Consider the following 123,121-nt stretch of genomic DNA (forward strand, 5'->3'; position numbering starts at 1 on the left):
CGGCCGGGAGAACCCACTGGGCCCGGACCTGCCGCCCGTGACCTTCGCTGGGTTCTCTGCTCCTCGCAGTCTGTCTCCGCAGTTGTAGGCTGGCCGGACGCGGGTCACGCGGTCCGAGCGCCGTTCGGAATCCAGGGTCTGAGCGGCGAGCCGCACTCGTCACGGGCGACCCGTCCCCGCTGTCCCCTAGTCCAGCGGCTCGCAGGCTCGCGCTCACCCGATTTACCCGGGTTTGTTAGCACAGACTGCTGGAGTTTCGATTCAGCGAGTCTGGGCTGGGCCGAAGGCTTGAATTTCCAACAAGTTCCCGGGGCGCGCAGCGCAGGGTCCCCACCTGGGAACCGCGGCCCCGGGAGCCCACTTCACCTAGGGGCCAGCGCGCGGGGCAGACTTGGGGCGTCGGTTGCCGGGCAGAGCCGGGCCGCGCGCGCCCCCATTGGCCCCAGGTGGGGCCGTGCCCCGCCCGACAGGTAGTCCGCCCCGCGCCGCGCCATTGGGCTGCGGCCGCGGGGTCCCCCGGGGATTGGCCCAGGTGGCGGCCCCTCCTCAACCTCATTGGCCGCAGGTGCCACCGCCTCCGCCCCGGGACCGCCCGCCCCGCCGATTGGCCGCCGGCTAGGCCTCGGGTCGGCCATGTTCGGACACCCCCCGCCCCCCGCGAGGCCTGACGCCGGACTCCGTGCGCGCCCCAACTGGCGCGCGCGCGCCGGCCGCGCCCCCTCCCCGCCCCGCCCCGCCCCGCCTGCCGCCAAGTTCCGCGGGGTTGGCCGGACCGGTGCTCCTCGGTCCCCGCACCGCGCGCTCCCTTCCGCGTTCCGCCGTCTGCCCCACCTGCGCCCCGGCCCGGCCGCTGGGGCCCCGCGCCATGGCCCGAGCGTCCGGGGTGCAGCGCTGACGGCGGCCGGCGGAGCGCGCCATGCCCAGCAGGACCGGCCGCAAGATGGACGGGAGCGGCGGCCGCGTCCGCCTGAAGGCGCACTACAGCGGGTGAGCGCGAGCGCCCGACGGCAGGGCCCGGCCGGGGCGGGGGGCGTGTGCGCCGAGGCGGCGGGGCCGAGGGCGGAGCCGGGCGCGGGGAGCGGCCCCCGACAGCGCCGGCCGTCGGCGACCGTGTCGTCGCAGCTTCGGGAGGCCGAGGGCTGGGGGCAGCCGGCCGTGGCGCGGGAGGGAGGGGACAGCGAGGCCCCTCCGGGCCCAGGGGCGTCCCGGGAGGTCCGGAGGCGCCAGCGCCTGGAGGCGGCCGCGGGCGAAGCGGGCGCTCCGGGCGCACTCGAACGTCACCGGCGGGGAAGTTCGCGGGCAGGGTGGGGTAGGCCTGGCCCCCCGGCGCCCTAGCTCGGGGTCGCCGGGCCCAGCTCGGAGCGCGCGGCCATGCGGGTCTCTCCCCGCCCCGACGATATTTTCCTGGGCTGGGACTTGCCCGGAGGGGAGGCGGGCGTCTGGCACGCCCCGCAGCCCCGGGCCCTGTGTTGACACTCTCCCTGGAAAGTTGGCCGGAACATTCAGGCCACAACCTGTAAGGCGAAAGTTTTTGTCAGATTGTGAAGATGGCTGGCAGGTTTTAAAAACCGAGGTTTTCCTAAACTTTTTCCAATGTACCCGACCAGGTCTCAGTTTCAGAACCGTTTCATGACCGGGTGAAGGGCAGGTGCGGTGAGCCGGCTGGTCGCGCGAATGGAGGGCGCCTGGAAGAGCGGGGGCCCTGCGTCCGCGCTCGGCGCCTGGATTCGACCTGCCTCCCTGTGAAATGGGGCGAGCCGGCGCCCACAGGGGTCAGTGACCGGAGCGCCTGGCCCGGCCCAGAGAGCGCTCGCTGGATTCTCGGTCGCGTCGGGACAGCCCTGGTTGGGGGGGGAGGGGCTGCGCCCAGAGGCCGGGACCGCGCTGCGCGCTCAGTGCAGACTGAGGTCGGAGAACTAGGAGCCTTTGCTGCTGCTTCTTTCCACTGGTGTTGGTCTCCGGGAGCCCCCAGATCGGACCTGGCTGCTCCCAGGGTCGCCTCTTTCGGGGAGTGGGGAGGGGAGCGGACCTTGGCCCCGCAGATGAACTTGGTGGTCTCGGCTGTAGGGGCACCGGAGGAGGGGCTTCGGGCTCGAGCTGGTGAGCACACCTTGTTTGGGGTGTCTGTCAGGCCTCTCCTGCCCTCTTTGCTGTCCTCAGCCTGACCACCTGGGAACGCAGTGGAGGGGGGCAGCAAGGGGAATTGGTGGCAGTGCCCCAGAAGAAGTATTTCTGGTGGTGGGGGGGAATGACTGGCTAGCCCATCTGAAGAGGCTGAGGGGGTCTTGTCTTTTGGCTGGCAAGGTGGGCTGCAGACTGAAGCTGGTGAGGTGTCAGCCAGGTCCTGGGCCTCGGCTGGTCCGAGGGTCCTGGCTCGCTGAGGGTAAGGAGTGGCTGTCATACAGCAGAGACAGTCCTCTTCCCTGCCTGGAACCATGGAATTGAGCAACAAGTGACTGAAAATCAGAGTTGAGCCTTAGTGAGAGGAAGTCCACACCCGGAGAGGCCAGGGGGCAGGTGAGAACCAGACCCCCAGCCTTCCCCCAGGACGAGTTCAAGTAGGCACTGCGCCAGGGGTGGAAGGCGGACCAGGCAGTTGTCGTGGGCAGAGTTCAGGGAGCCCCAGGGAGTTCTGGCTGAGCTGCCTGTCCGTCCCCTCCCCGGGCTTGGGCCCCTGGAGAGCGCTTTGGTTACCGGGGGAAATGTGACCTGTTGAGTCTGGTTTCCCGGCCGATGAGGCCACACCCTAGACTCTTCCCTCTTCTTTCCCTTCCCAACCTCCCCTCCTTCCTCTCTCCTCCCCTCCCCCCTCCTCCCCTTTCCTCTACCCCTTGGCAGTCCCCTCCCCCTCCTCCCTCCCCCTCCCCCTCCCAGCTGCGGCTTCCTCCCCTCCTTCTCCCACTCTTCCTTCTCTCCCCCCACCCTCCTCATTTCTGCCCCCGGCTGACCGTTCCTCCTCGATCCCAGCGCCTCCCGCCTCCCGCCTCCCGGTGCTTTCCCTGAAGTGCTCCGGACTGGCGCCTCTCCCCGGGAGGAGAGAGTCTGGCGTCTGAGTTGGGAGACAGTCCTCAGCGGGCGTCGACCTGATGCTGGCTCCGGAAAGTGTCCGCTGCGCCCCGCACTCACTTATCCAAGCCCCGTGGGTCCCAGTGAAATTCTGTCCCTGTGCTGCCACTGCAGGTTATTTTTAAGCAGCAGGGCCGGGAGCTGAGGGTCAGATACCTGGGAGACACTATTCTGTGGGTTTTTTTTTTGAAATTTTAAGATCAGCGTATTAAGTTCAATGCTGAAAGCCATCAGAGGAATATTCTCCTGAAAATTATTTTTTCTTAGAAAAAAAGAAAGGAAACTCAACACCCTCTTAGCACAGCCGCAGGTGCTGTGGCAGTCAGGCCTCTCTGAAGACGGGATAGTCTGTTAGTCGGTCAGGTCACTTTCCCGGTCAGCAGGGTTGTGGTCTGGGTCACCCTCATCATCCTCCAGCTCCAAGTCATCCATTTGTTTCCAGCATCTTCCAAGAACTGAATATCAGATGTGGAGACACTATTCTTAAAAATAGGGGGTCGTCAGCAGGGATCGTAAGCCGCCCCCACTGGGGGGGATGCCTTCTCCCCGTCGCCCTTTCCCCTCCCCTCCCCTCCCTGCCCCAGGCCCTCCAGAGGCTTGAGATCACGGTCTCCCCCTCGCCAGCTGGGCCTCTGGAGGCCCAGACTCTGAGGGTGGGTCTGGGGGTCCGGCAGCTTCCGTGGTTTCAGGGGGTTTCCAGGTGATGCATGCTGGGTTTGGAGACCCTGCTCTGCCCGCTTTTCTGAGCTCACAGGAACAACTTGGCTGGATCTTCCTTCTCTGCAGCTCAAGCTTGTCTTCCAGAACTCTTATTGAGGGCCTGCTGTGTGCAAAGCAGGGGCCGTCCAGCAGGCTGTTGCCCCAGCCCTGGGCTCTGTCTTGGCGCCCCTGAGCAGGCAGCCTCAGGATCCCGTTTTGCTCAGAGATGCCTCTTGATTCGGGTTTGCGATGACATTGGGGGTGGTAGTCAGGGGTCTGGCCAGGGGTTGGGACAGTCCCTCCCCACTGGTGCCAAGGTCATGCGTTAGAGGGAAGAGCTGCAGTGCTGTCACTGGGTGATGAGCTTGGGGCCCAGGGGCGCCTCCAAACCACTGGGGAGCTGCCCACCTGAACTCTAGGCCCTGAAATGCTGGGGGGTGGGGGACTACCTGCCACGTGGGGGCAGAACTGCGGGGGAGGGTCATGGGGCAGGGAGAGGTCAAAGGTGAAGGGATGGCAGACTGACTTCCAGAGTTCCCTGTGGCAGGGGGACTGGTGGATGCTGGGTCATTGGCGAGTGTGGGCAGCGTGGGTACCAAGTCTGGGTGACCCCAGGATGATGGGGTGGGTGCGATGGGGGCTTGGTCTCTGGGGACCCCACTGATGAGCCACGTGAGCCCTCTGTGCCTTGGTTTGCCAAGACGTCGCAGGCTGTGGTGAGCTCGGGGCCCCGGGGCAGGTGCTGTGGGTCTGTGAGCAGATGGGGCCAGTTCCAACGAGAACGGGTGGGTGGCTGGGGGCCATATCCCCCCACCCGCAAGGGTGAGTGACCCGTGGGCCGGGCCCCAGCTGTGGTGGGCGCCCAGCAGACAGGTCTCGGTGGCCCTGGATTTGTTACCTGGTGGGCGGAGACTCTTTATAAACACATGTCTGACAGACTTCAGAAGCCAGCAGTGTCAGTGCCAAGCAGACCCCGCATTTCTCTTGTACGGGAGGTTTCAGATCTTCCTTCATACGCTCCACACCCTTGTGGTGTCAGATGCTGGCAAAATTTCCCCCACACTTGAGCATATTCTAAAGTGGTTCTTGCTCAGAGTCTCAGTAAGCATACCCGAGTCAGTGCCATCCCTGCTTTGGGTGGTGGGTGATGGGAGGGGACAGTGCATGGGGGGGACGCCCCTCCCTCCCTGTCCTAGGGGGCGTCGAGCGGTTCCCTCATGCTGACTTGCCTCACCGCCGAAGGGCCAGCCCTCAAAGGCTGACCGTGAATCCCTGAGCTGTCTCCAGTGATCCAGCTTCTACTTCCCTATTTTGGATGAAAAGATAAAAGGCAGTGACATTCTGGGACTGGCTTTTCCAAGAAACCGACCCTGGAATTCTGTTGTGGCCGCACCAAAGGCAGTCGAGTGGTCCCTCCAGGGTTTCCAGAAGCTGCGGCCTTGGATTAATAGGTTACTGCCTCTGCCCCCACGCCCCCAGTGCCCGTCTTCTGAAGGTATATGACGTGGCCCTGTTGGCGCCGTGGAGGTTGGGGGGCGGTGTAATGAGGCCGGCGGGCCTGAGCTGAACAGGCTGTGTCCAGCCGCCCCACCCTTCGTGGGTGACCGCTCTGGCAGCCTCACTCCTGATGTCCGAGCAGGTCTGCCCGGCCTCCCCGGGGGGTGGGCGGTGCTTTCTGCCGTGCCCACCCTGGTCCTTCCGCCCCACTGAGGCCCATCCAGGCACCCAGATAGATCTTTCTGCACAAGGGCACTCGTGGTGGTAACTTACGTAGACTGCGGGCGGTGGTTCTGGGGAGAGGCTGTGATACTCTCTTTGGGGACAACGTCGCTTCATTTATTTGATCAATAACTTTGTTAATCAATCATCAGTACTTTATGTGGCTTAAATATGCTCCGTGGTGAGACCTGTGCATCCTTTCTGCCCCAGGGACATCCTGATCACCAGCCTGGACTCCGCCACCACCTTTGACAAGCTCTGCGAGGAGGTGCGGGAGATGTGCCACCTCCACCAGGGCCACCCACTCACCCTCAAGTGGGTGGACAGTGAAGGTAGTGCCTGGGCGCATGTCGGTCGGGTTGTACACCTCTGACTCTGTGCGCAGCCCCTTCTGGGGGGAGATGGACAACCTTGGCATTAAACTGGTTACATTTGACCAGCTTCCCCACTGGGGTCGTTGGAAGCTGTTTCCTGGGAAGAGGCCGCGACAGGTGCGTGGACAAACTGGGTGGGTGGGGGGTGAGCTGCCCCTTGGGGGAGGAGCCACCCACCCCTGCAAGGCCAGCTCTGGTCTGGGCACCAGGGAGAGGCTGCAGAGTCTCCTCCACACCTTGCATGGCTCCTTACCCACCTTACATGACCCTCCTTCCTCACATCCCGGGTTTTTCTGGTGGGTGATTTGGAAGCTGAGCGCTTCATTTTCTCGGGGAAGTGGGGAGGGTAAGGGTGGCCGGGGCCCCAGGGTCCATCTCTCCTTCCCTCTCCCTCCCTCCTCTCTCCCCCTCCCTCCTTTCTTCTTTCCTGCTGCCGGACACACTTCGGAGAAAGCGGAGGTTTTGGGAGACCGTCCGGGAGAAACTGCCTGGCAGCTCTCAGCCTGGACGTGGGGCAGGCAGATCTCTAGCCGCGCCCCTTCCCGCTGGAGCCTGGCCACGTGGGGCGCTGGCTGGCTGTGGATCTGTGCCCCTGTCCAGCCGCAGCGGGCAAGGAGCCCTTCCCTCTGCTCTAGGACTGGCTAAGAGTGTGCTTACTCTCACCCTGGCCAGGAAACCTAGGACGCCTTAGCTCCCCGCGTGGCCTTCTCAGGCTGTGGGTGAACTCATTGCCCTTCTGGGCTTGACTGGTTCTGATGTCGGGCCCTGGCTGGGGTGACCTGCTGGTCAGGCTGGCCGCTCTGGGTCCGGTCAGCTCTGCTCTGGGCAGCTGGTCACAAGCAGTGAGACGACCTCCCAAACTTGGGTGCCCGCCACCGTGAACCCCTCTGCCTTGGGCCTGCGGTGGCCTCATCCATGTCTCTTGTCCACCAGGTGACCCCTGCACTGTGTCCTCCCAGATGGAGCTGGAGGAGGCCTTCCGCCTGTCCTGTCAGCGCAAGGACGAAGGGCTCATCCTTCACGGTCAGTGCGGGCCAGAGGGCGGTCTGGGGAGGGGGTGGTGGTGGGGTGTGTGTGTGTGTGTGTGTGTGTGTGTGTCTGTGTGTGTGTGTGTGTGTTGGGGTGGGGGAGGCGGGGGCGGGGGAGTGCGTGGGCGCTTTGTCAGACCAGGAGCCACATGGAGGATCGTGGTTTAAGATCTTGGGCTGCCCGAGATGGAAGGATGTGGAACAGGATGCGATGGGGGTTCTTCCCTTACATTTTATTCACCCAGATAAAATTGCTCTTACGTGTAAGGAGAAGCCCGGGTCCTGGAGGTGGTTAGCCCCCACTGCCCTCGTTTCCTGGGGGCGACATCGCTCACCTGCCCCCACCTTTCCGGGGCCTGCGTGCCTGCAGGCAGAGCAGGGACAGCAGAACAGCCCCGCCCCGTGGTGGACGAGACCCTCCCCCGGGGCGGACAAGACGCTCCCCGGGGCCTTCTGCAGCTCACAGCCTTCCTCCGCTGGTTAAGCTCAGCGCGGGGTAGAAATTGAGTCGCGGGAGGTGTTCCTTGCTATCGTGTCAGTATCGTCTTTAAATCGCAGGTTTGCAGACTGTGCCCCCCAGCACTTTGGGGTTCTGCAGGGTGTCTGCAGAGAGAACATAGTTCTGGCAGCTGTGGCCGCCCTGCTGCTCTGCATCCACTTCTGGTGCAGCTTATAGTCAGTCGGGGGCTGCGGACGGCTGAGCCCAAGAGCCAGGACCGGCGCACGAAACCATCTACAGTGTTCTTTTTTTTTTGTATTTAATTAATGTATTTTTGGCTGTGTTGGGTCTTCGTTGCTGCGCGTGGGCTTTCTCTAGTTGCGGCGAGCGGGGGCTACTCTTCGTTGTAGTGCGCGGGCTTCTCGTTGCAGTGGCTTCTCTTGCTGTGGAGCACGGGCTCTAGACGTGCGGACTTCAGTAGTTGTGGCGCACGGGCTTAGCTGCCCCGCGGCATGTGGGATCTTCCCGGACCAGGGCTCTAACCCGTGTCCCCTGCATTGGCAGGCGGATTCTTAACCACTGCGCCACCAGGGAAGCCCCTGTCCACGGTTTTCTGTCGGACCCTCTTTCTCTCTGACGCTGGACTAGTGTTTGGTTAAAATACCTAGTTTTTGTAGCCCTTTGTATGAACGTGGATGAAATGTCAAACCTACGCTTGTCCACTGCGTGGTGGTGGTTAGCACGTCTGTGTTGACTCAACAGTGAAAAAGGTTTGGTACTTTCAAAATACACTCTATTTTCTAGATTAAGAAAAAGGTCATTTTAGCTAGGTTTTAATACGTTTAACCTTCTTTTCTAGTAACTTATTGTGGAAGCCCCGGGTATATTTTAACACGCTTAATTTTGAACTCCATTTTGAGTGTAAAGAAGTGGAACGAAATGTGCTTTCAAAAGTCAGTTTTCAAGGGACTTTCGGTTCCTCCCCGTTTCCATATGGACTTACTAGTACACATCAGGAGTCCTCCTGGGACGGCTCTGCTCTCTAGACCCCTCTGGTTGCTTTTTCCCCTGAATTATTCCGCGCAGCTCCGTGTCTCATCAAGGGGAGTTTGGCACACATCCATGTGCTGGGTTTCCAAGGTTTCGCCTTGATGAGCATCTCCCAAGATCAGGCTCTCATCGCATCGGGGGCTTTACGGGCAGCCTGACTCCAAGCAGGACTTCTCATGAGGCCGCAGTGGGCACTGACACGCTCTCTCTCTTTCTCTCTCTCTCTCTCTGTGCAGTTTTCCCCAGCATCCCTGAGGAGCCAGGCATGCCCTGTCCAGGAGAAGACAGTGAGTACTGCCTCTCCCATGATGTGTCACGGTGATGGGTTGACGTGTCTGCTCTGCGAGGCGGGGAAGGAAGGAGCTTGGTGGCCCGAGGCTTAGGTGCGGGCAGCTGGTGTGGCCTCGTGTGGGCTTTTCACTGGTGTCCTCGCCCTTGGCTAGGGTTGTATCCACCATCAGACAGGGCACCAGCTCGGTCAGTGGTGCCATGAGGTAAAGCCCAGGAGAAGCCCTGATGTCCCCTGGCGGGAAGGGCCCTGGCTGGGATGGCTGGACACTGCTCCCATGTGTCTGTCCCAGCTGCGGCCACCCCCAGACCTGGTCATCAGCCCCTCCCAGTCCATACTGGGCCCCCCAGGGAGGCATCCGTTCCTCCTCCACGGCAGGTCTGTTGGTTGAAGATGAAGTCCCAGGGCCCGTGGGTCAGAGGAGAGCTTCTGACCACGCCCCAGAGGCCCCCGACCCTGAACAGCATGCCCTGCCTTGTCTTTCAGGGCAGGGCCCCCACTGGATGGGGCGTAGAGAAACTTTACACCGATCACCAGACCCTCCTCGGGCCCTGGCCTGGTGCTGAGGGGCTCTGGACCACGGGGGCTGCTTGTTCAGTTAGGGGGACTTGGCTCGGCCTCCTGCCAGCAGGGGGTCCCAGGGTGGGCTCCGGATCAGGTCCCTGGGCCCGGCCTCTGGGTGCCAGCAGCGTCCTGTGTGGGCTGGGAGCGGATTTGAGCAGAGGCCGGACTCAGTCTGTGGTCTGTCAGACCCAGTGCAGCTGTTGAGTGGGCACTTGGGTGCATGAGTCTTGCATTTCGGGGAGCAGTCGGGGCTGAAGAGAGATTTGGGAGCCCTTAGCATAGAGGAGGTTGTTGAGGCCACGGAGGGTGTGGCCGGTGAAGAGGGCCGGGCCTTGGGGTCTCCCAAAGAGAACAGGGGACCCTGGAGGAGCAGTCAGCAAGGCCATAGAGACACCCCGATCGTGGAGTCCTGGCGGGAGTGGATCAGGCAGTCTGAAGAGGCAGCAGCAGCCCAGGGGCCAGGCGGGAGGTGCTGCCCCAGGGGGCGGACGTGAGGGGCAGGTCTGGGAAGGCTGGGGGGAGGGTGAACAGTCCCAGTGCGTCCTGGCTGGGAGGCAGATGTCCGCTGGTGGTAGATAAAGCCAGAGGTGGGGGGCGAGCCTGGAGCTTCTGAGGCCTGGAAGCCGCCCTGAGAAGGCGGGCGGGGGGGAGTCAGTCCCACAGGTAAGACATTCTGGCCGCCGCCCGCCCCATCCAGGTCAGCAGGCTCCTGTGCGCATGTGCGGTTTCACTGCGAGCGGCCCTTGGACCTGCCAGGACGTGGGTCAAGGCAGGACACTGAGGGGGTGGGGAGTGCGGCCAGCTGGGAGCAGAAGCCCACCCGCAGGAGCCCCAGGTGGCCAGAGAGGAGCTCGTCGGTGGGGGGCTCGGAGGCGGGTGGGCCTCCCGGGGGTCCTCATGCCCCGCAGGGCTGCCCCTCCCCGTGACCCCCCGCCCCGGGGTACCCATGTCTCACGGAAAGGGCACACTTTTGATAGTTCACGTTGTCTTTTCAGACACATAAAAGGATAAAATAAGGTAGACCTTCCAGCTGGAAGGAGGGTCCCCTCCACTGTGCTCTGTACGAGGGGTCCCCCAGCTCGTTTCTTTGCCCCCTTGATGGCTCTCAACCACAGTGACAGGCTGTCTGTCTGCCCAGAGCCGTCGCCAGCAGCCCGTGCTGGCCCGCGGCATGGGGGTCGCCCAAGCATCTCTGCATCTCGGTCTCCGGCTGCCCGGCCATCAGCTCAGGCCAGGGCCCCGGCAGTGCCGCCCCGAGGGCCTCAGGCCTGCCCATTCTGTCCCTGACTCGGTGCCCTCCTGGCTTCATCCCCACATGGACGCCGCCTTGTCTGGGGCCTCATGTAGGGGATGGTGATGGGGGTCGGCTCAGCCGATGCGGTGCCCTCCTGGGGTCGTGGGGGTCACAGGGTCTCTGCCGGAGGGTGACATGGGCTGACGGAGGGTGACGTGGTCTGACGCGTGGGCAGGGGCTGCATCACCACGGGGGAATGCGGAGAATGTGGGGCCATCCCCACTCGCAAGCAGGTCCTTGAGATGCTCACCAGGGGTGGCTCCATGCTCCAGGCCACTCGCTTTTGTTGGAACATTCCAGCAGCCTCTCCGCTGACGGAGGGTAGGGGTGGCGTCTCCTCCCTGGCTCTGCTCGTCCAGCTCGATCGTGACGCTGCCCTTGGGCAGTTAGGACGGCCCTGCGCTGGTCCCCTGACGGGCCCGGGTGCAGGTGTGATCCTGGCACCTGCGTGGGCGTTGGTGTTCACTGCCAAGGCTGGGCGAGTGAGAAGGGTCAGGCCGGTGGGACAAATGGCACCCTTGACCTGGGTTAGGACCACGTGCAGATGCTGGCGGGTCTGACGGGCGGTAGCCAGACAGGGACACGCGGCAGAGATGCAGCCTCGAGGTCATACCTGGGCATGTCCGGCTGGGTCTGTGTTTGTGGCAGCAAAGCCCCTTCCAGCACCTTCTGTGCAGGTTGTCAGCCTGAAGTTAATAGGTTCTATAGGGTTTTTAAAAAACGGTGTAAAGTACACCTAACATAAAATGTGCTATTTTAACCACTTTAAACTGAACAATTCAGTGGCATTTAGTAGGTTCACCACCTCTGCCGTTTCTGAAACGCGTTCAGGAAGAAAACCTCGTGCCCACGAGCAGTCACAGCTTCTCCGCTCAGTGCCCGACAGCCACCAAACGGCGCCATCTCTACGGAGTTACCTGGTGTAGACGTTTCATGTAAATGGAGTATATGATATGTGGTCTTTTGTAACTGGCTTCTTAGCGTGATGTTTTTGAACTTCATCCATGTTGTAACGTGTATCAGAACTTCAGTCCTTTTTTTCCCCCAATTTTTTTATCACAGTGAAATACACATAAAATAAATTTATCATCTTAACCATTTTTAAGCGTATAGTTCGTTGATATAACCTGAATTCATATTGTTGTGCAGCCATCATCACCATACGTCTCCAGAACTTCCTCGTCTTCCCAAACCGACACTTTGCCCCCATGAAACACTCACTGCCCACCCCCTCCCCCCACCCCCAGCCCCACCCTCCTACTTTCTGTCTCTGTGAGTGTGGCTCCTCCAGGGACCTCACAGAAGCGGGATCACACAGAATTTGTCCTTTTCTGTCTAGTTTATTTCACTCCACATCGTGTCCTCAGGGTCCATCCACGTTGGAGCAGGTGTCAGAATTTCCTCCCTTTCTAAGTTTGAATAATATTCCATTGTATGGATGGACGGACTACGTTTTGTTTATCCATCTGACATGGGCACTTGGGTCACTTCTGTGTTTTAGCTACTCTGAATAATGCTGCTATGAACATGGGTGTAGAAATATCTCTGAGACCCTACTTTCAATTCTTTTGGGTACACATGCAATAATGGAATTGCTGGGTCATATGGTCGTTCTATTTTTAATTTTTTGAGCAACTGCCATACTGTTTTCTACAGTGGCAGCAATTCCCACCAGCAGTGCACAGTGGTTCTAATTTCCCCATATTTTCACCAATGCTTGTTGTTTTCTGGTTTTTTGATAGTAGCCATCCTGGTGGGTGTGAGGTGACATCTCACTGTGGTTTTGATTTTCGTTTCCCTAATGATTAGTGATGTTGAGCCTCTTTTCATGTGCTGGTTGGCCACGTGTATGTCTTCTTCGGAGAAATGTCTACTCAAGTTCTTTGCCCTTTTTTTTTTTTTTTTTTTGCTGTACGCTGGCCTCTCACTGTTGTGACCTCTCCCGTTGCGGAACACAGGCTCCGGACGCGCAGGTCCAGCGGCCATGGCTCACGAGCCCAGCCGCTCCGCGGCATGTGGGATCCTCTCGGACCAGGGCACGAACCCGTGTCCCCTGCATCAGCAGGCGGACTCTCAACCACTGCGCCACCAGGGAAGCCCGCCCATTTTGAATTGGGTTGTTTGTTTGGTTGCTGTTGAGTTTTAGGAATTCTCTACATATTCTGATATTAACCCCACTTCAAATATATGATTTGCAAACATTTTCCCCCATTCTGTGAGGGTTTTTTTGTTTGTTTAACTTTGTTTATGGTGTCTTTTGATGCACAAAGTTATAAGATGTTCATGAAGTGCAATTTGTCTATTTATTTTGTTGCCTGTGCCTTGGTGTCATGTCCAAGAAATCATTGCCAAATCTCACGTTGGGAAGCTTTTGTCCTTTGTTTTCTTCTAAGAGTTGTATAGTTTTAGATCTTACGTTTAGGGTCTTTGCTGCATTTTGAGTTAACTTTTGCATATGATGTTAGACGAGGGTCCAGCTCTGTTCTTTTGCATGTGAATATCCAGTTTTCCCAACACCATTTGTTGAAAAGAGTGTCGTTTCCCCATTGAATGGTCTTGGCACCCTTGCTGGAAATCATTTGACCATATGTGTGCGGGTTTATTTCTGGGCTCTCTATTCTATCCCATCGGTCTATATGTCTGTCTTTATGCCAGTACCACAGTTTTGATTACTGTAGCTTTGCAGTAAGTTTTGAAATCAGGGAGTGTGAGTCCTCCAGCTTTGTTCTTTTTCAAGGTTGTTTTGGCTATTCTGGGTCCCTTGAGATTCCATAAGAATTTTAGGCTGTTTTTCTGCAAAAAACATCATTGGGATTTTGGTAGTGATTGCATTGACTCTTCAGATCACTTTGGGTAGTATTGATATCTTAACAATATTAACTCTCCTAATCCATAGACGTGAGATGTCAGTCTACTTACTTGTGTCTTGTTTAATTTCTTTCAGCACTGTTTTATAGTTTTCAGTGTACAAGTCTATCACTTCCTTGTTAGATATATCCTTAAGTATTTTATTCTTGATGCTAATATAAATGGAACTGTGTTTTTAATTTCCTTTTTGGGTTGTTCATTGTGAGGATATAGAAATGCAACTGATTTTTATGTGTTGACTTGGTATCCTGCCATTTTGCTGACTTTCTTTGTTCTAACAATGTTTTTGTGGAATCAGTTTTCTATGTCATCTGTGAACAGAGATAATTTACTTATTCCTTTTCAATTTATATGCTTTTTATTTCTTTTTCTTGCCTAGCTGCTCTGGTTAGAACCTCTAGTACTCTGTTGAATAGAAATGGTGATGGTGGGCATCCTTGTCTGTCCTTGATCTTGAAAGAAAAGCTTTCAGTCTTTCACCATTGAGTGTGATGTTTGCTGTGGGTTTTTCATGTATGGCTTTTCTTGTATTGAGGTGGTTTCCTGGTTTCCTTCTAGGGTATGAGAAATGTATGTGGTTCTTGTCCCTAGTTTAGGGCAAGGAGCTCCTAAAACCCCTGGAATTTCCTGAGTGATAGGAGTGTCTTGTCATTCATTAGGAGGTGATTTAGGGTGGGGGCCCTGATACCCTCAGGATGGGGCTGGTCACTGGAAAGACTAAGAGATTAGAGGCTTGGAACTTTCAGTCCCACCCCCTGACCTTCAGGGAGGGGTGAGGGGCAGGAGGTTGAACTAATCTCCAACTAGGGCCAATGATTTAATCAATTGTGCCTATGCAATGAAGCCTCCTTAAAACCCCAAAAGGATGGGGTTCAGAGAGCTCTCAGGTCAGATTTGGGGGAGTGGCTCCTGGAGCGCGTGGAAGCTCCGCACCCCTTCCCCATGCCTCGCCCTGTGCATCTTCCTACTGGCTGTTCCTGAATTAATCTGGGAAGTTAAATGTTTCTCTGAGTTCTGTGAGCTGCTGTAGCAAATTAATCGAATTGAGGAGGGGGTGGTGAGCCTCCAATCTATAGCCGTGGGTCAGAAGCCCAGGTGTCAACCTGGACTGGCCGTTGGCCTCTGAAGTGGGGTGGTGGGCAGTCTGGTAGGACTGAGCCCTTAACCTGTGGGCTCTGACGCTACCTGCAGGGAGATGGTGTCAGAATTGAGTTAATAGCTTGGTAGTATGGGGAAAAACATACCAGGTACCTCCTGTTCCTAGTTTGTTGAATATATTTATGGTGAAAGGATTTTCTACTTTGTCCAGTGCCTTTTCTGCATCCATTGAGAAGATCCGCATGTTTTTCTTTTGTTCTGTTAATGTGCTTCATCGCATTGATTGATTGTTCGTCTTTTTATTCCAAGAATAAATCCCACTTGGTCATGGTGCATAGTCCTTTTAATATGCTGCTGGATTTGGTTTGCTCGTATTTTGTTGAGGTTTTTGTGTCCGTATTTTTAGGGGACGTTGCTCCTTCGTCTCCTTTTCTTGTAGTCTCTGCCTTGCTTTGGCGTTAGGGTAAGTTGACCTCCTAGAATGAGTTAGGAAGTGTTCCCTCTTCAGTTTTTTGGAAAAGTTGGAGAAGGATTGGTGTTAGTTCTTTAAATATTTGGTAGAATTCACCAGTGAAGCTGTCAGGTCCAGGACTGCTCTTTGTCGGGGAGCTTTTTTTTTTTTTTATTACGGATTCACTCTCCTTACTAGTTATAGGTCTATTCAGATTGTCTGTTTCTTAGTGATTTAGTCTTGGTAGATTCTGTGTTTCTAGGAACTTGTGCATTTCATCTAGGTTATCCAGTTTGTTGGTGTACAGTTGTTTATAGTATTCTCTTACTGAGTTCTGTGAAATCAGTAGTAATGTTCCCACTTTCATGTCTGATTTTAGTAATTTGAGCCTTTCCTTTGTTTCTTAGTCCACCTAGCTAAAAGTTTGTCAATTTTGTTGATCTTTTCAACAAAAATGGTTTCACTGATTTTTCTCTATTGTTTTTCTATTCTCTATTTTGTTTATCTCTGCTTTAATCTTTATTATTTCCTTCTGCTAGCTTTGGGTTTAATTTGTTTTTCTAGTTTCTTAAGTTGTATAGTTAGGCTGTTGATTTGAGATCTTTCTTACTTTTTAAAAAAAATTATTTATTTATTTTTGGTTGCGTTGGGTCTTTGTTGTTGAACGCGGGCTTTCTCTAGTTGCGGTGAGCTGGGGCTACTTTTCGCTGTGGCGCGCGGGCTTCTCATTGCAGTGGCTTCTCTTGTTGCGGAGCACAGGCTCTAGGTGCGCGGGCTTCAGTAGTTGAGACATGTGGGCTCAGTAGTTGTGGCCCAAGGGCTTAGCTGCTCCACAGCATGTGGGATCTTCCCGGACAAGAGCTAGAATCCGTGTCCCCTGTGTTGGCAGGCAGATTCTTAACCACTGCACCACCAGGGAAGCCCTGAGATCTTTCTTACTTTTTAAGAAAAGCATTTATAGCTGTAAATTTCTCCCTTAGCTTTCCTTTCTCTGCATCCCTTAGGTCTTGGTATGTTGTGTCTTTGTTTTCGTTTGTTTTTAAGTATTTTCTAATTTACATTGTGATTTCTTCTTTGATACACTGTTTAAGAGTGTGTTGTTTCATTTCCACACATTTGTGAATTTTCCAGTTGTCCTCCTCTTGTTAATTTCTAACTTGATCCTGCCGTGGTCGGAGAAGATATTTTGTATGATATCTGTCCTTTAAAATCGATTGAGACTTACCCTGTGGCCTGATGGTTGGGAGGGCAGAGTTTTAACCACTGCACCACCAGGGAAGTCCCCCTCTTGGGTGTTTTGTCACATCTTATGTATCCATTCACCTGTTGTTGGACATTGGGTTGTTTCTGCGTCTTGGCTATTGTGGGCATTCATGCACAGATTATAGGTTTTTAAGATACTGAATGGGTCATTTTGTTCTGGCCACAGCACAAAGAATTTTTCAAGTCTGTGTATGTTGAAGCATCATCAGAATAAACTGTCAGCAGGGCCCGGGAGATGCCCCACCTTAAAGGGTTCTGGCGTCTGTCCGGTTCCGCGTCCTGCGCAAGCAGAACTTGGTTGCCCTGCGTTGCTCATGAGGTGCAGGCGCTGGAGGTGAATGTGCCGTCGGCTCAGCTGGGAGGACGTGCTCCCTGCTGTCGGCAACAGGGTCCTGATGGCAGCTGGGAGACCCGGGAGGCTCCCTCCCACCAAACGGAAGCACCTTTCCAGGGCATTCCGGGGTGCTGTGGGGAGAGCTGGGCTGGCTGGTGACGTCCCCGGGGGAGGCAGGACCTGTAGGTGGTGGCTCTGGGTGGCTTATTGGAGTCCAGGAATGACGTGGCAGCTCTGGGGCCTGAGGGAGGGCCACCTGCTCTGGGCAAGGGCGCCGGGCAGCCCAGGGCCAAGCGCGGGGCGGTGGCAGCACAGAGGGGCTCTGTGACCTCATGGTGCCCTCTGTGTGTTGTCCAACCCGCTGAGGGTCCTCCTCTGTCACTGCCTCTGCTCACATGGAAGTGTTCATGTTGGATTTTTGTGCGTTCAAACCTGTTTCACATTTTCCTTTCTGGCTCCTGCAAATGGAAGGAATATTCCGTTTCTTGCATTCTGGTCTTTGATCCGTCTCGAACGTACAGCTCTGTCCCTGGTGGTGTCGGCCTGGGGGTCTGGCTGGACGCGTCTCCTGTCTCAGATGTGAGTGGCCAAAGCTCTCGGGCCCGAGATGCAGCAAACCCAGGTCTCTGCTCTGCCGCTCGGGCAGCGGGACTCGGGGAGCCTGTGAGATGCAGCAGATGTCGTACCTGGGGGCGGCGGGGACGTGGAGAATGCGCCGCACACGGGCCTGGGCCACAGCTCCTCCAGAGCAGACAGTCACGGTGACAGGCAGCAGGCCGGTCCCCGCCGGGATTGCCGGGATTGCCGCAGTGAGCAGCAGGGTCGCCCCCGGGCGCTGGGCGGGGATCCCGTCAGGGACCCTCCTCGCCTCCCCTTTGCCGTCCCACCCCCATCAGGAAGGGAGGGCGCAGGGCCAGCAGGTGGCCGGGCCCCTTCCAGGCAGCGTCCCTGAGTGCCCACTGGACGGCCTGCTCTAGGCTCTGCTGGGCCACTTGTCCTCGCAGCCATGAGGCCCGATGGGAGGGAGCGGCCTGGCGCAGGGCAGCGGGGACTTGGGGGTGTGCGGTGCTGCTGGGCGTTTTAGGTCCTGGGGCTGCACGGCCTGGTACCCCGAGCTCAGAACGGCTGGAGACGGAGTCTGCAGTGGGAGCTCCGGGGGAGAAAGGTCTGGGTCTTCTGGCCACACCTCCCTCCGGCTGCATGGGCACCTCCCCTCTTCTTACAAGGACATGTCATTGGATTTAGGGCCACCCAGGTAACCCAGGATAATCTCGAGCCCCTTACTTCCTCATGTCTGTGAAGACCCTTTTCCGGGTAAGGTCCCATCTGCAGATTCCAGGGTCTAGGCGTGGACATGTCTCGGGGCCAGCACCCAGCCCCCTACAGTTGACTACACTCAGGTCCCATTGCTCGGTCTCCTCGTGGGGCATCTGATCCCCCCGCACCCTGTGGGCATGGTCTGCCCCCGGGAGGTGCCCTCTGCACAGGGTCCCTGCGGGCTTCTGGCGTGGAGCTTTGCGGCAGACACTCTGCAGGTCTGCAGAGAGCCCAGGGCCCTTGCAGTGTTCGGGTCGGGGTCCCGTGTGGAGCTCTGAGGGGTGGGACCCTGGGTCGGACGGTGGAAGGCGGATTCACACCAGGCCCCACTCAGAAGTGCAGGCCCCCCTCCTGACACGGGGTCACTTCAAGAGGTGTGGGGGACGGGGACCTGTGGGCGGAAGCTTGTGCTGCGGCCAGGCTGGCGGTCAGGAGCATCGCCTGGGCCGGCTACTTGCGCACAGACTGTGGGTCTGGGTGGCACGTCTGTGGGTCTTCCTGCAGGGAGCAGGCCCAGCAGGGGCTAAGCATGGCCGAGACCTTCAGCCCTTCTCCTGAGGACAGCGGGGTCCTGTTGCCCACTGCCCCGTCGGCCCCCTCGGACAGCTGCTGTCCTTAACATCTGGCCGCACTCCCCTTAGTGTTACCGGACCCCTGTCAGCCACTCTTGCCGGCCCCTCCTCCACAGGGGCTCTTCCCAGGGACCGGACTCCGGCCTGGGGGGCTGGGGGTGATTGTCAGCTGGAGCGAGCCCCCAGCAGGGCGGCCGAGGGGTGGAGTGGCCTCCCTGGGAAGGTGTGGGTAGTGACTGTGTGTGCCTGGCTGGGAATCAGGCAGGTGTCCAGGCAGCAGCCGCGGCTCCGCCAGTAGAGCAGATGACAGACCCATTCAGCTCCCGCCTTTCCTCACCTGTCAAATGGGGTAACGGGACTGTGAATCAGACACTGTTGGTAAAGCGCTGAGACCTCCAGGGAGCGAGTGGTTATTCAGTGTGTTTTAAAGGACAGTTGGGGGCACTTACAGGGCAGAATAAACGCAATAAACAAAGCTCTCTCTGTCACTTGGGAGTGTCCTTGTGGGTGGTGAGTTGGCCCCAGGAGGGCTTCCTGGGGGAGGAGTCTCGTTGGAGGCCCTGTCCCACGGAGTTACCGTGGACACTGTGGGCGCTCGAGTGACCCCCGGGAAGGGGTGTGGGAAGGAGGGCTGCAGCGTCCACACCAGGATCCGGCCGCCGGGGCAGGGCTGGCGGGTCTGGACTCAGCCGGGCTTCTCAGTCCTTAAAGGCCTTGGAGAAAATGCAAATCTGGGGGTTTGGTGCTGGATCCCGTCTTAAAAGCCGGCGGTGTCCTGCGAGGTCCTGGGAACCTGGCGCTGGCAGCCTGTGTGCTTCGTGTCATTGGTCCTGGCCTGTCCACACGCTCAAGCGACAGAGGTGTCCCTGGACTGTTGGGTGGGCTGGCTGGTGTAGGAACCCCCCTCCAGCCTGCTCCCAGGGAGAGGCGTCCCACGTTCTGGGGGGCAGGCAGTGCTGCAGAGGACCCTGCTTGTCACCTGGGTGGCCCTTGTGTGGCTCTGGGGCCAAGCCTGGCACCCAGGGCAGGACCCCCAGGGTCGGGGAGATTGTATCTGGGCCAGGACCCTGTCCAGCCTCACCCCTCAGGTCTGGAGGTGGAGTCTGGCTAGGAGGATGCTTGACTGCTAGCTTTGTCTGCAGCTCTGCCCCCTGCCAGCCCCTGGGGGCTGGGCCAGGCTTCCTCACCTGTCAGGAGCCCCAGGCCTTTGGGGACTTTCGAAGCCCTCTTACTCCCAATCAGTGGCAGCGGGGTGGGGATGACAGCCTGGACCTGCTCTCCCTGAAGCTGGGCCCCAAGCCATTTCCTCTCCTATTCTGGGGCAAGAAAGCTTTCACAGCCTGAGGTGTTAAAGGCAAATACCTGGATACATGGGAGTCAGCCTGTGGGAGAGTGAGCGGAAGGAGACTCACCTGGGCTCTTCACCTGGGCACGTACGTCCAGAAGCCCGGAGGAGTGGTGACCACGGAGTGGGGCTGGGTTGGGGCTGGTGGGGACAGCCACGGGCTGCAGGGGCCACGGTGGGTTGCAGGGGAAGGGGCATCCCCGCCAGGGGGCACAGCTGCAGACAAAGCTGTGGGAGAAGAGGGGGCTCAGGCTGGGCGCCCTGCCCACCCGCCTCTCTCGTTCACGCTCCTACCCGCTGTGCCCAGAGCTGCTGTCCTGCCTGTTCTCTGGCTCTGAAGCTTCGCGTGCTTCCCAGACACATGCTGGGCAACCCCCCAGGTGCAGAGCTGGTCCTGGAGGGGTCTTGGCTGGGGCACATCTCCCACAGCCACGACCTACCCAGGGAAATCAGGGGTGGCTCCGTGTGACGGTGGCGGCTCCTGAACACGTGTGTGTTTGTGAGAGCCCAGAGGGCGGTGCGGCCGTGCTGCCGGGTCCAAACCCCGGCTCTGGGCAGGTGGGGCAGCGTCCTGTGCCTCGGTTTCCCCTGCTGTGAAAGGGGTCTGGAGTGACCGCCCCCTTGGGTGCTGTGTGGGTACTAGCTGAGCTAGAAGGGCTCCGGGACCAGGCTGAATACCCAGCTCACCGCCTCCCCTGCCACCGCTGGTGGATCAAGGGCGAGGAAGTTGCCCCCGTGGTGTGCTCAAGGCCACCCAGCGTCCTCAGAGTGAGAGGACTAGAACGAGGCCCAGCGTGGGTGGGGGGCTGGGGGTGGGCCGGGTGGTCGAGCAGGCGTGGGTGGACCGGTTACCACCGAATCCTTCCAGGAGGACGGACGCCTGCTATTCCCTGGTGTTTATAGGTGTGTGTACTGTTTTATTAAAAATCCAGTTTCAGGAAATTCTGTGGTGGTCCAGGGGTTAGGACTCTGTGCTTTCAGTGCCGGGGCCCGGATTTGATCCCTGGTCGGGGAACTAGAATCCAGCAAGCCCTGCAGAGTGACCAGAAAAAAAAGAAAAACAAATCCAGTTTCGTTCAGCTTTGTCTCAAATTACTTGCAATAACCTGGAACAGCTACTTTTCCACCTAAAATGGACTTCCAGTAAAATGAACAGTCTCCTGGTTCCGCTTGGGTTTTCTCGAGTTCTGCACAGCTGGGTGTTTGGAATGACTGGAGGAGAGATGGCTGAAGGCAGCGCATCTTTTGCGGGTTTTCCCCTTGGACTCGGGATAAATGTGCATTTCCCATCGAAGCCCACTGTAGATGGGATGGTTCCGCGAGTTTATGAGTTTATAGTCTTAGGGTTATGCCAGCTTTTCCCGTAAAAGCCAAACGATAAGTTTTGGGGGCTCTTTGGGCCATTTAGTCTCTGTCTTGGGCTCTCGGCTGCCGTGTGGCGTGAGAGCAGCCCCAGCACGGCAACGGGGGAGCAGGGCTGTGCTACCACGGGTATTACCGATGGAAACCGTCACAGCTTCTGGGGACCTTCTGCTCCAGTGGCGCTTCTGGAGTCGCACTGAGTTTCAGACACCCTCGCACGGTCACTCGACGCCGGGTCAGAGAAGCTCCAAGGTGACTTCAGGCTGGAGCAAGGGAGGGAGCTGGAGTCCAGACCCAGAGCTTTGGCGCGGACTCTGTGTCGGGAACACGGGTGAGCGTAGACTCCTGAGCCGGCTGCCTGCCTAGAGGCGATCGGAGGAGGGAGGCCTGAGCCGGGGTTGTTCGCCTCCCCAGCACACGTGCCGGCCTGAGGGTGGGGGAGAGAAGTTTCCAGCATCTTCCGTGCCCCCAGTATGAAGCCTGGCCACACAGGCTGAGCACAAACACTGGGGGCTCCAGGGAGGTGGGCCGAGTCCCCTCGTGATTTTGGAATTGGAGGGAAAAGCCGGCCAGGGCTGGATGCCGGGTGTGGTGGGGCCTGGGGCGGGGGTCCGGGGTCCACTCTGGCCGCGGCCGGCACGACACAGACCACGTGGGGGGGCCCACCTCCCGCCTCAGGCTGGAGCAGGTGTGGTTCCAGGCTGGTCACCCCGATACTTGCCTCCTTGGGAGCTCGGTTCCCCCATTTCTGCCCTTCCCGCTGGCCCCCCCTCGGCCCCCCAGAGTAGCAGCAGCACCAAGACACACCTCCTGACCTGGGTTCGCTGCCTCATTGACCGGAGCCAGGCCTTCTCTCCTTCCCCTCCCCCCGGGCCACGGTGCCCAGGGCTTGGGACCTGTGAGCATTTACGCTGGACCCATTCTTGGCCTCAGCGATGCAGATCGGAGGTCACCCGCACTCTGGTGGCCACGGCATCCCCGCATCCCAGCCGGTGAGCCTGATGTGGTGGCCCCAGGCCCCGCTGGGCTCTGTTCCCCATGGATGCTACGTTTGAGCAGCTCCGGGAGGCCGAGCCGCTGCCCTGGGCTCCCTTCAGGTCCATTTCAATGCAGAGATGCTTGTGGTCCTGTGACGTCAGCTCCTCGACATCCAGGCCGTGTTTTAGCTGGTGCCTCAGCTGCCGGCTCCAGCTTCCCAGGGGAGCCGGGTACCACCCGGGCCTGGAGACATGAGGAGGCAGGGATGTGAGAGGCGGGGGACAGGCCGGCCAGCCTTCCTTTAAATATCTGCCCTGGTGTGTGAGCCCCCCTTGCCTATTGTCGGGTCCAAGGGGAGCAGGGGGCAGCGTCGGCACGTTCGGGGAAGGAGGATGCCTCCTTTCATGCCCACTGCTCCGTAGAGCATAAAGGATCCGGCCGAGGAGGCAGGGGAAGAAAGCCCGGTAAGTGATGCGCATCCCCCGGCGGGGCAGCCGCGATGGTCCGCGGCTTGGCTGTGTGGCGCCCAGCCTGCAGCCGCCCTGCTGCACAGATGCTCCAAACACAGGCGCGCCGGTGCCACCGGCCCCGGGCAGGGATGTGGCCGCTCCGAGTGCACAGGGGGAACAGCGCCGAGGGGTGACAGGTTTTAGAAAAACAAGCCCCAGGGGAGCGTGCCCAGCGAGGGATGCGGCTGAAGCAGGGGGAGGGGGTGGGTGGGGAGGAAACCTGCCCCTGAAATCGGAAGGTATGTGACCGAGGCCCGGCCGCGCGGCTGGTTGGCTCTGGGAGCAGCCTCGTTTTCATGTGGCAGCCTGGCCGGGGGCCCTGCTCTCTCCCTGGGAGTTTTGCTGCCGGGGCTTAGCGGCGGAGGGTCTGGAGTGAGCGTGCATGTGTGTTGCCTGCTCTCTGCTCGGCGTTGCTGCCGCCTGCGTGTGGGCAGCACCACGATGGGGCCGCCCGGGGCCCCCGGCTGCCCAGGCTGCCCGCGGCCGGCACCTGTTTCCCAGCCCTGAGCCCCATGCGCAGAGCGGCTGTGCTCCCGCAGCCCCGGCGGTCCTGGCTCTGGCTCCGGCTCCGCGTTGAGGGCAGGCAGGTCGTGTCGGCGTCTGGCTTCTCCGCCCGGGCCTGGGAGGTCGGCGGCCGGGTCCCTGTTCTGACATGACTGGAGGTAGACTCGGACGCTCCGGGGCTGCACGTAGCTCGTGGGGAGGTGGGGATGTGGGTGCTTTTCTGACGTCCATTTTGCAAAAGGTGTTTTTGTAAAAATCAAAAACACCAGCAGGCAGCCCCCGCCCACCCAGGCTGGTGGGGAGCAGGGTGGGTGGGCTGCTGGGTGGTGGGTTCCCCACCATGTGTACGGTGCTGGGGTGACGGGGAGGCTATTCTGGCAGAGCCGCCCCTCCCCCAGGAGCAGAAGGACTGTTGAAATACCGGCCACCCTGCAGCCAGCCCGGGACTCGGAGGTGACTCATTTGTTTTGGATCCTAGAATCACAGAACGTAGGGTGCATTGGAGGGGTGCATGGGAAAGGGAGATGGAGCGGGTGTTGGCACACACGTGTACCGGCCAAGGAGCAGAAATTAGCTGTGTCATAGTTTCTTCAGGGTCTCTTGGCCTCTTTCCTTTCACGCGATCACACGCTGCCCATGCAGGGCCGGTGGGACCCTCAGGGCAGACACGCTGCCCGAAGACCCAGGACGTGACTTCCGGGCCTCGGGGTCTCGGCTGGGTTTAGTCAAAGCCGTGAATGGGGACAGGTGAGAGGAGTGAACGCCCCCAAAGCCACAGCCATCCTGTGTTGGTGCTGCCAGGTGGGGCAGCGGCAGAGCCCACCTGTGTCCGTGTGGCTTCACCACTCTCCTGTCTCTGCTGCGTCAGCCACGACAGGCCGCCTTCACAAAGTTCAGAGCTGCTGACAGTTACGTAAGGAGTGTGAGCTCCGTAACCTTCCAGACTTTACTGCCAGGGCTGCCTATTAATCAGTTGGTCACACAGAGCGGCCGGGAGCCCCTCCGGGCGGATGTCACCCTCCACCCCCTGTCCCTGGGCACCGACCTGGGGGCCCTGTCAGGGTTGTCTGTTGTCCCTGCGGAGACGTCCTGCTTCAGAAGCTCCCTGTGTTCCCATCTTGTTCCCTTTAACATATGAGCAGTGGGGAGGGGGTGCGTTTACCCCCCAGGACGGAGCGGATCCCATGGCAGTCCAACCCTCGGGAGGACCATCCTCCTCAGAGCTCCGGTCGGAGAGTGCCTGGCTCAGGCTCCAAACCCTACTGAGCATCCGAAGGCCTGGGGAGCAGTTGTTTCCTGCTGTCGTGGGGCTGTCGTGGGGCTGTCGTTGGGGGAGGAGGATGCCCTGAGCGCTGCCCGCCAGAGCCAGGGCCCAGTGACGCCCAGCCCCGCGGAGGACCAGCCCTCTTTCCGGGTGTCGTGTCTCTGTTTACATCAAAGAACAGAGAGCGACTCTTTTCCATGTTTCCCTGCCTCGCTCTCTGGGAAAGCGCGTGTGGGGGCTGTCGAGTCTGCCCCCCGCCCTTGGTGGATCCCTGCTGCCGCTGGGCCTTTGCTCGTCTTTTCCTGCCACTCTTGCAGGGCAAGTGGCACTTGGGGCTACGGCTCCACAAGGGTCGGATGGGCGTTTCATGCTCTAGTGGGGTCCCCAGCTCCCAGCCCAGGGGTGGGCACCAAGCAGGCTCTCTGTCCGTAAAAGCTCGTTGCTTTGTGGGAGGGACAGGAAAAGCTTTGTCCAAAATCAGCCGTCTGAACCAGTTACTTACCCAGTGTTTGAGTTGTTTTGGTCACGAAATCATGGCTGACATCATCCGTTCAGGAGGTGACACCACAAAATCCCCGCCGTGTATCTGGACGTGGCGGTTTATTTTTAGGATCATCCGAAAATGTAGAGTAGGCCACCTCGTTGATGCCTGGCTGCTTTTCCTCCGTGTCTCTGAGGCCTCCACCCAGGCCCAGCCGGATTCTGATCCCCTCCAGATAGCCGAACCATGAGCCGGTAGGTCCCCGTTTCCTCCAAGAGAGGTTCCAGATCAGGAGAGGCAAGGATGCTGAGCTGACAGCTAACGAGCCTTTCTCGGTAGTTATTTCAAAGGTGCCGAACCGTGGTCTGACAGCTGTGGAGGCTGTTTCAGCTTTATTTCAGTCCATGATCATTTATTGGGTGAACGGGAGATTGTCCACGCAATGCTGGGAGGGTGGGGTGGAGGGGACCCTGAATTTGCATTTTATTGTTTAATTTGGTAGTTTGCATGTGTCTGGTCTTTTTTTTTTTAATTAACAAATTTATTTATTTTTGGCTGCTTTGAGTCTTCATTGCTGCGCGCGGGCTTTCTCTAGTTGTGGCGAGCTGGGGCTACTCTTCGTGGGGGTGTGCGGGCTTCTCATTGCGGTGGCTTCTCTTGTTGCAGAACACGGCCTCTAGGTGCGTGGGCTTCAGTAGTTGTGGCACGTGGGCTCAGTAGTTGTGGCGCGTGGGCTCTAGAGCTCAGGCTCAGTAGTTGTGGCGCACGGGATTAGTTGCTCCGCAGCATGTGTGGGATCTTCCTGGACCAGGGCTCGAACCCGTGTCCCATGCATTGACAGGCGGATTCTTAACCACTGTGCCACGAGGGAAGTCCCTGGTCTTTTTTTTTTTTTTTTTTTTTAATACATTTATTTATTTATTTATTTTTGGCTGAGTTGGGTCTTTGTTGCGGTGCGCGGGCTTCTCATTGCGGTGGCTTCTCTTGTTGCGGAGCATGGACTCTAGGCGTGCGGGCTCAGTAGCTGTGGCTCGCAGGCTCTAGAGCGCAGGCTCAGTAGTTGTGGCGCACGGGCTTAGTTTCTCCGCGGCATGTGGGATCTTCCCAGACCAGGGCTCGAACCTGTGTGCCCTGCATTGGCAGGCGGATTCTTAACCACCGCGCCACCAAGGAAGCCCTCCCTGGTCTTTTCAAAGTCTGCTTTTCTGCCTGTCTCTTCTGTGGGAAGTTTAAGAAGAGTTGATGTGTGGCAGTGGGGAGCATCTCTGTGTGTGGGTGCAGCGAAGAGCGCCTAGGAGGGAGAGCTGGGGTCAGCACCCCAGGGCTGCCCTGGTCAGGTGGCCCCGTGGCCCCCTGCCCTGCGCCTGTTTCCTTATCTGTGATGTGGGCTTGTTGGGAGGATGGAACAAGGTTGTGTCAAACATGGAGGGGCTGGGCGTCCCGTCCTGGTCAGGAGATGCGCCTGTGTACAGTTTGCGTTGTATATTGTTTTCATACCTTGGATTTAATTTTGAGTTTTATGTTCCTATTTTAAGGTGCTGAATAGTCCATGTGGTTTAAAGAGAGAGAACAGGTGTCGCCACCCCTCCGCCACCCTTGGCATGTCTTTCCAGGTTTCCGGATCACACTTCTCCGTTGGGGGCGTTGCTTGTTCCACTCCGCCTCTGGACACGTCAGCTCAGCTCTCCCTCCCTCCCTCCCTCTGCCCCCAGTAGGGTTGTTTTGTCATTGACTGTTTATATCTCGTGGTCATGGACCACCAGCATTGGATTTCCTGTCTTGTACAACGTGTAGTTTTTCTTGCCGTTAATACTTGTCTTGCTTTTCGTCCTTGCAGTTTTCTAGAAGTCCTGCCTCATATTTGCCCATTATCTTCCCGGGGCAGGGACAGCCCTCCCGGGGCCCCCCAGGCCCTGAACAGCATGCCCAGGACCTCCCTTTGCCTTCATCCCGCGATCTCCTGCCGCTCTGCTCTGCCTGCCGCCTCCATCCCTGGCTCCCCTGTTCCCTTTCTTGGCTTCATCTCTGGTTAAGACGTCCTCCAGAGATGTTCTGAAAGGGGCCCCGGGGTTGGGGGTGGGAGGTAAGTCTTTTGAGACCTGGAGTGGAAGTGCTTTTACTGGAGCGGAACATGGGCGATAGTTTAGCTGGGTATGGAAGCCTGTTAGGATCGCCCCCCTCAGCACCTTGGAGGAGCCGACGGTGGTCCACTCGTTTCTGGTCTGATCGTCAAGTCAGAGGCCATTTTGATTGTTGTGTTTTTTTTGTTTGTTTTTTTTTTTCCTGCTGAAAGTTTCTAGGAACTTATGTCTTCTATATTCTCAGGTTTCACAATGATGTGCCTGGATGTGGGCCTTTTTGTCTCTTGTGCTGGAACTTTCAACGTGGAAACTCAAGGCATTCCTGATGGGAAGGTTCTGTTCAGTTATTTCTTTGATGGTTCACTTTTGATGGTTCTGTTACCGTCTTTTCCCACTGGTGGTTTGTTGGAACTCCTGGACTGGTCCTATGATTTTCTATTTTCCACTTCTGTTTTATTTTCTAGGTGATATTTTCAGTTTTTCTTGTCCAAACCATCTACTAAGTGTGTTGTCTTATCCTTGTTTTTTAACTTCCAAGAGCTCTGTTTGGTTCTCTGAAGGTTCCTTTCTAGAATAGACTGTCCAGCTCTTGTTTCAGAGCTAGAAGATCACAGTATTTCTTTGAGGTTATTAATTGTGGCAAGAGGCCCCATCATGTAAAGTGATTACATGAGTCACTGAGCACTTCTCTGGCTTTAAGCCTTCACAGGCATGAATCTTTTAATCCTCAGGCTGCCCTATGGGTACCTGCTATTACTGTTTGTGTTCCGTGGAGAGAATGCCACCCAAGGCACGGAGAGGTTAGGTCATTTTCCCACAGCACACAGCTGTGCCTGGTGGAGCTGGGGTCCATCCCCCGCAGGCTGGGCCCAAGTCCAGGTTCTCTGCCTAGGGTCAGGCCCCTCTCAGACCCTCGTAAATGGAGTGGGATTGTGGGTGAGAGTCCCCGCCACTTCGAGAATCAGGTACGTGAATGAGGCGCTGGCGCCCACGGCCAGGTCCGAGCAGAGCAGGGCAGGTGCCGGAAGAGCTAGTGTCTTCCTTCTACACGCGTTCTTCTGCTCTGCCCACTGCGTGTCCACCCAGGTGCTTTTTTTTGGCTTGTATTGCTAGGAGGTTTCCCCTGGCCCCCATGACCCATGGTCATCTGCCCACGGGGATGACTGGTGCAGTGTCCTGGCTGGGCTGCTCCCGGGAGGCCGGGGGTCTCAAGCTGGGTGACCAGGCTGCCGTCATCCCCCCCAGGATGGCCCCTCATTCTGCGCACCGCCAGGGTGAGGCCAGGGGTCTCCTCCTCAGACACCAGGAGCCTCTGAGTTGAGGCCTTGGGGGGCTCCGCCCTGCCCCGTCTCCTGTGACCCCCGGCCGGCCGCCCATCTCCCAGGGAGCCACGTGGTGCCCCTCCTCCCACGCCCCCACCCCCGCTCCTCTTTGCTGTGATGGGTTTATCGGTGCTTTCCTTCCTTCGACTGTGGTCTTGGGAGGGAATGTAGGAGAATGATTGTGCTCCTGCTGCTGTGTTTACCTGGACACCGTGTAGGTGATTCTTTCCCGAGGCTAAATTATGCAGGAGAACCAGCGCTGGAACAGGCCTTCGCGGGTGGATGTGGGCGAGCGTGGGCATCTGGAATCAGCCTGTCCGAGGGCCCGAGAGACCGTGGGGCGGAGGATGCGGGGCTGACGGCGGCGTGGGGTGGGGTGGCCCCCAGCGAGGGGCAGCGGGAGATGGCAGGGCTGGCGTGTCGCGGGCGCTTCCCAGCAGGTCTGTGCGTGTGAGTTGATAGACGTTATGTTTTAGAACAGGCTTGGGTGTAGGGAGAACTGGGACGGCGGCACGGGACCCAGTGGCACCAGTGTGCACGTCGGTCACAGCTAATGATCCCACGTAGGCACGTTTCCACGAGCTCGAGCCCCACCGCCCTCGGGATTCCTCAGTTTCCCCTCGTGTCCTCTTCCCACCCGGGACCCCACATGACATTCAGTCGTCATGTGTCCTCGGGCTCCTCCGGCTGCGACAGGCCTCAGATGCCCTTTGTTTTTGTGACCTTGGCCGTGTGCAGGAGTGCTGGCCAGGTGTTGGTCGACTGCCCCTGTGTTGGGGTTTGTCTGATGTTTTTCTCACACTTAGACTGGGGTCAGGGGCTTGGGGAGGAGCCACGGAGGCGCCGCCCTTCTCATCCCATCACGTCGGGGTGCCCGCTCTCACATCACCAGGTGACGTGGCCTCGCTCGCCCGGCTGAGGTGTGTCTGCCAGGCGTCCCCCTGCAGACTCCTTCTTTCTCCCTTTGCATCCTCTCCTCTGAGGAAGGTTGTCAGCACAGCCCATCAGGAGGGGCGGGGGCGTCCACGCGGATGATCTGGACTGTTCCGCTCAGGGTGTTTGATGTCCCTTCCATTTCTTTCTTTCTTTCTATCAGTCTGGACTCACAGGTGGTAGTTTTGTACCCGGGATTCTCATCCAATATGACTTTTCTTCTTTTGTTAACCACGTTGTTCCAGCTTCGGCCCCTGGGAGCTCCTCAGGTGGGTCTGGGGAGCGTGAGGGCCAGACCGCTTGCCAAGAGGGTGGTGCTGGGGGCTCGGAGGTGTGAGGTGGACCTGGAGCCCCCGTGGGCGGTGAGGCGGGGGGATCTCTGACCCCCACAGGTGGGGACACAGGCTTTCCCTCCGTGCCTTCACCCAGGAGAGACGGTGAGGGCAGGAGGGCACAAGGGGCAGCACGATGGTCAGCCTCTCACGGCGGCTCAGCTCCCGCCGTCGGACGCGGGATCTTCCCGGCGAGCATGGTCCGTTCTCTTCCGTCCTGCCCTTCCGTAAAGCGGTGATGGTGACACAGGCCCAGCCCCAGGCATTGCGGCTCCAGGTGAGGCCCCAGGACGGACGCCGCGGCAGTGCTGCCCTAGGAAAGCCCAGGCGTGTTTCTGGCTGCTGACCCGACGGGCCTGACCCGGAGCAGCTGGAAGTGGCTCCAGTCAACCTTGGTGGCCGCGCGCCCCGCTCTGGCGCTGTTTGGGGAGGGGACCCCGTGCGGGTGACCATGCGGGGGGGCTGGGGCTGCCGAGCGGCCGTTCAGGATGGAGCTGGCAGATGGCACCTCTCCAGGAGCAGGTCCGCCGGTGCTGTGTGTACCTTGGCCGCTGCGGAAGGTGGATTCACGTGGAGGCTGTAACTAACCGACCCGTGAGTGTGAGGTCCGCTGGTTGAGCGTCCAGTGACTGTTTTGTGATGTCAGCAGCCGAGCGCTGGGAAAGGCCACGTTCACGCTGGGGTCCCTTCTGCCAGTCTCCCTGGTGTCAGTGCTCCCACCGCGGCCGACCCCCAGCCGCCCAGCGACCCGACCGCAGGCAGAGCTGGGGGAGACACACGGTCATCCGAGAGGGTCAGCGGGGTGACACGGACACCGGGTCCCAGCTGGTTGATGACCGTAGCTCAGAAAGTGCCACTTGTCCCCGGGCTCCGGGCCGGCCTCCTTCAGAGTGGCACCCGTGGCCTCTGACAGTCGGCGGGGGAGCCAGGTAGCGAGCGGCTCCCGGGAGCGGCCCCACAGACGGCGGGCAGGGGCAACACACCCACCATGGTGACAGGACCGAATGTGAAGCCGCTGTGAGGGTTGTCACACTATGGACCCTGGTCTTAAACACCTCCTTCCTGGGTTAGCGTTTCATGTCTCACCTGAAAGCATCTGGGTCTCAGAACGGACCCCCGGAGCACGCACACCCTCGCCTCTCGCCAAACCGTGTTCTCGCTGATCACATTTTTTCCAAATCCTTTGTCATCGGAGCTGCCCCTCCGAGCCAGTGCCGCCCACCAGCGGTCCTGCTTCCAGCACGGGCACCTCTCAGGTCCACTGAACGAGAGGAGGTCCACGGTGGAGCCTGTGGCCTGTGTCCCCCCCCACCGTGGTGTCGGCGTCCGTGGGAGTGTTGTTCCTGCCGTGGAGCTCCCGTGGCGTTTTCTCTTTCCACCACTCCTTCTACCGATGTCGTTGGCATTTTATGCTGTAAGGAAGAGCCGCCCCTGCTCCCCTCCCTGTTTAAAAACAACGTCGTAGCCTCATGGCGTACGACATTGAGGGGTTTTCTAAATCATGAGTTTATTAAAATTCATGTCCGTCATTCCTTTTGAGGCTCTATTTGGCCTGCAGAGCCTGGGGAAGCGGCTCCCGCCGGCTTGGGGCACGTTCCCACCAGCGTTTGAGGGCGTCCCCACTTTCTGGTACAGTCACCTCTGGGATCAGCAAGCTCGGTCCCGGTTCCAGCCCGGAGCTGCTGTTGCCCTGAGGACCTGGCCTCCCCGGGGTGGGGGAGGGCCTTTAGAAGCAGGGCTGCGCTCCTCGTGCCCCTCACTCCCGGGAGTGGGATCCGAGCTCGCGCTCTGACCCTCGAGCTCCCACCGGGACTGGAGCTGCTGCGGCTCCGCCCGCCGCCGTGCCTCTCGGGCTCCCTGCCCACGCACCGGCCCGGTTCCCTGGCAGCCTTGGTCCTTGGCCTTGGCTCCCCCGACGCTGGTTCAGTTCGAGCGCGGCTCCCGGGGGTTCACCTAGGTTCCGTTGTCACCGTCCCCACGGCTGTGTCGATGTAGTAGTCAGTCGGGTTTATTTATTTCTGTCTGCACTCAGTTTTAGGGTGTGTTCCTCATCCCTATTTGTTTATTTTATAGAAGGGTTGTGTAACACATGAACATTCAAAAATAAAAGCTGTGTGCAAAGATTCCTGTTCATGTACCTTCGACCCATGTGCACCCAACTTCATTAATTTTTTTGGCCTATTCCTGTGTTTCTTTTTGTAAAAATAGGTGTGTGTGTGTGTGTGTGTTATTTACCTTTCTTCGTTACACAAAGAGTACTGTTCTCTGCTTGTACTTTCTTACTCTTGTCTGCTTTTATATGTACATGTGTATATGTATTTAGAATGAGAATAGAAATATAAATAAATGATAGCTTCTAAAATACTGACAGCATCCCAAAATCTAGAAAAATCACTAATTAGACTCACCCTTAAATATCTGCTTGGCATGGTTCTATACTGCATTTCTCCCAATATGTTATAGCTGCAAACGTTTTGATTGCCTTCTCAAATGACAATTTTGCAATATTTCCTATAGAGAAACCTCAAAGATAATTACCTCCGTCTTTCCTGTCATATAGTTGACAAAATTTTACTTTTTGGCCATTTAGAAAATCTTCTTTTTGGCCTCACAAATTATTATTGGAAACATCACGTCCATTTTTAGGATTGTTTTCAAATTTGGGAAAAACCTGTTTCTTTCATTTAAGGTCTGTAAGACTTCAGAGCAGTTCAAATTTTCCTGTACAATGACTCATCTTACAGATTCTTCGAGATGATAATCATGCATTTACCATTTTGCTGTCCAGGTCCTCCTCGCTCTAGACACACATTGTATGAATTTTGTGTAATCTTCGTTTATGTTGTAGTTTTTAGAGATGCTTGAAACGTATGACTTGACTCAGTATTTCTGTAAATGCGTGAAGCACAGCGCGTCACCCAGAACTACCAGCAGCCCCTCGTCCTGCCACAGGTTTGTGCCCACTAACGTGATGATGCTTTAAAGCTATGACGGGGGCGCTGGCCATCGCCCTGCAGAGCATGTGGGACCAGTCAGACCCCTGAGCATCAGACACCCCACGTCCACCCACATTCCTGATACATCTTCAGTTAGCCGTGGCCAAATAACACATGGTATAAAAATTACCATCTCAACCCTGTCTCTGATTCTCTTTATTAAGATTTTATGTTCTAGAGCAGTTCTAGGTTCACAGCAAAATTGAGAGGAGGACACAGAGAGCTGCCGTACCTGCCCTGCCCCCAGGCACAGCCTCCTTTTATCAGCACCCCACCAGAGGGTACACTTGTTACAACCCACGAACCTACGTCATCACCCGGAGCCCGTGATTTACACCGGGGGTCACTCGCGGTGGTGTGCGTTCTGTGTGTCTGGACAAACGTATGATGACGTGTACCCACCATTACAGTATCACACAGAGTAGTTTCACTGCCCTAAAAATCCTCTGTGCTCCCCCTGTTCCCCTCTCCCTCCCCAACCCCTGACAACCACTGATCCTTTTGCTGTCTCCATAGTTTTGCCTTTTCCAGAATATCTTATTGTTGGGATCATGTAACATGTATCCCTTTCAGATTGGCTTCTCTTCTTGAGTGATATGCATTTAAGATTCCTCCATGTCTTGGGGCTTCTCTGGCGGTCCAGTGGTTAAGACACCATGCTTCCAATACAGGGGGCACGGGTTCGATCCCTGGTTGGGGGACTAAGATCCCACATGCCACGTGGCATGGCCAAAGTAAATAAATAAATAAATAGATAATTTAAAAAAAAAGATTCCTCCATGTATTTTCATGACTTGATAGCTCATTTCTCTTTAGTGCTGAATAATCTTCCATTGTCTGGAAGGACCACAGTTTATTTATCCATCACCTGCTGAAGGACCTCTTGGTTGCTTTCAAGTTTTGACAGTTATGAATAAAGCTGCCGTAAATGTCTCTGTGCAGGTTTTCGTGTGAACACAGTTTTCAGCTCCTTTGGGTAAATACCAAGGAGCATGATTGCTGGATTGTCCGGTAAGGCTACGTTTAATTTTGTAAGAAATCACCAAGCTGTCTTCCCAGGTGGCTGGTCCGTTTTGAACTCCCACCAGCAACGAACGAGAGTCCCTGTTGCCGCACATTCTCGCCAGCGTTTGGTGATGTCGTGTTCTGGATTTTGGGCATCCTAACATGGGCATCTCAACCATTTTTAGCGTGCGGTTCAGAAGTGTTAACCGTATTCTCACGTTCTACAACGGATCTTGAGGACTCTCTCCTCTTCTCTTCGGCTTTTAAACGAAGAATTCTGTGAGAAACAGGAAATAAAAGATAGGTTCGGAGCATCATGGCTTATAGGGTTAGGCTTTGTCATGGGCTAACCGTGTCCACAGCTGGGAAGGGCCCCACGACCAAGAGAGCAGTGACGTTAGCACCTTTGGACAGTGGCCTGAAATGCCAGGTGGTCCTTGCAGCTTACATGCCACTGATAAGACCTTTGCTCTGAGGGATTTTTTTTTTTTTTTTTTTTTGCAGTGCGCCGGCCCCTCCCGTTGCGGAGCACAGGCTCCAGCTGTGCAGGCTCAGTGGCCATGGCTCACGGGCCCAGCCGCTCCGCGGCATGTGGGATCCTCCCAGACCGGGGCACGAACCCGCGTCCCCTGCATCGGCAGGCGGACTCCCAACCACCGTGCTACCAGGGAAGCCGTGCTCAGAGGGATTTTAATGATTCCCTTATTTTTGCATAGTTTTTGTTTGTTCATTTTGTTCTGTTTTGGTCTCATCATCCAAGAAGTGTTGGTGTCGTTACCAAAGGCCTATGACAAGATATCCAGCGATGTGTGTATTATGTCATCAAACAGATTCACTGTAGGCAGAGTGAACAACTCAGAGGTGGTCTTTCCTCTGAAGCTGGCGTCTTGGGGGGTCGGGGGTACCATCTTCCTGCTCCTGTGTGTGGGGAGGGCGTGGCTGCTGGAAGTGACCTGCCATGGAAGAACGTCTGACCTAACGGGGTGGACACCCGTCCCGTCCGGCCGCCGAGGAGCTGGCACTGGTGTGGAGGCAGTGAGGGCAGCGTCTGGGCAGCCGCAGCAGCGGGCGGTCTGGCCTCGAGGTGGGGCTGCGTGGACAGCGGTGAGGGGCGGGCTGCTTGGTGGCTGGCATGTGCTGGCCGCCTGGGCACATGGCTTGAAGGAGTCCTTTGTTCTGATGGGGCGGAGCCAGTGCTGAATAGCAGCTTTCTCTGTGGCCGTGGCACTGAGGGCTCTGCCTTAGATGCCCCCCGCCCCCCCGGTTTGAATTCCAGTTCTGCTGCTTCCCTCCTGTGTGACCTTAGGCAGGTCGCAGCCTTTCCTTATGGACCTAGCCCAGGCTCCGCCTCCCTCACCTGGATGACCCTGCCCCCTGCAGGCGGAAGGGGCCTGTAAATGGGGTCTCACTGGGCCGTAACCCCCTGTCACCACCCCACCCCGTCTAGCTGGGCTGAGGGGGCCCTCGCTGCGGGAGTCCCACCTCCCCCTGTAAAGGCGGCTCACGTCAGGAGGGCTGCAGGCCTCCGCCCTCCCACCCCCGTCTCCTTCCCCATCCCATTGCACACCATCCCCCCCAATGAAGACTCACACTGCCCCCCCGTTTGTCCTCTCCCCCAGCCCCCAGGCTTCTGTGCTGCCCCCCACCCAACCACCAGGGTGTGGCCTCTGTGAGGGTGGGGTCCACCTGCTTCCACCTGAGGTGTGTCCTGCCTGGGACACACCCATGTGTGTGTGTCCCCTGCATCGGCAGGCGGACTCTCAACCACTGCGCCACCAGGGAAGCCCCTAAAACAGCATTTCTGGTTGAAAAGCGGCACGTTGAGTACAGAAAATTTGAGACGCGCAATGAAATGGAAGGGGAGAAGTTGAATTGCCCCTGACGTCGCTCCCTGGCGAGCGGACCATTTTTAATTCTGTTCTATAGCCTCGCGTGCTTACTGATATTAAGGAAATACGGAGGCGTCAGGTTAGTTAAAATTCCTCCCTGTCTTCAGCTCACACTGGTCGGGACTTGGCCATGGGCGGGCAGGCACTGGGGTTCGGGCTGTGCATGTGGTGGCCCCGGGGACGGCGGGTTCCCCTCGGCTGCTGCGCCGCGCCGACCCCTCTGGTCCACTCTTGGTTTCCTTGGTGCAGAACCCCAGATGAGCAGTCACGCCGTCAAAGAACGTAAATACGTTTTTATCATTTAAAGTCTCGTGAACCGGCGACTTCCCTGGTGGTATGGTGATTAAGGCTTTGCCTTGCAATGCAGGGATGTGGGTTGGATCCCTGGTCAGGGAGCTGGGGTCCCACGTGCCTTGGGGCCAGAGAACCAATACATCAAACAGGAGCAATATTGGGCTTCCCTGGTGGCGCAGTGGTTGGGAGTCCGCCTGCCGGTGCAGGGGACGTGGGTTCGTGCCCCGGTCCGGGAAGATCCCACATGCCGCGGGGCGGCTGGGCCTGTGAGCCATGGCCGCTGAGCCTGCGCGTCCGGAGCCTGTGCTCCGCAACGGGAGAGGCCACAACAGTGAGAGGCCTGTGTACCACAAAAAGGGGAAAAAAAAAAAAATGGTCCACAGCAAAAAAAAAAATCTTTAGACATGAGTAAATAAAAATCTCGTGAGCTGCTGGCGCCTGTCACGGTGTGTCTGGGTGCACTGTCGCCTGAGCTCTGGCATCCGCCTCTCAGCTTGGGAGATGGGACACAGCGACGGTGGTCCCTGGGTGCCGCCCCCAACATTACCTTTTCAGTTTTTATTCCCTTCCTGAACTTTCTGCATGTCGAAGAGTTGACTCTCCAGCCAGACAGTTGGAGAGTCCATCACGCGTCGGCGTCCTCATGTGGGTGAGGGGCTGGGCGGGTGTCTGTGCCTCTGTGCTGCCGTCCATCATCTGACCGACCCCCAGGGACTGTCCTGTTGCAGAGGCCTTCGAGCCGCAGCCTGGCCGGGGGAGGCCAGTGCTCCCCTTTGGTCCTGGGCCTGCCCCGGCCAGGGGAGGAATTTAGCCACTTGGTCCCGACCTTTCTGAGACGTGGCTTCTATGTGTGAACTGCGTGTGGACCCTGGGACTCACGGGTATGTGTGGGAGGGGGCGAGAGGTGGGTGGTGGGAAGAGGACCCTATCACCGAGTTCATTATGTGAGACCCTGTTTCAGCCCTGTGGGGAGAGGGGCCGGGGAGGCTGAGGGCGAGTCTAAGGATTTGGGGCCTGTGTCCGTCAGCTCAGCTGCTGTAACAAACATACGCCAGGCTGGGCGGCTCAAGCAACAGGAATTCCTCACGTTTCTGGAGGCTGGGCGTTGGAGACCTGGGTCAGTTCCTGGCGAGGTCCTGCTTCCCGGGCTCCTGCTGTGTCCCCACGGGCTGAGAGGGCTAACTCAACTTTGGTGAATCTTCCTCGAGTTTTAAGGGCACTGATCCCATCATGGGCCCCACCCTCGTGACTTCATCTCACCCTAATCACCTCCCAAAGGCCCCGCCTCCAAATACCACTGCACTGGGGGTCAGGGCCCCCCCAGATGGATTTGGGGGACACGGACATTCTGCTCATGGCAGGCGTCCAACCCAAAGGCACCGGGAGGGTGTGGAGGGTCCGGGCAGCTACAAGGAGCAGGGATGGGAGGGAGGGGCCTGGAGAGCAGAGAGGTCACCAGGACACGCGCTCAGAGGGGCTGCGTTCTGTGCAGTGTTGGAATGAGGATGTGAGTGTGAGGATGCCCGGGGGCTGAGGTCAGCCGTGGAGACTCCAGGCTCCGGGGGTTGCCTCCTGTCCTGCAGCCCCTCCCCCTGTCAGGGTCTGCTTCCTGTCCCCCCGCTGCTGGGGCAGGGCGACTTAAGCCACCCAAGTTTATTCTCTCTCAGTCTAGAGCCTGGTGTGGGCAGGCTGGCTCCCTCTGAGGCTGAGAGAGGGTCCATCCGGCCCCTCCTGGGCTTGGAGACATCGTCACCGCTCACACGGTGAGCTCCCCCCGCGCCTGTGTCTGAATTTGCCCTTTTTATAAAACCACCAGTCATTTTGAGTCAGAGGCCACCCTGTGACCTTATTCTAACTTCAGATATCTGCAATGACCCTATTTCCAAATAAGGGCACATTCTGAGGTGCTGGGGGTCAGGACTTAGCATTTGGATTTGGGGGGACACAATTTGGCCTGAACAGTCCCCACAGAGGTTGAATCCTGGGGTCCCCATAGGCTCACAGCCTGGCAGGTTTGCAGTCTTCATGGCCAACTGTCCTTGGTGTCCTCTCCTAGTTGGGAACCAGAAGACTGCCTGAGGATTTATAGTGGATGGCTCGTGACCAACCGTAGAGGACCCCGCTGACCAGGGCCCCAAGCCCAGTGTCCCCACAGGTCCATCACACCAGCCGGAGGACACAGCTTCGCTGTGACACCCTCCCCTGCGGCCACCCCTTCCCGGACAGGAGGCCCTGGTCACTGGGCAGAGTACTGAGCTCACGTAGTCTTGGAGAAACACCCAGTGCTTCTCCAAGGAGGCCCTTGCACATGTAGGAATGAAGCTCCCAGCCCCGTTTCCTGTGCCCAGTGTGTGGTTTGCTCTCTGGACCTCACGCAGCTTAAATGTCCGAGATAGAACCCGCCCAAATATTTCCACGATATTAATTTAACTTTCTGTATAAGTTACAGAACCTCGTTTTTCTCGATGTTATGATCTAAGCAGATTATAGAATACACCTTGTAAATACCGCTTTTAAAGACCACCCAACGTACCATCACATGGATACACTTTAATAAAAGGGTCGGAGAACTATGGGCCACACACCAAATCCAGCCCACCGCTGTTTTTTGCTGTTTTTTAAAAATTGTAACAAAGTACATTTAACGTAAAACTTACCATTTTAACCATTTCTAAGCGTACAGTTCAGTAGCGCATTCACACTGTTATGTAACCATCACCACCATCCGTCTCCAGAACTTTTTCATCTTCCCAAACTGACACTCTGCCCCCGTTAAACACTCTTCACCCCCTCTCCCAGCCCCTGGCCCCCACCCTTCTGGAAGCCACCATGTGAATCTGAGTCCTCTGGGTCCTCTAAAAGTGGCATCATACAGTACATGTCCTTTCGTGTCTGGCTTGTTTCGGCATCATGTCCTCAAGGCTCATCCACATTGCAGCAGGTGTCGGAATTTCCTCCTTTCTAAGGTTGAATAATATTCCATCGTATGGATGGACCACATTTCACTTATCCGTCATCCACTGATGGACACTTGGGTTGCGTCCATCTTTTGACTGCTGTGAATAATGCTGCTCTGAAAATGGGTGTACAGATCTTTTGGGAATATATGCACAAGTGGAATTGCTGGATTGTATGGGAATTCTATTTTTAAGTTTTTGAGGAACCACCAGACCATTTTCCGTAGGAGCTGCACCGTTTTACATTCCCACCAGCATGTACAGGGTTCCAGCTTCTTCACATCCCCACCAGCCCTTGCTGTTTTCTGGGTTCTTTTTTTTTTTTTTTTTTTTGCGTTACGTGGGCCTCTCACTGTTGTGGCCTCTCCCGTTGCGGAGCATAGGCTCCGGACGCGCAGGCTCAGCGGCCATGGCTCACGGGCCCAGCCGCTCTGCGGCATGTGGGATCTTCCCGGACCGGGGCACGAACCCACGTACCCTGCATCGGCAGGCGGACTCTCAACCACTGCGCCACCAGGGGAGCCCCCAGCCAAGACTTTGAAACTCAGCTCCAATATCATAAACCTGACGGGCCTCAGATGCACTTGGTCCCCACACGGGAGCTGCTCTCATTTCCGAGGGTGAGAACCAGGCGCTGCCTGGCTGCTCCAGGTCCAGACCCGGCCCAGGATGCACGGGGATGCCGTGTGCCGGATCATTGGAGACAGACGCACAGAGAAGCTGCAGCGCCTGCGATGGGTCTCCTGCTATGAGGGAGGCTGCAGCTCGAGGCCCGGGACCCCCAGCCGGTGGGGAGGAGACGGACGGCCCATGGGCTGAGCTGGCAGCAGCTGTTCCCTTGAAAAGTGTCTCCTCCTGGGTATGGATGGGCATGGGCGGGTGTGGACACCACGCAGACATGGCGTGGTCAGGCCTGGATGCTGTGTAGACAGGTGTGGGTGAGTGTGGACACACTGTGGATGTGGATAGACAGGTGTGGACGCCATGGACAGAGGGACCTGCGGTACTTGGGCCCCCCCTGTTCCGGAGACTTCCCCACACTTGGAACTGCACTGGGCACGGCCGCCTTGGCGGGGGTGGGGGGTGCCAGGTAATCGCAGGTGTGGACACGGATGCTTACCTGCAGGCAGGGCTGTGGGCACGAGGTAGAGAGGCCTCGGTGCTGGGTCCTGGTCCACGTGTCCCTCTCCCAGTCTGACTTTGGGGGCCACATCTCCTGCTGGACACCTCTTTGTCCCCACCCCCTCGGGTGACCTCCCAGCTTGTCACGTCGGTGCAGCCACGTTCCCTGGGAGCCCACACGTCCTCTGGAATGTTCCCTCCGATGCGCGGTGTTGGGGTTCTCCTTTGCCGTCACTGCCCCCACCTCCAGGGGCAGCACCTGTCTCTGTCTCTGGACCCCGTCTTTGGCAAGAGATGGAAGAAACCTGGTTCCAGTCTGAGCTGCGCATCCCAGGTGCGTGGCCGCGTCCTTGTGTGTGAAGGTGCAGGCCCACGGCGTGGACAGCGGTCGCCGCGGGGTGTCGGGTCTTTCCTGAGGCTCCTGCCACGGCCCCCTTTCCCGCCCTCGGCCCCCTTCCCGCCCTCGGCCCCCTTTCCCGCCCTCGGCCCCCTTCCCGCCCTCGGCCCCCTTTCCCGCCCGCGGCCCCCTTTCCCGCCCGCGGCCCCCTTTCCCGCCCTTGGCCCGTCTCCTGTCGTGGCTGTTCTTGGCCTTGAATTAATTTCTCGCTTTCCAGTCATTTTCCTGAAAGCTCGGTTTTGAGCTCTTTCACTCTCCTGTGTCTATAACAAGCCCTGCCCGGATCCCCCCGGGCCCCCCACCCGCTTGCATGGTCTCCCCAGGCCACCACCGAGCAGGGCCAGGGACCCTGGCCGTCAGCATCTGACTCCCTGATGGTGGCCGTGGAGAAGTGGCTCCCTTTGTTCCTTCGAGCCTGGGACTTCATCCCTCTGAGGGGCAGGGTTTCCGTGTGCCCAGGACACGCACGCCAAGATCATAGGTCCCTGAGGGTCAGGGCAGTGCCAGAGGCCCAACTACCAGGAGGTCCAGAGCGCGGGCCTTGGCATCCAGCAGCCCCTACTTCCCACTCTGGTCTTGGGCGAGTCACCTCTTCTCTGGGCCTCCATTTCATCTCCAGGTGGCAGATGTGGACACAAGGACCTGAATCACGTGGATTTTGGGGGGATTAAAGGCAACAGTTTGTAAACATACTTGGCACCAAGCTTGTCTTCAGTAGGCGCTGGAGCCAGTGTGCTAATGTTGATGTATCTCTGAGTGGTAGTAACAGTTCTGGAGGAAGCGGCTTCGGTGCGCTGCTGCCGTGGTGGTTCCACGGGAATCAGAACGGTCCTGGGCTGTAAGTCGCAAGTCAGGGAACGTGGAGCAGCGTCCACTGCGGACGTCAGGTTTGCCCCTGACTCATGGCTTCTTGCAGACACCCAGGGGTCCACTCTGACCTCAGTCTCTGCTGAATCCTCAGCCGGAGTGTCAGCACACACACACACACACACACTCGAGCCACCAGAGTCCTCACACAGGCGGACTTCCTTCCTCCCACGTACCTGAGTGGTGGCCCCCGGATGCCGGGTCGGGCAGATGCTGGGAAAACCAGTGACCTGGAGGATACACTCCCAGTCTCGCCTGGTTAACGAGCAGATGTGCAAACCCAGATAATTTAAAGTTCCAGGTTGTAATTAATGTAAGTGGCACCAAGACGGAAACACTGGGTAGTGGGGCTGGTGCAGGGGGCTCAGGAAGGCCTGGGGGGCGAAGGAGGTGCTGGGGCGGGGCGTGATGTGATCCCTGGGGCGAAGCGCAGAGGACCGCCGACGTGGCCGTGGGATGGGGGTTCCTGGTGGGGGGAGAACGGGGACCATGGCTGGTCAGAGGGTCCGGGAGGACCTGCTGGTGGAACCACCCAGAGGCGAGGGTGAGGGTGGGGGCCACACAGGAGTCTCCGGTCACCCCTTAGTTGTGCATTTTGTGAGCCTGTAAGGCGTTTGTTCAACAAAACTGCATCCTGGGTGTGACCAGTTTGCTGTTCCAGTTAAGTTAGACGTCACTTGTCCACATCCAGCTAGATCAGATGACTTGCAAGGAGCAGAAAAACCTTGCATTGCATTTTCGGAGTAACGAAAGTGAGATGAGGATGCTCTCCGTGGGAAAAGCCAGCCTTCGGATTCCGCACCCTGGTGGCAGCGAGTTGTGTGCACTGCGTGCTCTGAACCGGCTGGTTCAAACCCCAAGTTAGTTCTTGTCTTCGTGAAGCGCGTACGTATCCCCAGGGTCTTCCTGACCCCGTGATCATGGCCCAAGGGCACAGGAGGAGCTGGTCTCAGCCCAACTGCAGGCTGCAGTCTTTTCTTTGGTTTAATTTTATTTTGCAGTGGTAGAGGCTGTTTTGCTACAATTATTTCAAAATCTGCCACCTGGGAAAAGACGTCCATTGGGGGACCATCTGTAGGACCCAGGATTCCACAGAGGCTGCAACTTTTGTGCTGGCGTCTAGCTTTGTCACCCTGTTCGCCCGAAGGTCACCAGCTGCCACCAGGACCTCTCCTCTGTCCCCACCCCCGTGGCCCTGAGCTGCCCTTTCCTGCTGGTTGCCTTCCTGGTTTCCGAGCTCTGAGGTTTGCTCCCAGGGCCCGGCCCCTGGATCTGAAAGCTGTGTCCCGTCCTCTCCGTGGACAACCTCGTGTGGTCACTGTTGTGAGGGTCAGCTCCTGTGGACGAGGATATCTGTGTGTCATGTTTTGGCAATTCTCACAATATTTCAAACTTCATTATTATTGCATTAGTTATGGTGATCTGTGATCGGTGACCTGTGTGATTGTTTTGGGGGCACCATGAACCACACCCTTCTAAGATGGTGAACTTAATCCATGAATGTTGTGTGTGTTCTTACTGCTCTGCCCACCAGCCGTTCCCCCCTCTCCCTCCCCCTCCTCGGGTCCCCGTATTCCGACATGACAATATTGAAATTAGGCCAGTTAATAACCCTGCAATGGCCTCTAAATATTCAAGTAAAAGGAAGAGGTACACGTCTCTCACTTTAAATCGAAAGCTAGAAATGATTAAGCTTAATGAGGAAAGCGTGTCAGAAGTTGAGATAGGCCGAAAGCTAGGCCTCTTGCACCAAACAGCCGAGTTGTGAATGCAAAGGAAAAGTTCTTGAAGGAAATTAAAAGTGCTGCTCCAGTGAACACATGAATGATAAGAAAGCAAAACAGCCTTATTGCTGAGCTGATATGGAAAAAGTCTTTCTTTTCTTTGTTTTGGGTTTTTTTTTTGGCTGTGCCGCGCGGCATGCAGGATCTTAGTTCCCCAACCAGGGATGGAACCCATGCCCCCTGCATTGGGAGCACGGAGTCTTAACCACTGGATAGCTAGGGAAGTCCCTGATACGGAAAATGTTTGAGTGGTCTGGATATAAGGTCAAACCAGCCACAATATTCTTTTAGGCCAGAGTCTAATCCAGAGCAGGGCCCTTAACCCTCTTCAATTCTGTGAAGGCTGAGACAGGTGAGGAGGCTGACAGAGGCTGGCTCGTGAGGTTTGAGGAAAGAAGCGGTGTCTCCATAACAACAGCAAAGTACAAGGGGAAGAAGCCACAAGTGCTGACGTAGAAGCTGCAGCAAGTTATTCAAGAGATCCAGCTCAGGTAATTCATGGAGGTGGCGACACTACACAACAGGTTTTCAGTATAGATGAAATGGCCTTATATTGGGAGAAAATGCCATCTAGGGCTTTCATAGCTAGAGAGGAGAAGCCAATGCCTGGCTTCAAAGGACAGGCTGACTTTCTTCTTAGGGGCTAATGCAGCGGGTGACTTAAAGTCAAAGCCGGTGCTCATCTACCGTCTGAACATCCTAGAGTGCTTAAGAATTTGGCCAAGTCTACTCTGCCTGTGCTCTGTAAATGGAACAACAAAGCCTGGATGACAGCACATCTGTTTACAACATGGTTTACTGAATATTTTAAGTCCACTGTTGAGACCTACTGCTCAAAAAAAAAAATTCCTTTCAAAATATTACTGCTCATGGACAATGTACCTGGTCACCCCAGAGCGCTGATGGAGATGTACGAGATGAATGTTGTTTCCATGCCTGCTCACACAACTTCCATTCTGCAGCCTGTGGATCGAGGAGGAATTTCAACTTTCAAGTCTTACTATTTAAGAAATACATTTTGATCAACTATACTTCAATAAAAGTAATTTTTATAAAAATCAACTATACTTCAGTTTAAAAAATTTTAAAAAACAAACAAGAAACACATTTTGTGGGGCTTCCCTGGTGGCGCAGTGGTTGAGAATCCGCCTGCCAATGCAGGGGACACGGGTTCGAGCCGTGGTCTGGGAAGATCCCACATGCCGTGGAGCAACTAAGCCCGTGTGCTACAACTACTGAGCCTGCGCTCTAGAGCCCGCGAGCCACCACTACTGAGCCCGCATGCCTAGAGCCCACGCACCGCAACGAAGAGCAGCCCCCGCTGGCCGCAACCAGAGAAAGCCCGCGTGCAGCAATGAAGACCCAACGCAGCCAAAACTAAATAAATTTTAAAAAAGAAAGAAAGAGATTGCTGCAGCCACCCCAGCCTTCAGCAGCTACCACCCTGGTCAGTCAGCAGCCGTCAACATCAAGGCAAGACCCTCCACCAGCAGTAAATAAATAATAAAAAGATTTGCTGAAGGCTCAGATGATGGTCAGCATTTTTTAGCAATAAAGTAGTTTTTACTTAAGGTAGGTACATTTTTTGAGACATATGCTACTGCATGCTTAATACACTACACTCTAGTGTAAACATAACTTTATATGTGCTGAGAAACCAAAAAATTCGTGTGACTCGCTTTATTGCGATATTTGCTTTATATTTGCTGGAACCAAACCCCCAGTATCCCTGAGGTGTGCCTGTACTGATGTGTAATCTTGACTCCATGATTTCCTGGGGGGCTGTCCTGTGATGCCGTCCCACCCCCTGGAGGCCCAGGGCTCCTGACTTCCTTGTGTCTGATTTTCTAAGATGAGCGGCACCATGAGATAGTTACTTTTAGTAACAAGTAAAAAGACATTAGAAGATTCTCCGTGTGGAGGTGTCCCGAGGGGGTTCCTCTGGCGCTGGCCCTGCCCCCCTCTTTCTCGGCCTTCGAGTCCTCCTCTCGATATGTAAATCATGCATCAGAATTTAGTTGTGACAACGTGGGCTTTCCCCCCAGTAAATTCTTAAAGCCTTTCAAAAGCTTAATCTCGAGGAGAATCAGGCTCTTTTGTGTGTTTAATTACCAAAGCTGTTTTGAATCCCAAACATGGTTTAAGAGACCTAAGAAACTGCACCAGCTGAGTCCTCTAACTGGCAGGAGGCCGGTGGGCATTCTCCCTCCCCTGCTTCTCGGGGCGGCCCTGGTCGTGAAACCCCAGGGACAACCTCCAGTGCGGGTCTGAGGCTGATTTCCTTGTTCTCTCTTCAGCTTGTGTGTTTCATTCATTCATTCATTCATTCATTCCAGCTCAGCTGTCACGACCATGAGCCAGGCACCTTGGGCTGAGCTTGGCCTGTGTCACCACTGGCTGCAGGACCCAGGACAAGGCTCCCTATCCTCAGTTTCCCTTCTTGTAAAATGGGGGGTAGGAGTGGCTGCCTTGCAGGGCTGGTATGCGGGTCCAGCCCCTGCTGCCGTGCTTGAAAGCTCCTTTCCCTGCTCTTTGCCGTTCTTCCCCAGCCGTGGTCACCACTCCCCGACTATCCCTCACCCACTAGAACGGGGCGCTAGGACAAGAGCTGTGCACAGGGATGCAGGCCTCGGCCAGGTTCGTGGGACTTCTGCCATGAGCGTGTGTTTTCCTATCCACTTTGTGGCCCTCACGTCTGTTGCTCTGTTACTTGGGGGTTTAGGATCAAAAGCTTTGGAAATACTGAACCGACCTGCAGTCCAGATGCTGCCTTGTAGGCCTGCCTGTGAAAAGGAGATGTCAGTGCCTGCCTCTAGGAGGCCTGTGAGGGGACAGGATTCAGCGTCTCCTTGGCCTGGACCAGCATCTGATACAGAGTGGACACGGGGTAGATATGTGGTGGACATGTCCCACATTATGTGTAGCAGAGACACAGAACAGATACACCATAGACACATAGTAGATACAGAACAGATACACCATAGACACATAGTAGATACGGAACAGATACACCATAGATACATAGTAGATATGGAACAGATACACCATAGACACATAGTAGATACAGAACAGATACACCATAGACACATAGTAGATACGGAACAGATATACATATGTAATAGATACATAATAGATACAGAACAGATACACAGCAGAAATTCACATGTAACAGACAAGTAACGGGTACACCATAGGATCAACACATGCTAATGGTGTATCATGAGTGTCCCGCCTGGGGTTCACTTCGCTGTCTGTGGGATCCTTTTCACAAGGGAGGGCTGTTATGGGGGTTTGGAAAAACAGTCCAGTTTTCTTTCCCTCTCTCCCCCTTTTCCTTTTTACCAGACACAGCAGAGCAGCGTTTCCTGTCTGGTGGGTGGAGGTGTGTCCTCCTGGGTTGGGCCCTAAGGTCAGGAGGGCGATGGGCTGGGGGATTGGGTGGGAGGGTGGTCCCGGAGCCAGGCCCCCCAACCCCTTGCTCTGCCCTAGGAATCTTTTGAATTTATATTTTTTCCTCAGAGTCCGGTGTGGGCTTTTCGAGGTCTGCTTACAAGTTTTGTTTTTTTTTTTTTTGCGGTATGCGGGCCTCTCACTGTTGTGGCCTCTCCCGTTGCAGAGCAAAGGCTCCGGACGCGCAGGCCCAGCGGCCATGGCCCACGGGCCCAGCCGCTCTGCGGCCTGTGGGATCCTCCCGGACCGGGGCACGAACCTGTGTCCCCTGTATTGGGAGGCAGACTCACAACCACTGCGCCACCAGGGAAGCCCTGCTTACAAGTTTTTGTTCTGTTTTTGTTGGTTTGTTTCTAGACTCCTAGAAGCTCCTTGTATTTTGTTCTTTATTACAACTTTGCAGAAGTCTAAAGGTGCCCCCCCCGCCTCACTAAAGGGTTCCAAAGCAAAGGTGTGCAGTCAACTGCGAGGCACACAGCCCGCAACGAACCCACCCTCACTTTTTCTTTTCCTGTTTTTCTCATAATTAGGCCTCTCTCTCTGGGGAAGGGGCAGTGCTTCTCTTGAGGGAGGCTGGGATACACTGCTGAGATGTGGAGGAGAAGCAGGTGTGTCTGCCGGGCCTTGGAGATGCTCTCAGACCCGCTGGGGGAGGCCCCCCCGCCCCAGCCTCGCTTTCCTGCCCCTCCCCCCATGTGCGAGGCCTTTACGAACACGTGGCCCCTGCACTCTTTCTAACCATCTCTCTAATCGATTCATATCAACGTGACAAATCTTTTTTGTTTAATTTAATTTTTATTTTTGGCTGTGTTGGGTCTTCGTTGCTGTGCGTGGGCTTTCTCTGGTTGCGACGAGCGGGGGCTACTCTTCCTTGTGGTGCACGGGCTCTAGGCATGCGGGCTCAGTAGTTGTGGCACGCGGGCTCAGTAGTTGTGGCGCATGGGCTTAGTTGCTCTGTGGCACGTGGGATCCTCCCGGACCAGGGCTCGACCCCGTGTCCCCTGCATTGGCAGGCGGATTCTTAACCACTGTGCCACCAGGGAAGCTCGACAAATCTTTAACATCATGAAGAAGTCGAATAAGTCATTTTCTCTGGGAAGCTTTCCCCATCGGGTGGGGCTGCACTTTCCTTCTTAGTCCCTCTTAGAACGGGGCGGGGGGCAGTACTTGAACATCAGCTGCTTTGTCCGTTTAGCCGTTGCTCCTTGAGACCCACCGTGAAGAGGTGTGAAGACGGCCCTCGGGAACCTCTCGGCCCAGGAGTGGGTAACTGACGGGGCCGCGCGGGATGCAGGACTCGGGGCGACACCCCCGCTCCTCTCCGCGTGGCCGCCAGTGTTTCCCGGCGTCTGCGTTCGGGTGGCAGTGGGGGGCCGGGGGTAGACCGGCACCTCCCTGTGGCCTGGACTGTGCGGGGTTCCTTTCCCGTTGGTGTCACGAGGCTCTCGGGGGAGCAGGGCCAGGGTGTTCGGGCTGCGACCCTCCCCCGGTGCCACAGGAGGTGGCTTTTGGGCTTTCTCATCAGCTCCCTCAGCTGTGGAGGCAAGGGAAGGGAAGGGGTGCTCGAAGGCTGTCAGCAGCTGAACATCAAAACGGGGGTCACACGGCTACGTTCTCTTTGGCTGAAACCCAGGCTCGGGGCCCGTGGAGCTGCGAGGCTGGCACGCAGCCAGGCGGATGCTGGGCGCTTCCCCTGGAGCAGCGAGAAGAAGGTAGACCTGGCTGACCACAGACTGCCTGCACCTCGCGGCCTTCTGTATACAAGGCCCCGGTGACCGTGTCTGCTTCAGGGACTGGGATGGTGCCACCTGTCCGCGTGGAGTTTGTGCTCTAGAGAGAGGGAAGGCACAGGCGCGTGGCTGGAAGGGCCCTGGGAGGGCTGCTTCCACGAGGAGACGCTGTTTCAGCTGAGACAAGGGGTAGGGGAGCTGGCTCTGCCCAGATGGGAGGGGGAGGGGTGGGACCAGACTGGCCCTGGTGTGGGCGGAGCTCGGACGCTGAGGGACCTGGCCTGCCTGGAGGTGGGGGGAGGAGAGGGAGGCTGGGGCCTGTCCTGGGGCCGTTGTGAGGAGGGAGCTGCGCGGTCAGAGCGTCGACCAGGCAGGTGCCCTGTGCTGAGTTGGGTGGGTCAGGGCCAGCAGGCCTGTGCGGCCCGCTGCTGCCCACAAGGCCAAAGACACGGCAGCAGAGGGTCAGGGAAAGGGGGCAGGAGTCCAGCGCTGGGAGAAGATTTGCAGGACCTGGAAGGACCAGGAAAGGGGGAAGTGAAGGGTGGGTCCCACGTGAACCGTGCAGGTGAGTGTGGGTAGGTGAGTTTGGGCAGGTGAGTGCAGAGAGATGAGTGTGGACAGGTGGACGCAGGTAGGTGCATGGACACCATCTTCCGAGTGAGGGGAGCAGCCCTCAGGATTGGAAGTGTTTACTCTCCACTAAGTCTCCGTTCGTGGTCAGACACGTCCAGGTACTTAATCAGCCAGGGACGCCGACAGCTGCTCAGCTGACCCCTGGTTTACTGCTGTTCATCCGTGCAGCCTCGGTGGGCATTCGAGCATCATGGTGCTATTTCGGCGAGGATTCTGAGGACACGGAGGACACAGCACTCATGGGAAGGTGGTCCCATCACGATGCCAGCCCCTCAGGCACTGAGGCCACGTCCTGTCGCGTGGCTGCAAAGGGTGCTGAGGCCACGTCCTGTCACGTGGCTGCACAGGGCGTGCGGTTGTGTGTCGTGGCCTCGCTGCCCCTCTCCCAGGTCTGGCGCTTCGATCCCAGAAAGGGGGCGGCGCTCTGGCCTTGTGCTCGCAGACGACCAGGAGCTGGCTTTTCCCTGGCCAGGAGGAGGGGCCCGCAGGCTGCTTGCAGACATGGACCCGAAAGGAGCTGAGGGACGGTGGGGGGGGGGGCGTGGGCGTGCCCGGGCTTGTGGTCGATAGGACGGGGATTGTGCTGGTGTGTGCGGGTCTCGCTAAACGGTCGTCGGAGCAGAGTGGATTTGGGACGAGGTGATCACGTGGCTGAGAGCCGCGAGGAAGAGCTGGCCGGCTGCTTTGAGACGTGGTGTGGGGACAGGAATCCTTCCTCCAGGGGGGACAGGGCCATCCACGAGGACCAGGATGAGTCCAGGGCAGGGGGAGGGCCCTGCCTGGTCCCCAGCGTGGTCCCAGGACAGCAGCAGGATGAGGGAAGGCCCCTCCTTAGTCATCTCTCTGTCTCTCTCTGTCTCTGTGTCTCTCTGTCTCTGTCTCTCTCAGAGGCTTCCCTCTCCTTCCTCGTTGGACCAAAGGTGGCTGGGGCAGGCGAGCCGCTGGGGGCCGGGCTGAGTGAGAGGCGCACCTGAGGGCTTCCGTCATCACATCTTCTCTTGACTCTGACCCCTTCACAAGGACCTCGTGATGACACTGGCCCCCAGATAATCCAGGATCATCCCCTCCCAGGGTCCTTACCTTAATCGCGCCAGCAGAGTCCCTATTGCCATGTCAGGTGACAGAGGCACAGGCTCAGGGATTAGGACGGGTCATCTCGGGGTGGATACTCAGCCGACCACAGGGGCTTCCTGGCCCCCCGCTGTGGGCGGTTTCTGGCCCCCTCTAGAGGGATTCCTGGAGTGAAAGCGAGACCCAGACGTAAGGCACTGGCGGTCTCTCGGGGGGTGGGGCGGGGGCAGCCTGGGAGCCCCCTCCAGCTCTCTCCAGGATCCCTGGCCTTGGATGGCCTCAGTTTGCTCATCTGTAAAGTGGAGTCCACGGTACCTGCCCCTTCTCCTCTGATGATCAGAGGTTGTAACGGGTATTAAAACACTCTAATGACAACCGCTGAACTGAGCTTCATCAGGATGCCCGTGGAGGGGGCCGGGCGTGGGACAGGGAGAGGGTGCTGGCAGCAGCTGTGACGCAGGGGCTGATACCGGCTCACCCTCGGAGCTGCACCTGGGCTCGGCCTCTCAGCAGCCCTGTTCACAGACCTTCTTACAGACCCGCCCGAGGAGGCAGGGGGAGCCCAGATCACGGCCTGCGGGTCACGTGTGTCCCTGAGATTTGATCGTGTCGGTGTTGGGAGCCACACGGGAAAGGTGATGCTTCCCAGGGCCGGCTGGGGACGGGGCAGGGAGGCTGTGGCCAGGCGCAGGCAGGAGGCGTGGGGAGAGTCCAGCCTCAGCCACAGGCAGAATTGGTGGACTTGGTTGCTGGCTGGGCATTGCGGGAGCACAGGTTTCTGCCAGGGGGGCCCCGGGAGGGGGAAGAGCCGGACAGGAGGGGGCGTTTCCTAAGGGCTTCCGGAGTGACCAACAACTGGAAACAGATTCTCTAAAACTGAGGCAGGAGACCCAACAGCCAGGACTGACCCCGGCTCATCCTCGGGCGGCCGGACCTGCTTCTCTCTTTGCAGTGCTGGTTTCCTCAGAGGGGCTTACCCTCCGTCAGGTGCCTTGTCAGGGTCCCCGGCTGCTGGGTCACACCGACGCCTCGTGACCTTGGTCACTCACCCACCTTCAAATCATCACTGGTGGAAAGCCCTGCACATGGCCTGGCCTGGGCTGGTGGGCATGGAGCCCTGCAGGGTGGGGGTGTAAGGAGAGGGACCCCCCCGCCCCCGCCCCCACCTCTTTCATCTGGTTTCCGATCTGCTCCTAAGGGCTGGTTTATCCAAGAGAACCACCCTCCCTGCCGCTCGCTGCTACCCCTGTGGGTGGCCACCGGCCTGCATTTGGGGGCTCTCACTCTTGAGCGCTGCCCCCGGCGCCCCGCCGGCTCACCACTTGGACCTCAGCCCTGCCTGGGACGAATCCCACCCTCGCCAGAGCCTCTCTAAGCTCCTGCTTCAGGGGGTCCAGATCCTTTCCCCAGTCCTCGTTCCTTATGATCTGATTCTCAAACTCAGGAGTTACAAGAATTTGGCACGTGTGTGTGTCCAGCCTCCTGTCCAACCATCTGTCCATTGAGGCTCCCAGATTTCCACCCAAGTGGAAGAGATCGGCGCAGGGTGAAGGGCAGGCTGGCTTCCTTTCAGGGGAGCCGGGAGCCCCACCACCACACCGTGTTCCGTCAGTTCTAGGACCAGCCTCCCGCTTCCTAACATGGCTGAAGTCGGAGTGCATCGTGCAGATCTGGGTGTCCCCGTTTAGCCGGCAACGTTTTCTTTCTTTCTGGTGCATAAAATCACGGTGTTTCTGACAGTTGATGGCCTCTTAGGTTGGATGGGGAATGTCACAGAGGTGGGCTGGCATCAGGCAGAGGGCAGGTTGGGTGCGGGCACGGACGCAGGCCTGCAGGTGGGCGATCCTGAGGGAGGGAGGTCTGCAGTGTTGTTGAGGACAGGGAAGGTTAAGGTCATTGGTGCTGAGCTAAGGAGACGGGGACCTGCGGCTCACACCTTTGAGGATGGGGGAGACGGTGTTGAAGTGTGGAGAGAGGGGAGGGAAATGGCTGGGGGGGCAGCCCACCTCCTGTCCCTGCCCCCTCCCCAGAGGGCGGGTGTAGGGCCGAAAGTTCCAGCCCTCTAATTATGCCTTGGACCCTGATGACGGCCCCCAACCTGAAGCCAATCTCATCAGCTTACAGAAGACACTCAGGACTCCTAGGGTTTTAGGAGGCGTGTGCCGGGAGCACAGTCGTGATAACTTTGCGTTTCCACCCTCTTCTCGGGCTGTGGGGGTCCTGCTCACGCGTCCTCCAGCACACGGGCTTGTCGGAAGCTCTCTGCAAGCAGAGCACGTGTGAATGGTCCCACATCGTGGCCTGGGTCTGGTCTCCTCTTTACCCCTGAGGCTAAGTAAGCATCTTCTCACTAACGGGCTGTTTAGGCCCCACTGCTGTCGGGTGCCCGTCCACGTCTTTTGCTTGGTTTCAAAATCAGGTTGTTTACCAACACCTTGATCGGCTGTGCATCTGTTCTCCTGCGTTGCAGGAGCTCTGCGTGTTGTGGATGTGGCACTGCCGACGTCGCCCCTCACTCGGCGGCTTGCCGTCCCCCTCGTGAGGAACACAAACTGGACGCTCACTCTACAGTTAGTGCCTTTGTATCCTGTTGACGAAACATCCCCTTAACCCCAGGCCCTGAGTATTTTCTCTCCTGCCCAAATTGCAGCTTTCCGTTAGTCCTACATCTCCTGGGAGTGAGTTTTGTATATGGCGTGAGGTCGGGGCTGAGGTTATCTGCGCCGCCCCCGCCCCCTGCCGTGGTGACAACCAGTTGATCCAGGACCGCTTATAGGAAAACCCATCCTTGTCTCACCACGATTCCGTGACATCCTTGTCATTGTCGGGGGTGGGGGCGGGCTGTTTCTGGACTTCTTCTGCCCTGTTGGCCTTTTACACCAATATCACACAGTTTTAACTCAGCTTTTTTTTTTTAATTAATTTTTTTACTTATTTTAACTTTTTTGGTCTATGTTGGGTCTTCATTGCTGTGCACAGGCTTTCTCTAGTTGCGGCGAGCAGGGGCTACTCGTCATTGCGGGGCACGGGCTTCTCCTGCAGTGGCTTCTCTTGTGGCGGAGCACGGGCTCTAGACACACAGGCATCAGTAGTTGCAGCACGTGGGCTCAGTAGTTGTGGCTCGCGGGCTCTAGAGCACAGGCTCAGTAGTGGTGGCACACGGGCTCAGTTGCTCCGTGGCATGTGAGATCTTCCCGGACCAGGGATCGAACCTGTGTTCCCTGCATTAGCAGGCGATTCTTAACCACTGTGCCACCAGGGAAGTCCCCTAACTCAGCGTTATAATAACTCTTAATATCATTGTGTTTTAAGTCCTTCAATTTTGTTTTTCTTCAAGAGTATCTTGGTTGTTTTTTACTTTTTCCATTTCTATACGAATTTTACAGTTGGTTATAAGTTTCCTAAAACCCAATGAGATTTTTTATTGGATTACATTTGAGTTCATAGATCAACATGGGAGAATTGACATCTTTACAGCACTGAGGTTTCCAATCCATGAAAATAGATTTAACTCTTCTTTAAATTCTTTCAAACATTTGTAGTGTTCTGTGTAGCAGTCCTGCACAGTTTTTGTTAGATCACTTCACTGCTGTTTACTTTTTTTTTTTTTTTAAAGAATCTATTAGTGTTTGTTTGCTTCTGGGTGATTTTTAAAATTATTATTATTTATCTATTTTATTTTATTTTTGGCTGCATCGGATCTTGGTTCCCCTGCAGCATGTGGGATCTTAGTTCCCCAACCAGGGATCGACCCCGCGTCCCCTACATTGGAAGGCAGATTCTTTTTTTTTTTTTTTTTTTGCGGTACGCAGGCCTTTCACTGCTGTGGCCTCTCCTGTGGCGGAGCACCGGCTCCGGACGCGCAGGCTCAGCGGCCATGGCTCACGGGCCCAGCCGCTCTGCGGCATGTGGGATCCTCCCGGACCGAGGCACGAACCCATGTCCCCTGCATCGGCAGGCGGACTCTCAACCACTGCGCCGCCAGGGAAGGCCTGGAAGGCAGATTCTTAACCACTGTGGCACCAGGGAAGTCTCTGCCATTTACTTTTTAATGCTGCTTTAAGTGGTGTTCCTTTTATAATTTTGTTTTCTATTTGTTTGCTTATAAAAATGTATGGAGAAATGCAGTTGATTGTTGAACTCTTGTCCAGCAACCTTGTTAATTCACATATTAATCCTAGTATTTTGGGACTTCCCTGGTGGTGCAGTGGTTAAGAATCCACCTGCCAATGCAGGACACACGGGTTTGATCCCTGGTCCAGGAAGATCCCACATGCCGTGGAGCAACTAAGCCCTTGCGCCACAACTACTGAGCCTGTGCTCTAGAGCCCATGAGCCACAACTACTGAGCCCGCATGCCACAACTACTGAAGCCTGCGTGCCTAGAGCCCGTGCTCCACAACAAGAGAAGCCACCGCAATGAGAAGTCCCCGTGCACTGCAACAAAGAGTAGCCCCCGCTCGCCGCAACTAGAGAAAGCCCGTGTGCAGCAACAAAGACCCAACTCAGCCAAAAATAAATAAAATAAATTTTTTAAAAAAGTAATCATATTAAATATGAAAACCAGCTTTTAAAATTTATCTCCATGGTGTATTTTGTGACAATGGCGAATCAACGAACCCAACGCAGCCATAAATAAATAAATAAATTAATTAATTAATTTTTAAAAAATCCTGGTATTTTATCTGCAGGTCCCTTTGGGTTTCCTATATACACTACCATTTCGCCAGTGAGTTTTATTTCTGTTTCCAAACCTTCAGCTGTTGCCTTGTGACACTGGCACTGTTTATCTTTCCAAAACATTGAGCCTGTGTCCAAAACATTGTGGAACAGAAATGCTGACACCAGGCATCCTCTCGTTCTAGATTTCAGTGGAAAGTTTTCAAAATTTTACCATTAAGGATGTTGTTTGCTGAATGACTTTTCTTTCTTTTGTAAATTCCCATCATCAAATTAAGGAGGTTCTATTTTATTCCTAGTTGAGGGTTTCATCCTGAATGACATAGAATTTTACCAGATGGATTTTTTTTTCATCTGTTGACATACTTTTCTCTTTTATTCTGTTAATAAAGTGAATTACATTATTTGGCTTTGAATGTTAAACCAACCTTGCATTCACTTAGTTCATCCTGTTTGGCTATAATGTGTTATCCTTTCTATATTTTGCTGGATTCAGTTTGCAAATATTTGTTTGGTATTTTTGCAACTATGTTTATGAGAGAAATTGACCTATAATTTTCTGTTTTTGTAATGTTGTCAGAGTTAAACATGGAGGTATATTGGCCTTAAAAAATCAATTGAGCTTTAAAAAAAAATATTTATGTATCTATTTAATTTATTTTGGCTGTGCCAGGTCTTAGTTGCAGCTCACGGGCTCTTCGTTGCAGCATGCGAACTCTTAGTTGCGCCATGCATGTGGATCTAGCTCCCCGACCACAATCAAACCTGGGCCCCATGCATTGGAAGGCAGATTCTTAACCACTGGATCACCAGGGAAGTCCCTGAGCTTTTTTTTTTTAATCCTCGGGAAGATTTACATTAAGAGTGATGTTATTTCTAAATTACTTATCTAGAAGAATTTATAGCAAAGCTCCATGGGCCTGGAGTTTTCCTTGTGGGAACATTTTAAATTCTAGGTTTAATTTTTAAAATACAAATTAACTATTCAGATTTTGTATTTCTTCTTTTGTCACCTTTAGTAAGTTGTGTTTTTAAGGATATTTTAAAGTCTAAATCATACTTATTGACATAGTACATCTCTTTATTATCCTTTAAAATACCTTTAATATCTATAAGTATTAAATTACTAGAAATTTGACTTCTTCCTTTTGTTTTCCTTCATGTATTTTGTGCTGTATTAGGTGCATACAGATTTAGGATCATTATATCTTCCTTTTGAATTGACACTTTTATCATCATGAAATGTTGCTCTTTTAGATGAAAAATATTATTAGCATTTATGTCTCCTTTGTCTGACATTAGTATAACTATGCCTGTGTGTGTTGGGGGGAAACGGGGGGATCTTAGTGTTTATGTGGTATATTTTTTCCATCTTTATACTCTCAACTTTTCTGTATCATATTTTAGAAACAGCTCTTACAAGCAGAAGTTAGTTGTTGTTTTTGACCTAGTGTGAAATCCATGTCTTTTACTGAAGCATTTACTTCATTTACATTTAATGTCATACTGATAAGTTACAGTTTAAATCAATCATCTTACTATTTATTTTGTAAATGACCTATGTGTTCTTTCTTTTGGCCTTCCTTTCCTGCCTTCTTTTGGTTTAATCAAGTGTTATTTTTTTATCACCCCACCCCGCCTTTTATTAGCTTTGTTAAGTAATACTTTTTAAAAATATACTTAAAAAAATATTCTAGGGACTTCCGTGGTGGCACAATGGTTAAGAATCCACCTGCCAATACAGGGGACACAGGTTCGATCCCTGGTCCAGGAAGATCCCACATGCTGCGGAGCAACTAAGCCCGTGTGTCACAACTACTGAGCCTGTGCTCAAGAGCCTGTGAGCCACAACTACTGAGCCTGTGTGCTGTAGCTACTGAAGCCCGTGCACCTAGAGCCCGTGCTCTGCAACAAGAGAAGCCACGACAATGAGAAGCTCACACACCACAACAAAAGGTAGCCCCTGCTCGCCAAAACTAGAGAAAGCCCACGTGCAGCAGCGAAGACCCAATGCAGCCAAAAAAAAAAAATTCTAGCGGAACTTCCCTGGTGGTCCAGTGATTAAGACTCCGCCTTCCAATGCAGGGGACACGGGTTCAAGCCCTGGTTGGGGAACTAAGATCCCACATGCTGTGGGGCAACTAAGCCTGCGTGCCAGAACTACTGCGCATGCAGCCCACAACTAGAGAGGCCACGTGCCACAACTACAGAGCCCACACGCTTTGGAGCCTGTGCGCCACAACTAGAGAGAAGCCTGCACACTGCAACAAGGAGCCTGCACGCCGCAGCAGAGGATCCTGCGTGCGCAACTAAGACCCGACACAGCCAAAAATAAAATGAATAAATAAATATTTTAAAAAATAATAGGGACTTCCTTGGTGGCGCAGTGGTTAAGAATCCGCCTGCCAATGCAGGGGACACGGGTTCGAGCCTTGGTCGAGGAAGATCCACATGCCGCGGAGCAACTAAGCCCGTGCGCCACAACTACTGAGCCTGCGCTCTAGAGCCCACGAGCCACAACTACTGAGCCCACGAACCACGACTACTGAAGCCCGTGCGCCTAGAGCCCGTGCTCCACAGCAAGAGAAGCCACCGCACCGAGAAGCCCACGCACAGCAATGAAGAGCAGCCCCCACTCGCCACAGCTAGAGAAAGCCCACGCGCAGCAACAAAGATCCAACGCAGCCAAAACTAACTACTAAATAAATTATTAAACATAATAATCACAAGTAAAATGAAAACTATTCTGGCTACCTTAGGAATTTTAAGACACATGGTTGGAATGCACCTTCGGTCGCGGCTTTTACTGTTTCTGGGTGAGGCGAAGCCTGACTACGCTTTAGTCTTATTTACCCCTGAGCGGGCTTTATGCCATTGTCGTCATGTGTGTAAAGCTCACTGACAGTTTAAACTCCACAGTCACTGTTAGTCTTTCAAATAGTGTTCATTCAGATTCCCCTTCTGACGCACACATTTCTTCCTGCAGCATCGTGCTTACGTCCGAGACCATCCTCCCTCCCGAAAAACTCCCTTTAGTATTTCTTTTAGCAGAGATTTGCTGACAACTAATTGGTTTTTGTTTCTGTGCAACATCTCTCTGTTGCCTTCGTTTCTGAGGCCATTTTCTCTGGGTCTGGAGCCCAGGTGGGCAGCGTTGCTCCTTCAGCACGTCTGGTGCGTCATCTGGCCTCGGCCGTGTCTGTTGGAGACTCGCCTGTCCCCCCGTTATTCCCTTGGATGCTTCTCTGTCTTCTTTGGCTGCCTTAAAAATGGTCTTTGTTCTTCTGTTTTAGCAGCCTTGCAGAAGACGGGGAATATTGAGTTTATCCTGAGGTTTGTAGAGTTTTTGGATCTGGGGCACAGTGTCTGTTGTCTGTGCTGTAATATATCAGCCGTGTCCTTTCAGATGGTGCCCGTCCCCTCTCCCTTCGTCCCCCAGGCTCCACATCCATGTCTTTTCACCATGTCCCATATGCCCTCTTGCTCTTTTCTGCACTTTCTTCCATCCTGGTGTTCCCCCCACTGTGTTGCCATCTGGATCTTTTCTACTATGTCTTATTTTGTCTAACCTGCTCTTAAATCTGTCTCCTGAATTATTCATTTCAATCATTGTATTTTCACTTTGAGAATTTCTAAAATGCTCGGGTTTTTAGAATTTGATTCCTTTTTTAATAGATCCAGTTCACAGGTGAAATTCTCTCGTTTTACCTGTCTTTTTCAATATATGTTGAATATCTGAATCTCCTGGGAGTCCATTTTTATTGACTATTTGGTCAAATGCTCCTATTTCTTGGCCTTCCTGGTAACTTTTTACTGAATATCAGATACTGTGTTTGAAAAACTGTAGGAGCTCTGAGTGATGTTATTTTCCTCTTGAAAGGATTTGACTTTATCCCAGCAGATGGAGTGTGGGTGAGTCACCTTGATTCCGTCGAGGCTGGTCTGTTTCTCATTTTCCTTTAATATCTTTTAGTAATTGCAGCTGGAAAAGTCTGGGGGGTCACCAGGACCCCAATCTCCAGCTTTTGTCTCCCCAGCCCTGTGAGTCAGCCAAAAATCTCCACCGAGCTTTCTTTTTTTTTTTTTTTTTTAACCTTTCAGCAGCTGCTTTCTGCTTCATTTCTTGGCCTTTTGCCCTGGACTTGTGCAGCGTAGGACTCAGCACATGCCTTGACGGGCAGCCTGGATTTTTGGTTCATTTCTCCACATTCCCCTTTCCTCTGGGACTTTGAGAGAGCCTCGTAGTGGGGGTCACCCCGCCACTCCAGTGAGGCTGGAGGGCAGAACATGAAACCAAAGAGATTATTCTTGAGCCTTAAAGATCTGGCGAATTTGTCTGGCCAAGCTTGGGGCTTGCTGGGGACCTGTTGCTTTCGCTCCTTTTCTGTTTCTCCTTTTGGAGTGGGACTGACCATCCTATGCCTGTCCCAACTTTGCATTTTGTTTTTGTTTCTTGGCCACTCCATGTGGCTTGCAGGATCTTAGCTTCCCAACCAGGGGTTGAACCTGCACCCTCGGCAGTGAGCGCGCCGAGTCCTGACCACTGGACCACCAGGGAAGTCCCCCAACATTGCATTTTGGAAACACACAACTTTCCCAGGTCCAGGCCGGGGGCGGTTTTCTTTAGGACAAGTTGCACCTTGAGTGTCACACACCCCCCCCCCCCCCCGGTTTAGATGATGTTTCAATGAGACTTTGGACGTCAGTGTTGCTGCAGGAGTGAAGACTTCGGGGCTGTTGATGGAGTGGGTGTGTTTTGCGTGTGAGAGGGGAGTGAATCTGGGGGGACCAGGAGCAGATTGTTTTGGACCAAGCGTGCCCCCCAAATTCCTGTGTGGAGGCCCCGACCCCAGGTGTGTGTGGCGATGAGGCCCTTTGGGGGGTAATAGAGGGGGTCGTGGGGGGGGTGCTTGTGCCACAGGAGAAGAGGCCCCGGGAGCCCCTCTGCCGAGTAAGCTGGCAGAGGCCGTCGCCAGAACCCGGGCCTGCAGCCCCCAGACTCTGCTGCAGCCCGTCTGTGGGTCCCGGGAGGACCCAGGCGGCCCCTGGGGCGGGCTTGTCTCGGCTGCCCTGAACCCCAGTTTGCATCTTCAGTTGGATCCCATGAGCGCCGGGCCTCGCTCTCCGCCTGGCCTCCCGGGAACCAGCCTTGTCTCCCATTCTGACCCGCACGTCTGGCCGTGATGCCGGCCTGTCCTTGTTGTGGTCCAGCCGCCACTGGCTGTCTTTGGAGGGGCTGCGTCCTCCGTCCCCTCCCGTCGTTTCCCCCGGCACACTCGGGGTGCCCGTGTTCCCGGCCCGAGGTCTTCTCCCGTCGGCCTGGCCCTGTGCTCCGGGCTGCAGGTGCAGCGGGTCTGGGGGGAACGCGGGCCCCTGCAGCGCAGGTGGGCTCTGAGCAGCTCCAGGACTCATGCTGTTTGTAAGAAGGGAGTCTGGAAAGGAAGATGTCTACACGGAGGGGAGGTGGTGCGTTTTTCCAGAGAATCTTTCTGAAAACACTGGTCAGACGTTTCATCAAAACTCAATTCATTTCATGACAAATTTGTATCTTTGTGATAAAAACTGTGAGAAAGTTGAACTGTTATAATATCCCCCCTCCCTCTCCAAACACCTCTTAGGATTGGGTTTCTTAACTGGTGGTGTTTGGTGGCAAAGGGGCAGCTCTGAGGAGCCCCGGGAGGCCTGTCCTTTCTGGGAACCCCTAAGGTGTGGCCCTGGCCTTGCACCCCCTGTGCCTCGCCGAGGTCTGTTCTTCAGTGGGGCGTCTGGGGCCCTGTGACGGCAGCCCGAGCCACCAGGGATGGGCCCTTGGGCCTGTCTGGAGGGCTTGGTCGCCCTGACCCCCGGTGCTGGGTGCTGGCCGGGCCCCTGCTGTACACGGAGGACGCCGTCGGTCCTCACAGCTCCTGTCCTGGGCAGCAGAAGACCTTTCTTTACTCAAGCATTTCTCTTTACAAAAATCAGGAACCTGGTCCTTCGCTGGATCCCTTGCACGTGCCCGTCCCCCTGTCCCTCGGAGCCTGTGTGAGAGTGAATCTGCCACTCGGGGCTCCAGCGCTGGGTCAGGGTGCGTCCGTCAGCCACTCCCCGAGAGAGACACCCCTGTCCCCTCCCCACCCCCGGCGGCTGCTCCATGGCTCCCATGGCCACTCTCCTGTCCACGGAGCCTAGCGTCCTGACCTTCAGCTGCTGTGTCCTCACGGGCACAACTCAGATGTCCGTCTTGGCCACCAGGGAAGGTGTCCGGCAGGGGGACTCCTGCAGGCGTTGCCGAGCCTCAGGGGACGTGTGTGTGCCCCGCCCCCTTGCACACAGCGCGTCGCGTTGGGGGGACCCTTGCGCCTCTTCTCCTTGCCGCGCGTGAGGCTCAGGGAAGCGGACCGCGTGCTGGCCCCGGTCCCCAGCTTCCTCTCCGTGGGAGGCCCCACTGGTGCTGCCGGGCCACGGCACTGGCACATGCTCCAGATAGCTGTGGCCTCAGCTGATGGGCAGTCCCCCCAAGGGACATCCCCACAGCACGTGTCCAGAGGCGGCAGTGTGGGGTGGGTCCAGCCGAGCCTGGCCCTGGTCACTCTGTCTTCCCGTGGCCATACCCTGGGGCTGGCCCCGCCTCGTCCACGCAGCCAACCACGCCCCGGCCCTGTGTCCCTGCTCCACTGCCCAGGGAGGGGTGACCTGGCCTCGGAGGGAAGCCCCTCTCTGCAGCCTGATTGAGTGGTTTCAGTCACGTGACGGCCCTGGACCCATGACATCCCTGGGGTCGCCCTTGGATTGCTTTAGACCCAGATGAGGTCAGCTCCGCGCCAGCAATGCCAAGGCTTGGGGGCCACGTTGGGACCACGTGAGGAAGGCAGGCTTCTGTGGGAGCCGGGCCCGCTGACAGGACCAAACTGCCACCGTCCCCACATGGCTGGCTTCCTGCCAGGGTGGCTCTGAGACCCTTCCCAGGTCTGCATCTGTAGCCTCAGGCCCCTTCACCCGTCTCTCAGAGCAGCGGATTTTAAGTTGCGTCTTCTGCTGGGACACAGCTCAGAGTGAGGGGCAGGAAGCCATGAGGGAAAGGGCCCTGGAGGGGGCGACCCCACCAGCCCCGCTGTGTCCTGCTCGCCGCTGCCCCGCCCCCAGCATGACCCGCGGAGCCACAGGAGGACATGGGTCTGGGTCACACGGCTCTGAGGGCAGCGTCCGGTCCCTCCTGAGACACAGCGACCACTTGGTGTGCGTAGCAGCGGGCTGCCGGATCCACGGTCGGGTGACACCAGCCACTGGGAAATGCAGGCGAGCTGTGTGGCTCCGTGGGCTTCCTGGGACTGTTTGTCCACACTGGCCACCGTCCCTCGGGACTCCCAGCCTGTGCGGCCACCAGGCTTCTCAGCAGCACCAGATATGTGGCCCGTGGCCAGGCCAGCGTCCCACGTAAACCCCAGACTCCTGTTTCTAGATGGTCACGTGCAGCCTGCAGTAGGAGCCTTCTGGTGGAATGTGTGGTCGGTGAGGACAGGGTGGCCTGAGTGAGTGCGCTGCGCACTGGACACGCGCCCCGCCCTCCTGGGCGTGGACCCCAGGGGACGCCACTCGCCCAGAGGGCGCTGGGCCTGGGGCGGCAGCACACGCTCTGCTGAGTCCCGCACCCCCAGCGCGAGGGACGAGGGCCCCTCGCCAGCTCCCTGGCCTTGCCTCGGGCTGGTCACCAACCCGGAACCACCAGGAAGGCTTTCGGCTGACCCACATGCCCCGTCGCTGGAGCGCTCCCGCCAGTTTTGAGGTATTCCAGGGCCGTCCAGGGGTTGTGCTGGGCTGGTCACCTGGGCGGTGGGTCCGTGTCCAGCAAACAGTCAGAGAGGCTTCCAGTAGCATCGTGATCTGCCCTGAAAATTTGGAGCACCCCATGCTCCCCCCCAAATCTGGGGGCTGCCTGGTTTGTTTCAAGGTCTGTTGCTCTAAGCTCCCTTTTTAAAGTGTATTTTTTTCGCCTTGTCAGAGCCCTCAAGATGCTCCATTGCCATAGAAACTGAGCTCATTAAAGTTCCCTGCAGCCATCCTAATTATAGAATTCCAAAGACAAGCAGAGAGCTTCTTTGAGGGTGTCGTTCAGGCTGAGAGGAGGTACAGGAGCGGCTGAGCAGACGGGGCCACGAGGACCCACTGTCATTCCCGCTCTGTGTCCGTCCAGAGCACGGGCACCGTGGAGGCGACCGGACACCTCGAGGTGCCCAGCAGGCTCTGACTTCGAGCAACTCTGGCTCCGAAGTCGGCCTTGACATGATGACCGAGATGGAGCCTCCTGACCCACCAGGATACCGGGTGGAGCAGCTGCAGGGTCAGCCGGAGCCGCCCCCCAGGGCCCGCTTCCCATGGAGGCCTTGCCAGCCCCCCCGGCTGGGCTTCAGGACCATTTACCACTGAGATCAGCCGAACGGGAAGGTGGACACGCAGGGCCCGCGGTGGGTGCAGCGGGCGGTGGGGCGGGTCATCCGCAGAGCGCCCGCCCCGGGAAGCACTCTGCACATGTGTGTTCTCTGCGAGCACGTGTCCTTTTCTTTTTCACACCGTGTAGGGGCAACGCTAACTGAGGGGAACCTGCAGGCAGGTTATACAGGAGCCCTCTGAACTGTCTTTGCAACTTCCTGTACCTCTGAAATGACTTCAAAACAAAACACTGTTTATATTTGTTTTAAATGCAGGAAGCCCTGCTGTCCCTGTGGTTCCTTGTAAGTCACCTGGGCGCTGCTTTCCAGGTGGCAACATGGGTGTGGATTGGACGCCACAGGGGCTCCCCTGCCTCTGCCGGAAGTGATGCCAGGGCGTGGGGCCGGGCTCTGCACGGCCAGGGTCTCTGGCAGCACCTTCCTGTCTCTGCCTGGGGTGGGGAGTAATGGAAAGCACCCCCTGAGAGTCTCCAGAGAAGGAGAGTAAACAGGACGTGTGTGTAGAGAGAGTATTCACCGTAAGGGATTCATTCACACGGTCACGAAGGCTGCAGGCTGGATGCGGGAAGAGCCACTGCCGAAGTTCAGGTCCGACGTCCATCTGCTGCAGGACTTTCTCTCGCTGGGGGATGTCAGCCTTTGGGTCTCTTCAGGCCTTCGCCTGATCGGACGAGGCCCACCCTCACTACGGAAGACAATCTGCTTTACTCAGAGGCCATTGGTTTAAACGTTCATTTCATCCGGAAACACCCTCACAGAAACATCCAGAATAATGTTTGACCACAGATCTGGGCACCATGGCAGCTGACACATGAAATTAACCACCACATTCCCCTCCTCGCCAGGAGGCACCTCCTGAAACCGTGCTCAGCCTCCAGTTAAAGATAACAGCACGGTCACACCTCTGCTCGACACTGCATGGCGGTCCTGTGTGCACAGGACATGCACTGACCCTTCCCCCAGGAGGGCTGGTCGTCGGGAGGGGCCTGGAGGATGTGGCCCCCTCCTGCCTGCTCACCACTTCACTCCCTGCTTCCCCTCCCTTAACTTGCACATCTGCAACTTCTGTCGCCTGGGAGCAGTGTCACATCGGTGCCGTGGCTCTCTGAGGCAGCCCTGCTGGTCGGTGTCCTGCCTTGGGTGTGAAGCGCATGTCCACAGGTGCTGCTCCCCGCTGGTCAGGGTGCGAGCCAGTGGGGGAGTGGATGTGGGCCCCTGCGGCCGGATCGCGTGCAGTGGTCGGGGCCTTTCTGTGCAGACTCAGAGCTCTGTGTTTCTATTCAAATCTGAAACCAGTTTACAGCCATGTCGCTGTTGCTGCCTCTGGCCCCCCTCCCTCTGTGTTTTTACAGTTCTGATTGTATATTGTTTACTGCAGCACTCGAGGCACTTCAAGAGCATGGGACTCACGTGTGTTATAAAACATACAACGGAGTGGACACGCGTGCCCTTAGCAGCCGACCCGCCCCGCGCGGACCCACTGCCCCCGGTCTTCCACTGACCAGAAGGATTTCATCTCATACCTGCGCATCCTGAAACAACACATTGTCCGTTTTGCTTATTTTTTAGTTTGGTAACAAGGGCATCATTTCACAGAGCCCACTTTATGGACATCAGTATGTCACTTCATACTGATTTTTTATTTGGTTTGATTTTGGAAGGTGCGTCTGTGCTGCTGAGCATAGCTCAAGTCAGGTTACAGCCGACAGGTCCTCCTGAACAGTCACGCCCGCAGGTCACTTGTCCTCTTGCCGATGAGCCTGGGCGTCCGCAAACACCCTTTGCCGGCTGCGAGCCCACCTGTGAGGTCCCTCAGGCCTTGATCTCGGAGCCGTGCAATTGCTGGGTCCCGGGGAAGCACGTGTTCTCTCGACCATCAGTTTTGGCCCCGGTTTAGCCCCTGTCTCGGAGGACAGGCACCTTCCAATTGCTCTGGTCCTTGACGGCATTTGACGTTGCGGAGACTTGTCTCTTGTTGACACTTCTGTTGCTTTTTCCTCGCTGATCTGTGGAAGTGCCTCTCGCATCCTGAATCGTTAACCTGTCTCTTGCGTGTGGCTGATAATTGAGACGGGGGTTTGTCTGCCTCTCGGGTGGCCTCTGGATGGACATGCGTCCTCCCCTCACGGCACTCAGGTGTGTTCCTCTCCCCTTTGGGCTGGTGCTTTTGTGTTTTCAGAATTTCTCTCCCCCTTGGATTGTTAAGATTGTCCACATTTCCTTCTAAAATTTGTCGCTTTGCGTCTCGTGTTTAAGTCCTTATCTTTTGAGGCCACGGCTTGTGTGTGGAGTGAGGCAGGCGTCCAGTCTGCGTGGGCCGCCCTCACAGTACCCTGGATGGGGGTGGAGACCACAGGAGCTTACTTCCCAGGGTCTGGAGGCTGGACGGCTGAGGTCCAGGGGCCAACGGGGTCGGTGCCTGGTGAGGACACTGGCTCACTCGCCACCTCCCAGGTGTCCTCCCGCCCTGGAGACCAAGCTTGGGGGTCTCCTCTTCTTGTGAGGATGCTAATCCCATCAGGGGCCCTATGCTATGACCACTAACCTCCATTGCTTCCTTGGGGACCCCACCTCCAAATACAGTCACATGGGGGCTGGGGGTAGGGCTTCCACGTGTGATCTGGGAGGGCACGTAGCAGCAGGGGTCCAGGCTTTTCTCTCTGTGGACAGCAGGACATCACCCGCCTTCCTTCAGTCCTGCTCCACACCCAGGGGTCATGCAGGGCTCCATCCTGTCCCCTCGCTGACCTTTCCGGCCTGCTGGGGGCTCCCTAATGCCCCTTGGCCTCTGCTAGGGCATCCTTGAGTCTCTTATTTTGGGTGGCTTTGCTCAAATTTGAAGGGTATCCAGTGGGCCGCATTTTCAGGCTTTCACATGGCACGTGTGTGAGCGCAGGAAAGGGCCAGAGTCTCGGGCCACCGCGTCCCCGGCTGAGAGCCCAGCTCCCTTTGTGTCTGTGTCACTCGGTGCCTCATTCCTCCGTCTGCTGGGACAGCCGCGGGGTGTGTACGCCACACACGGGGCAGTCAGGCCTGTGGACGTTAGTGGGAACCTGCCGGGGGCTAGGCTTCCCCACAATCAGGCCAGGAGGGCCGCACCCCGTCATCCGGGCAGGGGTCCTGGGGCGTCTCCAGGGACCCCTTGGAGCCCAGGGCAGATGGGCTGGGGGGTGAGGATGCTACCTCTGGCCAGCCCTGTTCTGTCTGGGTGTTGGCTTCTCGGTTTCCCACTTTGTCTCCCATGTAACGGGAGAGAAGCTGGTTTTGCAGTCACTGTGACCTGGTTTCGGCAGGTTCCAGCCAGAGCTGTAATTTGCTTGTTTTAAAAACATTCTGTTACAGTTTCCACGTCAGTATATTCCTGGCACTTCCCTGACTCTCATGAAAGTCGCCTTCACTACAGAGCTTTGTAAAAGCACAAAGCTTCCCGTTGTATCCTGAGTATTTTGTTTTCACATACTTTCAAAGTGTTTTGAAGGAGCAAAGTTGGAAACGTTTTTGAGGAAGAATAAAACCAACGGTTCTGGTTGTACGTGTAGCTCCGCGTTCTTAACGAGCAGCCTCCTTCCTCAGGAGTTTGACTTAGTGAATGCAGGTCGTGAACGCGACGGTTTGGGTAACTTTCAACCTAAGTGTCCGGGTGGTTTGGCTTTACTTCTGTCCCTAGACTGGCTCTTCAAATGGGAGCCCAGGACGGAGGGGGCGGGATGGTGCTGGCTGGACGGACGCCCGTCTCGGGCTGACCGTGGTGGACTCCCCGGTGGCCAGGGTCCCTCTGAGGACGGTTGGGCATGCACGTCCAGGGGGCCCTCGGCCCGTCGGAGCCTGTCCCTGTGTGGAGAGGGGCCTGATTTTCATGCCCGGAGGGAAGGGGGTGGAAAGGAAACACGTGGGAGGACACACGGGCCCCGATGTCTTCACAGCCTGACCCTCCGCGGAGGGCAGCCCTCGTGGCACATCCAGGGGCATCGAGGGGCGGTCGACCCAGGGATCGTGTGAGGAGGGGCTGTGGGGACGCAGGCATGTCAGCTCGGCGGTGGCCTGTCCCCACCGCCCCGCACGTGGCGGAGCCGGGCTCGTGGCCGTTCCTTTTACCCCTTTCTGCTGTTCTTTCTAGAATCCATCTACCGCCGCGGAGCCAGAAGATGGCGGAAGCTGTACCGCGCCAACGGCCACCTCTTCCAAGCCAAGCGCTTTAACAGGGTGAGTTGCTGTCGAGGCCACCGAGATGCCCCCCCTCCCCCCCCAGAGGAGGTGCTGGGCTCTGCTCTGTGCACAGGCGAGGCCTCCGAGCCGCTTTCATAGCCACTGTCCCCGGATGACAACGAGCCCTTTACGAGGCTCCCTGAGCCGGGGAAGGTGCCAGCTCGGGTCTTTTCTGATGACCTCGGCCTGTGTGTCCCTGTTACGGGATCCCCTGTCCAGGCGCTGTGGCTTCATGGTCCCGCCTGCCTGCGTGCATTCAGAAGGGACGCAGATTTGTCCTGTAACCGGGATGCATGTGTTTTACCCCACCGTGTCCCCTGTTGGTCCCAAGGGTGTCCTGCGAAGCCCGGAGCCCGAGACCGCCCTCCAGCCCCCCGGCCCGTGGGCCCCGCCGTCTGGCCCACTCCGAAGGCGCTTTAGCTGAGCAGCTGGTGTTTCTCCTCATGCAGCCCTGTGTCCTGTAGAGACCATAGGGTTCGCATGGCTGTGTAGCCGTCCCGTTCGTTGGCAGGTGGATGGGGAGGCACCTGCAGGTGCCCCCATGGCCGGCGACCACGTGCCCCAGGGCTGCCGGCACGAGGCACCACAAACCGGGCGCTTCGCCGTTTGTTCTCTCTCAGTCTGGAGGCCAAACTAAGGTGGGGCGGGGCCGCGCCCCCTCCCGCTGCTCTAGGAGGGTCCTTCTTGCCTCTGTGTAGCTCCTGCAGTTGCTGGCGGTCCTCGGAGCTCCTGGGCTGGGAGCTCAGCCCCCCGGCCTCTGCCGCCTGCTCTCTGTCTCTGCTCCCCAAGAACACCCGTCATGATCAGGACCCAGTCTGACCTCATTTTAACTTAACTAACTGCACCTACAAAGATACTTTTTCCACTTAAGGTTCTGGGTGGGCCTGAGTCTGGGGGGACACCATGGAGTCCAGTACAGCAGCCGAGCGCCTGCTGACCTGGGACCACGCCACGCGCCAAGCACTCTGCCCCCCCGCCCCCCCCACGTGGCGGCCTTCTCCGTGCCCCTCACAGCCCCGTGTGTGCCACCTCCCACCGGGCACAGCACTCTGCCCTGAAGGTTGTGCCCGCACCTGGCACACGGAAGGTGCACACGACAGTGGTTTATCGTTTACTCTAATGGATGACTGGGGAGGAGTCAGCGGGGGAGCCCTGGGTGCTACGTTGGGTGTAAAGAAGGGATGCGGCGTGTCTGTCGGGAATGAGAAGGGCCCTGGGAGCCTCGGCAACGCTGGGAGGGCACGGGGTCCTCGGGACATCGGATGCCGTGGGAGGTCGGGCGTCGCCGAGTGGTGGCAGAGGGCCTGGGGTGCAGGAGTGATGGGCCTGGCCGACGGGTGTGGGTGTGAGACTTTGCAGTGAACCACCCAGACGGACCGGGCGAAGCCTGGAGAAATGGGAACGTCCAGCCCCCATGACGCAAGGCCCCCATTGCCCACCCTCCCGTGTTTATTTAAAAAACGGACAACCAGCCAGCTTGTGGCCGGTGGCTTCTCTTCCTGTGCATCTGGGCACCGGCTTGGTTCTGCCAGAGAGGGTCTCAGGCAGACGGGATGGGCCACCCTTCAGGACATCAGAGAACTGCTCGTTCCCTTCATGACATATTGACTCACGGGCCCATGACGGAACCCACCCACCCGGCAAGGCCGCCCGGAGGGGTCTGGCCTCTCCCTCCCTGCAGGTTCTCCGAGGAAAACCCATTTCTCTGACGGCAGGGTGCAGAGTCTGGCACTCCTCCTGCCGCCCCCTCCCCAAAATCTGGGGGCAAAGCCCTCTCCTCTTCAAGGAGGAAGGGAACTCAGCGGCAGGGGGGTACCCACTCCAGCCCCGTCCCCACCCGCTCTCCCCGGGCGCCAAGCGGCTTTTCACAGACACCAGGAGGCCGAGGAGGGAGCCAACCCTGAGACCCCCGACAACTCTTAACCAGCCCGCCATTCACAGATGGGGAGGCGGGCGTATCGCCATTTGTCACCAGGCACAGTTCCCACCAGGGTCCTTGGGCTCCACGTCTGAGGCCGCACCATCCACCAGTGTTAATTATGGGGCTGCGAGGTCACCCCACGTGTCTCAGGAGCTACACGCCTGGCTCCGTGGGATCAGCCAGACTCACAGGGACAAACAAGCCCACAAAGGAGGTCACTGCTCTCCTTCTTTGCTGGTGACCCAAGGACGGAAGCAAGGGCTGTCGGCCTCACTGACCCGAGCTCCCTGCCTGGAACTTTCTCTGCACTGGACACAACTGAGCTTCTCGAGCAGAGAGGAAGACTCAGGTGGGGACTCACGGTGGGGCGGGGGCAGCGTCCAGCCCACAGCGGGAGGCACCGAGGTCCTCAGCCCCAGGGCTGTTGGTCTGAGCAGCTGGAACAGGGCTGAGCAAGCATCCCCCTCCAAGCGGGGGCAGAGAGTAGGTATTTCAGGCGTTATGGGCCGTGCAGTCTCTGGCACAACAGCCGGACCCTGACTCTGCCACTACTGTTGCCGTGTGAAAGCAGCCCCAGACGTCAGTGACTGAAAACATGAGCAGGGAACCACTTTGGCAGCATGTAAGGGACTTAAAAATATTTGCACCCGTTAATCTATTAAGTCACGTGATTTTTCTGAGAAATGAAGCTTGGGTTTTAAGTTTTATTTATTATTATTATTTTTTTTTTTTGGCCGCAGCTTGCGGGATCTTAGTTCCCCAACCAGGGATTGAACCCGGGCCACGGCAGTGAAAGCGCCAAGTCCGAACCACTGGACCGCCAGGGAATTCCCTAAGTTTTATTACTTAGTGGCACGTTTCTTGAAACGTTGATAATTCAAATCTAGTTTAGAAATAAAGAGCCTTTGGCAACATTGTGGCTGCCTCTCCTGGGGGGATGTCTGCACGTGGCCTCGATGCAACTGACGGGTGCTGGAACCCGGCAAACTCCCACTGCCCTTGATCACCCGTTGTCCTGGCCTGGACCCTGGCGAGGGTGGCTCTGTAGGAAAAGGGATCTTGGTTAATTCGTGAAGATACCAGGTGGCTGTGGGTTTGCCCCTAAATATGATCCAAGCATTGTTAAATGGTGTTCTGGAGAAAGCTAAACACATTTAGCACATTGTATAAAGAGACGTGAATTTTTGTAACGGTTCCCTGAGTGGTGAGCGGTCCTCAGAGGTGACACCCCTTCCCTGAACCCCGAGTTTACTCACCAGCACTCACCCTCCTCGGGCAGAGATGCCAAGGCCGGCGTTAAACTGGATTGGCCCGAGTCGGAGGTCTGGGGGGGTGGCCCTCTGTCCAGCCCCCTGTCTGGCCCTTGCTGCTGTCCACTGCATCTCAGGCCGTTCCCAGAGGGAGTCCCACAGCCCGTGTTGGCCTCCTTGTGGGAGGGATGGTTCCGGCAACGTGGGGGACTTGGGTACATCCTTCTCTTTCCTGTTACCGAAGTTGAAAGCAGGGGGGCGCGCGGGCGCACGCAGGTGCACGCATGTGGACTTGTCTTCAGCAAACCTTTATTGGGCACCCACTGTGTGCTGAGCACTGTCCCAGGTGCTGACCACATGGCCGCGACTGAGACGTATGTGCTCTGTGTATGGGGCGGGGGCTCCTTCTTGGTGGGAAATTGGCTTCTCGGTGCCCGCTGGCCACCAGCAACCCGTCCTGCACCTCAGGCCCACACCTCGTGAGGGTTCGCTCTGTTTCCTAAAAGAGCTCCATTGCGCGGCTGGTACTGTGGATCCTTTCTGTTCCCCAGGAGTAATTTGAGACTCTCTCAAAAGAAAGAAATTTGTTTAAAAAAAAGGCAAAAGAGGGTAAAACACGAAAACGAGTTATGGCTGGAAAAAAACTAAATGGGGAACCTGTCGACGTGCAGACACCACGAAACTGCGAAGGTGACTTTGGACTCCGAGTGGTGGGCGGGTGACCAGACTTGGACACACTCACCTCCACGCATTTTGTGACATTCCAGAATTACAAAAACTTCTCCAAACAAGCCAAACATGATCATGAATTTCAAGTGTTTAGAACCAAGAAGAATAAAGATTGACCATTTAAAATCTTTTAAAACGCTAAGAAGAATACCAAGATAATTGCATGGAGCCCCAGAGCAGCTCCTGACACGTCCAAACGCCAGGCAGGGTCGCTCCTGTGGTCGTCGTGTAGGTGGGCGTTTGGACGAGGGTCAGGCAGCCGGCTCTCCCACCCACTTCTCACCTGGGTCACTCCACCCACAAGGGGCCCCTCGGCTGTTCTGAGCGCAGCCTGGTAGGAGCTACAACTCCCACTCCAGGCCCTGCAAGCAGGGGCGGCGCCGCCCGTGGAGGGGTCTCCTCACCCCTGCCTGCCGGGGCCCCCCCTTCTCCCTCACAAGGAGCAGTCCCAGCACCCTCCTTGGGGCCCTCGGTTCCCCCAACCTTGGGACGGAGCTGCCGAGCCTGGGCGGGGGCCTGGTGCCGGGTGTGCTGAGGCGACAGGGCCACCTCCCACCCCAGCTGCGCGGCGTGGTGGGGCCCCCGGGGGCACCGGGCCCGGCTGACAGCGGCTGTTCTCGTCCCGTGCAGAGGGCGTACTGTGGCCAGTGCAGTGAAAGGATATGGGGCCTTGCCAGGCAGGGCTACAGGTGCATCGGCTGCAAACTGCTGGTCCATAAGCGCTGCCACGTCCTTGTCCCGCTGACCTGCAACAGGCATATGGTGAGTGGGGGCCGGGCGCAGCCTGGGGGGGTGTCCACACTGCCCCAGGGACCCTCGGCCTCCTTCTGTCCAGGTGGGGCCCTGACATCGTCCCTGCCACCCGCGCGAGAGAGGAGGGGGCTCCCGTGGGCTGCATGGTGACGGCCCCGGCCAGCGGTCCGGGTCGGGCCCTCTTCCTGAGCCCCGGGAGCCCCCGGCACTCTTGGGGGCCGCAGAGTCCACCAGTAGGGAGCCTCCTCGATTGTGACGTCAGCCGTGGAACCCGGAGCTGGGGCCTGACTGCAGCCTGATGGGGGCTGGGGGCGGGAGAGAGGAGTCAGCGTCACTGTGTAAATACACGCGCTTCCTAAAGCACCTGCTGGGAAGGTCGCGGGCCCGAGGGGCTGAGCGGTGACCTCGGCCTGTGGACCCACAGGTGACTTCAATGCTCCTCTTCCCGTGTTCAGTGCGATGACGTAACAGTTGAATGATAGGTGTGTTACAGTGTGTATTACATAACAGGTGACTTACAAGTCTCCAGAAGCTCCACTGTGGCGCCCGCCGTGTCACTGTGTTGCCGTCTCTCTGCAGGATTCTGTCATGCCTTCCCAGGAGCCTGCAGTGGACGACAAGAGTGACGACGTGGACCTTCCTTCCGAGGAGACGGATGGAAGTAGGGGCTGCTCGCCCCGCCCCCCGGGAACACCCGCCCGCCTCCCCTTCCCCCTGGGCGTCCTTTTAGATCCTCTCCTCTCACCAGGGGCCAGCGCCTGGGAGCATGTCCCGTGCTCACTGCGGGACCAGGGAGGGCTCTCAGGGCCCGCCTCGTCTGGTCAGAGGTGGGCGGGGTGGCCTTCCCTGGGCGCCCCCGTCTCTGTGTGCTGCTGCCTGGGGAGCCCGGGGCGGGGTTGCCCTCTGTGCCAACTTTGGACGTTCTAAGAGGCACGTAGCGCAGCGGCCACCATGAATACCCATCTCTGTGGAGAGGCCTGCTGTGCTCACGGCAGGCTACTGTGTAGTTCTTGAGTTTTAGTGGATTTTTTTTCTTTTTTCTTTCTTTCTTTCTTTCTTTTTTTTTTTTTTTTTGGTTGGGGAGAGACTTTTTTTAATGCTAAGAAGCATTCAGAGAGTGATTTTGAATACCAGTTGGATTGATGGCCCAGCTCTGAGCTTCTGCAGTTCTGTGCGCTGTTACAAGGGTGTGCAAGGGCCCTAGCCCTCGTTTGATAAATATGAGTTCCATCCCCTGGGATGACAGGAGACCACGGAGCGTAAAACCCTTAGCACAGCACTTCATGTCAAGGAGACCCTTAACAAGTACCCATCCACCCAGCCAGCCATCTGCGTACCATAAGAACAAAGACTGGAAGGCTAGACACCCAAATCTTACGATCAGTCACTTCAGAAGAATCACTAGGGAAACTTGTCACAAAGGCAGGTTCCCAGCCCCAGAAGTTCAGAGTCAGCAGGTCTGGGTGGGGCCCAGGAAGCTGCATTTTCTTAGTCTCTAGTTGAGTCAGAAGTGGCTGCTCCAGGCCTTCACCCTGAGCACCGGCTGGCCTGGCGGCCTGGCCGGGGCCACTGTGTCTCCACAGAGGGGCAAGGGCCGTGGGGGGTCTCAGGCCGCGTCCCTGACAACGCCTGTAACACCGCTCTTTGCTTCCTCTCTTCACTAGTTGCTTATATTTCTTCAACCCGGAAACATGATAACATTGAAGATGAACCTGAAGTGAGTATAGCAGACGGCTCATCAGTATTTTCAGCGTCCTGTTTACAGGTGCATTAGCTCATTTCTGGGGCAGTCGTGGAAACGCGAATATGAACGGAGGGTTGGGGGGAGCACAGCCTTGTGGACATCGGGGATCGCGCACACTGAGGCTTCCAGGGCAGAGGTCTGTGAGGTCTTCCGGACATTTAGGACAGAGGTGCTCTCTGGACAGCCGAGTGGGCAGAGAGCAAGTGAACGTGGCAGCACGTGAGCCGCTGCTGAATCTCAAAGGTGAGGATGTGGTGCTCCTCGTACGTACACTTTCACCGATGCAGAACTGGGCGTGAGGGCTCATTGGCTGAGTCTGTGTGAGCCCAAGCTGCAGGCCTGGTCTGAGCCTCGGTCAGGGGACCCCTCTGACCTCAGGATCCTCTTCTGTCAAGTGTGGATAATGATTGCACCTTTCCGTGAGGGTAAACTGAGAGCATTTGTATAAACGCTTAGTACCATGCCCGGCGCACGGGAAGCTTTCCACGGCACTGACTGCCGGCGTGGCCGTTTCCACATCAATACAGGTGGCTCAGGCCATCACGGTGGACCACAAGGGGCACACGTGACCTCCACAAAGGAAACCCCGTGCTCTTGTGCTTCGAGAGAAAGTGGGAAGGCTGGCCTCTGGGGGGTGGGCTCACTCTGACCTGGCTGTCACACCCACTCCAGCACACGTCCTGACTTGGTTCTTACATTTTCTGCGGCCGTCCCCCTCCACCGTGGCGGGAGTCCCCGTCTCTGGGACTCAGTGCCTTGTGTGGCAGGGACGTTGGCGCCCACAGGCAGCTCTCACGGGCCCTCTGGTCTGGGGGGATGTGGTGTCCGGGGTGGGCGAGTCGGCCTGTCAGGCGGCAGTGAAGGGGGTGGCGAGGAGGGGGGAGGTGACAGTGGGGAGATGACAGCTCCGGGAACAGGCCCTGCCGCCTTCACAGCTGGGTCTCACCAGGGGCACATCCGTTATGAAGCCCCAGAGGCTGCTGCCCCAAAGGTTCTTGGGGGTCCAATCCTGGCACCGTCTTCTGCTGCGGGTGAGGCCTTCCCACATCCTCGAGGGTCCCACGACCCCCTCCTCAGGTTCAATTAATTTGTGAGAATGGCCCACAGGACTCAGAGAAACATTTTACTCACCAGATCACCAGGTTATTTTAAAGGGTTGTAACTCGGGAACAGCCAGCTGTAGGAGGCGCACAGGGCAAGGTGTTGGGGAGGGGCGAGGGCTTCCATGGTCTCTCTGAGGGAGCGCCACTCCCAAATCTCCACGTTTTCACCAACCCAGAAGCTCTCCAAACCTCTCCTGAGGGTTTTACGGAGGCTTCATTACACAGGTGTGATGATTAAATCATTGGCCATTGGTGCTGGAGTCAACCTGTAGCCCCTCTCCCATCCTGGGAGGTCCAGATGGGACTGACCCTCTAATCCCAGGGTTGGTTCCCCTGGCAACCAGCTGCATCCTTAGGTGACCTAGAGGCTTCCCTGTAGTTGCCTCATTAACATAACAAAACACACCCTGCTGGCTCTCAGCACTTAGGAAATCCCCCCCAGGTTTTAGGAGTCGTGTGCCAGGAACGGGGCCCTAGAACAGAGAGGAACTTGGTGTTACAAATCACAGCATCACAACTGGACTCTGGGTGATAAATGAGGCTCAGGAAGTTGTGGTTCTGAGCAAGGACAGTTCCAGCTGGAGCTCAACCTCTGTGCACAGGACCTCAGGGAACAGCAGCACCTTGAGAGGCCACACCTTTCCCAAGGCCAGTGTCCCCGCCTGGACGTCTAGATCTTTCTCCCTGGTCATTCTGTCTGGAGTGAGTGAGGAACACTTAGTTACCCTCCCTCCACCAGGGAATCCTCGCCAGAGATAATTCTCAGGAGGGGAGCGTGTGCTCTTAATCACGTTGCCTTTCTCTTTCATCGTATATTGTTTCTAGTGGTACTTGCTTTGGCAGGTCTTTCCAGACATTAGGAAGTTATGCTTTGCAACCCCCCAGCGGGGGCCAGGTGGTCTTCCGGCTGCTGCACCGATGACCCCGGGGTGTGTGAGCCTGCGGCCACCTCCTCGGCCTGTCCAGGCGGGGCTGGCCCCGAGCATCCCTCCTTGCTTGCAGAGGGCCCGCCGGTGGCTGACGATGGCTCTCGGACTTCCGGCCCCTTCCACCAGAAGCTCTTGGGGTTTGCTCCTGGGTGGCGCGGGGCTGGTGGCCTTTGGGACAGCAAGTCAGGACGTGTGAGCAGGACGGGGCTCGGGGCTCCGGGGCGGCCGCCACGTCTTCCCCCGTCGCGCACGAGTCCTCTTCCCACTTCCTCCCGTCTTGTCCTCCCTCCCTCAGGACCTCAAGCCGGTCATCGACGGGATGGACGGGATCAAAATATCTCAGGGGCTCGGGCTGCAGGACTTCGACCTGCTCAGGGTCATCGGACGTGGGAGCTATGCCAAGGTCCTGCTGGTACGGCTGAAGAAAAACGATCAGGTGTACGCCATGAAGGTGGTGAAGAAGGAGCTGGTCCACGACGATGAGGTGAGGGCCCGCCTGCTCGCTCCTACGTGCCTTCAGCGCACGTGACCAAGTTGGCCACTTGACCGCTTTCAAGCGCACAGTTCAGTGGCGCTTAGCACATTCACGGTGTCGGGCCACCCTTGCCAACACCCCGCTCCACACCCACTCATCCCCCAGAAGGCCACCCCATCCCCGTGAGCGGTCCCCCCGGCCCCTATGGCCGCCCACTGTCTCCGTGGATTTGCCTGTTCTGGACGCTCTGTGTAAGCGGAACCGTGCGTTATGGGACCTTCCGTGTCCGGCTTCTCTCATGGAGCGTCGTGTTCTCAAGGTCCATCCACGTGGTGGCGGGCGTCTGCGCGTCCTTCCTTCCTTTTTAGGCCTCGGCCATGTTGCGTTTTACGGATCCACCCCCTCGGGCTTCTCTGTTCACCCGCCAACGGGCACTGGGCGTGTCTCTGCTTCTGCTGCTTGAGTCGCGCTGCCCTGAACGGCTCCGTGCGGTTATTTGCTTGAGTCCCTATTTCCACTCGTCCTGGGTGTTCACCCGGGAGGCGAACTGCTGGGTCATAGGGTAATTCTATTTTTACCTTTTTGAGGAACAGCTAAACTGTTTTCCTCGGCAGCTGCGCCATTTTACATTCCCAACAGCAGCGTGTGAGGTTCCCAAGTTCTGCGCGTTCTTGCTGACGCTTGCTATTTTCTGTGTTTTGACCATCGCTGTCCTGGTGGGTATGAAGTGGCTTTGATTGGCATTCCCATAGGGACAATGTATTGAGCTCCTTTTCACGGGCTTCTTGGCTTGACGTACTTTTGACCTGTTTCTTTGACCCCTGAACGGGGGTGACATCCCTAAGAAGCAGAGAACTGACTTCACGGGAAGCAGTCACTCTGTTCTGGTGCAGCCGCTACCGACCCATGAGGCCACTTGGCGCCCATGGAGCGCGGGGCCACGGGAGGGCTCCCCGGCCCAGGCTCGCAGCTCAGAGGGCACAGCGGGGCTGCACCGAGTCCCCACCTGTCCTCCCAGCAAGTGCGTTTGTGCAGTGCTCACACCGCCCAGCTGGCCTCTCAGCCCTGGGCGCTGAGCTCACAAGTGAGTTGGGACATCCGTGCCTCACAGCTGAGGAAGCGGAGGCCCCGGGAAGTGCGGGGTCCGGCTGGCGTCTTCACTGCCGGTTGCAGCCCCGCAAGAGGATTCAAGCCTCTTCCCCGCCTGCGGCTGGCTGGAGGGCTGATGGTGTGTGAGGGCCGGTTTCTAGAACGCTGAGAGGAGAGGCCTCCAGAGAGAGTTACTGCTGTGGTCGCTGTCGGCATCTTCGCACGTGGCCGGGACTGGAGCTCGGACTCGGAGGTGGTCTCAGGGGAGCGAGACCCTAGGATCTGGCGCGCGGGCCAGCTGTGCGTTTGTGAGAGGTGCTGCCGTCCCGTGGCCCCCGTCCCAATCCCAGGAACCTGGGAACAGGACCTTATTTGGGGAGATGTAGTCACTGATCCTGCGGCGGTCATGCTGGATCAGCTGGGGGGCCCTAAATCCAGTGACGAGTGTCCTTTTAGAGAAAGGCAGGGAAAGATTTGAGACAGGAAGGAGAACACACACAGAGAAGTCACTGTGAAGACAGAGGCGGAGAAGGGCCAGAGTCCCCTGGAGGTGCAGGAGGGACCCTCTGCGGAGCCCTGCCCACACCCTGAGCCCAGAGGCTTCTGCCTCAGAGCAGCGAGAGGATACAGTTTGGAGGATTTAAGTCCCGAGGTCTGTGGCGTTCTGTTAAAATAGCGTGGGGAGTCCGGCAGGCGGCAGGCAGGTGGACCCGGGGCGTGGGGGAGGAGAGGCATCATGCACCCACCGGCGTTTCCTTCCTGAGCACCCAGGTGGCCAGGTGCCTGGGAGAACAGACGCAGGGACAGTCAAGGGCTCTGTTTGAGGCCGGCTTTGCACATGAGACGCTGAGTGGGGACACCAGGTGGCCATTGCACAGGCGAGTGGAGCTGGGGGAGGTGGGGCTGGTCAGACGGAGCCATGCCACCCAGGGCGTCCCTGGGAGCGAGGGGCAGAGGGGTCAGGACCCAGCCCCAGGACCAGGAACCCAGAGGGTCTTTGGCCACCAAAGGGATGCTCGCTGAGGGTCGGCTCATTTTTCCAGAAACCTTCAGGGGAAGGCAGGCTGCTGTGGACACACCCCATTCCCGCTCGCTTCCCAACCCCTGAGACAAGAAGTTTAACCCGGGGAATTCGGGGAATCTCGTCCGACTCTGCCTTCTGGGGTTGTAATGGAACCAAAGCTGAGACTCTCAAGCTGAGTTTTCCCCAAGTTCCAGTGTGCATTAGGAGGGAGATAGCCCTGCCGTGGGAGCTGGGGCTTGGGAGATGGGTGTGGGGTGTTGGAGAAAGCTCCACTCTCTGTTTCCTCCTGTCTTAAGTGGAGATGACAATACAGACTTTCCAAGGCTGCCATGGGCAGCACGTGGGGCGGCGCTCAGCCGGTGATGGTGGCTTTGGTGATGGTGGTGGAGATGGTGACGGTGGTGGAGATGGTAATAGAGGATGGGTAAGGAAGATGGTGATGGTGGTGGAGATGGTGACGGTGGTGGACATGGTAATAGAGGATGGGTAAGGAAGATGGTGATGGTGGTGGAGATGGTGACGGTGGTGGACATGGTAATAGAGGATGGGTAAGGAAGATGGTGATGGTGCTTGTGGTGATGATAACGAATGATAGTGGTGATGATGGTGATGATGGTGGAGATGAGGATGGTGATGTTGGTGATGGCGATGGTGGTGGTGATGATGGTGGAGATGAGGATGGTGAAGGTGGCAGATGGTAATGGGTGACAGTGGTGGGGATGGTGATGGTGGTGGGGAGAATTTCTCAGCGGGCGTTTTCTTTTCCTCTCTGCATTGTCTTCCCTCAAGCAGAGTTGACATTCCTCTCTTGCCTCCCCTTCTCCAGGATGCCTGTGAAGTGTTCACGCTCCCTGGCTTCTATTTCAGGATATTGACTGGGTACAGACAGAGAAGCACGTGTTTGAGCAGGCATCCAGCAACCCTTTCCTGGTCGGCTTACACTCCTGCTTCCAGACAACAAGTCGGTAAGAGAAAGGGGGTGCTTCTGGGATTCTGCTGCTTTCTGATCTGAACCGTGTGGAGGCTATGTTTCATGAGGTTTCTGCTGTCGTCTGTCGGGTCCTCCTGTTTGCAAGTATGGGGGCTTTTTGCTTCCTCAAACTAGCTTTGTTGTTCTCATTGGCTGGTGTCATATTAGGTAAATTTCATACAAATGAAGCTAAATTCTTTAATTCTGTTTACAGATTATTTATTGAACACATCCCGCTGATACAAGCGTGGGATCAGGTATTGGGGTGCCACTGTGAATGGGAGGCCTGTTTTTGTGCTTATGGATCTCACTGGTTAGTGGAATAAATTAATAAATACTAAACAGCCTCACTTAGAAGCTTCGTACATATTAGAATTCTTCTTTAGAAAGGTTTGGAACTCCTGGTCTAGGATATTCAACGTATACTCAGTTTGGAATTTTTTTGGCCAGATGACTTGAACTCACACAGTTTGTTTACTTGAAAAGTTACCATGTTCTGGGTCGGGGTGCTCAGGACCCACCCCCAGGTTCTGTGACTTAGGAGAACTTGCAGGACACGGCACATCGTCAGACTCAAGGCTAAGGCTTACTGCTGTGAAAGGATGTAAAGGGAAACGATGCACGGGGTAAAGTCGGGAGGAAGCCAGGCATGAGCTGCCCAGAGTCCCTCCCTGTGGGTCCCACAGGACACCCTGAATTCCTCCACAGGGGATTGTGAAACTCGGGGTTTACTGGGGGCGGGTCACGTAGGCACCTCTGCCTAACACGTGCCAAAGTCCCAGACTCCCAGCCAGCAGCAGGTGTTCAGTGTAAACCGTGTTGCTTGTGCAGTGTGATCACACTGAGGCACGCTTATCACTTGGGGAAGTTTTATATCAGCGCAGGGAGCCAGTGACCGAGCGAGGGCCCGACGCTGCTAGGGCCCAGCGTGCGGGCAAGCCTCTCTGCACGACGGTCTTGGTCCTGCTCCACCCACTCTCTGCTCGGGGCTTCGTTGTGATCAGAGCAGTGACTCACCCCCCAACACCCCCCGCATCCTCCCCCACCTCTCCCGATGTGCAGTCCCCTGTTCCTGCCGGAACTGGCGTTGCCACCTCCCCAGATCTCAGCGATTCTGCCTCCTGAGTGGGTCTCAGACCCTCCCTTTCCCCCTGAGTCGCAGCTGCAGCCTCCTCGGGGCGTCCGGTCCCTGGGGCACCAGGCTCAGTTCTCCCACATTGGAACTGAGCCATGTTTCGAGAACATAGATCTGAAGTATCCCTCACCTGCTTCAGAGCCCCCAGACCACTTTCCCAATTGCTTCTGGGAGACAGTCCAGGCCCCTAGGCGTGTGGACGAGGCTCCTGGGTCCCTCTGTCCATCTTTGCCACCCTGCCTGCCGGGCCCCTTTCCTCGCCTCCTCTTCCCCCGCCCGGGGCTCCGGGAGGGCCCAGCAGTAGTGTCCGGTGCACTTTCCTCACCTCTCTTTGGCTCTGACCAGTCTCGGGATTATGGGGCACGCCCGAGGGAGGGTGTCCCCCGAACCCCACGCTTCCTAACGTATTGTGAAACGAGTCTTGCTGTGTTTTTCAGTTAACCTCACTGTATGAACTTGTAGGGTGTGGATGTACAAGGGTCAGATATTTCAGCCTCACTTCCAGCTCTGTTACCAGGAGCACAGCGCTTTCTGCACTCACGTCCCGGAAATCTGGCTCACGTGTTCCCAGGTGCGTTAAGGTTAGAATTGAAAAAAAAAAACATCCCGTAGGTGTTTCTGTGTGAGCCCCACGATGCAGGCGCGCACTGTAGCGCCTTTCCAAACTGACGTGAGATGTGTTATACGGCCTTCACATTCATGGCCCGGAGGCATCCCTGGAATCATTAGCATCCGTGTCTAGTTCCTCTGCCTCCCACTTCTATGGAATCCGTCAATGACGTCTAGAAGCACCTGAGACCTGGTTAGTCGGGACAGAGTGTCTTTCCGGGCTGTTTCCACGTGCCTGCTTTGACGCCGGGTTATGATCCATGCTGCCCCCACCACCCACGGTGTGAACTCCCTGAGATCAGGGCCGGGTGGGGTGTTTTTGTGCTCCCAGAGTTGGTTCATACCTGGCACCTCGTAGGCAGTTGTGGAGCTAAAGGATAATTTTTTTTAAGGTACAGCCATGTCCTTGGTACAGATATAAAGTGAGCGTGTGTCTGCGTTTATGTGAGTCACTGATTAATGAGGGACTCGTCAGAGGTGACAGCCGCTCACAGGAGAATTCAAGGTCCCGCACACGTCGGGTGACGGGGACCCTGGGACTGGCCGATGCCTGGTGCCGAGCCGGCTGGGAGGCCAGGAGGGGCCCCACCAGGCAGACTTCCTTTGCGAGTCTGTGGATGGCATTGTTGGTATAGAACCCACCCAGTTGCAAAGTGGCTCAGAGACAGAGGGAGACCCCGGAAGCCGTGCCCTGGGAGGGTGGTGCCAGCAGAGCCTGGTTCCTCTGGAGACCCCGTCCTCATTTCAGTCTTTCAAAGCCTTCTGTGGTTCTCCTGACAGCGGTACCAACAGAGGCTTGGAGCCGACAGCTGGGCTTCACGTGCCAGCCCCCCCTTACTGTCCGGGCGACCTTGCACAGGGCACCCTCTCTGGGCCCCATCTCAGCCCTGGGACAGGGAATGGCAGGGACGCCCACCTCAGGGGCTGGTGGCTGTGGGTCTGTCAGTTAAACGTTTACAGCCAGGAAGGCCCCGGGGAACTGTGAATAATGTGAGCTCTGGCTGAAAGGGCCTTTCTTCTTGGGGGTGCTGGGCCTTGGAACAAACGGACGAAACCTCGTGTCTGAGCCCGGGAGGACATAGGACCAGCAGCTGCCCCGCCCCATGCTGGGCGGCTGTCAGCACCACCCCCGCTGCTGCTGGTGAATGAGGAGCGAGGCCACTGGAGTCGGGAACTGGGAGGCTGCGTGGGCAGGGTGGCAGCGGGGACGTGGCTGGGAAGAGCGTGCGGGCCACCTCGACTCTTCCCGTGGGCTCCTCGCCGAGCCGCTGCCCCGAGGGCCTGCCGTGGTGCCAGGAGCTGGCGGAGCCCTTGAAGTGCCACCAAACACAGCAGACACCTGCTCCGCTCGGAGCTGCGCCCGCGGGCCGCCACCAGCAAACATCTGGTAAATAAGATGCAGTTTCTCACAAGCAGTTATCAGAAGGGGGTCTCTGGGTGGGAAGAAAATAAGCATTTCTTGTTCTCCCCAAATCCAGTAGTGCGACCGGCTAACTGCCGTGTTCCGTGTTCACTCGTGGACGTGGAATCCCGGACATGACGGTCGCCATTAATGTCGCCACGTGTATACACAGGGTACAGAGCGCCACGTGTGTGCAAATGTGTGCAGATGGTGCAGTGGGGGGGTATTTTTAATTTTTTTACTAATGTATTTATTTATGTATGTATTTATTTATTTATTTGTGGCTGCACTGGGTCTTTGTTGCTGCACACGGACTTTCCCTAGTTGTGGCGAGCGGAGGCTACTCTTCGTTGCGGTGTGTGGGCTTCTCATTGCGGTGGCTTCTCTTGTGGAACACGGGCTCTAGGTGGACGGGCCTCAGTAGTTGTGGCACGTGGGCTCAGTAGTTGTGGCTCGTGGACTCTAGAGCCCAGGCTCAGTAGTTGTGGCACACGGGCTTAGTGGCTCCGCGGCATGTGGGATCTTCCCGGACCTGGGCTTGAACCCATGACCCCTGCATTGGCAGGCGGATTCCTAACCACTGCGCCACCAGGGAAGTCCCACAGTGGGGTTTTAGTGTAAAATAAACATCTGTGTTACGGAGAAACCATTGTTCATATCCACACAGCCCATCTTTTCTAAACAATAGCCAAAATTAACTACGAAATGGCCAAAACAGGAGAAACTGCTTCAGTTTAAGCTATTGTGGGGAAAATGGGTGATCAAGAGATGGTAGCTGAAAATCTATTTCTCCCTCCCCCAACCCCCCACGTTAGATTGTAGTTTGGGGACCTTTTTCTCGCTTCTGCGCGATCTCAGATCACAGATGAGCAAGCCACCGGTAAAATATTTACAGTCAACTTGCTGTTCTAAAATAAAACCTTTTAACCGTTGGCCCAGTTGGTTATCTATGTTCGTCTACGGACGCGGATGCTTCTTACCCGTTAAAGAAGAACAAAGTGGCTGTGCCTTATTTGCAGCGCCCGCTTAGACGCTAAACTCAGTTCTTCCTGGCTCCCGGTGGCTTCGAGATGTGAAATGCCTTGTGTGTTAGGCTTTGTAAATCGCACCTGAGGACTTACCTGCAGCTCTGGAGAGACCTCAGCCTGGACGGGGTCCCGGGGCCCCATACAGGGGAGCCACAGCGCACACGTGCACCCTGGGAACGCCGTCAAGGTGGGGTGGGGTGGGGTGGGGTGGGGGAAGAGCCCACGAGGGACGGTCGCACGGGTGTGTCCCAGGGGAGGCAGCTGTGCTGGGGAAGGATGAGGAAGGGCTTGAAGGTGGGACAGCTTCCGAAAGCACCACGATCCTCAGCCGGGGACGCAGGACCTGCTGGGCGAGGAGGCCTGAGGGAGGCGAGGACGGTGAGTTTGCCCAATGCCAGGGAGCGCGTGGCAGGACTGACAAACACTTGGCGCTGCTGGGGCGGCAGGTGGGGTCCGACGTGGAGAGCTGGGGGCGCGGTGCGAGCACGTGTCCAGTGGGCGGTGTGGACATGGGGCTGGGAAGCGGGAGCCGAGGGGGAGCCGGGGCCATGTGTGTTGTCACCATGGTGAGAAGCAGGCGAGCCTGCGGTGAGCAGACCTCCGCCCGCTCCTGATGGAGGGTCAGGCAGATCCGGTTCCCGGGGGCCCTGGTGGTGGTCACGGGACACCTGTGACCGCTACGTGAGGGTGCGCCCCGGGGCTGTGCCGGCGGCAGGAATCATCCGCGACCTTGAGGGGCAGGCGCTCCCTCCTTGGGAACGTGAGTCACTGTGCTTTCCAAAGGCAGTGAATTTGTTCCAGTCCTAATTGAAACCCGGAATAGAAAGCGCGGTGCTGAGTGACACAGGGCGTGGGTGGAGCCACGTCAGCCTCTATTCTCCACCTGGATCCCCTGCATCCCCTAAAATGGTCCACATGCAGCCCTGACCCCTCAGGCTGCCAGGCAGGACCCCTCGGGCTAGACCACCCGGCACGAGAGCGCACGTGGGGAGAAGGGACCCCCCGCTGGAAGTGAGTCGAGACTCCCTGGAACGCTCAGGGGGTTTCAGGGCTTCGCTGTGCTTTTCCGTCATATGGGTGGACCGTGCTCTCTCTGGAAACTCGGTGGTAGCTGTTGCAGGTCACCCCACAGCCCCGGACAGTGAGGGACCCTTGGGGCGTGGCCTCTGTCCGCCTAGCCCGGGTGCCTGAGTCCTCCTGCCGCTGTGCCCACACACAGCCTTCACGGAGTGTGATTCCTTCTTTCTTCCTAATCTGGAGGCGCCTGGCTGCTTTCAGACCAGGGCAGGTGGGTGGCAGGGACGTGTTATTACCGTGTGCTTGGGGATGGACATGCACGGGCGTGGGACATGCTCTCCATGAGCTGGCATCCTTGGACCATCCCATTAGGATGTGGTGACTCCGGTGCCCCATGCAGCCACTGCCTGACTGAGATGATGTCCTGTCCAGCTGCACGCCTCCTCTGGACAGGGCCTCGCTAGAGCCGGGCATGGGGGCTCCTTTTGTCAAAGTAACTGTCAGGACCAGACCTGAAATTGTGCTTTTGCCAACTATTAAATGACATCAGAAACCACGTAAAAGGGTAGCTCCTTTTTTTAAAAAAAAAAGATGCAATTTTAAAATGCAGGAAAGTGAAAGGAGGAAGTAACTTTTGTGCATACTCCCTGGTCTTATCACTGACACTTTTTTTTTTTAATGTTGAGCCTTCTTTTAATTAACTTATTTTTATTTTTTGGCTGCGTTGGGTCTTCGTTTCTGTGTGAGGGTTTTCTTTCTCTAGTTGTGGCAAGCGGGGGCCACTCTTCATCGCGGTGCACGGGCCTCTCGCTGTCGTGGCCTCTCTTGTCGCGGAGCACAGGCTCCAGACACGCAGGCTCGGTAGTTGTGGCTCACGGGCCTAGTTGCTCCGCGGCATGTGGGATCTTCCCAGACCAGGGCTCGAACCCGTGTCCCCTGCATTGGCAGGCAGATTCTCAACCACTGCGCCACCAGGGAAGTCCTCATTGACACGTTTTGCTGCTTGTTTTCCCTTTTTGCTGTTTATTTCTCCATGTGGACTTTGGAATCAACCTGTCCAGCTCGGAAAGGAAGGCGGGCATCTTTAGGACGCAGGCGCTTCCTGCTCAGTCGTGTGGTTTCCCTTTTCACCTGCTCTTGTGGGAGATCTTAAAGGTTTTCTTCACGCAGAGTTTTCAGTTCCTCGCTTAATTTTTGTCCTGAGTGTTTCTCTCTTCTGTTTCTACTAGAAGCGAGGTCTTTTCTTCCATGAAAGCAACAGCAACGTAATGTGGTTTCTGCACATTGATTTCGGGCCCTTTGCCTCACGATTCTCTTTCTCCAGTAAATCTCAGGTGGTTTTCTTGGATTTCCAGATGTGCAGTGATAACATCTGCAGACGATGCTGCCAGCCCCTCCTTCCCGATTCGGGCCCCTGTTCATTTCTATCTCTAATGACATCAGCCAGTACCTACCGCATTTGGGGACTGGTGGTAGTGGGCAAACCTGTCCCCTTCCTGACCCCAAGGGGACGCGTCTGGTGTTGGCACGGAGAGCCCAGCGCCAGCTGCTGTGGGCCAGCGGGGTGTCAGGAACACAGAGCCAGACCACGCTGGCATTCCAGTCAAATGTGTTGGCGTTTGCTACAGCAAGGGGCCCAGGGGCATTGGGGGAGGGAGGGAGCAGCAGGGACCAGGGTTTCCACCTGCATCCATCTCCCTGAGTTCTGGGTCCACAGGGGCCCCGTCTGACAAGGCTGGAGGCTAAGGAGGTACTGCCCCTGTCTGGCTCTTGGGAACAGGATCACCCCCTATGGACTCCTGGACCCCATCACCCCATCTCCCCCAGAGCCTCAGAAACGCAGCTCAAAGACTCCCAGACCCAGCAGTGGGGAGGTTACAGACATGCCAATAACTGGCATGGAGTTACAGTTTGTCTGAAGGAAGTTTACACCTCTTTTTATTTTATTGTCAAGAAAGAATATGGAATTTTTCCAGAGGTCTTCTCACCATTTATGGAGGTGATTGTTATGATCTTTACTCCTCGGGGCCTCCTAAAATGATGAATTGTATCATTATAACATATTTCCCAGGGTTGAACTTTCCTTGAATTCCTGGGGAAACGCATGCCTGGTCTTAGTGTACAGTTTTGTTAATGTGCTTTTGAATTCAGTTTTCTGATCTTATTTAGGAGTTTTTCATTGATGTTTTCTGATCCATCTGTAGTTCCCCTTATACAATCTTTATTGGATTTTTTCATTTTCCTTATTTTTTTACTCTCTGGAACATTCTAAATCTCATTGAAATGACCTCTTGGCAGGATTCGCTGAATCTGCTGGGGCCTAGGGTGTTTCAGAGGGCAGCTTCCCTCTCTCCACCACCCAATTGTGTTTGCTGTGATTTTTATATTTTTTAGGTGTGCCATCCTCATGCCGGTCCTTCTGTAGCTGCTTCGCTGTTTGGGTCTCTCCTACTTTGCTCGATTTCATCATGAGGCATGACTCCCGAGTGTGAGAAGGGCTGGAGTTCACGTTCCGCGCATCCTTCACATGTGGAGCACAGGCGCTTGAGCCAGGCTTAGCCAGGTCCCCTTGCCCTCGAACGCAGATGGGTGCTTGGTGGTGTGTCTGTCCCGCACTCGTCGTCCACGGGGAGATGGAGACAAGCTGTTCATCCCCCCCACCCCACCCCAGAGGAGGCTTTTCTGGGCCTGGAGCTGCCAGCTCCCCTGTTCTGTTGGCAGCTGTCCTGGAGCCGTGGGCTCTGCCTGGTTTGCATGCCCACCGTGATTGCTGTGAGCATCCTGAGTCAGGGTGTTGGTTCTGACCACGTCTGTCCTGGGCTTGCCCTGCGTGTCTGGTTTGTGTTTTCATTCGGGCATGAGCGTGGTCTCCCCTGAGATGCTCCCTTTGGCCCTCAGCCTCCTTTCCTGTCTGTCGTCCATTGTCAGGAGCCCAGGTGCTTGTCTGCTTCCTCTTTTCCTTTCTTCTGTCCCTGAGCTCCCCTGGGGGGCAGCTGCCCCTGTGATGGGGGGTCGGTAACTGGAGGTGGGGCTCCAGGCTTGGGTTCTGGATTCATCCAAATCACCTGGTATCAGATCTTATTAGACAGTAACTGTGTGATCCTGGGAAAGTTATTTCACCTCCCAGTGCCTCAGTGTCCCCGTCTGTAAAATAGGGAAACTCCTAGAACCTACCGCACGGTTCTCAGGTTAAGTTTTATACACAGATGTGCTTGGAACAGTGCCTGACATTTTGTGAGGGCCGTAAAAGCTGCTGTTCTTGTTATTTTTTACACCAGCAGTCGACACTTTTTTTCAAAAGACCAGATAGTAAGTATTTTCACCTTTGAGGGCCACATGGTCTCTGTGGCAGCTACCCACTGGGGTTCAGACAAAGACTGTTCCGATAAAGTTTTATTGACAGACACGGGTGGGGGGCCAGATGGAGCCAGCTGCTGGTGTCCATGTGGCATTACCTCTTGATCTCAGCACATTGTCCCATGCCATCGGTGTCCCCTCTGAGCGAGGTATGGGGCTGGTGTTTTTTTTGTTTTGTTTTGTTTTGGTTTTTTTGCGGTACGCAGGCCTCTCACTGTTGTGGCCTCTCCCACTGTGGAGCACATGCTCCGGACGCGCAGGCTCAGCGGCCATGGCTCACGGGCCCAGCCGCTCCGCGGCAGGTGGGATCTTCCTGGACCAGGGCATGAACCCGTGTCCCCTGCATCGGCAGGCGGACTCTCAACCACTGAGCCACCAGGGAAGCCCCGGTGGTTTTTTTATATATATATAAATTTGTTTGTTTATTTTTGGCTGCATTGGGTCTTCGTTGCTGCACGCAGGCTTTCTCTAGTTGTGGCGAGCGGGGGCTACTCTTCATTGCGGTGCGCGGGCTTCTCATTGCAGTGGCTTCTCTTTTTGCGGAACACAGGCTCTAGGTGCACGGGCTTCAGTAGTTGTGGCACACAGGCTCAGTAGTTGTGGCACGTGGGCTCGGTAGTTGTGGCGCATGCGGCACGTGGGATCTTACTGGACCAGGGCTTGAACCCACGTCCCCTGCATTGGCAGGCGGATTCTTAACCACTGCACCACCAAGAAAGCCCAGGGCTGGTGTTTTATCCCGTGGGGGCTGTGGGGAGGTAGGGGCCTGGACTGACTCAGCCCCGAGCTGAGGAGAGCATCTCCCATGCAGACGGGGCCACGGTCCCCTCTTCCCCTGCCCCCAGCACCCTCAGCCATCGGACAGGCCCCGCATCCCAGGTTTTCCTCGGGTGATGGGGGTCAGGCAGGTAGGGCCGGCCTCTGGCCTCTGCTCCTGCCCTGGTCCCAGCCTGTGAGTCGCCTGTGGTGTTCACTCCCCTTTCCGTCTCCAGCTCTTGATGGATCCTGGTCTGCGCGGTTTCACTATATTTCGCACATTTTGTGAAGCACCGAGGGGACGCCAGCTGCTGTCTCGGCCCCAGGGGTGGCCTCTGTCCCCTCCTGGCATCACACACGTGCCAACTCTGCCTGCGCCATGGCAGAGCCCCGGGCGGGAAGCCCAGAGACGGCCTCCAGCTGCACTTGGCCATGGACATCGGGGCGTTTTGTCATAGCAGCCAGCTCGTCTGAGTCACACAAAGCATTGTCATCAGAGTGAATCAGCCCCTGACGGCTCTGGTGGGGTTTTGCTCTAAAGAAATGTTGAAAGTAGTACACCTGAAACTAACACAACATTGTAAATCCAGTCTACTCCTGTAAAAATTAAAAAGGAAAAAGAAAAAGTGAAATGTTGGAAGTAGTAGTAAGATTTATTTGTAGAACGAGAAAAATCTTTAGATATACAGTTGCTTTAAGAAAAAAAAAACATCCTGCTCTGTTCTTGTAGCTGATCAGTTTTCACAAATTAAATAAATTCCTTGATCGGCAAGTTACCTGAGACCCAGGGCCCCAGGTGGCAGCCACAGACCAGCTGAACGTGTCCCCGCGTCCACGCGTAGAGATGTGGCTTCTCTTGAAACTCCCTTGACGGGCTTTCCCCTGGATACAGAAAGGAGACTACCATTGCTGCTGCTTCTCTGGCTTCTTAAATGTCCCCTTAAATCTCTTCTGCTCCCAAGCCATCGTGCTGGTGTCTGTCTCTAGCATTGGCGTATTTCTTTCTTTCCTCTGGAGTGGCGTTGCTTTCTGTCCCTGTGTGGGCGGCCACATCCGTTTCCTGGGGAGCACCCACGTTGGGGTGAACACACCTCCTGGGGCTGCACGATTCCGGGTCCTGGTGGCAAATACCGTCCTGTGCTTTGATGTCACAGAGTTGTTAGTAAATGGTTTGTTTTTGAAACCGTGCGGGCTTAGGCCTCTCCCCAGGGGCTGAGGACCTGCAGATCACTTCCCTCAGGGTAGCTGCCAGGATTAGACGTGCACACGTGCTGGAAGAGTGCCCGACGGTCAGCGGGGGCTGCACTGCTGTCGTTGGTCTTTGCTGTTCGTAGCGGGTCGGCGAGCTTTTTCCGTCTCTCACCTCTGTTGTAGTGTGAAAGCAGCCACAGGCAAAATGTGCGTGAGTACAATCTGTCTGCAAAACGGGCGGGCCCGTGTCAGGGCCAGGGCTCCTGGACCCTTTCTGAGAGCATCCTTTGGAGGCGGGGGAGCTGCCCTGCCCCCACAGAGGAGCTGGGTTTTCTCCAGGATGACAGGGAAGGCTCTGGCTACCCACCCAGTGCTCAGACTTTTGTCTCCATTTTTGCTATTTATGTATTTAGGAGTTGTTTCTAGTCTAAACATGTAATCAGAGACTTGGAAGGCGATTTGCAGCTCGTTCACTTGCCCCGTGTTAAAGGACGTCATCACTGAATCAGGGGTGCAGACAGGCTGGGGGGCCGGCGGGTTTGCTCCCCTCCCTCTGCTCCCAACTCTCCAGAAGCGCCCCAGAGGAGCCGTTGACCTAAAAATCCACAAGCTGCCCTCAGCAGGGTATTTCTGGAAAATCGTGTGTGAATTTAATTTTGAAAATGGAACCTTATTAAATGCGAGAAGGATCTTATCAGAAAAGAAACCACATGGTAAATGGTAAATTGTTTGGAGACTTGAAGGGCCCTGCCTGCATCCAGAGGACGGATCTGTCAATCACAGGGATCCTCCCACTGGTGGCCCCGCTGCCCCCAACACCCCTCCGGAGGGCAGCTGGCATTGCCAACTCCCTGTGGCCAGGTCAGCGAGCCTGACCCTCCCCCTTGGGACCTGCTGTTCAGGGAGGGTCCCGCCCACTCCTTCCCCTCCTGGCTGCCCAGCCCACTGGCAGTCTTGTGGCCTCTGCCTCAGGCCCTCCTGGCCAGCGCACCTGTGCTCTCACCTGGCACCTCCTCCCCCTCCGCCTGCCCGTCCCCCCTCCCTGGGGTGCATCCAGACAGCAGCCAGAGGGTCATTCGCATCACCTGGTTTGTGCACCTGCCCTTCTGGCTCCTCCTGCCGAGCCGGGCCCCTTGGCCTACAGGGTGGTCCCTCAGCTCTCTGCCCTCCCCCGTGGCCCCTCCCCGTCCCCCCACCACCCAGGCTTCTGCTCCCTGGGGAGGCCTTCTGCGGCCACCCAGCCACATAGTGCCCCCCCTGCCCCAGTGGGCCTCCGGCCACCAGCCCTGCCTTATTTTTACCTTTTTTAACCAAAGGCAGGCCTGGCACCCCTGGGAGAACAAATAACTGTGTTGGATGCAGCGAGTGGTGAACAAGAGTTTCTCTCCTGAGTTTTACTGCATCGGGGTCAGAGCTGAGCGGCTTCCCTCTGACCCCAGAGCGGGGCGGACAGCCCCAGTCACCGCCTTCCCTGGGCCTCTCAGGAGGGTGACTGGCCAGAGAGGGGGACCCCTGGGGGTCCTGGCCGCGCTTGTGACCCTGGCCTCCCCGCCATGTGTCCCGCAGGTTGTTCCTGGTCATCGAGTACGTCAACGGGGGTGACCTCATGTTCCACATGCAGAGGCAGAGGAAGCTGCCCGAGGAGCACGCCAGGTGGGTGCAGCCGGGGGCCGGGGGGGAACCTGGGGGGTCGGGAGGAGGGAAGGGGCACAGGGGGTCACTGCCGCCTGCCAGGGGCCAGGCCGGAGCCGGGAGGGTCCTGGGAGTGGCCGACCCCCCCAGAGCGCTGCGTGTACGATGGTGCTGTGCTTTTCCCCTGCTTCTGAAATGGGGTGAACGCCCCGACTATCAGCTTAGCCGCCTGGACGGCAAGGCCGCTCCCCGCCATCTGCACGGATGTACAGCAGGGGCTTGCCTGGAAGAGGAAGACAACCTCCGTTTCTTTTTAAATGACTCTCAGGGACACTGACCCCATCCCCGCCGCGCAGCCTTGGCCTCACGGGCGGGTGGGGCGTTTATTTCCACCCCGTACGTAGCTCTTTCCTGTTTTCCATAGTTTTCTCTTTTCCTCATTTCCTCACTGGAAAATAATTCCACGCGGCGTCATGAGTCACCGTAGGTCCTTTCTGGGGGGAGGCGGGTGGGCAGTCGAGAGCAGCGGGCCCCACACGCTCACGTCCTCTTTTTCTAATTGTGGTAAAATACACATAATGTAAAATTACTGTCTCAGTGCATTTATTTATAAGTGCACGGCTCAGTGGCGTTAAGCACATTCATGGTGTTGTACAACCATCACCACCGTCATCTCCAGAACTTTCTCATCTTCCCAAACCGACGCTCTGGCCCCCATGAGACACTCACTCCCCACCCCTCCCCCAGCCCCGGCCGCCACCCTCCTACTTTCTGTCTCTGTGAATCGCCTCCAGGGACCTCGTAGAAGCGGGATCACGTAGGATGTGTCCTTTCGTGCCTGGCTTATTTCACTCAGCAGAGTGGCCTCAAGGTCCACCCACGCTGGAGCAGGTGTCAGAACCTCCTCCCTTTTCAAGGCTGAATATTACTGCATTGTGTGAATGGACCACATTTTGTTTATCCATCATCTGACAATGGACACTTGTGTTGCTTCTGTGTTTTAGCTACAGTGAATAGCGCTGCTGTGAACATGGGGGTACAAATACCCATTCGAGTCCCTGTTTTCAATTCTTTTAGATATATACGCAGAAGTAGTATTGCTGGGTCACATGGTAATTCTAATTTTTAATTTTTTTGAGGAACCTCCGTACTGTTTTCCACAGCAGCTGCACCATTTTACATTCCCACCAGCAGTACACAAGGGTTCCAGTTTCTCCACATCCTCACCAGCACTTGTTCTTTTCTGTCTGGGGGGTTTGGATAGTGGCTTTCCTGGTGGGCGCGAGGTGATGTCTCACGGTGGGTTTGGTTTGCGTCTCCCTGACCACGAGCACGCCGCGTGCCTTGCCCTGTCCTGTCGGCCCCTGCGCTCTTCAGCCGAGGATACGGGACGTCTGTCTGCTTGGGCCCCCGTCCCGGTTCCTGGTTGGGTTCTCCCTGCTGATGACGGGTGTCACCCCCTCCCCAGGTTCTACGCTGCTGAGATTTGTATCGCGCTCAACTTCCTGCACGAGAGGGGGATTATTTATCGGGACCTGAAGCTGGACAACGTTCTCCTCGACGCGGACGGCCACATCAAGCTGACGGACTACGGCATGTGCAAGGTGGGCGCCCGGCCCACTGCCCCCGCCTGCCTCCGGGGGTCCCGGGCAACCCAGCACCCGCTCCGTCTCGTCCTGGCTGCCGGGCTCCGGCCGCCCCCACGTCACCGGTCCTCTGTTGGTTCTCTCACCGGCGGGGGTGTGTCCGGCGGGCCCCTTCCTCCTGGTAACTGGCTTTGTCCCTGCAGGAAGGCCTGGGCCCCGGCGACACGACGAGCACTTTCTGCGGGACCCCGAACTACATCGCTCCGGAAATCCTGCGGGGAGAGGAGTACGGTGAGCGGGGGCGGGGCGCTAGGGCGCTGGGCTCAGCGGAGGCGCGATAGCACCACCCGAGCCCTGGGAGTCTCCTCTCCCTGGGGACTCGGCCACGGAGCAGAGAGGGGGGTGGGCCTGCCTGGGGCCAACCCTGCCGGGGGTCCCAACCAGGGGCTCTGGGGCCCTGGCCCAGCAGCCGGGGAGAGGGGTCTTCCTAACCAAGTTACACTAAAACGCACACCCTTACCTCGTCCCGGCCCCAGGTCACTAACTGGCCTCAGTCCCCAGCTGTTGTCCTCTGTGTCCACCTGAGTGTCCCCTGGCAAGGTTACTGGATAGGATCCCTCTGGTCAAGGAGCCTGAAGGGCTTGGGAAGGAGAAGACAAAGCAAAGACAGGGCCGAGGCGGGTGTCCCGAGTCAGTGGGTGCCGCCCGCCGGAGGGGGTTCCCCAGAGCCACTAGAGCCACGCACAGCCCCCGTGGACACTGGAGCTTGTCCACCCCTTCCTTGGGTTCTGCTGTTTTCACATCACAAATATACCATCAAATATTTCCACACATTTTCCTTGCTGTTAAAAGTTGGGGGGGAGGTAGGCAGGGTGGGCAGGTTCTCGCACCCTCAGATACCTGGGCACCCAGGAGGCTGATAGGATTGAAGTCACTTAGTAGCCAGAGAAGGACAGATGGCAGCTGTGGACCAGAGCAGGGAGTCTAGAACCTGGCCCGGGACGGGGACCCCGTGTGTGATGGAGGTGGACAGCTGCAGACACTGGGAACAGCTGGCCATCCGTGGACTGCCTCGATGTGAAGACAGCTTTGCAGCTCATAAGGGGGAGCTGAGCGTCCCGGGGACAGTGGACAGAGGGGAGGCCAGGCTGCTTGGGAGATGCTGGGGACACGCATCCTTAGCTGTGTCCAGGAAAAGCAAACTGTCATGACTGTCGCCCCGTGACGGGACAGCACAATCAGAGAGGCCCGGCCTGACAGGCCTGCGCTCTCCCCCAGGGTTCAGCGTGGACTGGTGGGCGCTGGGCGTCCTGATGTTCGAGATGATGGCTGGCCGCTCCCCCTTCGACATCATCACCGACAACCCCGACATGAACACGGAGGACTACCTTTTCCAAGGTGCGCGGGCTGTGCGTCCAGCTGCCTCCACACCCTGCGGGTTTTCCCCTTTCAGAGGTGCAGGTCCCCAGGCTGGTCCCCGCGGCTGCCACAGACTCGGTGGGGCCACACGTCCACGACCGGCTCTCAGGGAGCAAAGCCCGGGCCGTGGGTGTGGGAACGGCCGTGGCTGGGGGGACACGGCACTTTCACACCCACGGGAAAGAGAATCTGTCCTGATTTAGCCCAAACCCCCTTCCTCCTACGCCAGGTGTGCACCTCAGAGTCCCGGGCAGCGGCTGTGCTCAGCCACAGTGCTGCCCCCTTCCAGCCACGGCGCCTCGCCATCTTGGCCCCGGGCCAGAATTGACAGCCCCGGGATGCTGGGGCTCAGGGCTGAGGCTGTCCCCAAGGTGCCCTCTGGCACCCGTGGACGTGGGGACGCAGGGCCAGCTGAGCCTCCGTTGGTTCATACGTGATTGTGAGCACATGTGACCGTGGGCACTAGGGCCCTTTGAGGCCTCAAGACCCTGCTGGGGTGTAGGATGGGGCCCAGGGCACCACGAGTGCCCCGACCCTCCTGCTCAGAAGGGTTCCCAGTGCCCTGCAGGCTGCCGGCTCCCTGGCTGCTGGGCAGAGCTGACGTGGCGGGCGGGGGCCGGGCACGGAGAAGGAACAGGCTCTCACCTCCCGGTCCTGGTCGTTGCAGTCATCCTGGAGAAGCCCATCCGGATCCCCCGGTTCCTCTCGGTCAAGGCCTCCCACGTGTTGAAAGGATTTTTAAACAAGGTACGCTCGTGGCCACCGTGGCGGCCAAGCCAGCCGTGGCTGTGGCCCTTTCTCAGTTACTGGGGCCACGGCTCCACCAGCTGGTTGGCATTTTTAGTGTCGGGTGTGGGTGTGACTCTCTGCGTCCTTCCTTGAACGTCCTATGGATGCTTGTTCACACTTGACAAAATGTAACAACGAGAAATGATGCCAAAGGGGAAATTCCCGGAGGAGCTTAACCTGTTGGGAGGAAGCGTTTCTAAATGAAGGGAACGTCTGGCCTTCACCTGGGTGCTGGGCCGGCTGGGAGTGGTCTGCTAAAGGTCTCGTAAGTCCTGGGGAGGGCAGGCCCGTCCCCCTGCTGGGCACGGGAATCAGGGGCTGCCTTGCTCTGTGCTGACTTGTCTTCATTTGAACTCTGACCCCCAGGACCCTAAGGAGAGGCTCGGCTGCCGGCCGCAGACTGGATTTTCCGACATCAAGTCTCACGCTTTCTTCCGTAGTATAGACTGGGACCTGGTAAAGCAGCGCGGAATCTGATACTGCCCCCCGCCCCGTGTGGTGGGCGGCCCTCGGGGGTGGGATGGACGGAAATGGGTGGGGAGCCATCTGGAAACTCAATGAAGAACAAGGAGAGGGCCTGAGAAGTCCCTGGGAGCGGGGGCTGCTTCTTCAAGGTCCTGGGAGCAGCCTTGCCTGGGCGTCCATGCCATGCCGGGGGTCCCGTGGCGGGGTGCCCGGTCTGTGACCGCTGCCATCTGCCTGAGTTGATTCAGCTCCCAGACGTTTCCACTTGGCCGGCTAGCTAGTTCCAATAGGACATCCCGGTGCACCGTGGCCCCTCCCCCTGCAGTGGACCTTGACCCACCCAGTCCTCAGGGACTCACCCTCCAGGGCCTGGACCTTCTCCCACCCCCACTGCAGCCACCTGGGTCTGAGCCACCCTCATCCAGGCTGGTCCCCTGCTTCCCGCCTGGCCCCTAGCAGCAGCGGCCTCCTCCGCTGGGGCTTCGTGATCCCCTCGACGCCCGACATACCGGGTCCGCTCCTGTCTTTGCACAGCTGTGCCCCTCCCCGACCTCCACCCCCACCTCCCCTCTTTCAGGCCATTTTCTCAGAACCGGAGCCGCCACCCCTCACCCCTGTCCTCTTCCAGCCTCCTCTTTCCCATCGCACCAAAGGGCTAAGTGGTGGGGTGCACAGGACATCACTTGGGTGGCACCGTTCTCGTCCACTGTTTGTTGTTTTTGTTTGTTATTTTTTTTATTTGGTTGCGATGGGTCTTAGTTGCGGGGGTGGGCTCCTTAGTTGTGGCTTGCCAGCTCCTTAGTTGCAGCTCATGGGGTCCTTAGTTGTGGCATGCGAACTCTTAGTTGCGGCATGCGTGTGGGATCTAGTTCCCTGACCAGGGATCAAACCTGGGGCCCCCGCACTGGGAGGGTGGAGTCTTATCAACAGCACCAGCAGGGAAGTCCCTCGTCCACTGCTTTTGACTGAGGGAAGAGGAGGTGACACTGTGTGTGGGACACTCCGGGGGGGGGTGCCACGGGCTGAGGCAGCCTTGGCCCCCAGAGCAGGGACGGGGGTAGGGGGCGGGCTCAGAGGACCCCAGGCCAGCAACCAGCTGTGCTTGCCTTGTGGTCTGTTCTGATTCTTGCTATTTAAATCTTTTTAAAGCAGCCTGAGACCTAAGGTAGGGAAGATCGTGTAAGAAATGCCCCTTTTTCACTTTTTACCAGAATGTATTTCATACATGCAGAAGAATATGGAAACTTGCACATGACAGAAAGGGAGGAAGGGAAGGCCTTGTGTCCCCGTAACGGTGCCCAGGGTGTGGCCCAACCCTACCAGCTGCTGGGGCCTGTGATTGCAGTGTGTACACGGGTGTGCAGACACATGCACGCACACAGACACTGGTGACCCCGCTCTGCCTGCGGTTCGGCCCGTTCCCTCTGCTCCTGCATCCCCTGGGTGACAGAGACAGGCGTTCCTCTGCCCGGTGGCCTGGCCACGGATGCTGCTGGGGCCCTGGCAGGTGTGCTGGCCTCAGCCCTGACACTGGGGCATTACTGGGAAGAATTCGTCTGTTTCTGTGACATCCTCATTTCATGCACCAGCTTCACCAGCAGAGCCTGCGTTCGTCCTTCCCAAGTCCCCAGAACTTATGGAACTTGTTTCAACATTCCAGGCCCAGTTTGTTTCTCTTGCTATAACTGGAGTTCCTGATGGCTCTGGGTCCCACAGTGCAAAGAGCGGGTGTGAGCTGAGGTGGGCTGGGGGCTTATTTTTGACTCAGCTGTCGCTCTCTCCCCACACGGGGCCTTGGGACAGTTCCACATCTTGGACGGGGTCCCGTGGAGGCCCCACCCAGGTGGAGGTTTCCAGGCTCAGTGCTCACGCAGACCCTCCAAGGGAAGGGGGCGGCCAGTCCCGAAAGGCTTGGGTCATCCTTTTCCTGAATCAAGCTGCTCCGGGCCTTGAGAGCTGAGGGGTCCGGGCTGGAGGGCTGGCTGCTGGCTCACACGTGGCTGGTGTGGGTGGGAGCAGACCCCACGGGGCAGGACCTTATTTCTCACTTATGGCTCGATCTGAGTTCTTAGGAGCGCGCCTGGCCCAGCACAAGTGCGTGGCGCACACCTGGGCGGGTTATGTCACCGAGTGTGTGAACGTGGGGCCGCTCCATCCTCGCCGTCCTCGTCCTCACTGTGAGCAGTGCTCCGCCCCAGCGCGCGACTCGCCCTCTCCAGGCATGAGCGTGTCTCATCCTCCTAAATGTCGAGTAGGAAGCAGAGTCTGGGTCCTGAGACGCCCCATTTCCCGCCTGACAAGCGTTTTACTGCCGTGCATCCCGTTGGGGTTAGAAATACATCGAGGGCTTCCCTGGTGGTGCAGTGGTTAAGAATCTGCCTGCCAATGCAGGGGACACGGGTTCGAGCCCTGGTCCAGGAAGATCCGCCATGACTACTGAGCCCACGTGCCACAACTACTGAAGCCCATGCTCCGCAGCAAGAGAAGCCACCGCAATGAGAAGCCCGCGCACCGCAACGAGGAGTAGCCCCCACTCGCCACAACTAGAGAAAGCCTGCGCACAGCAACGAAGACCCAATGCAGCCAAAAATAAATTTACATTAAAAAAAAAACAAACATAGAAATGGCCACTTAAGGCTTTTTTGAGAGAAGAGGTTCCAGTGTGGGCAGGGGTGTCCCTGCCAGGTCCCAGCTCCTTTATGACCTGGGTTCCCAGATTAAGAAAGGAAGAAACTTCCCCAAACCATCCTCCTTTGGTTTAAGTGGTGGGGCTGCCGAGGGGGGCACAGACCCCAGATGGCGTGGGATCCCACGTGGGTGGTTGGACCTTGCGCTCCATCCCAGGTACGTCCTGTGCGGCCTGCGCTGCCGGCATTTTTCAGCTCAAGTAGGGTTTTTATGACTTAGGAAAATTTTCCTGCTGGACTTGAAGAGAAAAACAGTGGGTCTTTAAACATGAGGCATATTTAGAGGCGGTCTCTTCTGTTCGATTCCGTGGTTTGTGTTTGTGTAAACTCCAAGCGGGCGCCGAGCCGGCGCGTGCGTCTGACCGCGTGTCTTCTTGCAGCTGGGGAAGAAGCAGGCCCTGCCGCCCTTCCAGCCGCAGATAACGGACGACTACGGCCTGGACAACTTCGACACGCAGTTCACCAGCGAGCCGGTGCAGCTGACCCCGGACGACGAGTAAGACCTGCCGGACGCGCGGGGCGTCCTGAGCTGCGGGGGCGTGGACGTGGGCGGGTCTCGCGTGGGGGGCGGGGCGTCCCGAGCCGCGGGCCGTTGTCTCGCGGGGGCCCGTCGAGCCTGCCCTGTCCGGTACCCACAGGGACGTCCTCAAGAGGATCGACCAGTCGGAGTTCGAAGGGTTTGAATACACCCACCCGCTGCTCCTGTCCGCCGAGGAGTCCGCGTGAGGAGCCGCGTTCTCGTCGTGGACGCGGGCAGACGGTGCGGGCCTGTCCCCAACCACTGCGCATGCATGCCGGGCTGGGCGCTGGCGGCCCGGGCAGAACAGCCCCTCCATCCGGCCCGCGGCCACCAGCACCAGAGGAACTTGCTTCTTGTGCCTGCGCCGCGGAGGCCGCGGTGCTCGTGTCCGAGGGAGAAAGTGTCCCCGACCTCGAAGGTGCACACTTTCCACAGAAACAGAACTGACCTGCTCCGCCGGGAGAGTTAGCCTGTAACGTCCTGAGGAATAAAGTGTCCCGATGATGTTGAAGCTTCCCTCTGATGCCTTTTTTTCGCGGGTGGCACCCGCCTGGCGTCGCAGGCACGGCCCCACCCGGAGGAGGCGCGGGCCGGGGACGGGAGCTAAGTGCCTGCGGGGATCCACTGCAATGGAGCATTTTTACAAATTCGGAACATTTTCTAAATCCTGGTAAGTTCCTGTTGTTAATATTTAACAAGTATTTTCATACCGAGCATGTCAGTAGCCCCTGTGGTCTGACGCCCAGGCCCCCCCTTCACCAGGTGGGCACCGCTGGTCCCGACCCAGGCATTAGACTGACCAGGAAAATTGGATCATAGAGGTTCTAAAACACGGCTCACCAAAGCACCCGTAGACCAAAAAACAAAAAAAAATTGAAAACTAAATCCGCACAAAATATATTTCTGGAAACACTAAGCAGTGCCTACATGATGTCTCGTGTTATGTATCAGATTTTTGGAAAATATTTTTGTCAGGAATGACGCTCAGAATTAGAAATTTTAAAAAGATATATGTATGATGGGTCCTAGCCTTAAAGTGAAACAATAAATCTAGAATACCCTCCCACATGCATCTCTGGGCACGGCTCACCCACTACTTCCCATAATCTGCAAAGGGGGCACGTGTCACTCGGCCACCCCCTTAAGTGAAAAGCCAAACCCAAGGTTTTCTAGAAAGAGGTAAATCGTGGGTTTGTATAAGTCCCTGACATGTCAGGTGTGGCTCAGGGACAGGCAGTGGGGGGGGGGGGGCAGGGGCCTTGTCCACCCTCGGGGACAGCAGTCCCCGGATGTCCCACATCGCCACACACCCCTAGGCCTTGCTCCTCTCCGTGTGTCTGCGGCCTCGGGCGGATCACGGTAAGAAAAGGATAACAGAAGCCGCTGCCTCACCGTGACCCTCCGCAGACATGCCAGCCTCCCCAGGCCCCTGGCCCCGGCGGCAGTGTCCATGGAACGTGGACTTGTTCCAACCAGCCCCCCAGTTGTGATCAGAAGGACCCACCTCCAGAGACGGAAATGAGGGACCACAGAACTTAGAGCTGCCTGGGCCTGAGGGGCGTGGCAGCCCCGCGGTGATGTCGTCCCGGAGCCGCATGTGAGGGCTGCGAGGTCGCCTGGGGAGGGAGACCCCGCTGTGCCCAGGACAGGGTCACAGACAGCCTCAGGAGCCCCCTTCCTCCCAACAGGGGCCACGGATCTGTTCAAACTTAAGGCATTTCTATCAAGGTTGCGGTGTCGCCAAACAGCTTCCCGGCCACCAGCGCGGTTGCTCGTGTACAAGACACGTGCGTGACCTGTGCTCCTGGTGAGGGGAGATTTTGTGCACAGTCACTTGTTTTTACAAACTAAAGAAGGTGAAGGGTGTGCTGAGGTGGGGTTTGGAAACAAGTCATTAACATTTTCCAGCGGCTCCAGTCTCAATACGGTGTGTCCTTTTGATACGGTCCTTGGAAACTGTAAAGAGGTGAACGCGTCCCTGTGGTTTTGTACAGTGAATGGCGGTGCACGTGGCCTTGGCTTCCTTCTGCGGGGGGGGGGGTGCCCTCCAAGGCCACACCCGCTCGTGTCTTGCACATTAAAGACGTTAATGACAGTGCGTGCTGTTGCTACTTTCATTAAAAGTAGGCGTCCCGGGCTTCCCTGGTGGCACAGTGGTTGAACGTCCGCCTGCCGATGCAGGGGGCAGGGGTTCGTGCCCCGGTCCGGGAAGACCCCACATGCCGCGGAGCGGCTGGGCCCGTGAGCCATGGCCGCTGAGCCTGCGCGTCCGGAGCCTGTGCTCCGCAACGGGAGAGGCCGCAGCAGTGAGAGGCCCGCGTACAGCAAAAAAAAAAAAAAAAAAAAAGTAGGCGTCTCGGGCTTCCCTGATGGCGCAGTGGTTGAACATCCGCCTGCCGATGCAGGGGGCAGGGGTTCGTGCCCCGGTCCGGGAAGATCCCACATGCCGCGGAGCGGCTGGGCCCGTGAGCCATGGCCACTCAGCCTGCGCGTCCGGAGCCTGTGCTCCGCAACGGGAGAGGCCACGGCAGTGAGAGGCCCGCGTACCGCAAAAAAAAAAAAAAAAAGTAGGCGTCTCCAGGAGCAAAGGCTTCTGAAGCCATTTTTTAAAAACAGATTTTATTTTTCAGAGCAGTTTTAGGTTCGCAGCAAAAGCGAGGGTAAGGTACAGAGAGTTCCCATGTGCACCGCCCCCTGCCACCTCCCTCTCCCAGCATCCCCGTAGAGGCTGCATTTGCTACAAAGGAAGAACCTGCTCTGCTGCATCACCTGGCAGCGGTACATTCTGTGGGTTTGAACCCAGGCTTGATACGTGTATTGCGTATCCACCCTTGGAGTTCAGAGTATTTTCCTGCCCTAAAAATCCTCTGTGCTCTGCCTATTTACGCCCCCTCCCCACTAACCCCTGGCGACCACTGATCTTTTTACCGTCTCCATGGCTTTTGCCTGTCCCTGAATGTCCTAGAGTTGGAATCACACAACGTGTAGCCTTTTCACGTTGGTATCTTTCACTGAGAAATGTGCACTGAGGCTTCCTCTGTGTCTTTTCATGGCTCGTCTGAAGCCCTTTTTGAAAGGAAAATACCAACTTCTGGGAGTTAACCTTAGACTTCCACATCCTACCCCCTCCCTCCTGCCGGTGCTGCAGCCGCTGTGGCTGTGCTGGCGGCGAGGCTCTTCCAGAACCTGTGGGCCAGCAGCACCGGAAGGAGGACTACCTGCACACGCCCTCTGGCCCTGCTTCCTGGGGGCACAGAGGGCACGAACGAGACGCGGCTCACACGAGATGCGGCAGGCGGGCCCGGCCCCTCCCCGGGACTCCCGACTTGAGGGGAGCTGCTCTGAACCCCCGCGGGTGATGACAGGCACCGGTGACAGTGTCTTCCTTGCCGGCGGTAACCTACAGCTGCAGAAGGAGCAGCTTCACCTGGGGGTTAAAACACGGTTGTGAAATGTGAGCCGAGTCAGAGGGGTGAGCAAAGCGGCCGTTCTTGTGCCAACTTGGGTACAAATACCCGAACTGCTGGTGACACTGTCTCTGTCACCTGCCTGGGGCTGCTCTGTCTGCTGAGTGGCCCTGTCCACTTCAGTCATCACGCTGCTCAGCAGCAGCCAAAAAGGAAAAAGGACCCTATGTTTTGGCCTCAACACAAAGATATGGGACATGAACACCTCACACTGACATGCTTTAATATACAGCTTTGGGGGATTCAGAGCAGAGGGGAGGTGGCCCAGCCGGTGGAGGGGAAGCCGTGAGCCGGGCTGCTCACCACACCGCGTTGTCTGTGCTCTCTGCCAGGCACTGGGCCAGGTGGCTCTCAACGTCCAGCTGGGTCAGCCTGCGAGGAGAGGAGAGGGTCACGGGCAGGGAGGGCACCCCGGCCAGAGCACACATCACCCGCTTTCACGCCCTTCCTGGGTGCTTACCACGCACCAAAGAGTAGCTGGAGAGAAACTGGGGACAGTGCCCTCGGCTGGCAGAAGAAAGGAGGGGGCCCCCCAACCAGAAAGGGCCTTTCCAAACCCTGCTCCTGGGTCCAAGGTCCCCAGGGCGCCCAAAAGGCTTGTTTGATGCCCATTCCCAGGCTCACCTGGCACCTGCGTCTAAGACTGAGGGGCACCCTGTGTCGGAAAGCCCCAAGTAAAGGGCGTGGGCAAGACACAGGGCCCCCCAGGTGGAGGGCGGGGTCCCCACCCCCCATGGCGGGGGCTCTATCTCATCAGTCAGACAAACCCACCAGGTGTGTCCACACCAACAAACGCCCCATGCATCCCTTCCCTCCTTCAAAAACTACCCGCTTGGCAACCAGAAAAGAAAAGGTGTGAGCGCTGGTGCCTAGGAGGGTGGTCACTACGAAGGTGGGTGTGCGCCTCAGACCTGAGAATTTGTCTTCTTCACTCAGGGACTCGGCCCCTCTGGGGAAGAGGACTTAGTGGGGCTCCGAGGCCCACGGGTCAGCCCCTCGGCATTGGGTGAGGGAGGGGAGAGTGGACGCCGGTCACAGCAGGCGCCTCCCATCCCTGACCTCGTCTGATGCCATCAAGGAGGAAAGGCCGGGAATGACCGTCCCCCGCGTGCTGGTGGCCCGTGGACGGTCAGCTTGCAGCCATGGTGCCCAGAGGGCGGCAGAGCCAGGCATTCGGCAGACCAAGCTGGTCACCTGGCCAGAGTAGACAGGCCCTTCCCTGCACCACTACGTCCCGGCGCCAAGCTCGGCGAGCCCGAGGGCCACGGCCTCTCCCCCGGTGCAGCCCACGGCGGCCCCTGCTGCTCGCGGGAGCCCCTGCCAGTCTGGGTGGGTTTCTGCTCCCTCCTGGGGATTTGAGGCCCCCGGTCGGTGCCTCCTCGAGTCCCGAGAGGCCCCTCGGCCCGTCCTGGGAAGCAGCCCCTCCACGTGCCTTCTCCGAGGCCACCAGAAGACCCTAAGATCTGGACCAGGTCACCTCGTCTGGGGGCTGCCCGGCACTGTCCCTCGGCGGGGGCGCGGTCTGGGATTCCCTCACCCCCCAACAGGAGCCTCGTGGCGGGTCCACCTTGCACACTGAGCTTCTGCCTCTGTCTCCCACTCGTGCCCGGTGCGTGGACGGGAGGCCCAGCACAGGAGGGGGCTCTGCTCCGACCCTCCAGGGGCCTCGGAGCGCGTGAGACCCCACGGGCTGGCCTGGGTCTCATCACGCGGACACGGTGCCTGTCTGGTTTCCCGTCCTCACGTCAGGTGGCGGGAGGGAGCCAATCTCCCGAACCAGCCCCGAGCTCACGGACACAGAGGGGCTTTCACACACATGCGGTACATGACGGCCCTCAGGTCAGAGAAGAAGCTCAGAGAACAAACGGTTCTGAGTGACCCGGAAAGCGCGAGGCTCCGAGAAAGACAAGCAGCGTCTCACTATTGCCCGTGGCGCCCAGGCCGCCCACACCTCCTGCGGCCCAGCAGCCCATCCCTCTGCTCCGAGGGGTGGCAGGGCTTCCAACTCTGCCCAAAAACAGTCCCCAGGATCACTGAAAGCAAGCGTGGGACAGTCCCGTTTCTGTCCCCTAAGGGCCTGACCTGTCCCCTTACCCCAGGGGTGGTGTGGGGGGTGCTTTCCACTGTCACCCTGCAGGCTCGGGGTGTGGCCCGGCAAGGGCCGCCTCTCTCCTTCTTAATCAAAGGGAAGAACATGCTAGAAGCATTCCAGACACACGCGGAGGCCTGGACCCAACCGCCTGACACCTACTCTGCAATCCCGAGGCATCCTGCCCAGCCTCAATCTAACTGCTTAAAGAGCTCAGACTGGAACTTTCTTTCTAATGTACCTAGGAGTCCTTTTTTAGACTGTGTAGAAAAACAAGTAATCCGAGAATAAAAGCCACCCCTAGAGGGGCTGGGCTGCATGTCTGCTGCCAAGAAGACGAATTTCCCTCCAGGGCTCCGATGGTACTTCCGTCCCTGGGTTTCTTTCGATGGGTACAAATCAAGAGGACTTCGTATTTTAAAAAGCATTCATGGCTTCATCAAGACTGGTAGGCGGGGTTGGGGGGGACGACTTCCCTGGTGGCACAGTGGTTAAGAATCCTCCTTCCAATGCTGGGGACACAGGTTCGAGCCCTGGTCGGGGAACTACGATCCCACATGCCGCCGGGAAACTAAGCCCGCGCGCTGCAACAAAAAATCCCATGTGCTGCAACTAAGACCCGATGCAGCCAAAAATAAATAAATAAATGTTAAAAAAAAAACTGGTGAGGGAGCTGGTGTATGCAGCCCACAACTGTCCTGAAGCATCAGTACAGGCAAGAGGCATATTCGGTGAGCCACGGGGTCTGGGAAAAATTCTCCAGCGCTACAAGGAGCACGGGCATCTCAGCGCGGTGCCACACCCGCTGCACCCCCGCCATGCCAGACCTGTGCCGGCCGGGGGGCCTCGCCCACAGGCCCCCCTGGGGACAGCCACCTCCTCGCCCTCACTCCCCCCACCCCGAGCCGTCCAGGCCCCCAAAAGCTTGGCTCCAGTGAAGTGTCGCCACTGGAGGAGCCTGGATATTTGACTGCAGACCTGCGCAGTTTTGTGCCACACATTTTGATCACTGGTTTGATGACTTTTGTTTGTCATCAGCTGCTAGTTATACAAGCCACTCCCTTCACCCCCCAGGGCTGGTTTTACTTCTGGAAAACCAGAGACAAGGCACGGAAATGAACCCACTCTCCAGGCCACAGGACACGCAGCACACGTCCAGCTACAGAAACCGGCCATCCACCCCCTTCATCCAACCAAGCTCCTTCCCGCCGTCCTGACCCCCATGACCCCCACACCTGTGTCCTCGGCCTTGTGACACGTGGCCCACAAGCTGGGCAGTTGGGACTGCTTAGCAAAGTCCAATCCCATCACCCTTAGTTTTAAAAAGGTATAAAAATATACGTTAGTCTTTTAAAAAGAAAAAAGTATCTCTGGACACAGAAATGAAGTCTTGTTTTTAAAACTGGCAATCCACCCCACGGGGGAAGGTGCCCGAGGAGCTGTAACAGAAAATTGCTCAGTGACCCACAGCCTGGACTGGCTCTGGAGGCAGTCCACCTGGGGATGCCAGTCACCACCAGGTTCCCGGATGTCAGGGTGGACCCGGTTAGAGCCAGAGCCTCCCTGCCCTCATGCTGCAGAGTCCCAGGGGCCCCATCCAGGAGACTGCAGCCTGTCAGCAGGGCCCCAGACCGGTGGACCAGCAAGTAGACTCCCAGACCTGCACCCCTGTGCCCTCTGGCTGATCAGCACCGTCTCTGCGCTTTGCCAACTTTTTCTGTGTGAAATATCACTTTAGAACGCCAAAGTGGCGCTCAGTTACCCTAGCCTTCTGAAACTGCCTGTGGTTTCCAAACAGGGAAAGGGCCACCGGGTGGCAGCAGAGGGGCCACTCACCCGGGGGCGAAGTCGGCCTGGCACATGGGGCAGCTCTGCAGTGTCGGCGACCCCTCCACGGACGGCTGCTCCTCGACGCTGGAGGTCCCGCGGGGCTCGGGCGCGGGGTGTCGTTGGGGGGACCACGCGGAGGACCCCGTGCGCCCCAGGGCCTCGCGGAGCACTCGGTCGGAGTGGCTCGGGTCCCCGCCTCGCCGCGGGGCCGGCGGGAAGGGCGTCCAGGAGAAGGTCTCGGTTCCCACGGTGAAGCTTTCCGGGGGCGCGCGCTCAGCGCTGCGCCTGGGCTCCTACAAGACGGGGTCGTCGGACCGCGCCCTCCCCGCCCCAGCCCGAGACCCGGAGCCACGCGGGGACCACTGCACACGTACCTGGCCGGGGAACGCGGGCAGCGGCGGCAGCTCGCCGTCCACGTTCAGGTCCGCACTCGCGACGCGCAGCAGCTCAGCCCACGGCCGCGCACACTCGCCGCCGTCCGGAGGGGAACCGGGGGGGTTGCTCGGGCACCTGGGGCTGCGGGGCAGTGAGAACTCAGCCGGCGGGGAGGGCACAGGAGGGAGGACTCAGCGGGGGCGGACAGGTGTGCAGCTCGGCGTGGGGAGGTGAGAATTCCGCGGGTGGCGGTCGGGTGGGAAGAGCTGGGGGGGCGGGGCAGGACCGAGGCGGGCTCGGGGAAGCACGTGGGGACGTGACACCCGGCCACTGCTCGGCCGGGGACACTAGGCTCCCCATTCGCCCCGCTGCCCCCAGCCCCGGCCTCACCGGACCCCCGAGGGCGGCCTCCGCCGGCTCAGGCTCAGCTTCGACCTCCGCGCCGCCTCCATCCGCCCGGAGCCGGCGCGTCCGGCGGAAATGAGCGGCCCGCGCGCCGGCCCCCGCCCCCGGCACAGACCCCGCCCCCGGCACAGACCCCGCCCCGGGCACTCCCGGCGCGCCGGGACAGAACCCAACCCAGGACCCCCTCCTCAATCCCCGCACGGCCAGACGTGAGCTGTGGGCCCCAACTCCCACCCCCACGTGGGCGCTTGACCCGACCCTGGGGACCCCACGACCTGCTCCGCAGGCCATGAGGTGACCTCTCCTTTGTGGCACTATCGGAGGGTGGTGTCCTGACCCCAACTTTTGGGGAGACGGAGGCCAGGGTTCCTCCCTCCACCGCGGAGGCGGCACTGAGGTCGGGAGGCTGCCTTGCCCTGAGGGAGTCATTTTCCAGCTGAGCCGGGGGACGCTGCCCTCACCCCTCAGGCCTGGGGTCTGCAGCGGCTTCTAGGAGGAGGAACTGCGCGGGAAGACAGCTGGGGGTCCTGGCGTCCCCACCCGCCGCTGCCAGGCCTGATCTAGCTCTGCCACCTCCCTCTGCATCGGCAGCCCTGAGCCTGGGTGTCCAGCTCTGACGACCCGGGCGATCCTTCCCCGTTTCTTTACAAAAGGGAGGAGCTTAGTTTCCTTAATTAAGAGATAGAGGGACTTCCCTGGTGGTCCAACGGTTAAGACTCCGCGCTCCCAATGCGGGGGGCGGGGCCTGGGTTCGATCCCTGGTCAGGGAACTAGAGCCCGCGTGCCGCAACTAAAACCCGGTGCAGCCAAATAAGTACATAAATAAAAAGCAATGTGAGACGACCAAGTGCAGGGCCCGGAGTCCTGGGCCAGGGGCGGGGGCCTGAAGGTGGAGGGCCTTTGAGGGGGCTTCTGTGACACCCCGGGCGCCAGGCACTCTCGTCCAGTGACCTTGCAATCCGCCACGTGGTGGCAGCAGACGCCCAGGCACCCTCGGCCACTCCTGCAGATGCAGAGTTTGTGCCCTGGGGGCCCCAGGATGGGACTGAGGTGTGCAGGACGTGCTGGGTGGTGGGGGGTTCCCAGACACGGCGCCACTGGCTCTGGCTTCAGCCTCCGCTGCTTCAGAGCCTCTCCTGGAAGTGTCACCGCGCCTCTGAGCGCCAGCCGTGGGGACTTCCAGGAGGAACGCCAGGCCTCCCTAAGGCAGACGGGGCCCCAGCAGGCCTCGACGGCCGGCGCGTGCCCGGCTCTCGGGCCGTTCTGGGAAGCCGCATGGGGACGTCTGTGTGAGCAGCTGCCCCACCCCAGCAGGGCTCTGGGAACTGAGCCCTGGGGTCTTCAGCGTCCCGGCCTCTGCCTATACAGACCTCACACAGCCGACTCCCCAGCCCAAGACAGGCAGCTTGAGGTGAGGCAGGAGCAGGGAGGGTCTCAGGTGGACCCAGGTGCCCCGAGGAGGTGCAGGCCCCGGTGGCTGTCAGGGCCTGGCTGAGCCTGGCTCTGGCCTTCAGAACAGGGGGTGGGGGGCACTCATGCTCCTTTGGCCTTAACCACGCCAATGGGCCTCATTTACCCTGGGCTGCTGGGGGGTGCATGGGATCTAGACCCCAGGCCAGGCAGCACAGAGGCCCTCGGGGTCCGTGCTCCGGGGACGGCAGAGCCAGAGCGACGTGTCAAAGCTGTCTCCTGGGGCTTCTCCTCTCTGGTTTCATCCGGCTGCTGGGGATTAACTCCCCCATCGCCACTGAGACCTACAGCCGGGGACACTTCCACCGAGAACAGAGCCGGGGTGACCCGTCTGCCTGCTCACGGCAGGTGCCGGCACCCGGCAGGAGCCCCGTCCCCTTGGCCGCCGCTTTCCCAACAGCTGCCCGCCGCCTGCCCAGCCTGCACGAGGACCTTCTGGAGGTGGAAGGGGACCCACCTTGTCCCAGCTGTCCTGGCGGCTGTCCTGGCGTTATCAGCAAGACGCGGTGGCAGTGAGGGGGAGGGGGGGCTGGAGGAAGTTTAAAAGTTGAACTTGATTAAAAGGCTCCCGTTTTCTGAGCCACCTGCTGCGGTGACAGGCTGCGGGCTTGACTGGAGAATAATTTCTGATCAGGACTGAGGCTGGCACTGCAGGACGAGATTTTTACAAGCCAAGTTTATGTTTACAGAGAATATTTCACGTTCTGGAGGAGGCAGCCCTCCAGCGAAGCAGAAAGGGCACCAGTGGGCAGGGGTGGCGGCCCCACCAGCTGTGAGGCCACCTCCCTCCGCGCTCTCTGGCTTTGTCCACGATGGTGAGCCAGGTACGCCCTCCCCTCCCAGAATCAGGGTAACGTCTGTGGCCACCTGGTCGGGGGCCCAGCCCTCCCCAGCACCTTCCGATACCTCTGGGCTCCTGGTGTCCTTAGAGCCACAGGGTGACTGTGCTCTGTCCTGCCCCCCGACGGAGCGGAGTTGGCCGCTGACCGACTGGTGCCGATGCCTCCACTCCACGGTGGGCCGGCCGGGCAAGACCTGTCAGCTGGACCCCGGCCCAGGGCTGGCTGGTGAGGTCCGAGCCCCACTTGGCTTCCCCACACCCTCCTTTGGGGCCAGCTCTGCCATCGGGGCAGCCAAGACGGCACAGGCGGGCAGAGCAGGGCCTGAGGCCGGCGGGCACGACCAGCCCCAGAGAGCACCACAGCCTCCAATTTCCAAGTGGAACAGGGCACCGGGGGCACGTGCTCCGTGTGGGTGCCCTGTCGGCGCCCATGCCGGCCAGGATGGCCTCAAGAGCTGGGCCGCCCCCTCCCTGGAGACCGGCCTTCTGACGCGGCCACACCTGCTGGCCTGTGGGTGCCAAGCGGGCAAGCCTGCCTGGAACCGGGCAGTGCATTCGTGGGCACGCAGAGCGCCAGGCAGACAGGCTGGATTGAAACAGCTGCCTGGGAAACATCGCAGGATCCGTCGGGCAGCAGAGCGCGTGCAGGGCCCACTCACTGGTGTGGGAGTTAGGGCACCCTCGGCCTCCTCAGGGACCCTCGTCACGGCTACAGAGGGGTGGGCGTCCATGGCCGGGACCTGCCATGGTCAGCGGGCTAAAGCCAAGGGCCGGCTCGGCCTCCAGCCTCCACTTTAAGAGCCTGAAAGCCACGGGGCAGCCGGGGACCCTTCCACCGAGAACAGAGGCGGGGTGACCCGGCGTGGCAGAGACAGCAGCCTGTGGCCAAGCACCCATCCTGGCCACCACCTCTCCCCTGGACAGCCACCCTCTCCCAGCATGCATAGCGAACCTTGTCACTCCCTTGAGGTCCCCACTCTTCCCGCCCCCAAGCCCCTCCTCTGCTGCTGCCCCGCGTGCAGCCACACCGGCTCTGCCTCTGTCCCCATGTCTCCACTCCTGCCGACCCTTGGGCTCTCCTCTGGGGTCCCCTCCGCAGAGAAGCCCTCTGGACTCTCCCTGCCCCTGTCGCCTGCCTGGGTTTTCCTGCCATCCCCGCCCCCCCAGTGGGACTTGTAGGGCTAGGGTACTATGTGCCTTCCCGGGTAGGCAAGCCTGCACTCTGCCCCCACGGTGTCCCCGGGGCCTCGGGGGTGCCGGAATCCGAGGATGAGTGGGGCCGACGAGCGGGTGCCAGCTCAGCTCTCCTGTGGGGAACGGAAGTCCAGCAGAGACCAAGCTTTGAGGATATTGGGCGGCTGACCAGTGTCCCCTGGGAACCTGTGAGTGTGACCTTGTTTGGGAAGTAGGGTCTTTGCAGCTTTAGAACCAAGTTCAGATGCAGCCGTACTTGGCGGGGGGGGGGTGGCCGGGACCCAGCATGACCCGCGTCCTCACAAGAGGAGGGCTGTTTGGACACAGCCACACAGGGACAAGCCACGTGACGGCAGAGGCAGCGACTGGAGGGATGTGGCCACGAGCCCCGGAGCACCTGGAACCCCAGGAGGCCAGAAGAGGCGGGAAGGAGTCTCCCCCGGCACCTCCAGAGGGCACGGGGCCCTACGACACCTTGAGTGTGGACTCCTGGCCTCCAGACTGTGAGAGTGGATCCCGTTGTTTGAAGCCCCCAGGTGGGTCATTTGTGCAGTAGCCACAGGACACTGACACAGAGACTCCAGCCTCTCCAAGCTGTCGGCACCATGTGCAGCTGGAAGACTGCCCCTCCCCTCCCCTCCCCTGCCCTCCTCTCCTCCCCTCCCCTGCCCTCCTCTCCTCCCCTCCCCTCCCCTCCCCTCCCCTGCCCTCCTCTCCTCCCCTCCCCTCCCCTCCCCTCCCCTCCTCCCCTCCCCTCCCCTCCCCTCCTCCCATCCCCTCCCCTCCCCTCCCATCCCCTCCTCCCATCCCCTCCCCTCCCCTCCCCTCCTCCCATCCCCTCCTCCCCTCCCCTCCTCCCCTCCCCCTCCCCTCCCCTCCCCCTCCCCTCCCCCTCTCCTTCCCCTCCCCTCCCCTTCTCCTCCCCTCCCCCTCCCCTCCCCTTCTCCTCCCCTCCCCCTCCCCTCCCCTTCTCCTCCCCCTCCCCTCCCCCTCCCCTCCTCCCTCTCTCTTCCCCCACTGGGTGGAGAGGGTGGGCCAGCTCCTCCTCGCTCCAGTGGCCTCTTGCCTGCTTACCGCAGATCTACTGGCCGGAGCCTGGCCTTCTAGGCCCCCACCGTGTCACCCCCATTTCTGTGTGAGCCATTTCTGACCACCTGCTGTGAGGGAGACCTGACTCAGAAAGTTCTGACCCCCTCCCTGGGGACCTCCTCAGGCAGGGGCTGTCCTCAGGCTGGCCTGGGTGTCCCGGTGTGGCTCACGGGGCGGGCATCCCCATCAGAGGTGCTGCTGGGCCTCAGCTGGGTCCTCCCCCTGCTCCCCCTCCCCCTCCTCCTCGTTGTCCTCCTCCTCCCTTTGCCGCCCCCTTCAGCCCCCTCCTCTCTTCACAAGGGCACAAAGGCTTTAGCCCCTCCCTGTATGGACACAGGCTCGGTCAGGGCTCAGCAGACGGTTGTCTGACCTCCCTGCAAGAACGGGTAGGGGTCTGTTGGGGCAGGGGTGGTGGAAACAGGAAGCTGCTTCCTCCCTCCCACCCCCGCCCCCAGGGGCCATGCCCCTGGAGTTATTTTACCTGAGTCTTACTGGGACCCAGGACTTTGGCCACCAGAGGTCCCAGCAGCAACCACAGGTCACGGGGCGTCAGCCTGAGACCGCTCAAGGGACGCCAGCCCCTGGCAGAGGGCCTGTGTCTCCTTTCCACTGCCACGTTTAGGGCAGCAGCTGGTCAGGGCACAGCTGTCTGTTGTCTGGCCCAGGGGGGCAGGAGGGGGCCGGGCCACCTCTCTGACGTGAGACCCCTTGGCTTCACCATCCAAGAGGCAGGAGCAGCAAGGACCAACCCCCCAGGCCCCACCCACTCCCCTTGCCCTGGGTGCTGAGCTGCTTCTGCCTTGGCTGTCGCAGGGCCCTCAGGGGCCTGGCAACCCCCCAGGCCAGAGGGCAGCCCCAGGTCCTGAGTGTCCCCTTTGAGGCCTGCAGGGGACTGTCCGGCCACTGGGGCCTGGGGCCCCGTGGAATCACTTCTCTGAACTGGCCTTACTCTCGTCTGTAGCCCAGCTTCCTGTCTGTGCCCACTACCCCTGCCCCAACAGAACCCTACCCGTTCTTGCAAGGAGGTCAGACAACCGTCTGCTGAGCCCTGACCGAGCCTCTGTGTCCACATGGGGCGGGCTAAAGCCAAGCTGGGGCCAAGCAGGACATGGCTGGAAGCCGGCCAGGTGGCCGGTAGGTATCCACCCAGGCTGCTCTCTCAGCCCCCTGGGGCCACTGAGGCCAGCCTGCCCTCCACTCCTGCCGCCTCTGTCTCCCCTCCTCCTCCTCGGGCCTCACCCCCTGGGCCACTCTGCAGGCCCCGGGCTGCGATGCTGGCAGGAGGGCGGGAGGGCCCTGGCTGGGGCAACAGCCCAGGGAGAGAGCTGGCCTCTCACTGTTCCGGAGGCGCCTTCTGGCCCAGCTGGCCGCTCAGAAGAAGGGTGGGGGAGGGGTGGGGGAGGGGGAGAGTGCAGGAATTTAGGGACCCCCCCCCAGGTGAGGGAGGGGCGGGACGGGGACCAGGAGTCAGGGACATGGGACCTGTTTGGGGTCATTCTCAGGCAGTGGGCACCTCCCAGAGCTGCTGCTGCCCACCAGCCAAGACAGCGGCACCCGGGCCCTGACACGACTGAGCCCCAGTCGGGCCATCCAGGGCCTATGAGCGGCTCAGCAGGCCCTGGAGAAGGGGCGCAGCCCGGCTCCTCCCCCGCTGCTTCCTCCCTCTCCCTCGGGAGTGCCTGGGGCCCCTCCGTGGCCCAGCCCCCCCACCACATTGCCGGTCACCCCACCCAGGCCAGGCACAGCTGAGCTGGCCTTCCTGGCCACCCCTGCACACAGGGGTCTCCCTCGCTGGGGCCAGCTGAGCCCACACGATCCTCCTCCCAGCTCAGCCCCGCGTTGACTGTCACCCGTCCAAGAGGGGTGGGTGGGCGGCTCTGAGGCCGAGGTGGGGCAGGTCCCTGACAATCAGAAATCAGAACCATGCCGAGGCTGTGTCAGCGCCTGGGCGGTGGAGCTGCCAGAATGGGCTCCCTGAGCTGCTTCCCTCATGTCTGGCCCACGCGGGGCTCACTTCCGGGCTCCAGCCCCGCATCGGAGATCAGACGGGCCGTCCAGCCCCTGTCATCGGCTGCGTGACAGTGAGCTCCGAGCAGGGACTTGAACCCAGGTCTCCTGTGCTGCTGCCTGGCTGGTGGACTTCCCGACTTAGTGGTACTGAGTGGCCCTGAGGGGGAAGTTGGGGTCAGCGGGTGAAGGTGGTGCTGGAGCTCAAAGCCCTGGGGCAGGGACGAGCGGCAGCTTCTCTGGCCTGGGAGACCCAGGCCCGGCCTAGGCAGACGGTGGAGCCAGCTCCCCTCCTGGGTGCCCACGTGCCTCACGGGCTGCTCCTGGGCTGGGGAGGGGCCCCCGAGACCCTCAGGGAGAGGACTATCCCCCTGACTGTGCACCCATGCCCAGCGACCCCAGCTGCCCAGGGTCTGCTGTCCTGCGGCTGGTGAGTGTGGCCAGTGTCCCTCTGGCGTCCCCAGGCCTGGGCGCCTGGCCTGCCCCTCGATTGGTAAAGACTGCCCCAAATCTCCTGGACCACAGCGTCCTTTGAGGGAGCCGTCCGCTGCTGGGTGCCCCGGGGTGGCCGGTCCCCCCGAATAGCAGCCTCTCTTCCCCACGTGATGAGAGCGGCTGGCCAGCTGGGCAGGGAGGATGTTGCCGAGACCCGGGGCCGCGCAGGGCTTCGAGCAACTGTGGGCGATGGGCCTTCGCAAAGCTGCCCGAGGACGCCCGGCAGCACAGGGTCCTGGGAACCGACCCGAGCCACATGGCCCTCGCCAGCCTCCAGGGAGAGAACCTTCCAGTGCTGCCCCGGGTCTGCGGTCGGTTGTCCCCACCACACCCTCCTCCGACCTGCCCTCACCCTCCCAGCCTTTGTCTGTCTGCCTGCCCCTCCGGGTCATTCAGAATGTACAGTAGCCACTTCTGAAAAGGTGAAAGAGGCAAGTGCAGTTAATCATAAAAACATATTTCATTTCAACCCAACATATCTAAAATATTACGTTTCACCGCGGAATCGTATGTAAGTTATTAGCACGTTTCTGCCCATTCTTCTCTTCAGGCTGCGCCTTTGCACACAGAGTACGGCTCCTGTTGGCCACGTTCCAGGAGCTCAGGGTGGGGCCACGTGTGGCCGTGTGACCCTGTCAGGGGGGAGGGGCCTGGGAGCACAGGAAGCTCCTGCCACGTGCCCACTGGAGCCCAGGGTCATACTCTGGGCTCTATCTGCCACGCCAAGGCTGCAGGCTCCAAGGAAGCGCTCCTGACCGCCCCTCACATACCACATCAGGGTGCTGGGGGATGCTGAGAAGCAGGACCCCCCTGGAGGTCTGCTGCCCTCCCACCCTGGGTCCAGCCTTCTGCACCTCACCTGTGGGCCGACCTGGGCCCTGAGCCCTGGAAACACCCTCCACGGGCCTCAGTTACCCTGTTTCTTTTCAGCCTGGCCTGAGAGCTGATGTCTGCTGGCAGGGAAGAGACCCCGGTGTCTTAGTCCGTTTGGGCTGCTGTGACAAAATATCAATACCATAGATGGTGGCTATAAACAGCAGAAATTTCTCTCTCACAGTTCTGGCGGCTGGAAGTCTGAAATCAGGGTGGCAGCATGGCTGGGTTCTAGTGAGGGCCCACATCCAGGTTCTGTGTCCTCACGCAGTGGGACACAGACCTGTGCCATCCCTTTCATGAGGGCACTAATCCCATTCACCAGGGCTCCACCCTGGTGACCCAGTCACCTCCCAAAGGCCCCACCTCCCTAATTGGGGTTAGGTCTCAACATACGAATTTGGGGGCCACAAGTGTTCAGGCCACAGCATCTGCATGGCTCCCAGGTGGGGGTAGGGCACCCCCAGGTCCAGATGCTTTCTTCACAGGCACCGTCTGGCGTGGGCAAGGAGCAGGGGTCCCTATGGATTCACTCACTGGCCTGTCTGCAGAAGATGGGTGATCGTTGATTTTCCTCCAGAGAAGCAAAGTAGGGAGAAAGAATTGGCGTGGGAGATCTCCTGCCGCAGAGACCCGGGTCCCCCTGCAGCCCTGCACGTCACAATCAAACACATGCGCTGGAGGTAAGCTCCTTACTCTGCCCAGGATCCTTGCCAAGCCTGCAAGACGGGCCCTGAATCCAAAAGCTCCGACAGAGACGCTGCTGTCCCGGCTGCTGTCAGGGCTGGGACTCTGATTCCCAAGAGGAAGTCCAAAATGAAACAGTTTCACTAGTGAAAGGAGAGCCGCGGAGCGGAGGGCGGATACCAGAAGTGGGAAAGCTTCGCTCTGAGCTCTTCCTCCAGATGGTGTGACTCGGTGAGGGTCCCCTCCCCCGGGCAAGGCGCCCCACTCCACCTGGTGCCAGGGTGCCCACCCAGCCAGCTTTGGTGGCCTGTCCTCTAGGGTGGGTGATACAGGGCCCCACCCACCACGGTTAGACATTTTTGCCTGAGAGCAAATCAGGACAAACTACAAGGTCGGAGAGGGGTGCATTTTTCCCTGGGAAAATGCATGCTTGCGGAAAATAAATCATTTAACAACTTAGATTTGCTACATTCCAGAACAGAGGCGAGTCGGTGAAGGGTGGGTGCAGCTTTTTACCTGGCACCATGGAGCCAGGCCCCAGGCTCGGGGGCTGCTGGCAGGGCCGGGTCCCGGTAGAGGAGGGTGGGCCCCACGTGGCATGGCGACCCGGGGTGACCTGTCCCCAAGGCAGGGGGAGCTGGGGCCTCTCCCCTTGGGCCTCTGGAGCGGGGCCCTCCCAGGGTCCCCTCAGCCTTCTTAGGTGTGGGCTGGGGACACCTGGAGCTGGGAGAGGCTCCATGTTCCTGAGCGCCCTGGGGCAGCCGCTGTCCGGAAGTGGCCGCGCTTCCCATGGAGGAGGGTGCGCTGGCCAGGGCCCTTCCCAGCTAGGCGCTGGGTGGGCAACCCTGCAGGCACAGACCTCTGGGAGGGCCCTGGCCTGCCTGCTCTCTGCCCCGACTGGACCTCAGCCGTGCTCCTGCCCGGAGGGTTTTTCCATCCTTGTGCTGAAGACTCAGAGATGCAGGTAGGCCTTTCTGGTCACAACCATGAGTTCTGTGTCTGTGTGTATGGGTCTCTCTGTGTGTGTGTGTGTGTCTGTGTGTGTATGGGTCTCTGTTTCTGTGTCTGTGTCTGTGAGTCTGTGTCTGTGTGTGTCTGTGTGTATGGGTCTCTCTGTGTCTGTGTCTGTTTGTGTCTGTGTCTGTGTCTGTGTGTATGGGTCTCTGTGTCTGTATGTGTCTGTGTGTTTGTGTGTGTCTGTGTGTGTCTGTGTGTATGGGTCTCTGTGTGTGTGTCTGTCTCTGTGTGTGTGTGTGTGTGTATGGGTCTCTGTGTGTGTGTCTGTGTGTATGGGTCTCTGTGTGTGTGTGTGTCTGTCTCTGTGTGTGTCTGTATGTGTATGGGTCTCTGTGTCTGTGTGTGACTGTGTGTATGAGTGTGTGTATGAGTCTCTGTGTCTGTGTGTGTGTCTCTGTGTCTGTGTGTATGGGTCTGTGTGTGTGTATGTGTGTGTCTGTCTCTGTGTGTGTCTGTGTGTGTATGGGTCTCTGTGTCTGTGTGTGTCTGTGTGTATGGGTCTCTGTGTGTGTCTGTATGTGTATGGGTCTCTGTGTCTGTGTGTATGAGTGTGTGTATGGGTCTCTGTGTCTGTGTGTGTCTGTGTGTGTGTCTTTCTCTGTGTGTGTCTGTGTGTGTCTGTCTCTGTGTGTGTCTGTATGTGTATGGGTCTCTGTGTCTGTGTGTGACTGTGTGTATGAGTGTGTGTATGGGTCTCTGTGTCTGTGTGTGTCTGTGTGTGTGTCTCTGTGTCTGTGTGTATGGGTCTGTGTGTGTGTCTGTGTGTCTCTCTCTGTGTGTGTCTGTGTGTATGGATCTGTGTGTGTGTGTGTGTGTGTCTGTCTCTGTGTATGGGTCTCTGTGTCTGTGTATGTCTGTGTGTCTGTCTCTGTGTGTATGGGTCTCTGTGTGTGTCTGCGTGTATGGGTCTCTCTGTGTCTGTGTCTGTGTGTTTGTGTGTCTGTGTCTGTGTGTGTCTGTGTGTATGGGTCTGTGTGTGTGTGTGTCTGTGTGTGTATGGGTCTCTGTGTCCGTGTGTGTCTGTGTGTGTCTGTGTGTGTGTCTGTGTGTGTATGGGTCTCCGTGTCTGTGCGTGTCTGTGTGTCTGTCTCTGTGTATGTCTGTGTGTATGGGTCTGTGTGTCTGTCTCTGTGTGTGTCTGTCTCCGTGTGTGTGAGTCTTGTGTTCTCTGCCCCAGAGCTGAATCCTGAGGCTCCTCCTGACCGGGGTGTTTCCTGCCAGGAGGCCGAGGCTGGAGGGGCTGCCGGGTGTGCTGGGCGGTGCTGGGCCCTGTCCTTCCAGCTTCCCTGGGGTGCTGGTCTCTCAGGCCCGCCTCCTGCCCTCCTTTCTTCCTCTCAACTTTGCCCTCCCTCTCTCCCCCTCCCCCTCCCCCTCTCCTTCCTGGCAAGCAGATCGAAATCCAAACTTGTTGTGAACTTCTCCCCTGCAGTTGTCCGCTGGCCCTTCCAAGTTAAACATTACTCACGGAGATGAGAGCCCGCTGGGCAGCGCGCTGGCCTGGAGGTGGACCGGTCTGGAGAAGGTGCTGGGCAGAGGCCAATGCCAGGCCTGCGGCGGCTGTGGGACTGGGGGTGGGGCTGGGGTGGCAGCCGGGAGCCCCACCCTTTGAAGTGGGCTGTTCCTTAACCCCTGCACTGTGCCCAGAACGGGCAGGACAGCGGGCAGTGGGGCCCTGGGCGGGGTGGGGAGGGGCCGCCCAGGGGCTGAGAGGGGCTTGGCCTGGGCCTGGCAAGGGCCCTCCCATTGGCCGGTGGCTCCTGCCCTGTGCCAGGCTGGGGGCGGGACTGGGAACAAATGTTTGGAGAAGTAGCCTGTGTCTTTCAAATCGATTCCCCTTATCTCACTCTCAGTTTTCCCAGCAGCGAAGTGGAGGCACAGGGGTGCTGGGTACTGGACGTCCCTTCCTCCTCCGGGGAAGCACCCACCTGCTCACCCGGCAGCTGCTCCACCCCACCTGCCAGTGATGGGCTGTGGCTCTGGGGGCCTCCTGGGCCGGCTGAGAGCAGGGTTCCCCAAACCGCCATCCCCCGGGGGCAGCAAAGCTGGGTTTGCCCACCCTCCTCTCACTACCTGCTCCACCCCTCTGCGTGGACCCCAATGGGACCCAAGCATGCCCTCGCCTTAGGGCCTTTGCACCTACGGCACCCTGCCCACAGCGCTCACCTCTTACCCATCTCAGGGCTCTGCTGATGGCCCTCATGAGGAGCACGCCCCTCTGCTTGGTATCCCACCCCCCTCACCCTAGTCTTTTTGTTTTGGCTGCGCCGGGTCTTAGTTGCGGCACACGTGATCTCTTTAGTTGTGGCATGCGGACTCTTAGTTGCAGCACATGGACTCTTAGTTGCGGCATGCACGCGGGATCTTGTTCCCTGACCGGGAATCAAACCTGGCCCCCCTGCATTGGGAGAGCAGAGCCTTACCCACTGGACCACACCCTGGTCTGTTCCTAAGAGCATACACTCCCGACTCATATAGAACATATGGAAATTTAATTTTACATTGTCTCCCATGAAACTGTAAGCACTTGAGAACAGGAATTCTTTTCTGCTTGTCACAGTTTGGCCCTTGATAAACCTGGTGGAAGAAATCAATTTCACAGTCACGCCTGGCATGGGGTCTCACCCATAGGCACTCACTGTCCCTCAAGGCCTGAGCCCCCCGCCTGCACTTGGGCCCTAGCCTGGGCAGGATGCGTCTGGCTGACCAGAGCTCAGACCAGGGCCCCCTGTGTGGGGGGTCCAAAGGGTGTAAAGGAAAGGGCGGGGCAGTGGCTGTCCCAGGAGTCTGAGCCTTACATAAAAGCCCCAAGGGAGGGAGTTCCCTGGTGGCCTCGTGGTTAGGACTGTGTGCTTTCATCGCTGTGGCCTGGGTTCAATCCCCGATCTGAGATCCCAGAAACCATGCAGCGCGGCCAAAAAAAATTAAAATAAAATAAAATATTTTTTAAAAATCCTTTTTTTTAAAAAAAGGGAGAAGGGTGGAAGGACAGAGGCACACAGAGTCCCGCGCGGGTACCTGCGGTAACGGTGGGGCGGCCACCTGACCTGTTCTGGGGCCACAGGCCTTCCATCCTTGACCTTCACACCCCACAGTGTGAAGCCTGCCCCCTGCCCCTCACTGTCCCACAGCTCCCAGACCCTGTGTCTCCGGTCCAGACGGAGCTTGTTGGGGTAGGTGCTTAACTGGACAGGCCACGTGTGCATCCCTGCTGGAGCCACCTCCACTCAGGGCCCGGGTCTGCTCCGGCCTGGGCCCTCTCTCTCGGGGCCTCCTCCAAGCCTGAGGACACAGCCTCAGGGTGCGGAGGCTCCTGGGGGAGCCGTGGAAAGGCCCACCTGTGGCCCCCGGCAAAGTGTTCTGCACAGCTTTTCGTGAACATGTCTGTGTGGGGCTCTGGAGACGGGGCCGCCCACCGGCCTGCCTCCTGTCCAGACCTGCGAGTGTGCCTGCCTGTGTCAGACGGAGGCGAGTTGGGACTTCGTACCTGAAATGCAGCAGGAGGGCAGGAATGTGAGCCTTGAAACCACCTTCCTGCGATGTTGTTTCTGGGAGCAGGGACGGCAGCTAATGAGCTATCGAAGTGTCTTCTTTGCCTTTCTGGGCGCTGGCGGCGCAGAGCGTGGCCCCAACCCTCGGCCTGGCCCGTGCCAGCGGCTCCGACCCCCCACGACGCCCCCGCAGCCCTGCCTGCTCCCCTTCTCCTCGGCCCCAGACCCAGTGTCTGCTTTCTGGCTGGGGCTGGGGTTCATACCGTCCGTCCCAGGCCCTGTGGGGCGATGGGGAGGCGCAGGCCCTGCTTAGGGGAGGGGAACCCGGCATCCCACCAGGCAAGGTAGCCTCTGCAGGCACAGGGGCGGGGGGGGGGTGGCCTTGCTCTTTGGGACTCCTCCGCCGGAGGAAGAGCTCCTTCTTCTGACCGTGGCGGGGACGCGGGGCTCTCCACGCCGAACTCGGCCGTCCTGCGAGGCCCTGCCAAGACTTCTCAGCCGTTTCGGCAAGCGTCTGAGTCCACGACAAAGCAAGTGCCCAGGAGTGGGGCAGACCTCCAGTCCTGAGTGTCCCCACCCTCGGTCTGGGCTGAGGGCAGCCCTCAGGCTGGGCACTGAAGGGACAGCTGGGTAAAGTGTAGCCCAGATGGAGACACAGCCTGGTGACACCTCAGCCCAGGAGGAGGGACCAAGGCCCCCCAGTCCTGCAGCCGGACCAGGACCAAGGTGTGGAGCCTGAGGCCCGTGGACCACACAGCCGGGAGGGCAGTGGCCCCGGGGCCGGGCAGTGTGACAGCCTCACCCAGGGGACCGACACCCACGGGCAGTTGGCACTTAAGAGACCAGGCCACAGGGCCTCCGGTGCTCCTGTTGCCTGCACGGCCCCAGCACGGTCACCACAGGGGCCACACAGGGGCCACCGGTGCCGAGGCAGCTCCCACAGGGCAGCGGCGTGGCAGGGAGCCCGGGGCGGAGGGGCCCGGGGAAGGGCCTGGCCAGCGGGCAGCGGGCACGGGGAGGCGGCGGGGCCCACGGGGGCTCAGCCGGGCGGCCCCGCGTGGCGGCAGCGGCGGGAGGCCTGGGCGGCAGGAAAGGGAAAGGTGACGTCATTGCCGCCTGGAATCTGCTGTTTGGAGGCGTCGCCATGGAGACCGGAAGGCTCAGGGTGGGTAAAAATAGCAAACCCAAGAGGGTGTAAGTTCCAAGAACGCGAGTCTCTGAAAAGAAAGGAAAACACGGTCTCGTTCGTTCTCCGTTTCTCGAGGAGGACAGAGGCCGGGGGCTGGGAGCCGGGGGAGGGGCCGCGGGGCTTCCGGCTGGGCCGCCACCCGCCGGCCCGCGGTCCCCAGGGTCCCTGCCGCCCGCCCGCCGGGAGCTTTGTCCCCAAGCAGGGCGTGGTGCACGCCAGGCTCCCGGCGGGGGTGTCTGGAGTCCGCTTCCTCCGGGCGGGGCTGGCAGGAGGCGGCGCTGGGGCCACTTTCCCCCGAGGCGGGGCCCGAGCGCGGGCCACCGAGCGGCCTCGAGGGGCGGACAGCTCGGGGCCCCAAGCTTGGCCGCCGGGCCCAGAGGAGCGGGGAAGGGGCATCCCGTGGGAGAAGCTCGCGGTGGGCCTGGCCCCGCCGGCCCCATGGCCGCCGGAGCTTCCTTCCAGGCAACGAGGGGACCTGTCCTGCTCCTCTTCAGGCCAGGAGCCGGCTTGGCCCTCTGAAATGCCCAGCACACGCTGTCTGGACACCCCTTCAGCTGTGTCCTCTGGGGGCCCACTGCGTCCACGTGGTACCCGGCCACAGAAATGAGGCAAGAGGTCTGAGGTCCCCGGGCCCTTCTGCAGCCTCACGGGGCTCCTGGGCTGGTGCCCCCCTCTGGAAAACAGTGCTGTCCTGCTGGGGCCTCCAGCGGCACTTCGCCAGGCATCCTCTGTCCTGACCAAAGGGAAGTGCTGCTGCTCCTCCGGAGAGCACAAGTCCTGGCTGACATGTGGCTGGGATCGGGGCCCACGGATGACCCAGGTGCCCTCAGAGGAGCCCACAGCTCCAGGTGCGGGTGCCGATGGGGGCGACTGCCAGACCCAGAGGGAGGCAAGCCCATCCGCATCCCTGGGACAGTGACCGGTAATGGCAGAGCCCTCGTGCCCTGGGGAAATCCCTTCCTTCCTCCCCGTCCCGCCTGAGGCTGGGGGTGGGGCTGCGTCTCTGCCCACAGCCCTCCCAGGGAATCTGGAAGGAGCTGCCCTCTCTTCTCTCCCACCCTTGTTCTGCGGGGTTGGGGGGAGCCCCCTCCCCTCCTCACGCAGGGTCGGGGGGGGGGCGCCCTGGGAGCCTGGGGGTTTTGCCTCTCATGCCCAGATGCCCTTGGCTGGTGATGGCTGATGGTTGGAGAGGGAAGGGGGGAATGGAGCCCCGTGTAGGGGGAGCTCAGTCCCCCAAGAAATAGCTCGGATGCCTTATGTAATGAGTGAGCTCACTGCAGCGCCTGCCAGGAGTGACGCCAGGAGGGCGGGCGGGGCCTGCCCTGGAACGGAGTGCGGCTCCGTGTTCTACGATTTACGAGGAGAGAGGGGCCCAGGGCCTGTGCAGCAGGAGGGGACTGCAGAGGCTGGGCCTGGGGTCTCCTGGGGCATGAGGGGCGGGGAGGGAGCAGGGCCCGGGTGCCGTGGACGGGCCTGGGGTCCGTAGGCCGAGACCCACCCTACTCCTCCTGAGCCCCCGAGTCTCTCTGGGGAGCCGCGGGGGTGCCGTGGAGGGTGGGCGCCAGCCGCCCCCTGTCCTCCTTCCCGGGACTTCCCGTGACGTTCCCCCAGGGCGGACACTGCTCTGAGGATGGCCTCTCCACCCTCTCTTCCCTGCCGGAGGCCTGGGCCGCCGCCCCTTCGTGCCCCCTCCCCTCTGGGGTGTGCAGCGACCCCCGACCTCCGACCTCCCGTTCGACAGGCCGAAAGCCCAGAGCCAGCCCAGCTATCCTCTGTCTCCTGGAGATGCAGCCTCAGGCCCAGAGAGGGGAAGGGGCTCAGGGCAGCTGCAGCGGCTGTGTGTGGTGCCCCTCGGCCCGTAGGAGCGGCTCCCACAGCACCCGGCCCGGGGATACCTGACCCTGCGCCGGTGGCTGGGCCCGGCATGAGGTGCCCCACGTCGAGAGACCTCCCTCAGACCGTCCACCAAGATTTACTGA

The 123,121-nt window shown here is 58.1% G+C and overlaps 2 protein-coding genes across 6 annotated transcripts; one reads left to right on the plus strand and one right to left on the minus strand.

The window, feature by feature from the left end:
- Nucleotides 1–773: 773 nt before the first annotated feature.
- Nucleotides 774–99,137, plus strand: PRKCZ (protein kinase C zeta). 5 transcript variants are annotated; one of them, XM_082615815.1, is made up of 18 exons: nt 774–987; nt 5,695–5,816; nt 6,792–6,881; nt 8,612–8,662; nt 66,958–67,043; nt 71,577–71,708; nt 72,279–72,360; nt 73,364–73,416; nt 75,771–75,959; nt 78,931–79,028; nt 91,095–91,181; nt 92,629–92,764; nt 92,950–93,037; nt 94,025–94,144; nt 94,833–94,912; nt 95,321–95,410; nt 98,487–98,602; nt 98,745–99,137. In XM_082615815.1, the coding sequence occupies exons 1-18, from the start codon at nt 917–919 to the stop codon at nt 98,830–98,832; spliced, it is 1,779 nt and encodes a 592-aa protein (XP_082471941.1). In that variant the 5' UTR covers nt 774–916; the 3' UTR covers nt 98,833–99,137. The 5 variants fall into 5 exon arrangements, with proteins under 5 accessions (XP_082471941.1, XP_082471944.1, XP_082471945.1 ...); XM_082615818.1 differs by lacking the exon at nt 774–987 and adding an exon at nt 1,756–1,772; XM_082615819.1 differs by lacking the exon at nt 774–987 and adding an exon at nt 2,084–2,100.
- A 146-nt stretch (nt 99,138–99,283) lies between these two features.
- Nucleotides 99,284–106,857, minus strand: FAAP20 (FA core complex associated protein 20). Its single transcript, XM_082615821.1, has 5 exons — nt 106,778–106,857; nt 106,387–106,528; nt 106,019–106,305; nt 102,397–102,465; nt 99,284–102,053 (listed from the first exon to the last, which is right to left on the minus strand). The coding sequence occupies exons 1-5, from the start codon at nt 106,837–106,839 to the stop codon at nt 102,050–102,052; spliced, it is 564 nt and encodes a 187-aa protein (XP_082471947.1). The 5' UTR covers nt 106,840–106,857; the 3' UTR covers nt 99,284–102,049.
- Nucleotides 106,858–123,121: the final 16,264 nt, after the last annotated feature.

This window comes from Mesoplodon mirus (assembly GCF_964341445.2).
Source record: "Mesoplodon mirus genome assembly, chromosome: 3".
NCBI lineage: Eukaryota > Metazoa > Chordata > Mammalia > Artiodactyla > Ziphiidae > Mesoplodon > Mesoplodon mirus.

Excerpts from the sequence above, each read along its gene's own strand:
- PRKCZ (XM_082615815.1), top strand. The coding sequence starts at position 917 with ATGCCCAGCAGGACCGGCCGCAAGATGGACGGGAGCGGCGGCCGCGTC. Across the intron at positions 8,663-66,957 it reads GCCCTGTCCAGGAGAAGACA|AATCCATCTACCGCCGCGGA; the intron begins GTGAGTACTGCC and ends TGTTCTTTCTAG. Across the intron at positions 92,765-92,949 it reads CGGACTACGGCATGTGCAAG|GAAGGCCTGGGCCCCGGCGA; the intron begins GTGGGCGCCCGG and ends TTGTCCCTGCAG.
- FAAP20 (XM_082615821.1), bottom strand. The coding sequence starts at position 106,839 with ATGGAGGCGGCGCGGAGGTCGAAGCTGAGCCTGAGCCGGCGGAGGCCG. Across the intron at positions 106,529-106,777 it reads AGGCCGCCCTCGGGGGTCCG|CCCCAGGTGCCCGAGCAACC; the intron begins GTGAGGCCGGGG and ends ACTGCCCCGCAG. Across the intron at positions 102,466-106,018 it reads CAGGCCGACTTCGCCCCCGG|GCTGACCCAGCTGGACGTTG; the intron begins GTGAGTGGCCCC and ends CTCTCCTCGCAG.